This window comes from Nuphar pumila, chromosome 3 (genome assembly GCF_984573655.1).
Source record: "Nuphar pumila chromosome 3, dmNupPumi1.hap1.1, whole genome shotgun sequence".
NCBI lineage: Eukaryota > Viridiplantae > Streptophyta > Magnoliopsida > Nymphaeales > Nymphaeaceae > Nuphar > Nuphar pumila.
In genome coordinates this window covers 6226803-6370981 of record NC_143251.1, presented here as the reverse complement: position 1 = coordinate 6370981, position 144179 = coordinate 6226803, and the positions used below count along the sequence as shown (strand labels likewise).

The 144179-nt window shown below is 38.9% G+C and overlaps 2 protein-coding genes and 3 pseudogenes across 2 annotated transcripts; 2 read left to right on the top strand and 3 right to left on the bottom strand.

Annotated features, from left to right (window-relative positions):
- The first annotated feature begins 28337 nt into the window (after positions 1–28337).
- On the top strand, positions 28338–36454 carry LOC149841764 (putative E3 ubiquitin-protein ligase XBOS32). The gene is made up of 10 exons (XM_090001160.1): positions 28338–29030; positions 29120–29179; positions 29625–29696; positions 29800–29975; positions 30084–30244; positions 32853–32911; positions 33016–33062; positions 33385–33525; positions 35102–35196; positions 35712–36454. Exons 1-10 carry the CDS (start codon positions 28836–28838, stop codon positions 36218–36220), a joined length of 1515 nt encoding a protein of 504 aa, XP_089857286.1. The 5' UTR covers positions 28338–28835; the 3' UTR covers positions 36221–36454.
- Positions 36455–42165: 5711 nt separating this feature from the next.
- Positions 42166–91907, top strand: LOC149841763 (GCN5-related N-acetyltransferase 7, chloroplastic-like; annotated as a pseudogene).
- A 2642-nt stretch (positions 91908–94549) lies between these two features.
- Positions 94550–99229, bottom strand: LOC149841762 (auxin canalization protein (DUF828)). The gene is made up of 7 exons (XM_089998519.1): positions 99167–99229; positions 99002–99070; positions 98103–98493; positions 97589–97801; positions 97329–97378; positions 96011–96068; positions 94550–94752 (listed from the first exon to the last, which is right to left on the bottom strand). The coding sequence occupies exons 1-7, from the start codon at positions 99227–99229 to the stop codon at positions 94550–94552; spliced, it is 1047 nt and encodes a 348-aa protein (XP_089854645.1).
- Positions 99230–108938: 9709 nt separating this feature from the next.
- LOC149841761 (L-type lectin-domain containing receptor kinase IX.1 pseudogene) lies at positions 108939–127042 on the bottom strand (annotated as a pseudogene).
- Positions 127043–131641: 4599 nt separating this feature from the next.
- LOC149841760 (seed lectin pseudogene) lies at positions 131642–132520 on the bottom strand (annotated as a pseudogene).
- Between the last annotated feature and the right edge of the window lie 11659 nt (positions 132521–144179).

The following is a 144179-nucleotide window of genomic DNA, read 5'->3' as shown; positions in this document are numbered from 1 at the left end:
ATCATGTGAATTGAATACTGGTAATGGTTAAAGACTTAGCCATAATAGAAAATGATATTCCCGAGTGCATGGAAATCTCCACCATATTAAATAGCCTTGAGAAGTTATGAATACTTAAGAGTCCTTCCCGACAACTTCTTACAAGTTCAAGCCTAAAGGCACATTCTTCAAGAAATTTAAGAAGAATAAATTCAACAAAAAATATCCAGTGCAAACCAAGAACTTCAAGACTATAATTAGGGAGCATGTTTCTCTTGTAAAAAAGTTGGGCATTTAAAAAATAATTGCCCAAATAGAACTAAGAAAGAGACTCAAGAAAAGCAAGTAAATAGAGAACGAGAATTAATATACACTGTATCTGAATCATTAATTGCAGATAGTGATCTCCCAGGGTGGTAGATAGATTAAGGAGAGACGCGACATGTGTCTAAGACAAAGGAAGGACTTGTGGAAATAAAAGAGTTGAAGCTTATAGATCATAAGGTGTATATGAGAAATAACACCTATAGTAATGTGATCGAGATAGGGACCTACAGGATTCAGGTAGAAGGGATCAGTCTCCTACTAACAAATATACTTTATATACCTTTCATGAGAAGAAATCTTTTAGCAGCGGGAGATTTTGCTAAAAATGGCTTTAAAATTCGCTTTTGGGGTGACAAGGTCACTATTGAAAAAGATGAAAAAGTAAAACTCAGGGGTTGCTATGATGCTGATCATGGTCTTTTTCGTCTTAATGTAACTTCTTTTACAAGCAATACAATGAATATTTCTGGTTATATTGATTGTGCATTTAATGTTAATACATATTTGTGGAATTTAAGGTTATGGCATATAAATATCAATAAAATAAAAAGAATAATTCGCATGAGATTATTACCTTTTCTTAAAAATATAAAATTTGAAAAATGTGAACCATGCATATAAAAAAAAATGACAAGAAAATCTTTTTTTAAGGGAAGTAGGTCATGTGTCTTGTTAGTTCTGGTACACACAGGTATTTGTGGACCTTTAACTGTAGAAACACCTGAAAGAAAATCATATTTCATCATATTTATAGATGATTACTCTAGGTATGAATATATATACCTAATTTCTAAGAAATTAAAAGCTCTAGAAAAGTTTAAGGCATATAAATATGAAGTTGTGATTACTAGGAAGAAAAATTAATGTTATTAGATCTAATAGAGGAGGCGAATATAACTATAATGAGTTTAAAACCTTCTGCATTGATAATAATATTACTTCTCATACACCTATGCCTTATACATCACAAAATAATGGTGTAACAGAACAAAAGAATAGAACCTTAATAGATATGACAAGATCCATGTTGGCACATACAAATCTTATCAAGAAATTCTGGAGAGAAGCAATTTGTACTGCCATGTATATCCTGAATAAGGTTCCTTCTAAGGTTGTAAAACTTGCTCCTCATGAATTATGGATTGGTACGAAGCCAGACTTGAGTCATTTATGAAAGTGTGGGTCACCTGCTCATGTGTTAATTTCTAGTCAAATGAGAGACAATTTAGATAATAAAACTATCAAATGCATCTTCATGAGATACCCAAAAGATCAAAGGGATATTGACTATATAATCTTGAAAAAGGATTTATAGAGAGTAGAGTGGTAGAATTCTTGAAAACTCAAGAAAATATTTTTTATCCTTAAGATGATGATGTCTTTCTGTATATCATAAATGATCATTGGATACCCATTTAAGAGTTAGAGCATAACAATCCAGTTGTGAATAATGAACAAACTTTACAACCAGTAACTGGACGGAAAAAAACAAGAATACCTCCATCCTATTTGAATGATTATTATGCATTCTTGAGTGAGGAATTATGCTATTCCATGAATTTGGATGAAACTCTTGATAACTTGAATTTTAAAGATGCAATTGCTTTTAATGAGTCTGAACTCTAGAAGGAAGCAATGAAAGATGAGTTGGACTCCATAAAAAAAGAATGGAGTTTGGAAACTAGCTACCTTATCTAATGGATATAGGGCAATTGGTAGAAAGTGAGTTCTAAAAAAAAACTCAAGGCAGATGAATCTATTGATAGATTCAAGGCAAGATTAGTAGCAAAAGGCTATACTCAACGAGAAGGGATTGATTATGAAGAAACTTACTCTCCTGTAACCAAACTGACATTTATTCGCATTATGTTGGCATTTGTAGCTTATTTTGATCTTGACCTATATCAAATGGATGTGAAAACAACCTTCTTAAATGGTGAACTAAATGAAATTATTTTCATGCAGCAACCAAAAGGTTTTGAAATTAAAGGTTAAGAGGATAAAGTATACAAGTTAAATAAATCCTTAAATGGACTTAAGCAGTCACCAAGATAGTAGTATTTGATTTTTCATAATGCTATAACCAAATTGGGTTATGAGGCAAATAGTCTAGATCACTGTGTATATGTCAAAAAAAGTGGAAGTAAGTTTATTGTGTTATCCCTCTACGTTGATGATATATTAATTATAGAAAATAACGTAAACATGTTAAATATGACTAAATCATGGTTAAGTTCTTGATTTGAAATGAAGGATATGGGTGAAGCTTCATATATCCTTGGAATTAAAATACACAAAGATAAAAAATCAAGATTGCTGTCTTAGTCAAGAAAAATATCTTGACCACATTCTAAATAATTTTAGAATGAAAAGTTTCAAGGCAAAAGGTACTCTTGTAGTAAAAGGCCAAAAGCTAAGTAAGAATGACTGTCCAAAGGATGAACAAGAAAAGTTGAATGTTCCGTATATTCAAGCCATTGAAAGCCAGGTGTATGCGATGCTTTGTATTAGATCTGATTTGAGTTTTACTGTAAGTCTAGTAAGTAGATATCAAAGTAATTCTGAGCTCTCTCACTAGGAAGCAATGAAGAGAATTTTTCGATATCTAAAGGAAACTAAGGAACTTAAGCTATATTATCAGTCAGATAGTTTAAAGCTTGTAGGCTACTCAGATGTTGACTTTGCTGGAGATAGAGATGAAGCAAAGTTCACTTCTGGTTATGTATTTATGTTAGTAGGTGAGGCAATTGCATGGTCATGCAAGAAATAAGGGTGTGTGGCATAGCATACCCAGGAAGCTAAGTATATTGCCTGTAATATGGCAACCACATTTGGAGTGTAGATAACTCATTTCTTAAATGAGTTGAAATTGAACATTCCAAAAGATTCAGTTCAACTATATTATGATAATGAAGTTGTTATAAGACTAATACAAACAAAAACTGATAGCTCTAAAAGTAAGAATATTGAAGTTAAATATTAATATATTTACGATATTCTTATGAAAAATGAAATAACAGTGAACTATGTTCCTTCAAGTGACATGATAGCAGACCTGCTAACCAAGGCATTCACTGAGGATGTTTTCACTAGACATGTAAGTCAGATGGGAGTCAGATATGTCTAAGTGTTAAATGAGTAAAGATTACTCAAAAAGTGTGTTTGCAAGGTTCCGATTAAGAACAAACATATAAACACAATGAGAGTAAAGATTACTCAGGAAGTGTATATGCAAGGTTATGGTTGAGAACAAATATAAAAAAACAATAAGAGTAAAGATTACTCAAAAAGTGTGTATGGAAGGTTCTCATTGAGAACAAGCATATAAACACAGGATGAGTAAAGATTACTCAAAAAGTGTGTATGCAAAGTTCTTATTGAGAACAAGCATATAAACAAAAGAAGTCCTTTATGGCCAAGTGAGAAATGTAAGGTTGTATGGCCATAAGTGACTGTTGGAGGCCATTCCAACAATCACAATACAAGAGACATGTCTCTTGAGGGATGAAGGGATTTCTCTCAGGGTTGTGTCCTAAAGCTTGAACCTTTCATGTATATAAATGCAGTAGAAAAAGAGTATGAAATAACATACAAAAATATATAAACATTCACAGAAAGTAACAGTTCTGATTACTAAGAGCATTTAATTAGTAAAAAGGTTGAGAGTTTGGACTCCCTGGCGATTTCGAGCATAACAACGAAGTCTTCATTTCACTGCAATTTCAACCTCGTGTAAGGTCGCTTCCCAACAAGTCAAGTCTAAGTCAACCAAGAAAAGAGAGAGAAAATTGAAAGCATCAATCAGAAATGGTGCCCTAGGAATGGGTGCAAGTCAAGTCTAAGTCAACTAGTAAAAGAGAGAGAGAGAGAGAGAGAGAGAGAGAGAGAGAGAGAGAGAGAGAGAGAGAGAAGCTAAGAACATCAATAAGAAACGGTGCTCGTCCTGGGGATTGGATGTGCAAATCATGCTAATATGTTAACTTTGCTAAGCAAACTGTCTTCTAACGATGCTCACGTGGGGGATCCTCGAGCCTTGCCCGGAACAAGGAAAGGTGCCTGAGTCTTTGGTGGGTGATACTAAGAAATACATATCTCTTGGACAGTTTGTGATCGTATTAGACAACATTTGGACATGAGGGAGTCTCTTCTCATGCCCATTTTTTTATTCCCACAATAAGCATTTTCGCAACATGCCCATTTTACTATACTGGGATGGGTCTAGACCTAATCCATTGGGACCACCCATGGCTCAATAGAACAGGGTCCAACACCAATTAATTGGGTCAAGCATGACTTCAACAACATGCTCGATGGATTAGATCACACATCAAATCTTAGGGCTTTGGTTCGATCATAGACCCATTTAGGTTGTGTGCAACAATGGTGATGCAGCCCCTAACACGACAAAAGATGAGGGTGACAACATGACACTAGCATCCTTCTTGATCTCCCTAAAACTGAAATTGGAATTGTCGACCAAACTCAAAGTGAAGGGCATGACTGCACTTAGGATGGACCTATGTGATTCTGGCTCAGACCCGACCTCAAGGTAGACAATTGGAGCGACAATGAGAAGGTACAATTTCTTACCTATTTTTATAAAGAGGATATCCATGTGGAACTTAGGGGGGCTAGGCAGCCTAGAAAAACAAACTTTTCTAGGTAACCACATTCGACAAAAAAAACTAGATATAACATGTATCTCAAAATCCAACTTGTTAGGAGTGGACAAACAATTAGCGGATAATGCTTGACTTGATTTCTTACCTTCGAATGAGCAAACAGTGTTGGATCCAGTGTAGCCATTAAGTCTCACACATGGAACCCATAAGTCAAAGATGGATCCAGGTATTGGATCTAAAATATAAATTTAGGTACTAGATCCAGATTAGTGGGTCAGGAATCCAATGACTCACTTACGTAGCAAGTCATTGAGCTATGAACCACTAAGATAGTTGTGGGTCCCACATCACATTGAATTCTACACATGTTTGAGAATATAATATGGTTATGGCTGGGTAATGGCTACCCAGGGGAGGATAAGTAACCCAACCCATGCCTCTGCAGAGATAGTCACTCTCGATAATTGCAACTCTCGATAATTGCAACAAGAAAATCTCCTTTGAAGCAAGCCGTTAATCACATTTACAACCCAATTCCTTCTCCTCTACGACTTAAAGCTCATCCCCACTGCACACACCCTGTCCAGAAACCAGCTGGCGGGTGGTGTGTTAGTTCTATTGAAGGATAATTTAATTATAGACAACAAATGTAAAGTCAGATTTTACATCACTTCTAACATTTCTGATGGAGTTTGCCGGAATTGTATCTGTGTAACTATGGTTTACAAGCCAACCATGGGGGCACTTAAAAGTGTGTTTTGGGAGGAACTCAACAAAATCATTGCAGAAGTAAGCATCCATTGGTGTACTGTAGGTGATTTCAATGTGATATTGACAATGCAGGATAGAAATAGAGGACAATCATACGCTAGGAGCATGAGACAATTTGCTCAATCTGTCAATGCACGGTAGCTTGCAGGGGGTCTCTATACATGGTCAAACAAAAGATTGAATCCATGCTTCCAAAAATTGGATAGGTTTCTAGTTTCAAAGTCCTTAGAAAACTATCGTGATGCTAAAGCATGGATGGACCCAATATGCATCTCCGATCACGTTGCAATTTTCATACAATGGGGAGAGGGTTGGAAGCATTCAAAAACTTTATTCAAATTTGAGCAATGGTGGTTACGAGATGAGGTGTTTAGGAAGAGGTTGGCTAATTGGTGGTCAGAAAGGAAAAATGCAAGATGGGCACCATGAAGGTTCACAATGAAGTTAAATCGGATCCGCAGAGAAGTGATGTTGGTCAAGAGAGACAGACAACACAAAATTTCATTTGCTTAATCAACGGGAGCAAGAACTTCAGAAACTACAAACTTTACCATTACAATATATGAATGAAGTCTAACTAAAGGAATTGCAAATCAAGCAAGCTGAAACTATAGATAAACTTAAAGAATGACACTTACAAGAACAGAAATTCATTAGCTTAAGTATGGAGATGCAAACACAAGATATTTTCACATTTCAGCTGCTTCATCTCATAGAAGAACAAACCTTTTGCCGCATTTAATCATTGATGGTCAGCGTTGAGAAGAAAATGACAATGTTTCCAAGGCTAAAACTTATTTTCAGTGTAAATTTTTTCATTCAATGATATGTTTGATATGCATGACATGAGGTTTAAACAACTTGATGAAATGATAACAAAAATGCTTAAAAGGAAACTTCTCTCTTGAGGAAATAAGAAAGTCAGTTTGGTACTTACCAAGAGGGTAAAGCACTAGGGCTAGATACTTTTTCAATAGAAATTTTCCAAGCAACATGGGAATAGTGGAATCGGGACATCATGGAAGTCACGACTGAATTTCACCAAAACTGTAAACTTCCTAAAAGATAAGGCCAATCGACCCTTATATTAGTCCCTAAAGAGCAAGGAGTTGATGACATTAGTAGAATTTGACCCATTTCTCATTGGGACACCTCTGAAAATTATAGCAAAAGTGCTGTCCACAAGGCTTAAGGGTGTGATTAGTCGGGTTGTGGCTCCAATACAATGTGAGTTCATCCTAGGAAGAAGACTACATGACTGCTGCCTATTAACCCATGAAGCTATACACTCCATACACATTTCCAAGACAAAAGCTTTCATGTTGAAATTTGACATGAAAAAGATTGGGCTTGGACAAAAGTGGATTCAATGGATGCAAGGGATCATGAACTCGGTGTCCATTGCGGTCTTTGTTAATAAAAAAATGTGTAATTTCTTCAAACCGTCATGTGGGTTGCGCCAAGGTGAACCCCTATCATCACTTTTGTCACCATGGAAGGTCTTAGTGTGATATTGGAGGAGGCCGTAGCACAAGGGAAGTACAAGTGAATCAAATTATCGAGTGCCTCAAACTTCTCACACTTATTGTTTGCTGATGACTTGATTATTTTTGGAGAGACATTGGTCCAAAATTTAAAATCCTTATGGTTGATTTTGAGATATTTTTTTCAGCAATTTCGGGTTTTAAAACAAATGAATTTAAGAGTCAAGTGTGAGTATTCAATGAAAGTAGGGAAGGGTTGCAAAATATTGCATCAACTATTTTCAAGTGCCAAAAGTGAGAGTTACCTATGTGCTACCTAGGCATACCGTTGGACTTGGGCATCACTCGGGTGAGGCATTGGTCAAACATTGAGAGCAACATCAACTCCAAGCTTCAATCTTGAAAAATAAGATCTTTTTGATTCACAGGACACATTACATTGGTAAGATTGGTCATTTCGTCAATGACCACCCATTGCATGCAACTATTTTCTATGCCTAAGACTGTGATCATGTTGTTGATTCAATCAATCCAAAACTTTATATGGGTTGGTCCAAATCAGGCCAAAGGTTGGGTTATGAAGAGTTGGAAGCATGTGACACTGCCTTTGCAAGTAGGTGGTCTTGGAGTTGTGGACCTAAGAAGGTTTAATGATGCTTTACTTGCCAAATGGTGGTGGATACCACAAAAAACTCTTTGGTTGCAAATGTTTTGAAAAACAAATATACTTTACATAAATGACCTTGGCGATGGTGTGAAAATAGCAAATGAAGGAGGGATTATGGGTTTTGGAAAGGTTTGTAAAATGTTTTAAACATCTTTTTGGAAGGGATCAAAGTCCAAGTGAAAGATGGTAACTAGACAAATTTTTGGATGGATGTATGATGCAAAGATCCAACACTAAGTGAGGAATATCTATTGTTATTTCAAGTGATCAAAGGTACTAGCCAATCGATTAACACTATTTACAAGGACACTACTTGAGATAAAGTTTTGAGAAGACATCCCAATGCACAAGTTTTACACAACAATGGCTTTCTATCATGCAGTCCTTATCTCAAATCAAGCTAACAGATGGCAAGACATCTTATTTGGAGATTTTTTAGTATAGGTAAATTTCTGTTTCTTCTTGCTACCAGACTCTTATTCCCCCACTCGTCGTTTTGTGGCCTATTAATGCCTTTTGGGGACAGGGTCTACCTACAAGAGCATGTTTGTTTGGGTGGTTGGTATTGAATGAGGGAATTAAAATAGATTCAACTATGAAGGGTCGAGGATTCTGCATGGCAAGCTATTTGCACAGTGCTTGTATATCAACAGACTTTTCTAGTTGGTTTGGGCAAATGCAATATTATTTTGTCAAAACGGTACAACACTGCAACAAGTGGTTGTTTGTGTGGTGGCTCCTCCTTACATGGCGAGGCGTTTGGCCGGAAAGGAACATATGTAAGTTTAGGGGTGCAGCAATTCCAACAAAGGCGTTATGGGCGATCATCAGACGGGAATTCTAGGAAAGAAATAAAATCAAAAGGCCCAACCTGAATGCTAATTGGTTGGGCGATAGGTCCAAAACTAGGTTTTGGAAGGAAGAATGGTGCAACTTGAGGTGCTTCAAGGATGTATTCTATAGTTTGTATTGGGCTGCAAAGGGGAAATAGAGTAAGGTTTGTGAGTTTTGGGATACTCTTTGTGGGTGAGAAATTCAGCTTAGAAGGAATCCATCCCCATTGTATTTGCCGAATGGATGAACCTCATGTATGTGTTGGGCCCCCTTAAACCAGTTGACATAGATGACACCCCACTTTGGCCCCACTCCCCTAATGGTGCCTATTCTGTCTCCTCATGCTATCACATGCTTGGGTGGCCTTCGGTTCATTCGTTGCTGGTTCAAGCTTTATGGGATCATGCATTCCCAATTCGTGGTTCCATAAATGCGTGGTTGCTTCTCCACGATCAGCTTCTTATGGATCTTGTCTTGAGAAGGTGCGGATTCAGTTTTCCAAGCAAATGTGTTTTGTGTAAAAGAGATGAAGAATCTGCATTTCATATTTTTTGGGAATGTAATTTCACTAGGGATTGTTTTCAAAGAGTGGCATGTTCCATATAGCTTTTGGAGTGATGTTTGTGACCTGATAGAGTTGCTGATTGCAAGCTTTTTTCCAAGGAAGAACATAAAACTTTTTTTTTTGTGGAGATGTTTTGTGTTAATTATATGGCAGTTAATCTGGCTCCAAAGGAACGCCCGTCAGCCAAGTTAATTACTTGTTAAAATCAGCATCCCTGCGAGAACTTCGTCAAGGAATTCAGTTTAAATGGTCTCACCTAAAATAGCCATTTCCTCTTTGCTTTTGATTCTGATTTGTATAGTCGAAAGTTTGACACCTTGTCATCCTTCTTGTAATCCATCGTTATTTTAATGAATTACTGAATTCTTTTCTTTCAAAAAAGAATATGATGTATCCTTTCCTTACTGTTTTTTCTATATATCGATGTTTCTGTAAGTGATATCTCATCACTTGTAGCTATGATCCGATTAAAAGTTTACCTTCTTTCAAAAAATTTACACTTAAAATACTATAATCTAAACATAAATCTTGTTGGATTCTACACTTCCCTACAACCGAAGCATATTTAGAGAAAAATGTTCCAACTAACTATTTTGAAACAACAACAACTACGCCTTCATCCCAAAACAATTGGGGTCAGCGATATGAACCAAAAAAGAAATTCATTTTGGGTCTTCCACATGAATCCTTTTCCTCCAATCATTTCTATCCAACGCCATGTCCTCGGTGAGGTTCAAAGCATTCAAATTGATGCAATCGATCAACTAATACTAAAACGGCCGGCCAAAAAAAAGGGAAAAGAATCTTTACATATTATGAGCCATAGCTTCGTGTGTAATAAAGATGTATAATTAGGTATACCTAATCATCATAGGATGTTATCGATCATTTTCCCACCTGCATTGATGAGCACTTACCTACAAAACATAAAAAATTATGCAGTTCATAATCTATAACCAAACAGAACTTGTTTGTTTGAAGAAAAAAAACTACAGATTATAATAGAATAATTGTGGCTTAAGATGGCCACTCATCTGGTAGTGGCGACTCGTGAATATGTGTCACCGAGTTGATGGGATGTCATGAGTTTGCTGAAAAGCCAAAGCTGAGTGTACACCCTAGTGGGCGAGGGGGACCTAGGTTTTTATGCCAATGAACTTGGTGAGCGAGTCACTTTTTCTGCTTCTTTAAAACAAAAATTGCAGCTTAATGACAAGGTTTTATTCTTTGTGCAGTCTCCATTTCCAACAGTTCTTGAGAATAAAGGACTTAGTAGTGATCAATACCAGTCAGAAACTAGTGTTGGTACTGTCTGTGTCACTACTACATGATGATGATGACGACGACAATGGTGGCTGTAGTGGCAGTAGTAGTAGTGGTGGTAGCAGTAGCAGTAGCAGTAATGTGGTGGTGGCGGCAGTGGTAGCAGCAGCAGTAATGGTAGTAATGAGTAATTGTAGAAGAGATTTTCGCAAGTCCAAAGGCCGCAAACTGTTGAGAACCACATGGGTGATCAAGTCCTTGTCAAGCTACAAGTGCATTCAAATGTTCCTGTGTCCAACTCCAACCACAGCCTATATATGATGGACTCGAATCCAGGCCTAATTTTGGATATGCTACTAAGGACCTTCAACTGTTCTTGCATCCATCTCCAACTGAAGCCCATGGACTTTGAATCTTCCTGGTTCAAATTTCAAACTGTGACAGCCATGGACTTTGAACCTTGGCATGATTGCGTGACCTGATGGCATATCAGGTGCAATCACATTGCACACTTTAGTGTGCTGCTGCACCTGATTTGCCCTCCATCTTCTGTTGGGCCCCACAGCTGACAATCTGTATCCCAAAGATGGTGGCGGTCAGATGCAGCAGTGGCTTAATCAAAGTGCGCAATGTGATTGCACCTGATCCGCCCTCCCGTGACCCCTCTTAGTTCTTGTCAAGCTTAAGGGTGGCCATCGGGCTGGGCTGCCCGTCGGCCCGAATGGGGTCGGGCTCAGGCTGCACTTTGCAGCTCATGCCCAAATAAATTCGGGCTGGGTTCTTGTGCAAAATGCACAGGGCCCGACAAGCCCAACCCATTAATGGAGGAGGGCTTAAAGGGTCCTGCCTGACCCGAGCCCTTTTGTAACAGAGTCAAGCCGGGCTCGGGCCTCAATACAGGTCAGGCCGGCCCAGCCCCATGTCCAACCCATGGTTGAGATGCCTCTATGAAAATAACTTTGGCATGAGCCAAAGGCTAAACATTACTTCAATGAATTACTGCACCAAATTGCCACAAGTGCTTTATTCTAGTTTGCAACCCTTTAACATCAGTCATCATCCGTCTCAGGAAAAAAAGAAAGAAATAAGAACCAAACGTCAAGGATTTATCAAGGAAAAAGAAAGAGTGAAATTAAATGACCGCATTGGCCCTGAAATTTCAAGATTCTGAAACACCGAGAAAGCATTTTATGAAACTTACCGTGGATGCTGAGACAATTTCAACCGGTATTGGATCCAGTAGGATCCAGGTTTGGTAATGAAGAAAGAGATTAGGTTAACTATTCGAGTTTGATCCATATGGCCCGATTAGCATATGGATACCAGATCCGAGTTCAACCTTAGAGTAAGATCTAGGTTTGCACAGACCTGCTAATAACACTTTAGAGTAAGATCTAGGTCTGGGCACACCTGGTCAAGTGAAGGTCCTAGAAAGAGTGAGCTCATTGCATATGAAGGATTTAAACAAGGCTATGTCACATGGGCAAACAGGTGAACAATCATAACATGATACGGCACGGGACACTTGGGAAAATATAAGGTACAAAGGATACGTATACTAAATATCTAATTTATTGAATAATATTTATGCATAAAATTATAATTGGACTATGTCGAACTCACATTCTTAAGTATCAAAATCTTTTGGTAGCCAGGTGTACTCGATGGTTGGCCAGGGCGATCTCAAGGGTTTTACTAAGCCACTACATGGATGAGGGTCAATAGTGGTGACTCTTTACTAACGAGAAAAAAACTCGTGGCTATTGATAATGCAATAATGACGAGAGTTGTGCCCCTACTAATTGATAGGTAATAGATACAACATAAATATTACACTTTTTGTTACTCTACTACGGCTATGCATCTCGTTGTTATTGCTTAATCAATAATGGCGAGCTGGACTGAGCCATGCATGCTTTGTCCTTGATATAACTCTCACCATTAAAGACACATCTATAATGTCAACATCTTGATGTCACAATTAAAGATATGTTTATAATGGCGAGATTATATGACCGTTAAATATTGTCGTTGAAACACTTTATAGGGTTTTACTCTATAACAACAACATCTAGATTATGCTGATGTCCCTTTTTATAATGAGAATAGTTATGTCATCATATTTAAAAAGCGCCCAATGACCCTTTTTATATTAATTTCTCTCTTTCTCTCTCTATCTATCTCAAGATCTCGCCGGACCACTATCGAACCTCTCTCTTTTTCTCTATGTGATCTCGTCAGACCACCGCCAGACCTCTCTCTATGATCTTGCCTGCCACCTCCAATTCTCCTCCCTCCTCCATGTCGGACCACTGCCAATCCACCACCGGACCTCTCTCTCTCTCTCTCTCTCTCTCTCTCTCTCTCTCTCTTTGCAATCTCACCAGACCATCGCCAAACCTCTCTCTACAATCTCATCGGCCACCTCCAATCCTCTTCCTTCCTCTCTGTCGGACCGTCGTCGGGCCATCCCTATATATAAGTATGTTAAAACATTTTTTCATGAGACTTAAACCTAAGAGTGTATCTATTTGCATATATAGGATTTTTGTGTGCATTTGTTTGCATATGTAGGTTTTTGCATAGTTGGTTATGCTCACTATTAGCATAACAGAGCATTAAATGCCTATAATGATATCAGGCTTTTGGGCGTTATATATTTGAATGTGTTCATCTGGAATACTATTTTTCAAATCTAATTTTTTGAAGAATTACATGTTTTCTTCTTTACAACATATATACTGAGACTGTTCTTGCAAATTTGATCTTCATAGTCAATATAGTTAGCACTATATTAGTAGAGAGCGAGAAGAGGGAAAGGGATTAATTAAGGGGGTTTTCGTTGTGCTTTGATTTCAACGAATTTTCATTAACTTTCAATAATGAATTATGTAGATGTTAGAAATTTAGAATTTTAAGGGCAATTTTTTGAATTTTAGAAATTTATGTTTTTATTTGTAAATACCACTTATCAAAGATTCTCTTGTTGAATATAGTGGGGTCGATGTCTGTGAATATGAATCAATTATGGATACACATTTATGACAAGTTCTAAAACTTATATATCTGAAATTGATCGATTCTTTGAAGTGTCACGTGGCCATGTCGATTCTGCTGGTAGAATGTGATGCCCATGTTGGGACTGCCAAAAAAAAATATAAAGTTTTACCACTGATCAAACTACACTTCTTTAAACGTGGTTCTACCATAAAATATATTAGTCCCATGTGAGTATGGCTCAAACCCACATAGATGTAGTTCATGTACATCATGATGATAGCGAGGATATGTCAGAGGTTTATGATTAGGTTGAAGAAATAATGAACAATGTTATTATGGTGACAACATTGGATCCAACTCCAGACGATAATGGTGAACATATGCCCCTTCAAGACTTAATGGATGATGCCCGAAGCAATCTATATCCCGACTGTACAAAGTTAACAAATCTAGTTTTCATTCTTAAGTTATTATATATCAAATCAATAAACAATTGAAGTAACAAATCGTTCGACATGATGATTGATTTGTTGAAGAAGGCATTACCTGAGTGAAAAAGATTGTCAAACTCTTACTACTAGGCAAATCAATTTATGAATCATACCGACTTTGATTAGGTGAAGATAGAAGCATGCGTGAATGACTGTGTGCTTTTCTGAGAGGAGCATAAAAAAAAATAAACATGCCCAAAGTGCAATGATTCTAGAAAAAAAGAAACATGCCCAAAGTGCAATGATTCTAGATAGAAATTACACAAAGACAAATGAATGAAAGTTTCTCAAAAGGTGTTACAATATTTTTCTATAAAGCCAAGGTTGGAGTGCTTGTTTATAACAACAGAAACAACACCAAATATGAGGTGATACAAGACCCGATGTGCAAGCGATGAGAACATACTAATTCATCCATTAGATTTTGTAGTATGAAAGGAGTTTGGTAGAGAACATATATCATTCACGGTAGATCCTCGTAATGTTCGTTTCGGCTTCACAAGTGACAATATCGAAATTGGGCAAAAAACATATTTTTCTGACTTCTATATTGGTCATCACTTAAGATAAGACACAACTTAGATGTGATGCATGTTGAGAAGAACATATGTGACCATATCTTATATATATTGCTCGATGTGAAAGAAAAAAATAAAAGACAACAAAAATGCATATAAAGATTTAAGACTCAGAAAGATACATCATCACCTATACTTAGACAGAAGCGGTGCAATACCGAAGAAACTACATGCATACTATACATTTTTTAGTAAACATAAAAAGGAGCTTCTTGATTGGTTGAAGGATGTGAAGTTTCTTGACGGCTACACATTTAACATTTGGCGATGCGTAAACATAAACGATGCTAAGTTTTTGGAAATAGACAGTCATGATAAACATATCTTCTTCTAATACCTACTTTCTAATATCTAAGGAAGACAATCGATATGTCTTTAATCTGTCTCAGCGATATGTTTAGATTGTTGTGTCCAAGAATGTTGAGAAGATATGCTTTAACAAAAATAAAGAAAAATATTTTAATAATCTTATGCGCTTTGGGGAAGATATTTTCATCTATATTTTTTACCATCATGGTACATCTAGGCATTCATCTGCCATGTGAGGCCGAACTTGTTGGACAAAAACAATATTGTTAGATGCATTTGATCGAGAGATTCCTTGATATATTAAAGCAAACTGTGAGAAACAAAGTATGAGTGAAAGCTTTCATTACCGAGGCATATATTTCAATAGAATGTATGATCTTTTGTTCAATGTATCTTAGTGGTATTAATACTAGATTTAAACATCGAGATTGATATGATAATAGGTCTAACACAACATGAATACCCGGTTTGTATGTATTCTTACATGACATTCACGTGAAAGCCAAAGACAATTTACCACTTATACTTTCATATTTGGAATGTGCAAGAGCTCATCGGTATGTACTGGACAACTTCGTTGAATGTGAGCCGTATCTAAGAGAGGCAGATAATCCATAGCTTGTGAAATAATATTCAAGAAGCTATAATACAAAATGACCAAGAGTTTGCAAGTTGGTTTCTACAAAATAACTATGATACTTCTCTAGAATTATGAATTCTAGTAAGAGGACTTGAGCGTGAATCACAGTCCTATCAAACTTGTGATGTGAATGAAATTAAGTTTCATACACAATCTCATAGTGAATATAGTAGGTTACTCGTTATGTGTGAAGGTGATGTAGTGGAGACTAATGTTGACTATTAAAATGTTTTAAAAAATATTATCGAATTTAAATATATAAGACAAAATTCGGTGTATACATTTAGATGTAATTGTTTTGATAATGGGCACATACGAAAGGACAAATACTTTACATGTGTCAACATGTCTCACCCAACATATTAGAAGGATCCTTTTATTTTAGTCTCTCAAGCTATGCAAGTATTTTATATTAGAGATCCCATAAAGAACGAAATGCATATAGTGCAGAAGATAATACCAAGAAATATGTACAAAATTCTACCATATGATGCGTATCAGAAAGATGATTATGGAGGGATTGATTTATTACCCTCTCACTTCATCGACGAAGATCTCTTATCGTTACACCAAGATGATTTAGAGGATGATTGATAAATATTTTGTTGAAGATAAAGGTTGCAACAAAATTCAAATATTATCACCATAACCAAACTGACTTTCATGAATCAGAAGCAAATCAAGCAATAAAATACTTTAGTAACCATCAAGCCTGAAACATCTTCGTACCTCCAAAAGTATCATACAAGAGTAAGTTTCTTATTTTCTAAGTTTATTTTTTTTATATAGGATAATGCTAAATATGTCTAATCTAATAGATTCTTAATTTATTTTTTGCAGACTGAAATAGATGAACGTCCATGAACCAATGACGTGCGCATTTTATAAAATAGTGGATTGTTTTTATACCTCCAGAAGCATCATACGGGGATAAGTTTTTTATTTTCTAAGTTTATTTTTTATATAGTATAGTTCTAAATATGTTTAATCGAATAGATTCTTATATTGTTGTTTGTAGGTTAATTTATACGAATATTAGAAGTATATATGTTAGTTGCAGGCTTGGAGAGGATGTAGGAAGTATAAGGGGTTTGTATTTAAAGTGTGTTCGTTGTAGGCTTGGAGAGGATGTAGTGAGTTTGTATTTTTGAATGTTTAAAATTTTTGTTGGATGTATATTTGAAGTGAATGCTTGAGAATGTAATGGGTTTATATTTGAAGTGTGTTTATTGCCGGCTTGAAGATGATGTAGTGGTTTGTATTAAAAGTGTATTTGTTGCAGGCTTAAATAACATGCGGGGGGGGGGGGGGGTGTATTTAAAGTGTGTTTGTTGCAGGCTTGGAGAGGATGTAAGGGGGGTTTGTATTTTTAAAGTGTATATATATATTTTTTGAAGTGTATATGAAGTTTTTATTTAATGTATATTTGAAGTGAATCTTTGAGGATGTATGTATGTTTTTTGAAGTGTATTTGAAGTTTTTGCTGAATGTATATTTGAAGTAAATGTTTGAGAATATATGTGTAAAGTTGAATGATTGAAGTATACGTGAAGTTTTTTTTAATGTATATTTCAGTTGCAAATTTTTTAATGTAATTTTTTTTTAAAAACTAATTTTGAGTTTTAAATTTGCAAGTTTATAGCTTATAATGGTGACATTTCTATCTCGCCGTTATAGGCGAATCCCTGTATATATCGCCATTATAGCTATCCTATAATGACGAGTAATTCTTCATGTTATAGCCTATAATGGTGAATAAATGTTGACCGTTGTAAGCTATAATGATGAGAAAGAGTGTTATAACCTATAGGTAGCCTATAACGACAAGCCAGAGATCTCGTCGTTATAGGGTATCTCACCGTTAAAACAACCTCACTGTTATAGACTACCTCACTGCTATTAGTGCTTCTAGTTTAAGTGATATTCTTTGTTGGTGTTGGTTTATCCTTTAATAGTGACCTATAAATGTCATTGTTATTGATCAACATATGCTATTTTTTGCCAACGACATCCGCAAAAAATATCACCGTTATTGACCAATAATGGTGAAAAATAGAGCAATAGCGACGAGAATAGTCCCTGCTATTGACCCTCATCCTTGTAGTGTGCTAGTGTGTGGTTGCACATTGGTGATGCACTAGCTAAGTGAAAACCTCTAGAATTGTGGTTTCTCTTGAGTTTGGAAATTTTCTTTGCAAAATCAACCACAAAAAACCAAAGCCTTTGGTGGCAGCCTCATTCCCCATATTGCATTGTTTTGCATATAGTGCCCTGCAACAAGATTTAACTGAAAAAACATGCTTCCAGGAATGTTACATCTTATCTCTTTTTTTTGGAAACGATTCAGCACACTATTGATGAATCAACAAACAAAACAATGAGAAGAAGCAAAAGGAAAGACCAAACCATACGAAGAACAAAGATTTATGTGGTTCGACAAGAGTTGCCTATGTCCACAACCAAAACTTGTTATTCAATTGAGATACCACCAACTGCAAAGGACGATTAAGAGTGTTATCTGCAAGTGTAGTTAAGATATTAAAGGAGTCTACATAACTTGCAATATAATTCTACAAGGAGACAAAGGTAAAATTATAAAACTACCCTCCAAAAAAGTTGCCTTGAGAACCAACGCCCCCGAACCTCCTCCTTATGGGCAAGGGCGGCGGGGAGGGGGGATCCACAGAAATTTAAGATTTATATCAAGGTAGAAGACTGGCTCCATACTCTTCAAACACTTTTAATATAAACTTATATAGCTTATAAGTATCATGGTTCATTGAACACTTTTTTTCGCCCTGATTAGTAAGTTGGAGTTAGGCAGATCCCTATGGGTCTATCAGTTACAAGTAGTTTTTACAAATAAAAAATCTTTATCTAAAGAAAAATATTGATGGTTTATCCTTCCAAACTCGACCCATGTCCGGGATTCCTAGCTTAGCTAAACTGTTTGGTACGTGATTGACTCCTTAGGAATTCAACTGTAATCAATATGGCCCGGTTCATGAAGCCATAAAACTATTCACTTCCACTACTTCAGTTTAACCCCCTCCTGCTCTTTGTAAAACACCAATTTGGTTTCACTCACCCTCAATATGCCATTCCCCATCTTCATGCCCCACTGAGATCTTATTGATGCAAGTTGTTTTGATTAAATCTAACCTCATAGATAAATTCAACATGCTTGATTTAATAAGAATCAACCCTTGCCTCATATTTTTTGACAAACAAATTTGTGTTTTCTCAACCTTACCATAAAATCCTGAAAACAAATCCGATACCAGCAATTCAAATGTTGATCTTCACTAAATGGACAATGTAGATCACATATGTTGGGTATGATTTGATCGAAACAACTTGCACCAATGAAATCCCAAAGAGGGGTACGAAGATATGGATGATATTGAAGATTTTCTCCTTAAAATCACATTCCACACAGACTGGGTCTCGACCTTCGCATGCCATATATTCCTTGTGCATCACAGTAATCCTTGAAGGCTTGGTCATCATGCCAAGGTTCCTTTCAAAACCTAGCAGAGTGCCAATGCTTAACCCTGGTTTTGACGATCGATGAGAACATGAAAAAAAAAATAATCCAACCTTGCTACATACTGGACCCACTGTATGCAACTTGAGTTCGAAGACCATTTCCATGGCCAGCCTTGAAGAGCATACTTTCATTTATTGCTCTTATCCACCAGCTAAGGCTCTATATATTGAGTGCACTAAGGCCACGTTTGGAAGTGAGAAATATGTGGAAAAAGTGATACAAGGTGAAAAGCTATGGTTTTTACAATCCTTCCAAATGAGAGAGACTTTTTTTTATGAGAGAGTTTTTTAATGTTTTCTACTAAGAAAAAATAGTGATTTACACTTTCCACCACATCTCACTAGTACCCACCATCATTCACCTCCCAAAAAACCGTGTTGGAGAAGCTCCACCACCACCCCTCCTCTCTCATTTTTTAAAGTTTTTTCACTTTATTTTTCTCATACTACTCAAACAAGTGAACATTTTTTATTTTATAAAAATTATCATATCAAAATTTTTCATAGGCACGTGCCCTAAAATTCCTAACTCCCAACTCTCCATGATGTAATAGTCCAAAACTTGAATTTCACATTATCAACCTTCCCACTACCCCCAAATGAAAATTTGAAAAATCTTAAGTTTTCTACTATCTTGGACATTACCAAAAATAGACTTGAGGTGTGTAAGGATGCTAGCCAACACGAGTTACCAAGTGAACACCCACAGTAAAGGGTGCATATTTATGTATACTCTTTTATTGGGTCCAATAACAATAATCACTGCAATTTCACCTATTCGTGCATTTTCAAATAAATACGAGAGTACAGATGGATTTTGAAATTCATAATGACTTCTAGTGGAAGAAGAAGAGGAACATCCAGGGAGCTTTACACTAGCCGATTTCAATATATAATAGCAAAAGGATATGCACTAATTAGTCCATCTCGGTTTTGTTGTACATGAAAATTAGGTTACAATTTGAAAATACAAAAAGTTCAGAATTTGAGGAGCATTGCAATCAAATACCCTCCAAAGCCAAGAACTCGAGAAGAAAAAACAGCTGCATCATTCACATCACTTTGCAACAAACTGTTCAAAAATGCAACAAAATGAGATTTTTTTTACTATGCTGGAATCTAAAATGATATGGAAGAATATCACTTATTATGGATCTCAGTTTCCAAAATAATTGTTTATCTCATAGGACACTTGAAATTCCAAAGATTATCACTTATCAAGGAAAGTGATAATTTATAGTTTTCAAAATGATCACCTATCTTTATCCCATCTTGATTATTTGTCATATTTGTTGTAAATAAAAATATTTTATTTGAATCATGTACTTGTATAAATGTGTGAGTTAGAGATTGAATAAATTGAGAAAAGAAAAACAGAGAGGGTACAAGATTTGACAGATCACCTAATCTACTCACCAAAAAATTGATCTCACGAGAGGCTAGTGAATCTAACCTCTGCAGACTTGAGCAAAAATATTTACAATTTACAGCTGAAGATACATGTTGTATTTCTTCCTTTTCTAGGGGAGGGGGAGGAGTAAAAAATGTTAGCTGCAGATATATGTTTTGTTTCTAATAAATCGTGTCATATACAAAGGGCCATAAAATAAAAATGGTCAAAAACTTTTAATTTATACTAGAAGGCACCGTACGGTTGTTTGTAACCAAAATTTTCTCAAAAAAACAAAAACAGGAATACTGCAAAGTAAGGGTGGCAAAATCTGACCCGACCCGCCAACCCGCTTCTTAGCCGGGCTAGGGTTTGGCTTAAACGGGTTCATGTCGTAAACGGGTCGACCCGCCTAACCCGTTTATTAAATAGGTCATGTTCATGTTAGGGGTATGCCAACCCGCCAACCCATTTGACCTATTTAATAACACAACAAGAAAATCGTGGATTAGCGACTGCCTATATTCATCGCTAATCCATCGCTAAGTCATCGCTAAACTGTTTAGCGACAGATTAGCGATGAATAAAGGCCATCACAAATTTTTGCTCGCTAATTAGTGAAAAAACTTAATTGTCATTAATTTCGTCGCTAATTTGCAATAGATTAGCGACGAACATTATACGTCGCTAATCTGTCGCTAAATTTAAAAAAAAATAAAAAAAATTGATCCCTGTCGGGCGGTATTCTTGCAGCAATAAGCCGGACTTATACCGCACCCGACAGGCATTGCACAGAACGATCGCTCTGCCTCGTCGCCGGACTTGTATCGCCCTCTGTGAACCGGTGCTCTCCGGCATCGCCGTCCTCCGTGAATCGGCGTTGTCGTCCTTCGTAAACCGGCATCGTCGTCCTCTGTGAACCGGTGCTCTCCGGCGTTGCCGTCCTCCATGAACTGGCGCTGTCATCTTTCGTGAACCGGCGCCGTCATCCTTCGTGAACCAGCGTCGCCGTCCTCCGTGAACCGGCGCCGACGTTCTCCAGCGATCGCCGACCATCCTTCGGCATCGCCATCCTCCGTGAACCGTCCTCCGTGAATTGGTGCTCTCCGGTGTCGCCATCCTCCATGAACCGACGCTGTCATCTTCCGTGAACTGGCGTCGCCGTCCTCCATGAACCGGCGTCGTCGTGCTCCGTGAACGGGCGTCGACGTCCTCCAACGATCGCCGACCGTCCTCCGATGTCGCCATCCTCCACTCTCATGTACATGCTCTCCAACGCGCTCTCCGACGTCGCCGTCCTCTGAAGAAGTCAGTTTAAATCGAGCACGATGGATTTAAATTTCGAACGGGGAGAGAGGGAAAATTTCGCGCTCGGTTTAAATCGAAAATTAGCGAGGGATTTAGCGAGAGATTTTTTCCATCGCTAATCCGTCGATAATTAGCGACGGATTAGCGACGGAAAAATTCCCTCGCTAAATCCCTCGCTAAAATGTTTTTCTTGTATTGAGAATTAGCGACGAAAAAATTATTGTCGTTAATCCGTTGCTAATTAGCGACGAATTAGCTGGAGAAAACTTTAAGCGCTAATCTGTCGCTACTTAGCGAAAGATTCATGAAGAAAGTTTTCTCTAGCTAATCTGTCACAAAATTGCGACGAAAAAAATCCGTCGCTAATTAACAATTTTCTTGTAGTGTAAACGGGCTAGGCGGGCAGGTCAATCCATTTAATTATTTATGTTTATCTTGATGATTGTAAGACAACTTGGTGGATATGTTTGTAGCATGGTTGTAACTTGTAAGACAATTATGTTGATGTTGTTTTTATGTTTATGACTTTAGGTTGAAGTTTTATGTTAATGTTGGTATTACAATTCCATATTGAGATTTGCAGAAAAAAAGTATAATGTGTATTTTTTTCTGTTGTGTTTCTAATTGTGTTATTCGGGTTAGACAGGTTATTCGGGTTACTCGGGTCAGTTATCGTATCTATGTTATCGGGTCGACCCGTTTAATAAATGGGTCACCGTATCATGTAATCGTGTCGTGTCGTGTCGACCCGACCTGTTTATTAAACAGGTTAACCGTGTCGTGTTGGGTTACCTGTTTAATAAATGGGTCATGTTCGTGTTTGCCGCATCCGACCCGTTTAATAAACGGGTCATGTTAGTGTTGAGGCATTTTGACCCGCCAACCTGCCAAAGCGACTCACCAACCCGCCGACCCTACCCGATTGCCACCCCTACTGCAAAGGAATTGAAAGGCATAAATCCCATAAATAGGAAGAAACAACAATTCAGCAAGCTCTTGTTTTTCCATTGTCGAATTCAAAAGAAGGGAAGGTCAAAGGGTCAGAAAAGCAGGTCCAAGTTTTCTGCAACCCAAACCACAACCCTAACCCAGAAGGCCAAAGGCCAAGTTCCTATCCTTTGTGTTGCCAATTGTTCAAACCTACAAAACCGAGAGTTTTTTTTTATTATTATTATTCAGAGAAACCGCTCCAGGCAAAGAGATCTAGCTGCGCTGGCTCAGCCTGCCGTACTATTGGTATCTGTCCATGCCGGCATCAAACCCCAAGGTAAATTTTGTAGGTTTGATCAATTGGCCACACAAAGGATAGGAACTTTTGGCCTTCTGGGTTAGGATTGTCAATGGGTCGGGTTGCAGCAAAATCGAGAGTTAACGAGGAAGAGGAAGAAGAATTTTTTGGAGGGAAAATTTGGATACATTAACAGCTGGCAGTAGACACCCTCATGAGTTATTTTCAAAGTATGCTTTGTGGGGCTGAAGATAAATGATTTTGTAGCTCTTTTCATCTTACAAACAAGGCAAGTGCCTACCATTGCCAGCAGTACACGTCAGAATTTTCTCAAAATTTTATCTATTTTCTCCATTTTCAAAAATGGCAGCACCTAGAGGTGTCAATCCGTGTATCAAACCCTATAGGATCAGGGCTTGGTGATAAAGAAGAAGATCCAATTAGAAACGGAGTCAAATCCAAAGGGTCAGATTAGTATATAGAGTCGGGTATGGTTTGTTATATATCATACCATACTCGGGTCCGAGTCGAGCTTCAATTAAGATCCATGATTTTTCAATATAAAAAAATAAAACTTATTATTATGACAGACCCTATGGGACCTGGATTCGAACCTGATAGCCTCACCTCAAAGTAAATCCAGGTTCAAACTCACTTGTGTTCGAGCCAGATCTGACATCTTGACACCCCTAGCAGCACCCAACATACGGGGCTTCATCTTTTGGGCTCGTCCCTTCTTAACATGTAAGGAATACATGCTTTATAACTCATAAGTCCTTGAATTTCTTTATCGCAAATCATACTCTTCTTTCTTTTTTTTATAGGCAACTTGGAGGACAGCCCTTGTGGGGGTGGAACCTGAGAGGCTGAGGTTTCTTGATTATGATAGTGCAACCTAACCACCCATCAATATCATCTGACCTAAGAATCATATTTTCATTGAGACATACAATTAGGACATTCACAAATGTGTGAGGAAATTCACATATTTGCGAAAAAAATTTACATATTTGGATATTTGAGAGAAAGTCCGCATACATGACATAAAAAGGTCCTTTTACAATAAAAAATTTACAAATTTGAACATCGAGATGATTGTGAAAATTGTAGACCATTTTGAGAAATACATTATTTTTGTCGTACAATACAATCATTTTCTGTTAATATTTGGTCAAATTGTTATTATGTTATAATGAGCTGAAAATGCTAATTTTCAAGTTTATTTTTTTTATACGAATCAGACAGTGTGATCTTTATAGTTTATTTAGTAGAAAATAAGTTTAAAATCGTGTATTAACGACTCGATGTGTGCCTCTACATCAGAAAATACGATCCAAGGGGTGTTTCCTATCAAACAAATCAGACTGAATACATCCATAAGATCAGATTGGGTTGATACGTCGGGAACCAACGATTTCCAGTTTATCTTGTTTAAGCTAGAACTAAACTACTGATCGATTCCTACAAACAACCTGCAATTGATCCTACACCGTTGGAACTATAAATTTCTGCCGATCAGTTGCAAAGACTCAATTCGTTTTAGGTGAACCGATTTGCTTGAGCCTTATTTAAGACAGAAAAAATTATTTTCCATTTTCTTTTTAAATACATAAAAAGATACCCTCTTGACTATTGGCCCCAACAATCAATATTCTCCATTTAGAGGGGAAAAAAAGAAAAAGAAAACGCTGCAGTTCAGTAGGTTATGTCACATGGATCTGCACGATCCAAGTCTGAATGACCCATGTGAGGCCACAAAGATTGTTCGATCAGACACGCCATCGCGTGCTGGGTTTAAGAAAAAAAAACACCTTTAATGGCTGTCATTACTGCCACTAAACAGTTTTTTTTTGCTGCATATTGTGTGTGCGCACACACAATATGCAACCTGACCATGGAATGAGTCATAGGTGTGTGTTGTGTTGACCCAATTCGACCTTATGGATGTGTTCAACATAGTCCAAATATTAAGGATTGGCTATTGGATTGTGTTTTTGCTATGAAAACGTGATTTTATGAGCCAACAAAATATCACACATTTTAGGCCACTGATTTTCAAGTTTCCATAAGATCATACCTATATGTCATAATTGGACAATCCAAAAATTGATTCCGGCTAAGCAAACCATTTAGGTTATACCTGTAAGGTTAGTTTTACACCCCCCAAAAAAAGGTTATTAAGATGTTTTAAGAATATATATATATATATATATATAACGAATTCAACTCTTTTAAAATGACTAAAACACTTTTAATATAATAATATTTTTGAAAATGTAAAACTACTTTTTGAGGTCAAAAAGTTAACTTTGATAGCTTCATAAAGTTTTCTTTCATTCCAAGTTTGAAAGATATATGATGCCCAAAAAAATAACTATACATTTTAAAAATACCATTCTTTCAAAAATATTTTAATCATTTTTTTATAAAGTTGAATCTATCTAATGCTAAATGTAACTACTTTAATGTTAGATTGCTGCTAAAAGGCATTAAATTTGAGAAAAAAGCCTCTCACATTTAAATTGTTGGTTGAAAAGCATTATGTGTATTAAGTAGACCATTTAAAATCCATTTGTTGTCTACTTAAAAATTACATGAATACGTGAGGTTGCTGGTATGGACACCTACATGCAAGGACTTGACTAGGGATGGCAGTGGAATGGGGCGGGGATAGGGTCTCCACCCCTGCTCCGTTTCAAAATCCGAACCTTTATCCCCACACGGGGATGGATTTCAACCTCCACCCTTGCCTCCATCCCCGTTTCATGTCCTCCATCCCCAGTCCAAACGGGGGCGAGGTGGGGGCGGGGCCCCGTTTTCCCTTAGTCTATAGTCATCCCTTAAAGGATTGGGGGCGGGGCGGGGCGGGGAAAAGCTTAAGTTCATCCCTGCACGGGGATAGATTTTAACCTTCATCCCCGCCTCCATCCCCGTTTCATGCCCTTCATCCCCGGTCCAAACCGAGCGTGGCAGGGCGGAGCCCCTCGTCCCCCGGTCCACTGCCATCCCTAGACTTGACCCTATATGTCTCTTTATAAGTGCATGTGTGCACAAGTGTGGGCTTTCATGCATGTGTGTGCGTGTGTTTGGGATAAGAATATAAACCGTTAGGATTCAGGTCAGACATCCATTTAATGAGATTTAATAGTTACAGTTGGAGATCTGATTAATAATCGGATCTGATTTTTTTATTGAATTTTGTATCAGAATCTGAGCCTGAGTTTGAATGAAATCCAAATCTGACTAAGATTCTAATTTAAATGCATGTAAATATTGATTTTAAGGTATTCAGATTCGGCTGATTTCCATCGGAATCCCATTGCAGATCTGATTATAATAGATCCTATTAAGTCAGATTTAGTAACGCCTAGATGTGGCCCAAGTCCAACCCGTTTACATCCCAAATTTTGGAGTTGGTTACCATGGCATGTAGGCTGGAAAGTGAAAACTTCCCTCGTTATGAGTTCTAAAACAGGTGTAATGAGTGTTTGGTTAAGACCAATGTTGTCAGTATCGGTATTCGGCCTTAATCATTTGGCCAACGATTAAGCTGTATCGGCCAATACGATACCGATACTCAAGTGAATCATCCTGTGTCGGCTAAAAAATAAAAAAAAACATTATATGTCAATCATACGTGATAAAATTATTAAAATAGTAATAAATAATATTAAAAAATAAATTTTAATATTTTTTACATTTATTAAAAATAACCTATTCAGGGGCGAAGCATATATAAATATATGCCGATACACACAAATATGGTTAAGGCAGGCAGACCAACCTCTGTTGGCAAAACAACCATACGGCCGACAATCTTTCCTAAGCCGATGTGCGCTTATTGATCTTATAATATATAATAAAACAGCATTAAAAAAAAAAGAATTAGGGAATGGTGAGGCACCTTCAATTGCACACTATCGTTGTCGTATCAATCAGCCAATTTGAATCCGGACCCATCATAGGCCCAGGAAAATGAATTTTTGCCACACCAAGCCATGATGATCAAGCCATGTCATGGACCTACACCAATAGGCCCCACTAGGGGTGGCAAAACCTGACACGACTCGCCAACCCGCCTCTTAGGCTGGTTCGGGTTTGGAAAAAACAAACCCGTTTAATAAACGGGTCGACCCACCTAACCCGTTTATTAAACGGGTCGGGTTCGTGTTAGGGGTATGCCAACCCGCCAACCCGTCAACCCGACCCGTGAACCTGAGAACCCGTTTACCCGACCCAACCCATTTATTAAATGGGTTGGCAGGTCGTGTCGGGTTACCCGTTTATTAAATGGGCCGGGTTCGTGTTTTCCACAGCCGACCCGTTTAATAAATGGGTCGGGTTCGGGTTGATGTATGCTGACCCGCCAACCCGTCGGGTCGACCGGCCAACCCGACAGGATTGCCACCCCTAGGCCCCACTAAGGTTTTGGCTCACCCCAAGGCAAGGACACTCTGGCTGTGGGCTTTATGTCAATCATAGAAAAAACCTAACTGAATATTTAAATCACCAAGTAAGTTGGATAAGCTACCAAGGAAACTATCAAATGAAGGAAGCTTAGAAATCTGTCTAATCACATTAGGCAAAATGTATCTTTCACTTGTTTCCTTGCCAAAAGTTATCATCCATCTCACTGGCCAATATCATAAAAATATGAAGTGGCGGGAGTTGTGGTGACCACATCTCTTTATCATAATAATTCTCTCCCTTCTGCTCATCACCTTTACATTAATACAGTGAAAGTGAAAGTTAGGAAATATTATTTATGCTGCACAAGCATTCTCCCTTTCATTACCATAATCCAGTCCAGGCATCTGATAAAAACTCAAAATGTCAAATTCCAAAAAGCCAAAAACCAAACGGAGAGAGAGAGAGAGAGAGCAACTGTAAAGGTTAGGGAAAATCGTTTATTCTAAGCAAACATTCCTCTTTCAATAGGAAGCCATAGTTTAGGCCTCTAATGAAAACCAAAAATATGAAATGGGATAAAAAAATACCGAAGTAAAAAAAGAACAAAGAGAGAGAGCTAGGGATAATATTTTTTTCCAGCAGAGCTACCGATAATCATTTATTCTGCATAAACATTCACTTTTCATTATAAAGCCATAATCCAGGCTTATAATGAAAACCAAATATAAGAAATGGTATAAAAAAAACCTAAGAGTGAGAGAGAGACGCCACCCCTCTAATTCCTCGCACTGCCCAAAACAGGCTACCGGTTAGTTGACTTGGTTACCACCAATGATGACGAAGACGCGCTTTACCTTCAGGCCTGGTTGGTGTGGGGTGGCGAGTGCAGTAAATGCCTGTGTCTTGGTGCCGCTACAGATTCATCATTAAGATACAAAAGACCACCTCTTGCTTTTACCTTCCCTAAAAGTTGGGCTCGATTCTTCATTTCTTGGTTTCACCACTCTTTTTCTCACCGTATTTCTTTCCTTCTGGGTGCGGTGGTCGTGAACAGAGAGAATTGTGATCCCTTTTGCCTTTTCTTGGAAGGTGGGTGCTTTGTTTTTTGCCCTCTGAGGATGAAACCCTCTTGAGTTTCGATTTTGAGCGGTGGGATCGTGGAGATTTTGATGGATTGTGGGTGGTAATAATGGGTTTGTGTTCTTTTATGTGGCCGGATTGAGGAATCGGACGAGGAGAAAACTTGTTGGTTTTCTGTTTTGGGCAGATGGGTGTGGTGGATCTTGATGAATTATAGGCGGGAACGATGGGATTCTGATGGGTTTTGGATTGTTGGGTGGAAGGAAATCCGGGTTTCTTTCACCCGTTTTCTTGGTTTCTATTCAATCTGTATCGGGGTTTGAACGGAATTGCATGAATCATGAAGTTTCTGAGCATGATGGGCAATTCCTTTGGATGCTCCGCGTCGGGGGAGCGTCTGGTTTCCGCCGCGAGAGATGGAGACTTTCAGGAAGCGAAGGCTCTATTGGAATGCAATCCCCGACTCGCCAGATATTCGACGTTCGGAGTTCGTAATTCTCCTCTGCATTATTCGGCTGCACAAGGACACCATGAGGTATGTTGACGGACTGTCAATTTTTTGGAATCATCCAGTTTGTTTTCCTACTCCAACGGTTTGTTTTGTACTCTTTTCCTTTTTTCCAGATTGTTTCACTTTTGCTGGAATCAGGGGTGGACATTAATCTTAGGAATTATCGCGGGCAGGTGTGGTTTTTCTGCTGCTATTTTGAATTATGTTGGTTGATTCTGTGTTGTTGATTTTGGATAGAAAGAATAACAATACGGTTTTCCTGATCTTCTATATTGAATTAACTATTGGACAGATCAAGATCAGCATTGTCTCATAATTTCAATTTCGAGTTTGATAGTTACCTGCTAGAAATCAGTAAAAAGAGATCATGGATATCTTGGAGGCGAGAGAAATTGCTTATTGCTTCTTTTTCTTTTTTTGATGTTTGTTAATTGGTGGCGAGTAGAAGAAGCTGTGACGGTATATTGATGTAAAGGATGAATTAATGAAGACCTTTTTCCTTGTTTAGACATGTCAATATTGAGAAATAAAATAGTGGAATGTTTGAAAAAATGCTAAAAAAATTACCGTCATACACAGAGAATGTTGATCCATGATCTGCTTGGCATTTTTGAACAGACAGCACTAATGCAGGCTTGTCATTATGGTCACTGGGAAGTCGTTCTGACTCTCATCCTATTCAAGGCCAACGTATGTTTCCTACTTTTTTCCTGAATTTGGTGTTTGCGAGTTGCAACCTGTCTTAGAACAAGAGTAAGATCCCTTGTTCATGCCTTTGAGGTTCTGATTGCAGATCCATAAAGCAGATTATCTCAATGGTGGCACTGCCCTTCATTTTGCTGCATTGAATGGGCACTCACGTTGCATCCGGCTCCTCCTTGCAGACTGTATTCCTAGTGTGGCTGGAATTTGGAATGTTATAAAGAGAGGGTCTGTGAAAGAAGCACCTAGTATGGGATTCGATGAGGGGTATGTCCATCGTGTTAAATCATTAGTTCAATGTCTTTGCTTCTTAGTATGCATGGAGGCATATAGTTGACGCTCTACATTGTTTTCTTATTCTTCATTCTCTACCAGTGAACTCTCTAGAATTATTAACAAGCCAGCAGATGGTGGTATAACCGCCCTCCATATGGCGGCATTAAATGGACATGTTGAGTGCCTGCAGTTGCTTTTGGATCTGGGAGCCTGTGTTTCTAAGGTGACTGTGGAAGATGGGACAACAATTGACCTGATCGGTAAGTATTTTATTTTCCAAGTGCATGCTTCATTTTTTTGAAGCTTCTAATTGATCCACTTCCTTCACATTTTACAGTTCTTTTGTGCTTTCCAGTCAAAACTCTAGGTCTTTTGAGTGCCCAAGCTTTCCAGATCCGCATATATCTATTGAACTAGTGATTTGGGGTTCAACCTTTAAGTTCTCTTTCTTGGTTATCTTCGTTTTTCTTGTTGTGGATAAAGGATACTTTCAGAATATTGTCATATTTTGGGGATTTTATTGGTTTTATGTTTGACAGGAAATGACAATATTCTTTGAATGTTCCAATCTTACTTTTCTATAATTCATTTTATTGGATGCTTGTAACCCTTCCATGATCGTGATCCTACGCTCCTTTAGAGAATTAGAGGTTTAAGTCGCTTTCCTAGTATTCTGGCACCTTGTTGCAAGTATCACGCATTTGTTGTGCATTATGTACATAGGCTGGTGACACCTGAGTTTGTATTTTTTTCCTTCAGTTCATCATATTGCTGAATATGTTCAGTGACTAGTCTGTATAAGTTTTCTCATTATGAGTGTAACATTTCTCGATTAGGCTAGAAGGGTTTAGTTGTCTGCCAGCTTCCATGTTTCTATGGATTCTATTTCCTCGAAAAGCAGGAAGGAAGAGCTCATCATTTAATCATGTCCAGACTCCAGGGTTTCGTTGTGGGCTTGATGCTCATTCTTAAACACTATATCTTGAAGTATCATTCTCTACTTGATCAATTACTCAAAGTCAATTTTCACTCTTTAGTTTAGAGGTCCTACTGGGCAATCTTTAATGATAATACTGGACTTCCATGAGGTTGAAGGGTGTATTAGAATGTGTAGAAGTCATATATTTGTCTTTGCATGCATGTCTGCTTTAGTACTAATTGGGAGAATTCAAACACATCTCATTCCTTTGACAGATTTTCTCGTTTTTGTTTCTCTGCTGATTATGCTTGGGTCCTCATCCATTTGTGCATAGAGCTGGTAGAATTACTTGGCATGCTTCTTATCTAAGATGAGGATGCTGTCCTAGATATCAATTTCAGTATCTTTGTTAGAGAAATTGCAGATAACCTGGGAAATGAAACTAGTCCTGTGGTGTCCTCCTCATCTTGTGCCAAGTTAAGGTTTATCTATATCCCTTTAAGCTTTAAGAAACTCTGCATCTGCCCTCAGCACAGCCTCTCAATTGGATAGAAATTGTACATAAACTTTTTCAGTGATAACTTCCTCTCAAGTTCTGTAGTTCCAAATCTCATTCTCTCATTGTTGTGTCAATCAACTTCTTGATGCGATCATTCTCATATGCAAGCGGACCAGCTAATCCTGAATTGATCAGATTTGCTGAAACGTGATAACTAAAACCTATCATCATGACATTTATTTTTTATTTGTTGCATAACAAATGGTCTGTGTATCCTCTTGAGGCACTACTGTTGCCTTGATTAATCAAATCTGTATAATCCGTTAAGAGTTGTTGAATCACATCAGCATATTCAGGTGCAAGAAGCCTATGATTCTACCCTCACATGCCACACTTATAGGGATGTCAATGGGTCGGATTTGGATGGAAAAAGATAAAACAAAATCGGATCCGACATAATCGGATTTAGAGTTTGATGGAAAAAGTTAAAACTGAATCTGGATCGGACTAGTTTTTTTCCATGAGGAATGGGGAAACCACCCCCAGGATCAAAGACTTAGTTGTGCTGGCTAAGCTTGCCGTACTTACGGTTGCTTTCCCAGAGGATCGGACTAGCCTAAAACCCAATATTTACACTTAACTGGTTTCGGGTTTTAGTCAGATTTGGGTTGGATTACAATGAAAAACTCAATACCAAATCCGAATCCAATTTCTAATTGGATCTGGATTTTGCTACTGAATCTGACTAATCGGATTCAGATTTGGGTTACATCCGACCCATCGACATCCCTACACACTTGCCACATTCTGTGGTTCTCATACCACATGATGACGAATATAAAGCTAACATGATGATCTTCTTGTGGTGCTCAACCTAGACAAAAGAACAACCAAAAATAAGATATGTGACAGTGGTCAATGATTAAGTTAGGGAGGTTGGTTTAACTGAGTTGCATCTCAAACCTCTATTGGAAAGGACGCATGAGATAATAATATCAATAATGTTATTAGCATGATGACCATGGCAGTATATGGCTTGTATAGCAAATTAGCAATAGAAAAAATTCAGTATGATGATTTACACATTTCTAATCTTCTAACCAATTTTGTACAATTTAATTTCCAAAAAAACAAACCATTCCTAGGAAGATCCTTTTACTCCTTAAGAATCTCACTTAGTTTTCCTCATTTCAGAGACTCAGCAAATAATATTTTTTCCAATGTTAAACAATGGTAGACTTTTCCCTGTGTCCCAACTTCTTGTTTAGTGCATGTGATGTATGTGTATGTTGACCTGCAAGTTGGAGATCACCTTAAATGAGCAGTGTTTCACTTTTAAGTTTTTTTTGCTTGAATTTTTTTCAGACCATATTGTTTTTTTTTGTGCTTATACAATTTATATATGTTTCTTATACATTTTCATCTTTTTTTCTGTTTTTGCTTGTGACAGGTGCTGGAAGCACAGCACTTCATTATGCTGCATGCGGAGGAAATGCAGAGTGTTGTCAAGTAGTTACATTTGGTTTTAGTTGTATCTAGCATATTCTGTTGGAAATTCGTTTTATACATTACACCAATATTTTTATACTTCCTCCATGCGTTTTTTATTACAGGTGTTGATTTCTAGAGGTGCAAGCCTGACTGCTGAAAATGCAAATGGGTATGTCTTTAACATTGGCATATTAGAAAGTGTTATGATTGTTAATACTAAAGCGAGAATCTATGTCACATGGATATGGCTGTAGAAACAGGGATATGGCCATTTTTATGAAATTTCCAATATGACTTGTATATAACGGGACATGGAACAGCAGTCAAAATGGAATATCCATGTGACATAGATGAGAATTGTATTATCCCAGTGATTTGAGTTGCATAAGCTACAGATTTACCTTTTAGGACATTAAAGATTCAGTTGTTTAGTTTTTAAAGTCTTAATTCTTATCATCCTTTTTTTTGTATGTATGTTTCATGTTCAAAAGTTGGACCCCGTTGCTTGTTGCACGTTTGTGGAATAGACATTGGCTTGAAGGTGTTCTTAGTAAGCAGCCAGAAAACCGGCCATATTTTATTCCTTCACCTTATTTATCACTTCCCCTTATGAGCATTGTAAAGATTGCAAGGTATCTCCCGTTTCTTGTTTTTTCTTGAGTATTAATTGTTATTCTTCTATAGCTTTAGCATATGTTTACATTAGAAATACTGTATCTCATTTGCAATATACAATGAAGCTCCTTTATTTTTGTTTACCTATCTTGTAATTTCTTTTGCAGCTTTGTCATGTAAAAGTTGATTGTTTCCCATTATATATAGGTCTTCACCAGTATAATGGTTGATCTTTTCTCATCAAACATTCTTTCTTTTTAAGAAGAGGCTGCTGCTGTAGTGAGTGTTCTGCAGTCCTAATTCTGCCTTCATATATTCATTTGGATTTATCCTATTAATGTATTAAAAATGGACTAATTTGTCATATGGATTTATTCTACATTGGAAGATACAACTTGTTTTTCTTCAATATTACTTCTTTGATTTGTTTTTTCCCCTATTCTGTTTTCCTAATGGTACTTTTATGATTTGTTTTTTCTCTATTCTTTTTCTTTTTTTTCCTTTGAACATGCTTGAGGGGTGACCACTGTCTTAGTTCATGGCCCTCCATGTAGGACAAGGATTTTGCTGTCTCAAGTTCAACTTCCTTCCTCTTGGGTTCTTTCCTTTTAAGCTGCCTGCACATGAGGAATTTTTTTTAAAGTTTTTGCCTCCGTATGCTTGCTGCTGTTTTCTGTAAAATTAGGAGCAGTTCTCAACTCTCAAAAGCAATGCTTTGAGCCTTTGATGTATCATCAAAAGAACATTGATGCATCTCAATTCTTAGGTGAGAAAGTTTTTCTTGGATAAGAGCATTGATTTTGGCAGCAAGATCACTATTTTCTTTCTTCAAATTGTTGAGCCTAATCTAGCTCAAGTTTTCGGACTTAGGTTTTTGACCAAGGAATGAAGAATTTGGTACTGTTGAACCTTTAGGCTTAATATGTGCTGTTAATGCCATTAAATCCCCACCATTGATGGTGCTAAAATGGCTGTCAACCGAATGTGTAGATGGAATCATCACCACAATTTGGTATTGTAGGTTGATAAGTGTATTCATGATCCTACTACTTATCTTACCGTTGGCAGCTGTCCACCTCAATTCCCGTGTCCTTGTTTCAAGAGTAAGGTGAATTCTATTTGGAGTTTAGTTGTAAAAATTTCCATATTCTAGCATGAATAATATGAATTTATAGTGACCAGTGCAACCATGGTGACCTTTTGTTAAAGATCAAAACCATGGCTATCTGAAAATACTGTTTGCTTATTGTATCTGACACAATACTGATGACTTTTGATTCTTGAAGGTTATAGGTAAATTATTGTTGTTTAAACTTCTATGATTGTCGAATCATTACAAATGTGGAAAATCAAGGATGCCATTAATTTCTTTGGAAATATTTCTCCTGTTGATTATAGTACATAAGCTAATATTGCTTCTTTCATCATGGTTGAGGTAGGCATGTCAAAGGTTGACAACTGTAGCACTTTTCATCTTCCAGTTGTATCAGTCAATTTTCCAAACATTTTAGATTTCTATCTGCTTGCAAATTAATATTTGGTGTTGTTTAAGATTATATCACCTGACTGCGGACAATGTTCTCTTTCTTGCAGGGAATGTGGATGGAGGAACCACCATGATGCACTACCAACATGTGTTGACCCTTGCTCTGTTTGTTTAGAAAGGAAATGTTCAGTAACAGCGGAAGGTATAACTTGGCCGTTCATAATTGTTATGAATTTTGATGAGTGAATTTTGAAGATTGAGACATTTTGGTGGTTGCTCAGATCTATTCTAAGATGACAGTCATCTAGCCTTCACCTGCTTACTCTTTTTGGTCCATCTGTTTGTCCAGACCAGAGGGGACCTGTGGCTACTGGCTAGTTCACTTAAATTAGAGTGATTACGACGCTAATAGTTCACTCAAATAGCAGGATTGTGTTTGAATAAGATGGTTGAACGGCAAACAGTCTGACATGTGAAATTGATAAAGTGGATATTGGGGGAGAAAAGTTGGGTCTAGCTTTTTCTTTTTTTCAGGAGGTTAAATTGTTAACAGGGTCGTTCAAGGATTGTAATAAAGATTGGTTGTCTCTTGTTCTGTAGATTAACATAGTATTAGCTGTGCTACTAAAAATGATCCTTAAAGTATTTCTATGGTTTGTATGATATTTTCCTGCTTGGATCATCAAACTTGTCTCTTCCTGTGTTTTATGATTGCAGGCTGCAGTCACGAGTTATGCACACAATGTGCGCTGTACCTTTGTTGTACAAACAGCACATCAACTACTTCATCTGGTCCCTCAGGCTCAATACCTTGCCCTTTCTGTCGGAATGGGATAGCATCATTCATCAAGCTACCGGGTACCAAGCCAATTAAGGAAGTTGGTAGACCAAGCCTGTCACTTTCTTTCTGTGCAACATTCTCAGGTGAACCAGCTGAACCTGGTTCATTGCAGTCAAAGCCATACAGAGCAGACTTCAATTGCACTAGAATTTCACCATTAGCATCCTCATCCTTCCGTTGTCAGAGGTTTGGATCAATGAAACTCAATGCCAGCCTTTGCATGGGTGGTTCCGAAACATGTCCATCCTTGGTTCCTTGCAGTGACAGAGCACAGAACCAATTAGGTTTGCGTTCACGGTTGCAGCGGTCTGCTTCCCACATTGAGAATAGAAGATCTGGGAATTGTTTCTCCTTGAACCAGTATGTTGGCACAGGTAGTGGCTGAAGTTTGTTCACATGCATCCTTGCTATGTGTGTGTGCTGTTGCTAAGAATTTGATTCTTCCCCGATATGTCTTTGACTGTAAATATCAGCATTTTCAGTCATTCAAGAAACCACGTGATGCAACTGTGTATGAAAAGTGTTTTCTAGCCCATTTCCTACTGGGTCATTACCTTTTATGTGTGAATTTAAGTAATTTGGTTTTACATCCAATGGAAATTCTGTTCAAGGGAGTCAAGCAGATTCTAAATTTGACAGTTGTGTGCATGCCATGTTTAGTGGAACAAAACTCTTACAAATTAGATGTGCATACATTTGTTACCCATATATGCTTGGAGGATTTACAGAAGAATAGGATAATAGAAGAAATTGGCCGTGCAAGCATATTTCTGATTATGCATGTTGTACAGATGCATACATGCATCTCACACACACACACACACACACACACACACACACACACACACACACACACACACAGATTTGTCTTACATGGCATTGGAGAATGCCTTTTTAGCATAATAATAGTAGTCAGCAACCATGATATTCATGCTTCTTAAAGGTGCATTTAGACAAGGGGTTGATTTAAGAAATTGGGTGGTAAATAGAAATCTTATTGAATTAGAGTTTCTAAAAAATAGAAAAAAACACCAACATAATTAGTTCAGCTAAAGGTTCTTAGGATTCTCATTCAACCTATAATGTTAGGTAGTAAGAAGTACTATTCTTAAATCCGTTAGTGTTGTCTGCTTTTGGAAAAAAACTGAAGAATTACTTTTTGCAATTCTTTTTTCCTTTTTCCGCCGAAAATACTCTGAACATGATGACAATTCTCACTTTCCATATCTAAGTGCAACATACTGAAGACAACCAAAAAAGAGAACAAAAGTTTGAAAAGAAAATGGAAAGACACAAAAAAGGGTGAAAAAGAAGAGACAAGGATAAGATGCCTAAAAGGGCTTCTTCACCTTCGTGGTTAGAGCCAAATATGGTTTGTCACTTGAAATAGGACGACCACATTTGAAAACCCACAGAGGGTGTCCCCTGCCACAGCGTCAAAGCTGGCTATATTCTTTGATGACAGGGACTAGCCTGCTAATGTGCAGTTGGTGATGGGTTTTTTTCTCTTGGCCTAGCTGAGGAAAAAAATATAACACCCATGTTTTCTTCCAGAAGATGGTGAGGCACACATTTTTGGTTTCTTTTCATGTAAGAATCTTCCCGGACAAGGGTAGAGATCCCTGTGCCCCAAGGGGGGTTGGTGTAGTGGGTTGGGGCCCTGGCTACTAGATGGGTGTTCAAGAATCGATTCCCATAGGCGTCTCCTCTCTGCGCAAGCTGACCCCCACCATATATAGGCCCCGGGGACGGGGTCCTAGCCTCGGAGTTTTATGCCGCCAGAAGGACAACCGTAGGAATGGCAGGCTGAGCCAGCGCGACCAACTCTTCAGGGTGTGGTTTCTTGGGTTATAAATCCAAAAAAAAAAGGGAACAAAATCCCTGTGCGTGAGGCAGAGGGAACCGAGTAGGAAGGTGCGGACAAAATATAATTTTACCATCCTCATTTGTTGGTTGATACTTTACATCCTTTCGATACGCTTCAAACCAGCTAACAAGCCAGTCATTAGACCTATTGTATTATTGTCGTGATCAACTGACCGGAAAAGTGATCAACTATTGTATTATTGTCTTTCACTGTTTCCATATTTCATGTGCCATCTAGTTAGCTAAAAGCTAGGAATAGATGTGCATGAGACTTGGACAATGGAGGGTTTCAATGCCTAATCATGGAATTGGGGTCAGGACTCAGATTTGCATCCAGTTGGTTAGTGAGGGGTGGGATTCATTCAATTGAACACTCCAAAAGTAGGTCAGGTTGAGCTTTCAGTTGACTAGGTGATTGTCAGGGACGCCAACAACACTTGGTGCACATCCAATCTAGGTCAGGAATGTGTTAGCTATTGACTTTGTGCCAACCAAAAGGTAGTGAGAATCAGTTGAAGTTAAGGGTAAGGATGAATTGGTGCTCAGCCAGGCCCAATCCTGCTCTATGTAGGTGATATTTGGGCCCTGTATTCTGGTATTCTCACCTTGGATTAGGAATGTCCAAAGGATGGTACAAGAAGGAAAGGGACTTGATTGGGATGGCTCTTCATGCACAAACTAAAGATACCATAGATAGTGGGATACACCAATCGTCCAATAGAATCAATGTGCACCATGCTGACCCGATCTGCTCTTCCTCTTTAGAGACCCTCTATTTTTACTCAAGTGAGGTTCATATGGCAGCTTTAAGTTGTACTGGTTGCAGCATGAAGACCAGGTTTTATGGGCAAACCAAGCCATATTAGTAATCCATTTTCATCCACGGATTCTTCACCTAATCCATTATATTAATTTGGAGAAACATAGTCGTTTATGATCAGCACAATGATCGCCAAACCCAGGCCACTGAAGTCATCAGTATGAGCAGTAACGCATTAAACTATCAGAGATTACTCTTTAAATCATAAGGAATTTTTGAAGTTATCACGTTAAATGCAGCTATAAAAATGGCAGAACCTTGACATCTAATTATCCTTTTCTATCTTGCTCAGTCTTTAGCTTACAGTTGCTTACATTCTTTTAACTGCTACGGGACAAACTCTTCTCCTCACAAATTACATTATTATCTGAACTGCTGAGAAATGCTTCTGGATTCTCTTCCAAACTATATGGGGTTGACTTGATAATTGTCGTCCACGTTCCATCCATTCTTTTGCTCAAAATTTTATACAACTCTCTCTCTCTCTCAAAAGATAACTTCATATGTGCAAACAAAAAACAGATTCAAACTTTCATTCATTATCAAGGTATAATTGGACATAATTCAAGCTCAAGAGGGATAGACAAAAGAAGAGAAGATGGATAGGTTGACGAGAGTAAAAGCAATTTTCTAAAATCTAAACGGAGTAGAGAGCGGCCAATAAAATTGTTTAAAAAAAATAAGTCTTGCAAGGTCAAGAAAAAAAAAAGATAAAAAAAAAACTTGTGTGAAAAGCTCAGATGAGATAGCACCATATCTCCTTATTAGATACAACATGAGAACACCGAATTTCCATCAAGATCATCCAAAACTTCCATATGGTCTTATTGCAGATGCTAGGACAAGGTCCGTCACTAGGCTTCTTGTTTGTGCAGTAAGCAAGTGAAGCCATGCAAGTCCGACCCTCAAGCCCACAATCTCTGGAGCACACCATGGAGGAAATCTAAGAAGGGAAGGAGCGAGAAGAGCTACAAAATTAATTCGAATGGGATGTTACCATACTTCTATAAATGTACACGTATATATATATATATAGTAGTGTTGAATATTGGATACAGATTCTTTATATAATTTAGAAAAAGTAAATACAAAAAAGTGCATGAGAAGAAAAATAAGAATTTTAACCCATATAACAAAAGTTGCTGACTGATTTGAGAGTTAAACGTACATCTCTGTAGTATCATGTTAACCTGCACTTCCCAAAAACTACATCTTTTACCTCTTAAAACACGCAATTTTCTTCTGATACTTTCAGGCACGGGGCACGGCAGACACATTAGTTGACTGCACCACCCACCTGGCCATTTCTTTCTCGTAGGCCTGTAGGACAATTTTGTTCATTCGAGAATTAATTCATCTTTATACAGAGAACGTTCTATATTCTGCATATTAGGAATAGAAAAATTCCAATTGGCTTTTGGGACACCCTTATGCATATCTACTAGAACTGGCAGAGGGTTGGAAGATTCATACCAAGTCTTGAGTACAGTATCAAGACCTGGGCTAAAAAGCTTTCCACTGGCTCAGTTAACTCGGTCTTGGTCTCACTTTGGTTTTGAACCAGGCAGGTTCGATGATTCGCAAGGCCCGAAGTGGAACTCTTCTTGGCTTGATCGAGTTAGTCGAGTCTTGAAAGGCTTTTTGAGTCACAAATTGGCTAGGTTGAGTCTTAACAGTAGGTTTGGTTTGGATTGTTTTGGGCTCGTCTTGAGTGCAAACTGCTGTAAGACATGGGAGGTTACTCTTGGTTCAACCTAGTTTTGGGGCAACCAGGTTCTTGCCTGGCTGGCAAAAGTGGCCTACTTATATTTAAGACTCCATGACCTAGACCCTTGTCAAGGTGTCCAAAAACACTCACCAAGTCTACTGTTCGAGGCAAACCCAGTCTTGTATAGGTCTTGAGCTCATCCTCCAACTTCGACAAGACTTTTTTTCTCTCATTGATCTAAGACTTATCATAGTCATAACCTGCTTGGCATGAACAACTTTTTGAAGAATATACTGAAGGACACAGCTATGCTTGTCTCAATGTCTGCAACAGCCTTGCGATCACTCAAGGCCAAGAGTAGTCAAACTTCAGCTACGATGGATTGCATCATTCATGAAGGCGCATTTGGTTAGGGTTCCTACTTTCTAGGGCTAGGGTAATTCTTAGGCTAGGCTTATTTTCTTGTGTGTACTCTGTATTTGACACTCCCCTCATATTATTCTAAAAAAAAACCTTATAAAAATCTTATTGGGCATGACGTCCCTGTTCTTGACTTGTCCTCCTCTTTGCCCTCGTCATCATCTTCTTGCTCTTTTCGATGGATGGATATGACAATACAGCCTCTCTCTCCAATAAAGTACATGAGATCCAAATCCTGAACACCTACAGTGAATAAATATCTAACCTTGGGACTTTGCACCCATCAGACCCCATCAGACAAGTCTTCTCTATTCTCTATTATCTGTTCTCTAATTTTTTTTCACTGCACCAACTTGCAGGGAACGACGTAAGAAAGAAGGTAAAGTTTAAAATACTACATGAAACGCGTAGCTCTTCTACCTCGTCAATTAATGAGTTTAGTCCGTTCTCAGCATAACTCTGTTTCCTCGTCAATTAACGAGTGAAGTCTGTTATCAACCGAACGCATGCCTAACTACGCTCTTTTTCTTTCTTTTTTGTTCTGTGGGCCTTCATAATTGAGTTACTTTTCTCGTGGCGAAAACTTTCTTTACGTTGTGACGAAAACCTTCATCGAAGTTGGTACTATAATATTCACGTTGTTCGTCTGATGCTTCATTGTTGCGTTATGATCACTGGAACGCTGATCGGTTCAATCATCTACATTAGATTCCAACGTATATTTTCATATTTTCAAGTTGAAAGTTATCTTAGTTTATCCTCCAATTTGAGAGGGTGTGGTGAAATTATCACCTATCACAAATAACAATTTTCAAGATAATTGTTTATTTTGAAGGGCAATTGTAATCCCAAAGATGATCACTTAATTATCATTAGTTTTCAAAATTATCATTTGTTCTTATGTCATCTTCATTATCTTTCATATTAGTTGTAGATAAAAAAATTTATCTGAATAATGTCACTGTATAAATGTATGAGTTGAAAGATTGAATAAATTAAAAAGAAAAATAGAGAGGATGTTAGAGCTTATAGATGTAGGCTTTTGGTCAAACCACATAAGCATGCTATTTCTCAATTTCTCCTTAATCTTTTATTTAATTTTTATTCAACTTTTATTCAATCAGTTTTTTTATTTTTTTAATACTATGAAAACGCTCTAATCATATCACCACCATTAGTTAGGGCCATTTCTCCCTTCCCCTTTGCATCCAAGCTGCCCAACAAACACAACAGAAACCTTAATCTCATGGTGGTCTAAGGTCCCTCAACATCTGCTAGGAAAACTGTTTTCTGGGAAGAACTCTCTACAATGATCACTACCTTCTATCAATCTCCACTAATGATTGGAGGATATTTCAACAGCGTCCTCTCCCAGTCTGATTGCAATAATCCCATGACTTTCATTCGGCCAATCGTAGGGTTTCGAAAATTCATTTAGCAACCGGTACTCATCGACCTTCTGTTAACTAATAATAATAATCCATTCACATGGTCCAACAAGAGGATGAAACCATGCATGGGGTACTCGTTTGTCCTCTGCCATGACGTCAAAGGCTTCGTACTGCCTCATCCATCTCGGATCACAGCCCTCAGCTGGTTCTTTGCGGTGATAGCTTCTCCTCTCAGAACCAATTTAGATTTGATGGGTGGTGACTTAGAGAACTGCATCTATGTGAAAATAACAGATGCTGGTGGGCTGCGCCCATCAATGTTTTCGGATGGGCTGGTTAGATCCTCTACAAAAAGCTTGTCAACCTTCGGGGTCTGATCTCCAACTAGTGCAAGGAGGACATGATAAACAAATTCAAACATATGGACTGGTGGGAACAAGAATCTAACTTGTATTTCCAGTGAACTTTCTACCACACCCTAGGATTCTACACGATTTCAACAGATAACTTCTAAAATGGTAGAACTCGAATCACTCATTCGCGAGTGGGTGATTCAAGAAGTACTCAAATGGAAGCAGAGGGTCAGCATCAATTGGTTAAGGTGGGGTGATCAAAACACCCGATACTTCCACCAAGTTGTATCTCAGCAACACAGGAAAAATCAAATCGGGGTGATTAAAATCAACGATGCATGCAGCCTTCTTTGGTGATGATATTCTCCAAACAATCATGCAGCGTTATTAGCAATGATTCGACTCCCCTCACAGCAACAATGTGTGCCATTATGGCAGCCTTTTCCTTAAACTCTCGCATCAAGAGGTGCTCTCAGTGCTGACCCCTTTTTCCCTATAAGAAATCAAGGCTGTCGTTTGGAACCGTCCTCCTACGAAGGCTCCCAGTCATGACAGCTATCCCTTAGACTTTTTTTAAACTTTTTGGGATAGCACTCCTCATGTGACAGTGAACCTCTTTAGAATTTTTTTTTCTCAATTGTATGCTTCTCAAATCCTTCAACAAAACAATCCCAGTCCTCATCTCTAAACGATCAATAGCCCTAGAGATTAAAGATTTTCCACTAGTCTCCCTACTTGCATCAGTCTATAAGATTGGAGCTAAGGCTCTTGCTTCGCATCTAAAGGTCATTAACAACATCATCGGGGATTCACAAAAGGTGTTCATACAGGGCAGGAGGATCTAGGAATGCACAATCATTGCAAACAAGAATGTACACAACATGTTGCAATAAATAAAATGCCTATTTCATGTTAAAGATCGACTTCTAAAAAGCATTTGACTCATTCAACCACCACTACCTATTCAAGACATTGTGAGTGTATGGGATTCAGTAAAAGATGGATTGAATGGATGAAAGAGCCCATCACTAATGCCCATATCGTGGTTCAAGTGAATGGATCTATTGGTTCTTCCTTTAATATGCACTAAGTGTTGGATTTAGAAATCCATCTAAAACTAAAGATGACCGATTTACATGTTCTTGCTAAATCGTTGAAACAGAAACAAAAACAAAACTTGATGCGGAAGCATACCTGAATTCATAAGTGCTTTGACAGATCATTGACAGGTATGATCTTTCAGAACTTATATATGTGGCCCTTTTCTTTTCTCTAAACTTAATGAGAAAGGGATTGAATTCTCTTTCTGATTATGAGGGGTCTGAAGAGAGGACCATTATGTAAGGTTTGTAGACTATAACCTAATGTGATTAGGAGTCTGTCTTCAATTTAGCCGATTACAAAATTGTAGACAAAACAAGTCTCTCCACATAGTGTACTATACTATATAAGATATCAACAAGGCCCAACCAGATTAGATCAAATAAACTGGGCTTGAACCTAAGACAGTCTTAGAATGTGTGGTTCACCATATATAGGCTCACACGATTTTCTAACAATCTCTCACTTGGGCTACATATATAACCTTATAATCACACATTGTAACCTTATGAGCTAAAAAATACTCTCTTATCAATTGATATCTCTACCAATCTGGTCCATTGATCATGTCAACATAAAACCAAAGTGATCTTCATTACAAATAACGTAATTGAATCCATCAATGATCACGTATATCGATATAACCAAATAACATGGATCAAATACAAATATGAAGTATAGAAATTACATGAAATGTGATCAAACATGCCTATTTTCAACTGGTTCTTCATGAAAACTTTATTGAGATCACAACATAATGAGTACAAAATTAAACTGAACTTTAACTTTATACCAAAGTAGCAAAATAAACTTTATTATATCATAGAATGTCCAGATATAAACTCACACTAAACCAGCATATCATAAAATGCTAAGACACCCATACAAGTTGTATACTCATGAAAGACCTTGGGCGACAAACCTTTAGTAAGCAAATCCGCAATCATGGAGTTTGTGCCAATATGTTCTATCGATATCTGACAATTTTGCACTCTTTCTTTAACGACAAGAAACTTAATGTCAATATGCTTTGACTTCAAGGAACTCCTATTGTTATTGGAATATAGTACTGTTGAATTATTATCATAAAATAACTTAAGCACTCTTTCAACATTATCCAAAATTTAAAGCCCTGTGACAAAATTACGTAGTCATATCTCATGGTTGGATGCCTCGTAACAAACTACAAATTCTGCTGTTATGGTGGAAGAATCAATGAGTGTCTGCTTGACACTCCTTCAGGAAATAACTCCTCTAACCAATAGAAAAACATAGCCTGACGTGGATCTACGACGGTCTTGGCATCCCGCAAAGTCAGAATCAGAATACCCAATGATCTTCAACTGATCTAACTTCTTATATGTGAACATGTAACCTTTTGTAATCTATAAATACTGCATAACCCATTTGGCTACTTTTCAATGATCCATACCTGGGTTACTAAGATATCTACCTAACATCCTAATAATGCATGTTAAATTCGAACGTGTACATACCTGAGCATACATAAGACTCCCCACAGCTAATGCATAGGAAATCTGTTTTATAACCTTAATTTCAGACTAGTGTTTGGGGCACTGAGTGAGACTAAACTTGTCTCCCTTAACAATATTAGTATTCTTTGGTTTACAATCCTTCATGCCATATCTTTCCAGAATCTTTTTAATATAATTCTTTTGTGATAATCAAAGAACATCCCAAGAACGGTCTTGATGTATTTGGATCTCTAATACAAAAGAGGCATCCCCAAGATCTTTCATTTCAAATTTCTTTGTAAAACATTTCTTAGTTTCGTATAGTATGCATATATCATTACTGACAAGCAATATGTCATCCACATACAAAACCACATAAATAAATTTACTCCCAATGAAATTATGGTATATGCATTCATCAACCACATTCACCTCAAAACCAAATGAGATGACAACTTGATAAAATTTATAATACCACTGACGAGAAGCTTGCTTAAGTCCATAGATGGATTTCTTTTGTTTGAAAACTATTTTCTTGGCATCGCCTGAGACAAAATATTCTGGTTGGACCATATATATTTTCTGATTGATGTCTCCATTAAGGAATGCAGTCTTAACATCCATCTAATGCAACTCTAAGTCATAATGAGCCACAAGTGCCATCATAATCCTAAAAGAGTCTTTCATAGAATTCAGAGAGAAAGACTCTGTGTAGTCAATGTCTTCCCTTTGAGTAAACCCTTTTGTAAAAAGATGAGCCTTATATCTTTCGACATTACCCTTTGAATCTCTTTTGATTTTAAATATCTATTTGCAACTAATGGGTTTCACACCTTCAGGTAATGAGATAAGATTTCACACATCATTGTCCCTCATGGATTTAATTTTCTCATGCATTGCTTTAATCCACTTTTGAGAGTTAGAACTTTATATAGTTTGATGGAAGTTGATTGGATCATTTTTCCTTAGGCCAGTATCACCCTCATGTTCTTGTATAAAGATAATATAATCATCTGAAATTGCCCTTCTTCTCTCTCCAGTGGATTTTCTAAATGTCACTATTTCTTAAGGTTATTGACTTTGAACTCCAGAAGTAAAAGTTTGATTTTTGATAAGGATATCTAAAGCATTGCATTGATCCGAATTTGTGGGACAATATTAGGAATGAAAATATGATAATTGTGATCTATAATTGTAGGAAGAGAAAGAGATTCTTCTTAAAAAGCAATGTATTTTACTTTATCACTCCTCCCAAACTCAACACCCTAAAAGAAATAATTTTTTTCTGTTTCAAAAAAAGACTTATTCGTAGGGTCATAAAACTTATAGTCCCTAGATCTTTCAGAATACCCAACAAAATAGCAGCTAACCATTCTGCAATCCAGTTTTTTTTTTCATATGACCTGTAAGGCCTAGCCTCAACTGGACATCTCCAAATATAAAAGTATTTCATACTAGGCTTTTTACCTGTCCACAATTCATATGGTGTCTTGGTTACTGCTTTAGAGGGTACCCAGTTCAAAACATAGGATACAATCTTTAATGCTTCTCCCCAAAGGAACTCTGGTAAAGAAGTATGTGAAACCATACTCCTTGCCATATCATTAAGAGTCTTATTTTGTCTCTCAGCTACACCATTTATGCTAGGAGTGCCTGACATGGTATACTAAGGAACGATCTCACATTCCTCTAGGAATTTAGTGAAGGACCCTGAACATTGTTCACATGATCCATCGTATCTACTATAGTACTCACCACCACAGTAAGATCTGCTAGCCTTGATTCTTTTGCTAAGTTGGTTTTCAACTTCAGCCTTAAACAATTTGAATATATTAAGAGATTGAGATTTTTCATGAATTAAATATAGATACCCATAACGAGAATAGTCGTCTATAAACATAATAAAATATTGTTGACCATTCCAAGAAGTCATAAGAAAGGGTCCACAAATATTTGTATGAATTAGTTCTAAGATGTTTGTTCTCCTTTATGCACCTAATTTCCTTTTGTTTGTTCTTTTCTCTTTTATACACTCAACACAAACTTGAAGGTCAGTGAAATCAAGAGAATCAAGAATCTCACTTGACACAAGCCTTTTAATTCTTTGTTTAAAAATATAACCTAAGCGCTTATGTCATAATAAAACAAAATTCTCATTTATTAATTTTTGTTTTGTACCACAAGAACTTAAATACAATATTTTATTATATGAGACAACAATATTAAGCAAATAAAGGTTATCAATCGTAGATAAAGAACATGTCCTAATAAGATTTAAATCAAGAAACAATTTAAATTTGTTATTTTTAAATAAACAAGAATAACCATATTTATTTAAAATAGAAATAGAAACCAAATTCTGCCTAAAAGATGACACAATAAATATTTCTTTCAAATCTAAATAATTTTTAGTCTTTAAGAGTAACTTAAATGTCTCTATTGCCTTAATTTCAATTATTTTGTCATCGCCCACATAGATGAATCTTTCAACATCAATTGACAATTGACACCTTAGGCAATTCTGCATAAACACACTTATGTAAGTGGTAGTACCAAAATCCATCCACCAAGTGTGTTCGGGCACAAAAGTTAAATTAATTTCAGAATAAACCAAAGTAAAGAGCGTGTCTTTCTTCACACACCAGGCATAATACTTAGTACAGTCCTTTATCATGTGGCCTTTCCCTTTGTAAAAGAAATAACTAGACTTTGGGTCCTTATGTCTTTTCTATTTCTTCTGCGATTGAGAGTCAACTGCAACTTCCTTAGTCCTTTTCTTTTTCTTAAACCTGTCTTTAGAGGTTACTGCTAAATGAACACTTTATGTCTTCTCTTGCTTCATCATATCCTCTTCTTGCATACAGTGTAAAATAAGTTCATTAATAGTTTATTTTTCTTTTTAGCAGTTGTAACTGACCTTAAACTAACTTATTGTGCATGAAGGGATATCAAAACCAAGTGCATGAGTAAGTCCTCAGACGACTCTAACTTTAGTGCCTTGAGTTTTGAAGCAATATGAGACATCTTTATAATGTACTCCCTAACGTTTTCTTTCCCCTTATACCTCATTGAGACAAGACTCAAAAGAAGAGTACTTGTCTCAACCATTTCATTTTTCACATAATGCTTTTTACTTTCTTCAAGAAAACGTTTAGCATTCACCTCTTTGGACATAGTGCCCCCGAAGGATTCATGAATTATGTGTTTCATGATCATGAGACTCATGCGATTAGATCGATCCCACCGCTCAAAGTTCTTTTTATCCTCAGCAGAACTCTTATCTGTAAGATCAGGTGGTTGATCTTCTCGTAGTGCAAAGTTCAAATCCATACATCCAAGAACAATCATGACATTCTCTTTCCAGTTCTTAAAATTAGAACTGCTCAAAACAGAAATAGAATTAATATTTGCAGATATCGTAGAAGTAGATATATTAACTAAATAAAGAACAAACAAACTCACAATTAACATACATTTCTCACATGCAATAACATATTTAAACAGTGGTGAACCCTATAACAAGATACCCAACACAACATGTACACTTAGTCTTTAGACAAAAGTGTCAACTTATAAATGGTATACTCTATACAATAATCTAAACATGGACAATTAGTCCTGTCAAACAATAAGCATTTCTTTGGATTGACTCGTTATTTACATGAAAAACCCAAATAATTATCCCATATTTATTACTGAAACTAAATATTTGGGTTCAGCTAAATAATAATCTTTCTTTGGGCCAATCATTATTCGCATGAACCTTAAACATATAAACATCATAATATTCTAAAATGAACTAATCTTTGCAACAAAGGTTACTTTGGCAACGTATTTATTCAACTATTTCAATTTAGAATATTGGATCGAGAATAAAAAACAATACCAATGCTCAAATATGTCAATATATGTATATGAACAATAAGGCAAACTCAATAATGTACATGAGGCGACAAGTAGCCATAAATTGACCCACAAAAGTGACCCATAATGCATGAAAAAAAAAACTTGAACAATAAAGCCCTTAATTTTTTTTTTATTGCCAAGTATATGCACGAGTTTGGCCAATCAAACCTAGCTGAACCCACCTGTAGGTCCCATAAGTGGTCTGACTCAGATTGAGTCAGTCCTAATAATCGCATAAGGATGGGTGTTGGCTCAAAATATAAGATCAAGTCTGATCCAATTCAGCCCCCTCAAATCCAAATGGGGATTCAATCGATCAGTAGCCCCTTCCCCATCATCCGAATGCAGCTTTGGCCAGGTCGGTCCCTGACTAGGCACCAAACCAGCTCAGATTGCATGTGAGGAAACAACCCGACAAGTGTAGGACCGAATCGGTCCTGTGCACAGGGGCTAAAACAGCCAGGTTCGACTAAGCCAACTAAGGATGGCACCGAATTGGCCTGATTCGGTCTATAAAAGGACCAAATCGGCCCGCTAGAAGGCCGAACCAGCCTGCAAAAAAGGGTTGAACCAGCCTGACCGGACGAGTTAGCTAATGGCATGGTAACATCTCGAGTAAAACGAAAGGGCTCAAGGTTGAATCGACCCTAAGCACACCTGGGTCACACAATCGTTCGACTACGAACCAAACCAGTCTGGGATATGGCCAAAACAATCCTACTGGCTGAACCAACCAAAACATATTGCCAAACTGCTAATCCCAACTAAGTTGGCCAATGGCACGCCGAATCGGTTTGAAAACCAAATTGCCAGGCCTGACTCGACCAACTCATCCCATGTCGAGTAAAACATGAATCATTTGAGTTGGAGGGCAATGCCTGAGGCCCAAATAAATCACCGGGAAACCCAGAATGATTGCTCATGTCTGCCGACGAAGGCTCGAACCCGATGTCAACTGTCGTCAACCCTCGAAAACACTGGCAATGGAAAATTTTGACCCTGGATGCTGGTTGAGAAGCAAAAGAAAAATCCAGCAATCGCACCCAAAAGCAGCAAGAACAATTTATGGGGAGCCGACATACCAAGAACTTTCGACGATGGCCAAAATCAGCCCCGAATGCTGGTGAACTTGAGTTTGGACGAACGTTCAAGCATATGTCGTCTGGCACACTAAGGAACAGACGCCTGTCTGGCATTCTAATCTGGAAATACCCCACCTGACAACCATAAAGGGGAAAACCCTTATCTGGTCAGCAGAATCCTAATGTGGGCAAGTCCTTTGCCAGCAGTGGTCAGAAGGGGGCGAGTGGGGGATCAAGACCCCTTCGTCCGAGGGCCTGAGAACTGAACCCCATGGTCGATGCTGAACCCCTCTCGACTGGGGATCAAACTGGATCCTAATGTCTGGCACAGTCTATCTAGACCCAAAAACTTTGCCCGAGAGGCTGACCGATGACAAATCCTAACCTGATCATTTGGTCGCCTAAGCCGTCTGAAAAATGAAGTAGGCAAACGCTTGTTTGGCGATCAGACCAAGCTTCTGCCCGTTCGATGATTTTAATGGGGGTAAACCCTACACTACCAGGCGACAAATTGGCGACCAATGAATCAAAGAAAGGGGTCGAGATGACCCTTTTGTCCAATCTGCAAAGAGAGGAAAAGCCCAATGACCCTCTTGTCCGGCAAGCTGAAAGGGGAAAACCCTATGCCGCACGACGACGATCCAGTGTTCTCAATGGATTATCGTCGAAAAAAAAGGAAAGAAAACAAAACATACAAAGTCATATGTTTCAATAATTCAACAAAAACAGTAGCTCTAATACCAATTGTTGGATTTAAAAATCCATCGAAGACTAAAAAGGACCAATTTACATGTTCTCGCTAAATCGTTGAAACAAAAATAGAAACAAAACTTGATGGGGAAGCGTACTTGAATGCATAAACGCTCTGACATATCGTTGATGGGTATAATCTTCCATAATCTATATACATGACCATTTTCTTTTCTCTAAACCTAATGAGAGAGGGACTGAATTATCTTTCTGATTATGAGGAGTCTGATGAGAGGGCCATTATATAAGGTTTGATGACCATAACCTAATGTAATTAAGAGTCTGTATCCAATTCAACCCATTACAAAATTGTAGACAGAACAGGTTTTTCCACATAGTGTACCATACCATATGAGATATCAGCAGGGCCCAACTGGATTAGATCACATAAATCGGGCCTGAACTTAAGACAAACTTACAATGTGTGGTTCAACGTATGTAGGCCCACACAATTTTCTGACACTGAGGGCTCCATTATAGGGTTGCCATTGTTGCCTTTGTTGTTCAACATTGCAGCAAAAGGATTAGCAACCATATTCAAAGGGCAGTTGCCATCGACTTTGTCAATCTGATATCTTTCCATAGAACTTTATAATATTACAATTCGCTAATGACCTTTTGATCTTTGGGGAGGTCTCAAATTCTCAAATGACATGGGTGGAGCAGATTCTGAAGAGTTTTGCAATGGTTTCAGGCCTACATATAAAGGAGTCCAAATGCTCCGTTGCCATCTTCAACTAGAAGAGGCTGACATACATGGCTGCCTCTTTCATTTTCGGGGTGCCCCCTTGCCTCACTTCCAACATCTCACTTGGACTACCTTTGTGCAGGAAAAAAATAAACTTGCAGCTATGACAGCCGGTTGTTGATCATGTCTCCTCCAAACTCCAACCATGGAAGGTCGAGTACCTCTCCATGGCTGGTCGAGTAACGCTTATTAGGTAGTTTCTTTCACTTATACCAAGTTACTTACTCTTGGTCATTATTGTTCTCAAGAAGGTGGAGAGGCAACTCGACAAAATTATACGTCATTTCTTGTGGTTGAGGGCTAATCCAAACAAGAAAGCATTTCTTCTTGGATGGGATATGGTGACCCTTCCCAAAATGAGGGGTGGTTTGGGCATCCCAATGCTGCACCTTAGGAACAAGGCCTTGCTGTGTAAATTATGGTGGGAGTTGGCAATTAATGAACAAGGGAAGGCGCTGATGATCTTCATGATGCAAGGCCCAACAAAGGATTGGCCAATTCTTAGGCTCAAGCGAACATCGGCTATTCGGGGAGATTGGATAAGGGTGTGGGATGACAGTGAAGGAGTGGAGATAGACCTACATAATGAACAGGTGTCATGGAGTTGTTCACATGACAGGGTTTTTTCAGTTTCTTCTTGTTACCACTTAATGCAAAAACAAGGCTTGGATCCTTTCCCTCATGAATGCGAGAGGGCGTTGCGTGTTCTCCCCCGAACACACACTGTAGCTACAATGCATGTTCGGGGTCCCAAATGAGTGTCGTGTGACGCTCAGTCGGGTGTACGGTGGTGCCATATATTACAGTAAGCCCGCATGAATGCATACGGGGTCTGAGATCTTCCTATCGATTTCAGACATTTGATTGACTTCTCTTTTATGACAGGGTCATTACCCAGTCCACTTTAAAGAGATGGGTATTTAGATGACAATCCAATACATACTTTGTTTTTCCCCAAGAAGAAGATGGCTATCATCTTTTCTGGGATTGTCCGTTATTTTAAAGCATCTTCATGAGGGGGGTAGAGGGGCAGTCAAGGTTTCATTCTTATGGGTGTCGCCCCTCTCTGCAAGCCAATGCGTAGCACAGGCCTGAGAGCAAGGGCCATAGCTGTAGGTACGACAGACTGAGCCAGCGCAACCAGGTCTTTGTGCCGAGTGAGGTTTCTTCGGGTTATAAACAAAAATAAATAAATTGTCTTTGCCTAACCTAACAGTGAGGAGGGATTCATGGTGCCATGACCTACTGATGAATGGGAAGGCATGCTTTCGAGGGCAAAAACAAAGATTCATCTGGTGTTGTTGGCTACTCTCTGCCTGGTGGTAGGTTTGGAAGAAACAAAATGTGCACACTTTTGATGAAGTTTCAAAACCCTCACAATTATTTCCCGCCAAATTTTTGCAGACATCTATCAATTGCAAGTAGAAAGTGGAGTTTTGCGAACTGCAACTAGGTTAGACCCCTTTTTAAAAACTGCATCTCCTTGTTCTTGTGGCCGATCTCTTGACGACATCAGTTTGATCTGATGTACCATTTTGACACTATTCTGAGTAATGAATTCATGTTTTTTTATTTAAAAAAAAAAAGAAACATTGGCCAAACTTACACCCGCTCGGGTTGCCAGAGTGGCAACGGGCCTAGGGAGAAGGTACTGACCCGTTTGTCCTAGGTTCTACTCCCACTGAGTGTGTGAGCACCTTTAACTAGTGGGCTCCATAGGAGCTTGAATGTCAGGGTTTACCTTGCATGAGGGCAAGCCCATTAAGTGACTGGGTTCTTGATTAGGATTCCATGACATAAAAAAAAAGAACAGATTGGTCAAACTTAATCTTGAGGCAGGCTTGACAAGATCAAACGTGTAAAAGAAAAAAAAAAATGAAAATTTCTCTTTTTCTTCCCCTCTTCATTACGTTAGTTCTTGTGGCTATGGAGAGGGTGTAAATGGATCAGATAGAGATAGACGTCGAATGATGCTAGATCTGCATCTGAATCGAGATCTGAACCTGACAATATTGGATCCAACTGAGATCAGATAAAGTATGGTGGAATTGGGATCCAAAATACATATGACAATGCTGGAAAGGGACTAAAATTCATCTTGTTACATGTAAAAAAAAATGTAAAAAGATTTGATCGGATCTGAATCCAAATGTAGTTCTCACACAGAACATTGATCCGAAGTGGCAAGTAATTTGATTAAGCAGATCCAAATTCGACCTGGATTCACATCTGCATCTTAGTCTAAGAATCCATATCTGAATATAATGTGTTACTTTGGATCGAATACAGCGAGAACCCGATCCATCTGTATCTTAGTCTAAGAATCCATTCCACGTAGTTGCAAAACTTGTAATTCCCTCCAAATCCAATCACATTCACATATGTTTTATCCATCCCCATAATTCTTTTAAAAAACACCAAAAAATTCAAACCTACATATAACCAAACGAGAGAGAGAGAGAGAGAGAGAGAGAGAGAGAGAGAGAGAGAGAGAGAGGATCAACATTATCACTCATGAAGATCAAGAAAATGTTGAACCCATGAACCAAATAAAATAGAAAACAAAACTAAAATATAGAAAAAAAAACTAAAGAAAAAGAAACTACAGCCATCTAGCAACAAACAACAAAGCCAAGATCAACCAGGATCCGCTGGATTAGAAGAAACCACCGATGAGTGAACGCTGTTCAAACAGAAAGAGAGGTCTCTAAGATGCATAAGTAGAATCTCATATACACCAACCATGATTTTATGGACAAGATTATTAAGGATGATCGAAATTTGACGGAAAGTAACATCATTGCGTGCCATTCAAACAAACCATCAAGTAGTAAGCAACCATGTCTTCCAAATCAGTCTCCACCGCTTGCATCGTCTAATTTTAATAGGGCCTAAGAGCAGATCAAGCACAAAAGACTCTTCTTTGACAGTTAAGTTCAAAGATCTCCACGTTCTATTAAATAGAGTCACAAAGATTGGTCAGGACCAGAATAAATGAAAAGTACTTGCTCAACTTTTTTAAATAATTATGAGTATGAACTCTATCTTGCAAAAATAATGAAGCCAAGACCCGAATAACGCACGCTCAAAAAACCAATCTGCCCGCACCTGGGGAGCAACAATCTATACACTTCACTTTGTTGAACGCAACATTCAAGACCCGAATAATGCACGCTCAAGAAACCAATCTGCCCGCCCCTGGGGAGCAACAATCTATACACTTCACTTTGTGGAACGCAACATTTGGTGCACTCGCCCATTGCAACTACTCACCATAATTTCCTGCATCCGAGAGAGAGAGACATGACATCCCTCTCTTGCTCTCCGCAGCCTCTCATCTTCTCTCCCGCCATCCAATCTCCCCAATTCAATCTCTCCCGCCATCCCTTCTCCACCCACATCAACTCATCCCCTGCTGCTGCAGCACATTCCCATTACACACATCGTCTCTGTCGCCTCCTCTCTGCCTCCTCCTCCTGCAGAACCACCACCACTCATCTCCAACAAGAAGGATAGCATCATGCCATCCATTCCTTGGTCATCGCCCAAGCCGTCTCCGATCACGAATTGTGGGCCGCCGCTCGTCTCCGCGTCGACTCCTTCTACGCTCTCGATCACACCGTCTTCGCCGTCGAGGTGATCGATCTCCTCTTCCTATCTCATGGATTAGAACACCTATGTTTTTATTGATTCCTGTAGAGATTTAAAAATCAGTTGATATTTTCTCGCATGATTTTGATCTCTGTCTTTGATTAGATTTGGTTGTTGTGATTGTGATCACCATCCTCGTTGATATTAATCAAATTGAGCTCGTGTATTTTCATGTTCGATTCGAATTTGGGGCTCCTTTGGTTTCTGAATCTCAGCAACGATCTGATTTTCGTTCTGTTAGAAGATTTCAGTGATGTTTTTCGCTTCTTAAGTGGTTTCTGAGAAGAATTCGTTCCTCTTTTTTGCTTCACATTTTATTGTTTTTTGAGTTTGGTTAAGTATTTTAGTGCATTTTCATCATGATCCCTCTATGACACTTGCAAATTATAGAAGAACCCTGCGAAGAAGGGGGAAGATGGATTTGGTAATATGGAGAAGGAATTGTGATACAAACCGCATGAATTTAGGGTTCCTATAATTTCTGAATGTCCAGAAATGATCTGATTTTTGTTGTCCATTAGAGGCTCTCCGGTGGCTTCCGAGAAGAATTTAAATTTTTTTTTTGCATCCCATTTTAATGTTTTCCAGTTTGATTAGGTTTTTAATGAATTTCGTCAGCTTCCCACTATGGCATTCACAAATTACAGAAGAGAAACTCACGAAGGTGGAGAAGATGGAGCTCATAATATGAAGGTTACTGTTTCATTCTTAGTTAATTCATTGACCAGGATCAGTTCAGCGAAGTTCTGGTGGTAGATCTGTAATCTACCAGAATTTCTTCCTGTTGTTTGCATCAAATCGTTTCTCAAAAGAATAGAACCATAATGGCAGAAAGAAACCACTCTCAGCCTATAAGATACCACCTACTCATTCTCCCAAAAATCCATATCTGCCAATGGACGGCCTAATGTGCCAACTGGATTGACAAATTTCTGTCTTATCCAAGGGATTCCAGGTCTGAATCACAAGCAAATTTATCTCATTGAGTGACTATAAAAAAAGAGAGGACAAGGTATACTTTGATTCCCTCAGACCTGGGTTTATCCCACCGAGTCACTATAAAAAAAGAGGAAAAAGTGTACTTTGATGCCACTAGATTCTCATTATGTGGTGCATGGTATTCCACGATTCATGCTAGATGGAGTTCAAGCCAGTTATATTTCATATTGTTTGCTTCATTATACGCTTTTTATATTTTTATGATACTGATGATGTTTATGGTTTGTCAAGTTCTGTTAGGATCATAGGAGCTACTTGTCGGAGTGGGAATTTGGAGCACTGAAAGAACGTGTAGCTGGGAAGAGGACTGGATCTAACCGTGTTGCATGCATAAATGCAACTCTATCATTGTCAGAATTTTCAAGGGCATCTCAGGATTTGATTTTCAAATGCAAGGTATAAATTTAGATTGTGTGAAGCATTAGGAGGATATCATCCGATCAACCTCATTTACAGAATGTTTCTTCTGCCAATTTTCTGCTTTATAAGTATTCTTTATCTCAAATCAGAGATGTTTCTTTTTCTATGTTCAAGGGTTGAATGGGTAACTTGTTTTCATGTTCAAACTTGCTATGATTGTCAAAATTACTAGTCTCATTATATCTTCTTTTTTGTTTTCTCTCTGAGGCACTTTTATCACACCGGTAATGACTTTTCCCATGAAGAAAAATGAGGACATTAATGGGGCTTTTGATATGGGGTTTCCACCGGGATGATTGTGTACTGTAATGGCAGGCCCTACATCCTGTGTGAAACGAGGGACTCTTGCACCTCTCCCAAAATGGGATGCAAGAGTGCCTTGCATCCCATTTGGGAGGGACGGTACACGAATTGAATTGGGAGGAAACTTAGACGCGCATGAGCAGATGATGTGCACCCCCAAACTGTTTGGTGATATGTCTGAAAAAAGCAAAATAGTGCTCCATCAAACACTCCCAATCCCTCACTGCAGCAGGTGCTTTTCTCGGTCTGTTGCAATGCGACAAGTGGTTGAGTAGCAGCGCACATCTCCTGCTCAGAACTTGCTGGTCATGTTGTTCATAAATTATCTCATTGTTGTTCATGTTCAAGATCAAATTTAGGCGTCTATTCTCCATTTAAGGCATGTAAGAAAAGATAATTGCAAAGATACTCTGAGCAAAGAAGATGATCATGTGAAAAATAACAGTCAAAAGATGTTGGTGACTCTAGGAATAAAGGTAAACTATGATAATGAGAAGACAAAGCAATTCAACTATAGGTTAGTTAGTGAGATGCTATGTCACAGGGACTCGGCCAACTGGGTGCCGCACCCGCATCGACACGATGCGACGCGGGTGCACATGTGGGTGTGGCACTATATATATATATATATTTGCCGCACCCCCGCACCCAAATTACGCACCCGCACCTATGTGACATAGGTGAGATGACTGAAATGCCTTTACTACTTAATAATAAATTAATTGCATTAGCTTTTTCAAAATGAGTGTCTTGAAACCATAGTCACAGATATCAGCAAAATTTTCAAAATATCGTGATATTATCGCTGTATTTTCAGCAAACAATATTACAACAACAACAACAACTACGCCTTCATCCCAAAACAATTGGGGTCAGCGATATGAACCAAAAAAGAAATTCATTTTGGGTCTTCCACATGAATCCTTTTCCTTCGATCATTTCTATCCAATGCCATGTCCTCGGTGAGGTTCAAAGCATTCATATCCTTTCCTATCATCTCCATCCAAGTCTTCCTAGGCCTACCCCGACCTCTTTTAACTAATATATTTTCCCATCTCTCCAACCTTCTAACTGGAGCATCATTAGGCCTTCGCCGAATATGTCCAAATCACCGTAAACGATTCTCTCGCATCTTATTTTCAATGGGTGCAACACTCTTACGTATCTCCTCGTTCCGAATCTTATCTTTTATTGTATTTCCACACATCCATCTAAGCATCCGCATTTCAGCTACACTCATTTTTTGAATATGATGTCTCTTGGCAGCCCAACATTCCGTACCATATAGTAAAGCGGGTCTAATAGTCGTCCTATAAAACTTTCCCTTCAACCGCAATGGCATTCTACGATCGCACAACAAACAATATTATAGGTAAAATATTACGATATTTTGAAAATATCACCAATTTGATAATGTCGCAATATTATCAATTATTGTTACTGTTTTTATTTATTTTCTACATCTTAAATGTGTTTTCTTCTATATTTTGCCTTTTTTACTTTTTTCTTTTATTATATATGTATTTTATTATCAAAACACGGTATGTTCTTATTTTTGGTATTTTATATATATTTTTATTTTTTTAAACCCCGAGATTTTTCCAAGATTTATCACCAAACCTATAATATCGCGAGAAATAGCTTCGCCGAGATATAGCCAATACCAATATTTGTGACTATGCTTGAAAATAAGGGATGCGACCTATAAATGAGTTTATAATTTGCAACTAATTACATCTGAAAAATGCTATATACTAAATTGAACAGTTTCTACTTTTGTGGTTTGTTAATGTTATACTGATGCATGATGAATTATGTAGACTTGCTGCCTTCAGCATCCTTTATGGATGTTTCACGCATTGACGAATGTGCATAGCCTTGGTTTAAATCAGTGTCACCTATATCAGCGATATTTTGAAAACATCGCTTTAATATCGGCTATTTCAAGGTTGCTGATAATATCAGGAATTTCTCGTGATATTTTCAAAATATCATGATATTATATCTTGTGATATTTTCAAAATATCGTGATATTATTGTGATAATATCATGATATTTTTTGGAAAACTCTTTTTTTTTTATATTTTAAATTCTCATTTCCTCTTTTTTGTTTCTTTTATATTTTCAAAAGCTTTTAAAACTTGTTTCTTTATATTTTTGGAAGAAAAATAATGCAAAACTTATTATTTTCTTATCTTTTTTATTATTATTTGTAATTTTTCAATTTTTTAAACTCCCGAGATTTTCCCGAGAAACAGAAACTTTTGAAAATCTCTCCGAGAAAAATCCTCACTGAGAAATTACCTTGAATGATAAAGGTGACTATGGTTTTAATTATCCAGTAGTTTATTCATTGTAATTTGACTTTGCTTACTCAGGCTTCCCTAATAATCAAATATAGTGGTGTACCTGCATGAATTTCTGTATGAACCTTTCATCTGACCACTTGAATGTATAGCTGATTCTTGTCTGTTGAACATTTTCATGAACGACATTTCCATTTGCATTATCTACTCATCTAAGTTTTATTTTCCAGGAATTCAGCATAAGAAAACATGTTTCCTGATAACCTCATATTTTAAAATGAAAGAAATAAGTGATTGACAGAATGTTAATAGTTTCATAAGTTATAACCATGTTTTAGTTGATTTCTTCTAAATGTTGGAGAGTCCTAAGATAAATTAAGGAAATACCATTTTTCTTTTGTTCAGTGAAATGACATGCTGATGAACGTGATTATACATGTTATTTGCTATAGTTCTCTAATGTTGGAGAAGATCGAGTTGTTATTGGGACATTAGACCTTAACCAAACCATGAGCCTAGCAGATGAAATATCAGGAAGGAGGCCTGAGGTATACCCTTTTACTATTATGCGATGGAGAACTTTTCTTAATATGATAGGAATTATAAATCTTGTTACTTTCTTTGCAAGCAAAACCAGGCTTTGAGATTGTGGCATGTGCATGGTGGGATGACTACGTCTTTACCTTTCATGATCCTTTAACTGCTTCCTAGAATGCTGTCCTTTCTTTCCTTTAAGTGCTTTCACATTTTCTTATCTCATATATGAGGCATCTCCTTGTGTGCCATGCTATGTCACTGTAATGAAATATGCGGAAAAGAAATGTATGTCCTACAATGGACATTCACACATAGAAATCAAAGAACAAGTCCAAAAGAGGACATACACAAAAGCCAATAATGGCTAGAAAGCATAAAATCTTATAAATGCACTAAAGGGCTTGAAGAAGCCACACATTACAAAGGGGGAGACCCCACTTATTTATAGGCAAGAGAGGAGTGAGGGAGAGTTAGAGAAAAGCAAGAGAGAGGGACCATTGGGAGTCCCAACAAGGAGTCGTTGGGCTCCCAACGATTCTTTGTTGGGGCCCCCAATGGCTGTGCATTAAATGCACAAAAGAAACAAAAAAAAAAACAAAAAAAGAAATAGGAAAAAATAGAAAAAGAAAAAAGGAAAAAGGAAGAAAAGGAAAAAGTCTAAAATGCCCCTATTGGGCAAGATTACAAAACTACCCCTTATCGGGTAGTGACTGTTAAATATATATATATATATATATATATATATATATATATATATATATATATATATATATATATATATATATATATATATGAATTACATATATTTTAACACCCTCCCTCAAGCTTTACGGGGATACAACGGAAAGCTTGTTGAGAAGAAACATGAAACGAGGAGCAGCAATAGCTTTGGTGAAGAAGTCCGCCAACTGGTACTCGGATGTGACGTAGGGCAGTGCAATGGTTCCTTTTAGGTATTCATCTCGAACATAGTGGCAATCCATCTCAATGTGTTTAGTACGCTCATGGAAGGTGTGGTTGCTTGCAATATAGATAGCACTCTTGTTATCGCAACACATCTTCGAAGGAATTGAGATGACGATGCCCATATCACAGAAGAGACTTCTAAGCCACACAAGCTCCATGGTTGTAGTGGCCATTGCACGATATTCCGCTTCAGTTGAGGACAATGATACTTTATGCTGCTTCTTGCATCTCCAAGAAATCATAGAGTCACCTAAGAAAACACAAAAACCAGTGGTTGAGACTCTATCATTGGGATTTCCTCCCCAATCAGCATCTGTATAAGCAATTAAATCAAGGGATGACGAGGAGGAAAGAAAAACTCCCTTAGTTATGGTGTTTTTAATGTATCTGACAATCCTTAAGACTGCACTCATGTGCACAGTTGTAGGTGCATGTTGAAACTGACTGACGGAGTGAACTGCATGAGCTATGTCTGGTCGAGTGATGGATAAGTAGGTCAAAGACCCAACGAGTTGACGGTAGGGAGTAGGATTCTCAAGAAGTGTCCATCTTCCAGCCTTAGCTTTGCATTGATAACCTCAGGGGTTTCTGTCTTCTTATCATCCGAAATTCCAGACTTGGAACAAATGTCAGCAGCAAGTTTCATCTGAGAGAGAATATATCCTTGGGGTGAATATGCAACTTCAATACCTAAAAAATATCTTAAGAAACCAAGGTCAGACATGTCAAAATTTTCTTAATATCATGGATTCGTTGCTCATCACTTCCAGTGATGATCATATCATCAACATATTGTAGTAGAATAACTACAGAGGACCCTGCACTTTTCACAAATAACGCAGTGTCAGTATAACATGAACGAAAATTTAGGCTAGTCATTACATTGCTAAATCTATCATGCCAAGCCTTTGGAGCTTGTTTTAACCCATAAAGTGCCTTTTTTTAGTTTTAGAATTTTGTTTTCACCAATAGATACTCTTGGTGGATGATCCATATAGACCTCTTCACTTAGTTCACCATTAAGAAATGCGTTCTTAACATCCAATTGATAGATAGGCCATTTTTTAACGGATGAAACCGCAATAAGAGTCCTAACACTAGTCATTCTAGCTACAGGAGCGAAGGTTTCTTCATAGTCTATTCCGTACTCTTGAGCATATCCTTTGGCTACCAACCTAGCTTTATAACGTTCTAATGACCCATCACTTTTAGTTTTAATTTTGAAGACCCATCTACATCCAATAGACTTCTTTCCCGTGGGTAATGAAGTTATTTCCCAAGTTTTAGCCTTTTCAAGGGCACTAAGTTCTAGTTTCATGGCTTCAACCTATTGAAGAATGTTTTTGGCTTCATTATAGTGTGATGGTTCATGATAAGAGTGTAATGCAATTAGGCATGCCCTATATTTAGGTGTTAGGGACTCATAGGAAACAAACCTATTAGGCGGATTGGAGATTCGGCTAGATCTCCTTAAAGAAGTTTATTCTATGTTGGAACTTTGAGAATATTTTTCTAAAGCGCTTACGGGAGTTTCTTGACCACGCCTAGCATAGGTTTGAATTGACCTATTTTCAAAATCATTACTTCCATTTTCAACATTACTAAGAGGAGTATCCTCTAAATCATTAGGAACATCCTCTGCGTGAGGAGTCACATCTTCTTGAGAAAGAAGATCAAATAAGAAAGCATATTCGCTTTCATTAATATCTTTATTTTTCTCAAAGCCGTTCTCATTTTCTAAAAAGGTAACATCTTTGGATACATATAGTTTGTTACTTTTGGGATCGAAGCACCTAAAACCTTTTTGATTTTCTTCGTATCCTAAAAACACACATTTGATAGCTTTGGGAAATAACTTATCTCTTTTATGTGTAAGGACAAAACACTTACACCCAAAAATTCTTAATCTATTAAAATCGGGTGTTCTTTCAAAAAGTTTTTCATATGGAGATATACTTTGTAGGGATGAGGATATCATTCTATTTATCAAATAAGTGGAGGTTAAGACGGCTTCGTCCCAATAACATTTTGGAATTTCTTTGGAAATGAGAAGAGTCCTAGTGGTTTCCAAGATGTGTCTATGCTTTCTTTCGGCTAGACCGTTTTGTTGGGGAGTCCTAAGACATGACCTTTGATGACAAATTCCATTGGTTTCCAAATATTCTTGAAATTCATTTGACATATATTCTCCACCGGAATCGGATCGAAGAATGGAGATATTAGTTGAAAATTGATTTTTGACAATCATATGAAATTTTTTAAAGAAATTAAAAACTTCGGATTTTAGATTGAGAAAATAGATCCACACATCGAGTGAAATCATCAATGAAAGTAACATAATATGAGTATCGTCCTTTTGATATGACCAGAGAAGGACCCCAAACATCCGAATAAACTAATTCAAAGGGTCTTTTGGACACAAATGTTCTTTTTGGAAAGGGGGTGGATTTCATTTTTCCAAAAATACAACTCTTGCAAACAAAATGTTTCTCATTACAAAATTTCTTTCCAAAAGGAAAAGAGTACATTTTTGAGAAGCTTGGATGTCTAAATCTTTGATGCCAAGTTTCTATATTTTTATCTTAGACATGATTACAAAATGATTTAGTGGGAAGTTTCAAATTGTTCATGTAGTAGAGATCTCCCCTCCTATGGCCTTGCCCAATCCGCTTCCCGGACTGGAGATCCTGTATAGAGCAATCCTTGGTTGAGAAGGAGATTTCACATCCATGATCACATATTTGAGAGACAGATAAAAGATTTAAATTAAGTTGAGGTACTACTCTTACATTTGGCACAAAAAAATCTTTTGAAAAGTCTAATGTTCCAAAACTTTTAACTTGTAAAGAGGTACCATCGGCGGTGGAAACAAAAGAATTTTTGGAGTTGCTACATACATTGGATAGTCCATTTTCAATAGGGGTCATATGAAAAGATGCTCCAGAATCAAGAATCCAAGAAGGCGTACCTAGAGGAGAAGAAGAGGCAATGGCGGCTCCCGAAGTTGACGGCGATTTGAGTATAATTTGAAGTGCTTCGGATAGTTGAGCAAGGGAAAAAGACTCTTTCCCTTTCATTGGCTCCTCCTTCTTTTGTGGGATTTCTTCAATAATAGCAACTTTACCTTTTGGAGGTTCATTTATCTTTGGACAATTAGGTCTTATATGACCCGGTTCTTGACAATGATGGCAAATGGCTTTCCTATAATTGCCATTATAGTTATTTTGCCTCCCAAAGTGTGGAGGCTTATATGCTTTCATATGATTGCCGGTTTTAGACACAGCAAGAACTTCATCTCCTCCTTTAATCATGTCAAGACGCGTTTCTTCTTGGCATATTTCGGCTATGGCATCTTCCAATGGAAGCGGTTTTGATCTATGAAGAAGGGAGGACCTAACTTGTTCATATTCGAGCCTAAGCCCATGTAAAAATTGGAAAAAGTGTTCTTTCTCCATTTGTTCTCTTCTCATTTCCACATCTTCGCTTGATACCCATTTGGGTTCAAGAAGGGATAGCTCATCCCATAAAGGTCCAAGAGTGCTATAGTAATCTCTTACACTCATTTCACCTTGCTTAATGGTATGGATTTTTTCTTGGATAAAAAATTGACGAGCAAGGTCTTTTTGGGTATACATACCTTTCATAAAGAACCATGCTTCATTTGCTAGGCGGAATTTAGCAATGTTGGCGCAAATCTTTAGCTCCACGTTGTTCATGAAGCATGCAAGAATTTTTGCATGCTTACTTTCCCAATCTTCTACCTTGGATTGGTGATCTTCAATAGCCTTCATGCGAGCATTTTCTTCTAGAGCTTTTTCTTGATCACCATCAATTTTTGTAAGTTGAAGTTGAGGTTCCCTAATGGTGCCCATAACATATCCCCAAAGCTTTTTACCTTTGAGGTTGTTCTCCATGGCGGCGGCCCAAATCATGTAGTTAGTACCATTAAGCTTGAAGGAAAGATCAATCTTTTGTTCTCCTTCCATTATATAATCAGGAATGGAGGACAAACAAAGAGAGAGATAAAACAAGACAACTAGCTATATGAATCAAGAGCACAACCAATGCTCTGATACCATGTAATGAAATATGCGGAAAAAAAATGTATGTCCTACAATGGACATTCACACATAGAAATCAAAGAACAAGTCCAAAAGAGGACATACACAAAAGCCAATAATGGCTAGAAAGCATAAAATCTTATAAATGCACTAAAGGGCTTGAAGAAGCCACACATTACAAAGGGGGAGACCCCACTTATTTATAGGCAAGAGAGGAGTGAGGGAGAGTTAGAGAAAAGCAAGAGAGAGGGACCATTGGGAGTCCCAACAAGGAGTCGTTGGGCTCCCAACGGTCACAATTCTGACTGTTGGGGGCCCAACGACTCTTTGTTGGGGCCCCCAAGGGCTGTGCATTAAATGCACAAAAGAAACAAAAAAAAACAAAAAAAGAAATAGAAAAAAATAGAAAAAGAAAAAAGGAAAAAGGAAGAAAAGGAAAAAGTCTAAAATGCCCCTATTGGGCGAGATTACAAAACTACCCCTTATCGGGTAGTGACTGTTAAATATATTTATATATATATAAATATATGAATTACATATATTTTAACAGTCACATGAGTGCAGGTGCGGGGGTGCATCACTTTAAAAAAATTTGGGTGTGGGGGTGCGGGGGTGCGGCAAAAATATAAAAAATTATATATATATATATATATATATATATATAATTTTTCAGTTTTAACAATTAACAACAGTAACACTAATGAAATAAAAAACAATTATCATAATATCATTCATCATGCATGCAATAAATCAAATTAACAATTTATAATTCTATTCTACATTAATGATATGATGCAATCATCTCTCAGATTTTACCAAAAAGCACATCCATGCAGCTGCAATGACTTTATTAGCATGTATGACTAACAAAGGTTTCTTTCATTTTTGTCTCAAAGCATGTCTTGGCGGTTGCTAGCCACAATAATGTACATCAGACATAAACGTTATTATCATCAGTCTACAACACTTATATTAAAAAAGAGGACCATAAGCACGCTAACATTTGTGTATTGTTGCGACTGTGCATGGAGCACTCAGGAACACACAGAGAGAGAGAGAGAGAGAGAGAGAGAGAGAGAGAGAGAGAGAGTGAATCGTTATATCATTAGGGCTACTATCCTCTAGTTTAAATAGAGGTTAGCATAAAGAGAAATTTCATATGGGTCCCTCATTTGTATATTAAATATCAAAAAGGAACATTTTAAGAATAAAACATAATTCAGACGACTAATCTTAACATGTACAATCAAGCTGGAGCATAGATATCAATCATGCTCAGCTTGTCACAACAATGAGACAAACTGGGCCTCGCGAGTGCCTTGGTAAAAACATCAGCTACTTGATCTTCGGAAGATACATGATCTGTACAAATATAACCAGCCTGAACCAAGTCACGTACATAGTGACAGTCAACTTCAATATGTTTAGTCCTTTCATGAAAGACTGGATTGTTTGCAATATATGTAGCGGCCCTATTGTCACACACCATCAACATAGGTAAGGATACTTTCACCTGAAGGTCGATCAAAACTTATTTTACCCACATAATCTCAGCTGCAGTCTGAGCCATAACTCTGTATTCAGATTCAACACTTGACTTGGCTACAACAGTTTGTTTCTTACTCCTCCAGGTAACTAGATTTCCTCCCAAAAAAAACACAGAATCCAGTTGTAGACTTTCTGTCTTCAATAGATCCCGCATAATCTGCGTCAGTGTAAGCAACAACGTCCAAGGAAGAATTTTGTTTAAACAACAGTCCTTTACCAGGAGAAGACTGTAAATACCTAAGAACCATCATAGCTGCATCCCAGTGAACTTTGGTAGGTTTATCCATGAATTGACTGATTTTACTGACAGCGAATGAGATGTCGGGTCTAGTGACTGTCACATATAACAACTTACCCACCAAGGATCTAAAACTGGTACTATCCACATATTCAGATTTCTCATCGAATATATGAGTTTTGGGATCCATAGGAATGTTAGCAGGCTTTGCTCCTAGCATTCCAGTCTCTTTTAATAAATCTAATACATACTTTATTTGTGACAAAACTAAGCCTTCTTTGTTCCTCGCAGCCTCGATACCCAGAAAATATCGGAGGGAACCAAGATCTTTAGTAACAAAGTGTTTCTGAAGATGATCCTTTGTTGCAAAAATATCATGGGCACTGCTCCCTGTCAATATGATGTCATCGACATATACCACCATAACCACAATTCCAGAGCTAGTTTTCTTGATAAACAAGGAGTGGTCTGAAGCAGACCTGACAAAACCAAAATCCGACATTACCTCAAATAATTTGTGAAACCATGTCCTAGGGCTTTGTTTCAGGCCATAGATAGCCTTCTTCAACTTGCACACTTTCTGACACTCCCCCTGAACCTCAAAGCCTAGGGGTTGTTGCATGTAGACTGTTTCATGCAAATCCCCATACAAAAAGGCATTCTTAACATCCAATTGAAACAAAGGCCATCCATAGCGCACAACAACAGAAAGAACAAGACGAATAGTGCCAAGTCGAGCGACTGGGGAAAAAGTTTCAAAAAAGTCAACACCATATATCTGAGTATAGCCTTTTGCAACCAACCGAGCTTTATACCGTTCAATTGACCCATCCGAGTTATATTTAATGGTATATACCCATTTGCAGCCAACAATATCTGCATCAGTAGGAGGATCAACCAAGTCCCAAGTATTAGAATATGGAGTATGGATTGGATATGGATCCGATAAATGATCCATATCCAATCACGTGTTTTGTTTCCTTTGTATTCTAATGTAACATGTGTTACTAATGAGGGGCATTTTTGTCCTTGTAAGGTTATTGTAACCCTATTAAGAGTAATGTAGCATTACTGCAGCTGCTAAGAAAAAAGTGGCAGTCGGTTCCCAAATATCGAGTTCTCTCTTCTCTCTCTCCCCTCTCTCTCTCTCACACACCGATTCCTTGATTCTTTAGGAGTTCTTTCATGGTATCAGAGCAACAGGTCCCAGGTTACATGAACTGCAAAAACACTTCATCTGGTCCTACTGCAAAAAGGTACTAGTTTCCTGCTGAAAAAGCTGCCCAAGTACTTCATCTGGTCCTACTGCAAAAAGGTACCCCAATCTTCTCTGCGTGAACAACAGTTTCCTGCTGAAAAAGCTGCTCCTGGTAAAAGGTGCCTCATCTGCAAAAAGGTACAACAGAGCTCTTTTTCTGCTGTAAAAGGTGCCCCATTTTCCTGCTGCAGTTTCCTGCTGAAAAAGCTGCCCCTGGTAAAAGGTGCCCCATCTGCAAAAAGGTACAACAGAGCTCTTTTTCTGCTGTAAAAGGTGCCCCATTTTCCTGCTGAAATAGCTGAAGCTGCCCCACCTCCTCTGCGTCACGTGCCTGATTTGCGTGAACAACAGATCTCCTTTTCTGCTGTAAAAGGTGCCCTATTTTCTTGCTGAAATAGCTACAGATTTGTTATCGTGTCTTTCTCTCTCTGTCGCAAATCTGAAAGTTGCGACAGAGCTGAAATTATTATCGTGTTTCTGCTGAAATAAATCTGAAATAACTTTAGATTTATTATTCTGTCCTTCTTCTATTCCTCGCAGATCTGAAATCCCTTCAGATATGCTATTCTGTTTTTTGTCACAACCTTTAGTAATCAATTTGTCTACCTACTTATTTTCAGATCTACTATCAATTCTTTTCAGCCCTCAAATCTGTCTGTCGCAGATCTGAAAATATTTTCAAATCTACTATCAGTTCTTTTCAGCCCTCAAATCTGTCTGACACACCTACTTATTTTGTCTTTGTTTTAATTCTTTGTCAGTCCTTTATTTTCTGTCCCAACCACCAGTTTCTTTCCGCTGTCAAACAGTCTATCAATGGATTCTTCGGGTAATTCAGGTCTCTCTTCCAGTTTCCTGGGGTAGTTAGTTTCAGAAAAGTTAACTACCAACAACTACTTGACTTGGAAAAGGCAGATTGCCCCTTTTATTCGGAGTTAAGATCTTTCAGGCCACTTAGATGGGTCGACTCCAATGCCTCCAGAATTTATCACCACCGAAGCCAAAGAGGATGGAGGATTGCCGAATACTATTCACAACCCTGCATTTATTACCTGGATGAAGCGTGATCAGGCAATCGTTGCATACATTACTTTCACGTTATCACAAGAAGTCTTGATTTCCATTCTTGATGATTGCACATCTAAAGTTTTGTGGGGTGCTTTAGCTCAGACCTATTCTCAAATATCAGAAGCTAAAGTGTTGTTTCTTAAACGCGAATTTCAGATGTTAAGAAAGGGTGGAATGAGCATTGTTGAATTCTTAAATCAAGTCAAAAGCATCACATATCAATTAGCCACGGTTGGATGTTCAGTCTCAGATAAAGAAAAGGCGCAACAAACACTGAATGCCCTAGGATCAGAATATCATGTTCTTGTTACATCCTTATTATGCTTGCCTACGTTGCTTTCTTTTGAGGAATTACGTGGCAAACTTTTTCAGTATGAGATGACACTGAAAAGCATGTCTGAAGCTTCAACAGGACAATCATCTACGCATGAGGTCCTTGCCACAGGGGTGATAGCTGATCGTGCACGAGGAGGACGTGGCAGAGGCAAGGGAAATCCAATCCAGGGTGGACGCAGGTTATTACCTACACCAACTTCCAATGTCAGTTTTTCAAAGAATGTTCCCACATGCTATCAGTGTAACAAACGAGGTCATATCAAGGCCAACTGCTGGTTCAACCCACAAAATCGGAATAGAATGCAAAACAATAGAAATGTTGGTATATTAGGAACTGCAGGTACATTTCGGGTCAGTGATGATGCTAAGGATCTTCTACTATCTGCTATGGCCAACTTGAATCTGAAGCAGAATGATGATAGAACATGGTATGTTGACTCTGGAGCAGCAACCCATGTCACTGGCAATGCAGGTAAGTTCTCTACTTTGACTCCCTATTTTGGTAAATCTAATATTGTAACTGGAGATGAGACTCACCACCCTATTTCAAACATAGGCAATGTCCTCATTCCTTTGTCTGAGTCATCTATCCCTTTATCTGATGTTGTTCATGCACCGAACATAAAGAAAAATATTGTATTTGTTTCTAAACTTGTTGATTCTACTAATTCTTCTGTGGAATTTACTCCTACTTCTGTCTTTGTCAAGGATCTTCAAACGAAGGAGATGTTCGCTAAAGGAGAGCGACGTGGAGACATGTATGTCTTTAATGAAGATCCAGCCTCCAGTGTCCTGAAGCCCAAGTCCGATCTCATCTCTAAAAGCGTCCTAAGTACATCCAAATGTAATAAGTCAGATCTCTGGCATTCTCGTCTTGGTCATTGTAGTCAAGTCTTTATTGAAAAGTTAGTGTCTAATGGTTTTCTTTCAGAGTCTGTTTCACCCTCATTGAAGGATAAAATATGTCCCAGTTGTCAAGTCTGCAAAAGTCATGTACTCCCTTTTCATCAAATAAATAAAAGAGCTTCCATGCCTTTTGAGATAATATGTTCAGATGTTTGGGGCCCAGCCCCTAATCCCTCCTCTTCTGGAAGTAAATATTATGTATCTTTTATTGACAGTTTCTCTCGTTTTACCTGGATATTCTTTATGAAACATAAATCAAAAGTTTTTTCCATTTTCTATCATTTTCATGCCTATGTTAAAAATCAATTCTCTCAAAATATCCAAATTCTCCAATGTGATGGAGGTGGTGAGTATTCCTCCAAAGAATTTTTAGATTTTCTCCAAGATAATAGGATGCATCGTAGAGTTTCTTGCCCGTACACTCCACAACAAAATGGAATTGCTGAACGTAAACACAGACATATTGTGGAAAGTGCAATGAGTATGATGCATGGGAGTAATTTACCCATTGCACTTTGGACTGAAGCTTTTCACACTGCCACTTATGTGATAAACCGTCTTCCTATGCTTATTCTTGAAAATCAATCTCCCTATTATGTTCTCTTTGGTGCACATCCCGATTATAATGAGTTACGAGTTTTTGGATGCACATGTTATGTACATATTGACAAATCCATGAGGACTAAATTTCAGGACAAAGCCTCTATATGCCAATTTGTAGGTTATGCAGATGAACACAAGGGTTACAGATGTTATGATCCTGCCAATAAGAAGATTAGAATTTCCAGAAATGTTTTTGATGAAAATAGTTTTCTGGGAAAAGAAGCAGACGTCAATCGTGAACATATTGGTGCAATCGCTAATTGGTATGACCCATGGCTTAGTGCTGAACTTATTTCACATGCTGCTGAGCATACTATTTTGACTCCTGAAAACATACATGGTGAGACAGTTTCAGATGATACATCACAAGCAGAGTGTCTGAGATACAAAGGTAATGTGTATACCAGGAGACAAACGAATGTACCTGCTGAAGAACACATTGCATTATCTAATAACAGAGAAGCACCAAGGCAGGATAAGGCATCCTGTTGAAAAGTGGGTTAGTTATGATAACTTTTCTATGGATTTTCAGATTTTTCTATCCCAGATTGAAAAACATGATGAACCTCTTGGTTTTCATCAAGCTATCCAATCCAACAAATGGATTGAAGCGATGAATGAGGAAATCGAGGCACTTCATGAGTGTCAAACATGGGAGATAGTTGGCCGCCCTCCAGATAAAAATGTTGTTGGTTCCAAATGGGTTTATAAAATTAAATATAAGCCGGATGGTAGCATTGAACGGTACAAGGCGCGTCTTGTAGCCAAGGGTTTCACTCAAGAGTATGGTCAGGATTATGATGAGACATTCAACCCAGTGGTAAAAATGGGAACTATTCGCATTATACTTGGCTTGACGATTGAACATGACTGGATCCTTAGTTAGCTTGATGTTAAGAATGCATTCCTTCATGGGGACTTAAAGGAAGAGGTCTACATGAAGCAGCCTCAAGGTTATGCAGAGGGAGACCCAAAAGAATATATGTGCAAATTAACCAGAGCTTTGTATGGATTGAAGCAAGCTTCTAGGTCATGGTTTGAAAGCTTTTCCTTAGAAATCCAGAAACATGGTTTCTTTCATTCCCAACTTGACCATTCTCTGTTTATATATAGGGACGGTACCACTATGGTTTTCTTACTCATATATGTTGATGATATTGTTATCACTGGTAATGCTCCAGACCACATTCAGCGAATTAAAGTTTTGCTGAGTATGCAATTCAAAATGAAAGACCTTGGGGAGCTGAGATATTTTCTTGGTGTAGAGGTAGACAGACAAGATGAAAAAATGTCATTAACTCAACATAAATATACTCTTGATCCTCTGGCTAAAGCAGGAATGACAGATTGTAAACCTCTACCCACACCCAGTGTTGTCAACCAAAGGCTCAGTATTTGTGATGGTGAGTTATATCCTGATGCAGTCAAGTATCGCAGTTTAGTAGGTATGCTACAATACCTTACCTTTACTAGACCAGACATTGTATATTCTGTTAATCAAGTATCTCAATTTATGCATGAACCAAAGACTGGTCACATGGATGCTGTCAAATGCATCCTTCGCTACTTAAAAGGAACGGTGGGTGATGGACTCACATATATTCAATTTTCATGGAAGACACCAAAACATGACATACTGGTCTATACAGATGCAGACTGGGCAGGGGATCCAGATGAGAGGAGGTCTGTTTCAGGATACTGTGTTTTCATTGGGAGAAATCTTGTCTCATGGAGTAGCAGAAAACAGAAGGCTGTGGCAAGATCTAGCACAGAGGCAGAGTATAGATCTATGGCAGCTGCCACAGCAGAAGTGACTTGGATTAGGCATCTACTTACAGAGATGGGAGAGGATATCTCAAACTCAACACTTATGTGTGATAATAGAAGTGCTATACAAATTGCATTCAATCCTATTCATCACAGTCGGACTAAGCATATTGAGATTGATTAACACTTCATCAGACAAAAGATAGTCGACAAAGAGATTGAACCAGTTTATGTGCCTTCAGAAGACCAAGTTGCCGATATATTTACAAAAGGTCTCACAAGTCACTGCTTCTGGTATCTGAAGAACAAGTTGCACATGGTTCAACCCCATGCACAACTTGAGGGAGGGTATTAGAATATGGAGTATGGATTGGATATGGATCCGATAAATGATCCATATCCAATCACGTGTTTTGTTTCCTTTGTATTCTAATGTAACATGTGTTACTAATGAGGGGCATTTTTGTCCTTGTAAGGTTATTGTAACCCTATTAAGAGTAATGTAGCATTACTGCAGCTGCTAAGAAAAAAGTGGGAGTCGGTTCCCAAATATCGAGTTCTCTCTTCTCTCTCTCTCCCCTCTCTCTCTCTCTCACACCGATTCCTTGATTCTTTAGGAGTTCTTTCACCAAGTGCCTTGAGAGCATAGGGCATCCATCTCATCCCGCATAGCCTGCACCCATTTAGGGTTGAATAGAGCTTGACTGTGATGAAGCAGAACAGAGGAGGCAGACAGAGCCGAAACAAAATTCTTCATAGATGCCCCAAGATTAACTTCTGAAACAAATTGTGAAATGGGATAAAGGGTGTGTGAAAATATCTCAAAAATGAGATAAAGTGTGCGATGAGCACAACACCACCAATGTGCACAAATGCACAAGAACACTTAGAACAAATGTACACAAAGGTACAATAAAGAAACTCAAATGCACAAAGGCATACAAAATATAAATAATTTTATTGAGAAGATTGGAGAACAAAAGCTCCAAGAAGTGAAGATTACAAAGGGGGAACTCCCCTATTTATAATAAAAGAAGGAGCCTTGGAGGGGCTCCACTAGCTGTTGGAGCCCCTCCAACGGTTAGAATTCTAACCGTTGGAGAGGCTCAACAGCTAGTGTTGAGCCCTCCAAGTTGACTTTGAGTCAACGAAAAATAAGGACAAAAAAAACGAGAAAGAAAAAAGACAAAGAAGAAAAGGGGAAAAGCAAAAAGAATTACAGCATATTCATAATTATGAATATGCGCAAAAGAGGAATGACTAAAATACCCTTGCGGGTTTTACAAGAAAAGAAAGAAACAAAAAGAAACATACATATTTACATATATATATATATATATATATATAAAGATAGATACATATACATATATACATGATATATATATGTATATATCATATATATAGATACATATACATATATACATGATATATATATGTATATGTATCTCTCTTTATATATATATGTAAATATTTACATAAAGAGAGATCTATGTCACATGGGTGTGGGTGCGGGTGCGGGGATTCGGCACTTCCAAAAAACCCGGGTGCGGGGGTGCGGCAGGGGCAAATATATATATATATAAGGGGTCGGGGGGCGGGTTTTTTCAAATTTTACACAATAGCACAAGCAAGGCTACCACCATCATTGAAAAGTCAGGAGCTGACAGCTGCTGTCAGCAAATTTTTTTTTGTATATACAGCTGCACGATAGCACAAGCAAAGCTACCACCATCATTGAAAAGTCAGCAGCTGACAGCAGCTGTCACAGCTGCTGTCAGTTTTTTTTATATACAGCTGCACGATAACACAAGCAAAGCTACCACCATCATTGAAACGATAGCACAAGCAAGGCTACCACCATCATTGAAAAGTCAGGAGCTGACAACTGCTGTCAGCAGATTTTTTTTAAAAAAAAATTCGCAGGGGCAATTTTTTTTAAAAAAAAATCCAAAAAAGGACATAAATGATCCTGGGTGTGGTCAACGCACCCAGGAACGGGTTGACCGCACCCGGTGCCGCACCCGGTGCCGCACCCGCGTCGAGTCGCGTCGACGCGGGTGCGGCACCCTGCTAGCCGAATCCCTGTGACATAGAGAGAGATATATTTTAACACCCTCCCTCAAACTTAGGGCATAATGACCGAAAGTTTGCTAAGGAGAAAGTTGAATCTTGGAGAGCAAAGCACCTTGGTGAAGAAATCTGCCAACTGATATTCTGACGTTACATAAGGAAGGTCGATGACTTTTTGTAGATATGTCTCTCGGACATAATGGCAGTCCATCTCAATATGCTTTGTCCGCTCATGAAACGTGTGATTCTTAGCAATATAGATTGCACTCTTATTATCACAACACAACTTTGTGGGTTCTTTAATTGGAATCCCCATGTCTTGCAGCAACTGATGAATCCAGACAATCTCCATAGTTGTAGACGCCATGGCTCGATATTCTGCTTCGGTAAATGATAGAGACACCTTCTGTTGCTTCTTACATCTCCATGAGATCAGGGATTCACCTAAAAAAATGCAAAAGCCTGTAGTGGAGTGACGGTTATTTGGGTCACCTCCCCAATCAGAGTCAGTATATGCAATTAAATTCAACTCAGAAGAAGAGGAAAGAAAAACTCCCTTGTTTAAAGTTCCCTTTAAGTATCTGACAACTCGGAGAACGGCACTCATATGAACGGATGTAGGAGCATGCTGAAATTGGCTTGCAGTATGCACGGCATGAGAGATGTCCGGCCTTGTGATGCTAAGATACATTAGAGATCCCACAAGTTGCTGGTAGGGGGTAGGATCCTCCAAAGGTTTCCCATCATCGATCTTCATTTTTGATCCCACAATTTCAGGGGTCTCACAGATTTTATCATCAGTAATACCTGATCTGTCAAGAATCTCACATGCAAGTTAAGTTTGAGACAAAAAATAGCCTCTATGAGAGTAGGCTACCTCGATACCAAGAAAGTAAGTCAGATACCCCAAGTCTGACATTTCAAACCTTTCTTTTAAAGTGGTTTTAATGTTTCTGATGCCCTTTATGTCACTACCTGTTATCAACATATCATCAACATACAACAGTAAAATCACAATTCCTGTATCAGACTTTTTGACAAACAGAGCAGTGTCAGTGTAGCATGAGGAAAAACCATTTTGAACCATTACATCATTAAATCGATCATACCAAGCCTTAGGGGCTTGTTTTAAACCATAAAGCGCTTTTTGCAAACGAAGGACTTTCCCCTTTGGTATGTTCATACCAAGAGGAGCATCCATGTAGACTTCTTCATTAAGGTCCCCATTTAGAAATGCATTTTTAACATCCATTTGGTAAATATTCCATTTTTTAATAGATGCAATGGTAATCAAACACCTTACAGTAACCATTCGTGCAACAAGAGCAAAGGTTTCTTTGTAATCGATGCCGTATTCTTGACTATATCCTTTTGCGACAAGACGGGCTTTATATCTTTCAAGAGTGCCATCACTCTTGGTTTTGACTTTAAAAATCCATCTACATCCTATTGTTTTCTTTCCTTCTGGAAGACATTGAAAAACCCACGTTTTGGCTTTGTTGAGGGCTTTAAGTTCGTTGTCCATGGCATCCCTCCATTCAATCATTTCCTTAGCTTCTTTAAAATTTCTAGGTTCTTGATATGAGTGAATGACACTAAGACATGCCCTATGTTTTGGAGAAAAAGACTCATAGAATATAAATCTAGAAGGATTTTTCCTAGATCTTTCAGTTCTTCGAGAGTTGTTGGAAGATTCACTAAGATCACTATATTTCTCTATTGCTCTTCTAAAAGTGCTTTTATCTCTATGAGTATAGGTAATTGGTTCATTTATCATTTCTTCTTCATCATGAATGGTTTGAGGAATACTTTCACTTATATCCTCATTCTCTTTTAATTCATCATCGCTAAAAAAATCTTCATTTCTAGATAATAGTTCAAACAAAAAGGAATAATCGGCATTATCTTCATGAGTTTTGTGTTCTTCAAATCCACTTATGTTTTCTAAAAAGGTTACATTTCTTGAAACATATAGTTTATCATTTTTAATATCATAACACCTAAAACCTTTTTGGGTTTCCGAATATCCTAAAAACGCACAAGGAATAGCTTTGGGAGATAATTTATCATTCTTATTGGTGAGAACAAAACATTTACAACAAAAAATTCTTAACCTATTGTAGTCGGGTTCTTTTTTATACAAGATTTCATATGGAGATATTTGATTCAAGTTTTTGGATGGAAGTCGGTTGATGAGATAAACCGATGCAAGAGCCGCTTCGGCCCAAAATCTTTTTGGAATTTTTTGAAAAATTAGCAAAGTTCTTGTAGTTTCAATTATGTGTCTATGTTTTCGTTCGGCCAACCCATTTTGTTGGGGAGTTTTGGGACAAGACCTTTGATGAACAATCCCATTATTTTCAATATAACTTTTGAAATCATTTGAGAGATATTCTCCCCCGGAGTCGGTTCTAAAAATTTGTAATTTACTATTGAATTGATTTTGTATTAACATGTGAAAGATCTTTAAAGTAGAGAAAACCTCATGTTTATGTTTGAGGAAGTATATCCAACTATACCTTGAAAAATCATCCACATAAATAACATAATATGAAAAACCTCCCTTAGACACAACGGGTGCCAGTCCCCATACATCCGAATGCACAATTTCGAAAGGTTTGGTTGAAAACATAATTCTTTGTCCAAAAGGTAAGCTTCTCATTTTACCAAGAATGCAATCATTACAATTGAAATTGTCTTTACATAATGTTTTAGCAAAATGTAAATACGAAAGCTTGACAATATTTGGATGCCCAAGGCGTTTATGCCAAACATTTATATCCTTATGTTGGGCAACATTACAAAAAGAGGTTTTTGGAATTTGAAGAAATTCCATGAGATAAAGATCTCCCTTCCTAGAGCCTTCCCCAATCAACTTCCCGGACCGGCGATCCTGTATCCAATATTTATTTGATGAGAATTTGATATCACACCCATGATCCGATAGTTGAGAGACGGAAAGCAAATTTAAATTTAGTTTTGGTATAAATCTAACTTTTGGAATAAAAAAACCTTGTCTTTCAAAATCACCAATTCCTTTGATTTCAAGAGAAGCCCCATCCACGGTGGAGACAAAAGAGGGTGACAAATTTTTTGAGTATTTAGAAAGTGAAAAAACATTTGGAGTCATATGAAAGGATGCACCCGAGTCTAAGAGCCAAAGAGTCTTACCGGGAGGAGAGAAGGTGGTCATGGCGGCTCCGGAAACGGATCCCTTGAGGAGTGGTTGAAGAGCTTCCATGATTTGATTGAGAGCCAAAGTAGCATGATTGGAAGTAGAAGGACCTTCCTCCTTGGTTGATTGGAAAGTAGTAGACATAGCCACCATCTTCTTCCATTTAGGGCATACCGGTTTAATGTGACCCGGTTCTTTGCAAAAATGGCATATGATCTTACTATAATCTCTCCTTCCATAATGCCCACCATTTTCTCTTCCTCCTTGATTTTTGTTAAAATGAGGGGGTTTATAGGTTTTAACATTATTCCCCGGTCTTGAGACGGCATAAGCACCCTCATCCTCATCTTTAGAGGGAACGACCAACACACTTAGATTGGTTTTATTCATTCCCAATCTAGTTTCTTCTCCACTTAATTTGGTAAGCACATCTTCCAACGGAGGGGAAGAGAAAGAAGATAAGAGAGAGATCTAGTTTGTTCAAACTCGGGTCTAAGCCCATTTAAAAAATTAAAGAAATGATCTTCTTCTAATTGTTTGGCTCTCAATTCAATAGCCTCACCGCTCCATTTAGGTTCTTGGAGGGCAAGCTCATCTCAAATAGTGGATAACTCGGCGAAATACTCTCTAACGGACATTTCTCCTTGTTGAAGGGTTAATGCCTTCTTTTGAAGATAGTATTTATGAGACAAATCTCTTGAAGTATACATTCTTTCAAGATATTCCCATACTTGACATGCCTTTTTGAACTTTAGAATATTGACATTAATTTTGGTCTCAACCGAAGAGAACCATGAGAGTATTTTGTAGTTTTTCATTTCTCATTCTTCATGCTTCTTATTGTAATCTTCAAAAGCCTTTTCTCTTTCTTCTCTCTCAAGAACCTTGATCTCCCCTTTGTCAAGGGTAGTAATTTTTGGTACGGGTTCGGGAATAGTTCCTTGAACATATCCCCAAAGACCCTTACCTTTTATATGGGCCTCCATATTCCCGGCCCATACATGATAATTCGTTCCATTCAATTTGAAGCCAAGAGAGAAGTGAGAATCCTTTTCACCCATTAGAGAGGATACAAAGAGAAATAAATGCGTACCACAATGCGAAATGAGTCCCTTCTTGATGTAGGAAGCTTCCAAAATATAGAATGAAGAGCCGAGTCTTCACTTCAACCACCACAACTTAATGACACACTTTACGAGGTATTCCAACGAAGAGAAAAAAGAGCACAATCTTCTTTTCCTTTAAGCCTAGCTTTGATACCATGTGAAAATATCTCAAAAATGAGATAAAGTGTGCGATGAGCACAACACCACCAATGTGCACAAATGCACAAGAACACTTAGAACAAATGTACACAAAGGTACAATAAAGAAACTCAAATGCACAAAGGCATACAAAATATAAAGAATTTTATTGAGAAGATTGGAGAACAAAAGCTCCAAGAAGTGAAGATTACAAAGGGAGAACTCCCCTATTTATAATAAGAGAAGGAGCCTTGGAGGGGCTCCACTAGCTGTTGGAGCCCCTCCAACGGTTAGAATTCTAACCGTTGGAGAGGCTCAACAGCTAGTGTTGAGCCCTCCAAGTTGACTTTGAGTCAACAAAAAATAAGGACAAAAAAAACGAGAAAGAAAAAAGACAAAGAAGAAAAGGGGAAAAGCAAAAAGAATTACAGCATATTCATAATTATGAATATGCGCAAAAGAGAAATGACTAAAATACCCTTGCGGGTTTTACAAGAAAAGAAAGAAACAAAAAGAAACATACATATTTACATGTATATATATATATAAAGATAGATACATATACATATATACATGATATATATATGTATATGTATCTCTCTTTATATATATATGTAAATATTTACATAAAGAGAGATATATTTTAACAGGGTGCACTGTCGTGTTGCTTTGCGCAGAGCAATAGGAAGATCATCATCAAGAGCATAAACTTCAATATGCTCAGAGATACTTACTTCAGGGGAAGAAGATAATGGGGGCATGGTATAATGGGGGCATGGTGGTAGATGGTAACCTGTGAGTGTATACTATAGGAGGGTTTCGGTAGCGAGACTCACCAGATGATGGAGCCAAAGGTTGTGGAGGAAACAACTCTAAAGGAAAAGGAGGAATGGGCAGATGGAGGACGTCACCATGGTTCTCCTATAACCTTTGAGTAGCACTCGAAAAATATGGAATAGACTCAAAGAAGGTAACGTCCGCACTGACATACTCTTTATGGGATATAGGGTCATAACAACGATATCCTTTTTGATTCTTAGGATACCCAAGGAAAACACATTTAATAGATTGCGACGCAAGTTTATCTCGATCAGGACCCAGTTTATGCATAAAACACACACATCCAAAAACTTTAGGGGGGATAGGAAAGAGAGGAACCTCTGGATAGAGAATTTGGATTGGGGTCTGGTTTTCTACAGAACTTGAAGGCATGCGATTTATAAGAAAGCCAGCAGTCAAAACCGCATCTCCCCAGTACGACACAGGCATATTGGATTGAATCATTAGACACCGAGCGACATTGAGGATTTGTCGATGCTTCCTCTCAGCCACACCATTTTGCTGGGATGTATGGGGACATGTAAATTGAGGTTGAATCCCATTAGCAGAATAAAATTGAAGCAAGTCTTTGGATTTGAACTCCAGAGCATTATCAGTGCGAACAATTTTAACACACACGTCAAATTGAGTTTTTATTTCAGCAATCAAAGATTTAAGAATAATAGGGCCTTGAGACCTATCTTTTAACAGGAACACCCACGATAACCTTGAGAAGTCATCAACAATGATCAAATAATAACGACACTGAGTCCTAGTAGGAATCCTACTTGGACCCCATACATCGACATGAAGAAGATCAAATAGTCTTTGACTCGACAAACTTAGACTAGAAGGAAAGGAGCTTCTGCAATGTTTTCCCAATTGACATGTTTCACATTGAAACGAAACTGAATGAGGTATATGACGAATGACACAACGAAGTTTTGGCACTGGAAGGTGACCCAGACGACGATGCCACAATAAAGGACTCGAGGATAATGTAACAGCAGAGTAGACCGAACCCACTGGTTGATGTAAATAATACACACCACCTTCCTCATGGCCGCCACCGATCCTCTTTCCCATCAGCAAGTCCTGAGAGGTGCAACCCATAGGATAAAAAATCACCCTAAAATTCAACTCTTTTGTCATTTGACTGACAGACAACAGATTCTGTGGAAAGGCAGGAGCATGAAGAACATTTGACAATTGAAGAGTGGGGGAAATAGACATGCTTCTCTGCCCTACAATTGGAGAACTGCCATCAGCAAGAACTACTCCTTTTTTATCAGACACAGGTTTTAAATTTGAAAAATTACACGAATTTCCACACAAGTGTCTAGATGCTCCTGAGTCAATGATCCACCTACCACCGTGGCCTGATAGACCATCACTTCCAGAGTATGTGAAGTGGATGGGCGTAAGGCTAGAAGCTCTTCATATTCAGTTCTGCTAAGAGTTACAAAATCATTGGAATAATCTGCATCTGATTTCTGCTCCCCTTTTTGTAAATCCGCCATTACTATTACTATTAAATATAAACTATTCTTCACGGCAACCAGATATGGGCAAACCAAAGGTAGAAAGCAGGTTCACGACAAAAACAATATATATAATCTGTATTCCACGACCATTACTGAACCATTTTCAGCAAAAAAAAATGGCACAAAGATAGGAAAGCTGTAATAGAAAGTTGGCCAATTTTGACGTCAGATCTGGTACCCGATCAACGTTCGACACTCATAGAACAATTCCCTTATAGCCTTCAATAGACCCGATCCCCACTTGATCAGTCTTCTCCACGATCCACACACCACAATCTTCAAGATTGTATCACTCTGGCTGACCTGCTCCACCAAATATAACTTCAGCCATATTCAGATCTGGCTGAATTTAGGCCTTCTGAAATCAGGCCTCGACAGTGACCTAGACATAGATCTGAAATCCAGATCTGTCTTCCACACGATGGTTCAATCACAGAGGATACAGCAGCGACTCCTTATCGTACAGGATTCTCGAAAAAAAAAAAACGCTGTATAGGATTCACAGCAGCCCCAGATCAATAGGAAAGAGCCAATCCAAAAAAAATTTCAGCATCCAAATCCATGAATATCCAACACCTAGATCTGTGATCAGATCTGAACATACGATCAGATCCAAAGATATATTCAGATCTGCGACTATAAGAGTTCCCACGACAAATCTGGTCGTCACCCACATCCACAAAAAAAAACAGCACGCCACCCACTTCACTTCAACATTATTGCAACGTACCTGTATCCACCAGATTTGATCAACATACCCTTCACGCACGCTTTTAGCGCAGACCCAGAAGCCACGCCCCTTCACGCGATCTGGTACCCTTCACGCATACCTTGGCGCAGACCCCGAAGTCACCCCCAAGGTCGCCTGCTCTGATACCATGTTGCGATTGTTCATGGAGCACTCAGGAACAAAGAGAGAGAGAGAGAGAGAGAGAGAGAGAGAGAGAAAATCTTTATATCATTAGGGCTACTATCCTCTAGTTTAAATAGAGGTTAGCATAAAGAGAAATTACATATGGGTCCCTCATTTGTATATTAAATATCAAAAAGGAACATTTTAATAATAAAACATAATTCAGACGACTAATCTTAACATGTACAATCAAGCATATCATGAATGTGATACGCTCCTGAATTTTCTAAGACTATCCAGTATCAGGCTCGCTGGAAATCAGTAAGATGGCACCAACAGAAAGGTGCTTTAAAGCCGCAGCTTTTGTTTGCTAAAACTATGTCAAAGACACCTTTTCACAAATACCAGTATTATGCTCATGGGCAAATCTATCATGAGAGGACTATTGCCTCATGTAGAACGCTTAGCATTCCTAGCTACAACAGCATGCAGGGCAGATGAATATGATAATATCAGCAGTCCACGTGCACTTTTAAAGGTCCATAAGCATGCTAATGTTTATGTATAAACAAGTGTATCATGAATGTGACACATTCTAGCATTTTCTGGGACTATCCAGTACCAGATTGGCTGGAAATCAGTAAGATGGCACCAACAGAATGATGTTTCAAAGGGATTATTTTTTTGGTCAATCTGAGTCAAAGAAACCTTTTCAAAACAAATAGTATCATGCTCATGATACCGTTCACTTCAAGTGCTTCTGCAGTTTTTTTAGAAAATCTATCTTGAGAGGTTATTGCCCCATCCAGAACATTTAGCACTCTGGCAAATTTGATCCAGCGCACTGCCTTGTATGTAAGTTATCCTTAGCTTCCTCTTCTTTCTTGATAGATATCATTCTCTTCCTCTTGGAAGCAACTAATTCAACTTATAGTTGCCCAATGCAAGACTTGGAATCAATGCCACATTGGGTGCAAAAACAATGGACTCCAAGGGCAAAAAAGAGCCTGGGAAGCATCTACACACACCGAAGGAAATGACTTATCAAATTATAGGGCATGCTCACTTTGCTCCAAATGAGAACTGTTCTCAGAATGGTGAGAGAACAATTCTCATTTGAGGCGCAACGAAGGTCCGATGAAGGTCGACGACGCGGTGAAGGTCTGGCGATGGTGCCGACAACGGTGGCCGACGGCGTGGCAAAGGTCCGACGTCGACAACACGGCGACGGTGGTTGCAGGTTGCCGACCACATTCAGGCCGACGGAAGGCCCTGTAGAGAGACAGAGAGAGGAGTTGGCGTTGGCGTCGGCTTCAGGAGGAAAAGTCGGGAGGATTAGGGAAAAAAATTGCCCTAATCCTCCTCCCCTCAGCCCTTTTCATCGGGCATTTTTTTTGTCCAAAAAATGGACACAAATGACCCTAGGTGCGTTGACCACACCCAGGTTCCTGTTGACCACACCGGGTGCCGCACCCGCACGTGCACCCGCATCGCATCACATCGATGCGGGTGTGGCACCCAGTTTGCCGAGTCCCTGTGACTTAGGTGCCAAGAGATTGGCGGTATCTGTTGATCATTCTTAAATATTTGTCTAAGGGCCCATGTGATTCATGGGGAAGGAAGCCCTTTTTGCATGAAAAAGGCTTCCCTTCCTGGCTGCCTGAAACAAACATCCATGCGGAAGTGTGGAGCCCACATACTACCTACATGGCAGTGCATTGGTCCCACATTTTCCTGTGCAACCCCTCTTTTTGCATGAAAGGCCTTCCCCACTGGGGGGAGGGGTAGTACTTTCATGCAAAATGGGGCATGCAGTGGTTTTTAGGAACTGCGTACCCTTTCACATGAAAGGGGGGTTCCTTCCCCAGTGTTGTGATAAACAGCGCCTATGTGCTTTGAGAATGGTTATATTCCCATTTTACTATTTATTTTTGCTTGTTCATTGTCATGAATAATTAAGTCTTTCTATGTAATTTATGTGATGCCTGATTTACCACTGTAGTTAATGCATTCCACAAACTGAGAAATTGCTCAATAGTGCTACATACATCTGTAAGGGAAAACCTCGGAGTTCCATGTTGTAATTAGCTTATGTGCTCAAAAGCACTAGATTCTGTACTATGTAACATGGGTGCGGGTGCGACATGGGTGCGGCGCAATTTCAAAAATTTTGGACACGGTGACTCGGCTATATATATATATATAAAGACTCGATCAAAGTTGTGCCCATTAGGGGACAGGTGCTGAGTTGTGAAGCCTGATTCAGGGTTTTTTTCCTTACAGGAGGCGGTTTTTTTCCTTAAATTCTGTAGCCCAGAAAATTTATAATTTTTTTTTTCAAAAAATAGACCAAAATGACCCTGGGTGCATTGACCGCACCCAGGGTTGGGTTGACCAAGTCCGAGCCGCACTCGTGTCTGTGCGTGTCGATGCGGGTGCGTCAACCTTGGAGCCGAGTCCGTGTGACATAGATTCTGTATAGGTTCCTGGGTCTTTCTCTGCATGGGTGGTGACGAAGCTTTGCTTGAAAACATATTTCATGCAAACAGTATATGAAACTTCAAACGGTTATCCTATAATATTATATAAAAGTGCCTGAAAGGTGCCAGACAATCTCCAGCATAAGGACATGTATTTAACTGTCTTATGAATTTTTAAATACTCTTCTTTTTGTACCTGAAGCATCAATCCTTTTCAGGGTTTTACTTTTGGATATTTCTCATCTCTACCTTACAACCCCTGCATCTACTTACAGTGGGCAGCATCAAATTCTGCCTGCAAGACTTCTCTAGTGCGGGTCTTTGTTTTTTATTTATAACTCCCCAACCCTTCTTTGCAGCATTTTTTTTGGACCCAAAATATTTAAAGTTGGTAGCCACTTGTTTACCCATAACTCTTATTTGAGGCAGTGACTTCTACCTTGTGTTTCTTTTGAAGCATGACTATCTGTTAGAAAATGGTATACCACCGTCAATCACAAGAGGAAGAAGAGTAGAGAGGGAGAGAGGCGTCGGTGGCTTCAGAAAACCCAATAGGGTATTCAGTTGCTGGCTTTTCTCATTAAGTATACACAGTAACAATATTTAGGGTACGAAAATATCCATTACATGATATGTTAAAATTACAACATGCCATTAATGAGCATGTGTTTAAATAAAACAAGAGTTGAATAAAATGAATTGGGTCTGGATCCTGAGATCCAGACCCAATCATGAATGACAGTGTCTTTTCACCCTCCCTCAAGTTGTACATGGTTTTGAACCATGAACAACTTGCCTTTTAACATCCAAAATCTGTCCTTGATAAGTCCTTTAGTAAACAAGTCAGCAACTTGATCAACAATCCGTACATATTCTGGTTCAATTTCGTTCTCTTCGACTTTTTGTCTTACAAAATGTTGATCAATTTCAGTATGTTTGGCACGACTGTGGTAGATATGATTGAATGACATGTTGATATCACTTTGATTGTCACACAAGAGGATGCTTTTAGAAATCAATTCTCCTACTTTTGTCAACAGGTGTCTGATTCATGTTACTTCGGCTGTAGCAGCTTCCATTGATTTATATTCATCTTCTGTGCTCGACCGAGCTATGGCCTTTTGTTTTCTACTGCTCTAGGAGACGAGATTTAGGCCAATAAAAACACAGTATCCTGAGACTGACCTACGCCCATCTGGGTCTCCTGCCCAATTTGCATCTGTGTAATTTAAAAGTTCATGCATGTGATGACCATACATACTCTTTCTGTACAGAAGACCATCTCCATAGTTCCCTTCAAATATTGAAGAATGCGTTTAACAGCTTTTATATGCCCAATATGCAGTTCATGCATGAACTGAGATACCTGATTGACAGAATAGACAATGTCAGGCCGAGTGAAGGTAAAATACTGAAGCATTCCTACTATCCTGTGATATCCTGTTGGATTCTCTTACAAATCTTCATCTTGGGAACTGAGTTTCTGATGAAGTACACTGGGTGTGCTTAGGGGCTTGCAATCTCTCATACTTGCCTTGCTAAGAATATCAACGATATACTTATGTTAAGTAAGTGTCATGCCTTTAGGAATCTTGTCAACTTCTACTCCAAGAAAGTATCGCAGTTTACCATGATCCTTCATCTTGAATCTATGGTTCAAAAATTCTTTAACCTGTTCAATATATTCATTAGAGTTACCTGTAATGATGATGTCATCAACATATATCAATAACAGGGTAACTATATCTTTGCATTTGAATATGAAAAGAGAATGGTCAAGGAGAGACCGACTAAAGCATATTTTTCTACTACAAGAGAAAAACTGTCAAATCAAGATCAGGATGCTTGCTTCAGACCATATATAGCTCTCTTTAACCTGCACACGTATTTTTTAGAATTTCCTTCTGCATACCCAGTGGGCTACTGCTCCATGTATACTTCTTCTTTTAGAGTTCCATGTAGAAACACATTTTTCACATCTAGTTGGCTGAGAGTCCACTTGTGCTCAATAGCCAATGATAGTACGATGTAGATAGTGCCCATTTTCACGATCGGACTGAAGGTCTCATCATAGTCTTGTCCTTGCTCCTGTGTGAATCCTTTGGCAACCAACCTAGCCTTGTATCGCTCGATAGTACCATCTGACTTATACTTTATCTTATACACCCACTTTGACCCAACCACATTTCGATTGTGTGGTCTGGAAACAATATCCCAAGTGCCACACTCGTGAAGAGCCTCCATTTCTTCGTTCATAGCTTCAATTCATCTCTTAGAATTTATTGTTTGATAAAATATTGTGGGTTGATCTTCCTTGCCCAAAGAAGTTAAGAAGAGTTGAAAATCCATCGTGAAGTTCTCATAACTAACCCACCTATCAATAGGATGTCGAGGTCGGGTAGACCTTCTGTGAGCAGGTGATTGAATGAAAACAGAAGGAGAATTCTGCTCTTGATTAGAGCTGGGAGGTATCTCTTTCTCACGTCGAGAGTAAACAATGCCTTTATACCTTTCGGGGGCCAATAGTGGTTTTGAAATCACACTTTCCTGAGTCCTTGGCGCAGCGATATATACGTTTCCTTCATCTCTTTGATTACATTCAGAAGAACAAGCACCATCAATACTAGAAAAGAGATCTGAGTTCAACCAAGGGATGATAAACTTTAATTTCAAGAGGAGTGTTAGCATTATGATCAAAATTTGATTCGTCAAACACAACATTTCTGGATATTTTGATGTGCTTGCTCACAGGATCATAGCATCAGCATACCCCATAAATATACACTTTAAGGCCTTATCTTGAAACTTGTGCCGCATTGAACTGTCAATATGAACATAGCATACACACCCGAATACACGCAAATCATGATAATTTGGATAAACACCATGTAAAGAGAAATATGGTGATTTGTTTTTCAAGATGTTCATGGGCAAGCGATTTATGACATAGATTGCTGTATGAAAAATCTCTGCCCAGAAGTTAACTGGAAGATTACTATCATGCATCATGCTCATTGCACTTTGGACAATATGACGATGCTTCCGTTCAACAATCCCATTCTGTTGAGGGCTATGAGGGCAAGACACCTGCCTATTGATTCCATTTGTTTGGAGGAAATTAATAGTCAATTGAAGAGAACTCACCCCTCCATCATATTGGAAACAAGTAATATTCTCACATAATTTATTTTGAACAAAGGAATGAAAATTCTGAAACAATTTGAAGGTTTCAGATTTACTTTTCATAAAGAAGATCCATGTATATCGAGAATAGCTATAAAAAATGAGATAATATTTAGTGCCAGACATAGAAGGAACTGGAGCCGGACCCTAAACATCAGAACATATAATTTCAAATGGTCTTGAAGCCCTTTTATTAATGGAATGAAATAGAAGAACATGACTCTTACACTGAAGACAACTAGAACATTTTTTATTATTGACCCTTAAATTCAAACTTGACTTGGGAATAAGACTGCTTGAAACAAGCTTATCAATAAAACAACTACTATAATGACCCAAACGACCATGCCAAAGATGCGGCTCAATACATTCAGAAATATTAAGAACACTCTCAGGAGGAACTGAAGGTGATGACGATGATTTGAGCTTCAAGATGGAATCAATAGATTGAACACGAGACGAAGGATTCTCTTGGAACACGTACATATTCCCTTATCGTTTTCTTTCAGCGAACGTTTCCCTCGTGTGAAGGTCCTTAACATGAACATAAAAGGAGTAAATTCAACTGAAGCATTAATGTCATCGACAAACTTAGAGACTAAAACAATATTTTTCTTGATATTAGGAGCATGAATGACATTTGAAAGAGCAAGGGAAGAGTTGGACATAGGAATTACAAAATTTTCAATGTGCGAAATATGGTGATGAGACCCATCTCTAGTGACAATACTATTTCTACCAACATAAGGAACAAGATTTAGGGGCTTACCAGCATCACCAGTGACATGAGTGGCTCCACCGGAATCAACATACCAAGTACCTTGATCATTCTGTTTGATATTCAATTCAGTCAAAACAGATAATAACAACTCTTTGATTTCTCCAGTATTCTTCAATGTATCTGTGCTCTTTCTTGTCTCCAATTGTTTTCCTCTATTTTGTGGGTTATACCAGCAATTTGCCTTAATGTGCCCCCTTTTGTTGCAGAGAAAGCAAGTAGGTATTGTCCTTTGCCTTTGCAGATTAGGAGGCATACTGGGAGTAGGTAATATTCCACAGGCTCCTTGTCCATTCTTCTCTTGACCTCCCCTTTCCCGAGATTCATACCTGCCACGTCCTCGACCATAGGTAACTCCTGTGACAAGAACATCATGTGCTCCATTGGGGTTATGAATGCCTTTGGAGAATCCCTTCAAGGTCATCTCATATTGTAAGAGTTTAGCACGAAGGTCTTCAAATGTAGGTAATTCTGGCAAACACAACAAAGAAGTAACCATTATGTGATAATTGGGTCCCAACTCGCTCAAAGTTTGTTGCACCATATCTTTGTCACTGCCCGCGCAACCCACGATGGCTAACTGATCCGTGATAGCATTTATTATGTTTAAGTACTCCATGACAATCATGGAGTCCTTCCTCAACATTTGAAACTCTTTCTTTAAAAATAAAATTCTAGCCTGAGAAACTTGAGAATATGTCTGAACAAGACGATGCCACAACTGCATAGCTGAGCCGTCATCTGGGATTGCCACAAGCACCTTCTGTGATAGAGTGAAAGTGATGTAGGCAACCAAAGTCTGATCTCGCTTTATCCAGGATACATACTCTGGATTTCTAACAAAGGTAATTAAAGTGTCACCCTCCCCATTCTTGCCATCTTGTGATATGAACTCTGGAGGAACATGAATAGAGCCATCCAGACGTCCAGAAAGATCCTGACTTCTTATGAATGGGATGATTTGTCTTTTCCAGGTTAGAAAATTGAAATTGTTCAGCTTCTCAGACACAAACTGACCGAGAAAGTTGGAAGAAAGGCTAGATTGCGAAGAAGAGAATGAATCCATAGTCAATGGGGAGCGAAAAACGAGGAAGATTAAGAGATCGGAAAGAGAAGTCACTATAGAGTAAACAAAATAAAAATTTAGAACAATGAATTTCAGAGAACCCGATTGCCTTTTTTTTTTTTTGAACCTGTAGACCCGAGGCAGAATATGCAGTAAAGAAAAAACTGCTCTGAGAGAAAAAATAAATAAATATTCAATCAGTAAGAAAACACGTTAATATGAAAATAACGGGTTTTCTTTAACGTGTCTTCTTTCTAAAAGGGAAAATGTCAAAGTAGAGCAGAGATAGAGTGGTGTTAATCAATCAAGGCAGAACAGCAAGTCAGATTCTGTACTGACGTCAATATGGAAGAGAGGAAAGGATGTGTTTGACGTGATTTCAATTTTGAAATCACGCAAATATGGATTTTGATATTGCGCGGTTAGGTAAGAGTTTTGTAGGAGTGAAATCAAGATGCAGCAGGATGAAAGAGAAAAGAAAACAGTGAGAGAAGAAACAAACAAGAGAAGAAGAAATCAAATTGGATTGAATGCCTTATAAGAAGAAATAGTGAAAGAAGGGAAAAGAAGAAAATAAAAATACTTTATAAGAGAACAAAGGGGCTGGACTGAATGCTCTAGGAGATCACGATCTTCAATGAAGGATCTGAAGCTCTGATACCATGTTAGAAAATGGTATACCACCGTCAATCACAAGAGGAAGAAGAGTAGAGAGGGGGAGAGGCGTCAATGACTGCAGAAAACCCAATAGGGTATTCGGTTGCTGGCTTTTCTCATTAAGTATACACAGGAACAATATTTAGGGTACGAAAATACCCATTACATGATATGTTAAAATTACAACATGCCATTAAGGAGCATGTGTTTAAATAAAACAAGAGTTAGATAAAATGAATTGGGTCTGGATCTTGAAATGACAGTGTATTTTCACTATGAACTTTGAACTCTTTAATGGAGTCTCAATTGTTTCCAAACTTCGCGTCTTCTCTGGAAATTTAGATGTTATTGTTGGATTCTTCTTCCTTTGGGTATGGAAGATGAGAAGGGAGTGGTTTATTGTTGGCTAGAGGTACTTAAAATGTTTTTCTCTAAGCTAGGGTTGTTTTATAATGATTCTGTCACCATGGATGATTTGATAATTAACCAATATTTTCATGCAGGTCCATTTCTTCTCTGATCAGGTAATGAAATTACTTTTTGGCAGGGTATTGGTGCTGATTTTGCTAGAACTTATCTGAACACTGTGTGTGTAGCCAAAGAGCTGCACAGAAAGGGTATTGGTTATGCCCTAATTGACAAATCCAAGAAAATTGCCAAAGGATGGGGTAAATCTCTGCAATACCTTTCCCAAAGAGTTTGGTTGAATCACCATCATCATCATATCGTGGTTACTTCATTCTGTTCTTGTTCACGCCACACTCTGTGTTAAATACTTCTGTTTTATTTTACTAGTGCAACCACGTTATGGATGCATATGTACACATGCACACACGTGCATATGTACCAATAACTTCAGATTCTACATTGTGATTTGTGCACTAGTTCCTATAATTCACATCCAATGTAGAAATAATTTTTCCACTACAGAGACAAATTACAAGGAAAAAGATGACAAAGTCCAGTGCTTGCATAGCCAACCTTGTATAGATTGGATGAGACCTGTACGGTGATATCCTGAAAAAGATGAACATGGTTCATAATTCTTGACCTTCAGTACTACCACAACACAATCATCATTTTAAAATGATAATTTATCAAGTATTACTATATCTTTCTGTTGTTTATTACTGTCAGATTCTGGATCTGAACTTTTTGATTTATTCAGGTATCACTGATCTTTATGCCCATGTTGCTGTGGATAATGAAGCAGCAAAGAAATTGTAATACTAAGAGCGGTTTTGTTTATGAGGGTGATGAACCAGCATGGCAAGCAAGATTTCTAGGACACCCTCGGCGAATTCTTCTATGGACTGACCTCTCCAAAATCGGATTCTCAATAGATTGAGGCAAATCACATATGGCCATCTACGCAGAACATGAAACAGTGTCATATCTTAATACCTCAGAGATTAGTGTATTGCATCCAGTTATCCTAATGGTATGGTTTTCAAGCCAGTTTGCATCGTAACTTATCATATTTTTGTAGCTATTTCTGTGTAGGGCATTGTCTCTTTTCTTTGTAAATGTTGATTAAAAAATGTCTCTGAACTCATAATCTTCATTGTAATTTTTACAATGTAAAATCACCGATTAGTTGTATGATTATTATAAAATATGCTATTCCTCATTGCTTGCATCTTATATTTGATAGAATTTAAAATCCTTTAAAGAATGGAACTTTATATATTTAGAAGGTTCCTTTTTCTGCTCCGATAGAAGGTTAGGCTCTTCAGAGTCTTCTAATTGCTGGTCTTGACAACTTTTGGCTCACAGTTATGTATCTTATATTGTGATCTCATAGCATGTTTACCTTGCCTGAAATTGGTAGTTCTTAAGGAAGCAAAAGGCAACACCATGTTGCTTGTTGACAATTTTAACTTTCAAAGAGTAATGTCTGAAAATGCATTATAAGCTGAAAGCTTCTTGAATGAGATCGCTTGAAAGAAAACATGTACATGGTATAGAAACACAGAGAAAAAACTAATGGAGAAATTGATGTTGAGCAATATGACCCACTGATGGCATGAGTGACTTCATGACAGTTATATCTTACATTTTCAGTGAAACTTATAGGAAGTCTCTATGTACATAGATACGTGTAGGGTACTTGGTTAGACCATATACTTCATTCATATTACTATGCAGTATGCATCATAAGTGTACCATTGCTGGTGCTCTGTTTAGGTTGCTCAGATTAATCCTCTGATGTACCCACTGTTGGATGTGTTTCAGGTTTGGAAACACAAAATTGCAACCCAACTCACACAGTTTCAGTTTTCAATTCAGACCACACGGTTTTGAATGAAGAAGAAAATGATCACTCAGCTCACACTGTTTTGAACAGAGTTACCGGAAGCTTCTTAGACAGGTGGGAAGCTCGCTTCTCGGAAACTCGCTTCGAAAGCGCGATACTCCTCGCTTCCGAAACTTGATGAGAACCTCGATTCCCCCACGCTTCTCCTATGCTTTCCACACGCTTCATTTATTCTTATTATATGTTCTCTTACTCAACTTTTCATGTTTTTTATGTGTTTTCTCTGACTCCTCACTCATTTCCATGTGCTTTTGCTAAATTGGTAGTCATCATTTTTAGATTTTGTTAAAAATTTAATTCTTACACTAAAAAATCATGAAATTTAATATTAGTCACTTTTATTTTAGTTTTTATTTGTGTTTTATTTTGATTCTCATTCAATTCTTATATTTCTTTTCTTTTTATTCCTCGCTTCCTATATATTTTAAAATGCATCGCTTCTCGCTTCCGCTTCCTATATCGTTTCCGCTTCCTAGTCTGACAACCTTGGTTTTGAATGACCCAGCTCACTCAGTTTTAATTTTCAATTCAAATCACACGGTTTTGAATGAATATGGAAAGGATTTTAATCACAATTGGGCTTATACATTTGGTTTCCAATACAGTTCACATGGTTTTGAATAGAGATAAAGGAAAAACAGTCTTGGATTTCAAATCAGCTCACACGCCTTCTCTAAATCAAGAAAAGTCTGTTTTGCTTTCCAAACCAGATCACACGGTTTCGTATGAGAATCAAACAAAGAATCCCAACTACATTCCAGCTCACACGTTCTCTCTCAATAAAAAAGAAGACTTAAAGATAAGGCAAGATCTCACATAGGTAAGAACGATCAACCTATCATAAGAAACTCAGCCTTTGAAAAGAACTACTCTTATCCTAAACTAAGGATGAATTTGCTACGATAAGTTCACATGTTAAAAAGTTTTTCAATGAAGAAAGCTCCCATAACAAGAATAAATCTCATAAGGTTTTTGCCATAAAAAAAGGTCAAGCCAAAATTGTCTATCAAAGAAAGAATGAAATAAGAAAGGCAGCTGGTGCTTATGTGATACGAAAACTATCTAAGGGAGGTTCAAATTTTCTTGAACATGATAGGGCTCATCGTGAGGACCTATCTATTTTGGAAAATTCGAAAATCAAGCATTAATGTTCTTACCTTGTAAAACTTCTCTTGATCTTGCTTAGTACCATATGTATAAAACATCCGAGAGAAGAAAAAAATAATATAATGAAATAGAGAGAGTTTTGAGATCGAGGACGTAGGAGACATCGACTGAACCACGTTACATGCTTGTCCTGTTGCTTCTTTCTTGCTCATCATTTTTCTTTAATGATCAGTTATGATTACATTATTGTACCCAAAATTTCATTTTTCTTTTCCTTGGCAATATCCTTCACTTAAAGGTCGTCAAGAAATAAAATTGCTATGTTGTGTTGTTTCTACCTAGGGAATGAAGCTTCATACTCCAAAAAGCATCATATGCATTTGAAAACAAATGATATATACACATTTATTGTATATGTCATTCTTTCAAATCAGAAGGTTTTCTTCCATTGGAGAAAATAGAGAACCAGTAACAAGCATGGAAACTGAGAGGAGACAGTCTCCCAATAATCAAACATTAACATAGAGAAACTTGTTGGTGAACCACCACAGGGGTCGCCCGCTTGGCTAGTGGGGTGGCTATGATGGCTCTGAGATGAAGGTACTGGATCAAACCCCACTGGCACATGGGTGTGTCCGTGGCTTTCAGAGGTGGGCCACGTAAGGCAGGGTGGTCGTGGGGCCCCACCTGTGTTTTCCTCACTTATGTGAGGGTTCCTCGTCATAAAAAAATATTATGGCATATGAGCAACAGCAAAATGCTGGTTAACTTCTATACAAAGTATATATGAGCTAGCTGAAATAGGGATGATTGAAACTATGATATCTATGGACTTCAGGAATCAAGTTCATCTTCACTGTAGCTAGTGGAAAGCATCAGCAGATGATTTATTGTCATCGACCAAAGCTTATAACTGGAGCGGTCATTCATTACAAGTTTGATCATCCCCCGATTTGTTTCAATAACTATCAAATAAGGGGGATCCTCTTCTTTGGTCCATTCCTCCTGTGGCCAAGAATGCAAGCCAAGTATGATACCTGAAAAGAGCATTACAATAGGATCAAAGTCAGTGAACATTCCTCAGTGTAATTTTTCTCCACATTTAAATCACGATCATTTAAAGTACTGAAACATTTATGGAGTAATTACGTAGCTATGGTAACGACATGCATTAAAATTTAATGAGACGATGGTGGAACAGAAAGCCTCGTAGAAAAGAAGATGGGAGAGGAGGAAGGTGTGGGTTGATGATGCCCGCTCGAGAGTTGGTGGAGAAGAAGCAGGAGGATGACAATCTCGATCGAGGGTCATCGAAAGTCATCATCTGCTGCACCACTCCAACAACCACGACCGATCTCGATCGAGGGTCATTGTAGATCTACATCTCTCGAGTGTAAAGGTTTGTACACGTGGCAAAAGCATATATGCCACTCCCTGGAACCGGAATCCAGTGAACATTGAAAAAAGTACAGATAACTGTAAACGTTGTTTGAGTCCTTTGTATAGGCGTATAGGCAGAAAATTGATGCGCTTCACCCCTGAATCGGCTATTTTTAAATAAATGTAAAAAAATATTTAAACTTATTTTAATGACTTTAACACGTGCCACGTTCTGATTGACACGTGATAGTTTTTAATTATTTTTTTGACCGATTCAGAACGATTCACTTGAGTATTGGTATCTCAGTCGATTCACGTGAATCGTTGGCCAAACGATACAGGGCTGATACCGATCCTGACAGCATTGACTATAAATGATAATTCCAAACCAGATGGAAGAGGAAGCCGTGATGGACATACAATTCTAGCCAGCAATTGATTGTGATATAACAGATAGGAGTTGCAAATTCTTAGGTCATTTTGAGCTGTCAGGTTGCGGCTACAGAATACAGTAGCACATCTATCAGTAGTGCAGTGTCACGTTCCAGACGTTGCTAACTATCCCATACAAACTCAGGTGTATAAAAACATGGCCTCTGTGTGGAGAGAGAGAGAGAGAGAGAGAGAGAGAGAGAGAGAGAGAGAGAGAGAGAGAGAGAGAGAGATTTCTTTAATAAATCCCAGATCCAACGCTGTGAAATTCAAAAGTGCCATCACCTTGGATTTTTTTTAGTTGATCTCTCTCTCCCCACATACGCACACACACACACACACACACACACTTTTCCATGTTGGAAATGTAGCGATATTTTCCTACTTGTGAACGAGGCAAGGATGCTTCATTCATACAGGACAAAAAAACATAAACTTGTTTGGTTATAAAATGGTAGTTATTCAAAAGGAATTTCAGCTTACTTGCTTTGGTGATTGCAAAGAGGTTGAGCTTGTTGGTCTTCCGAATTCTTAGTACCACCTATCATAAAAAAAGGTTCACAAATCAAGCATCAATAAGGGATGTGGTAAGCAGGGTCCTGTGGCAACTGTCAAGTTGAAGGCCCAGGTTCGAATCCCTCTGCCACATGGGGCGGCTGTTGCTCTGGAAGGGGTCCGCCTAACCCCAGCTTGCCTTTCAAAGAAAAAAGAAAAAAGAGAAGGGCTTGGCTACATAAATATGTATGCCTAGTATGTTTTCAGTGTTTGCGTGCACTTGCACGTGCACCTGTGCAAACTTTTATTTCTGGCATTTCTTAAAGTACCATGGCAATGAATATTTATATTGTTAGAGTGGTTGGCATCACCAAAAGTTGGTAATACTAGAAAAAACATGAATTCTTATGTTTTTTTTTTTAATTTCTAAAGGAACTTTCAGAAAGGCCACTCTAGTTTATATGATTTATATCGGAAGACCCCGGTGGTAGGGTTGCAAACGGGTCGGATTCAAGAAGCCAAATTTGCAAAAGTTTATGTTGTAAGGCCACTCTACCATGAGCTTTCGGATTCCGTGTCGATCACAATGATAAACCGCATCTAAGGCATCTTTATGTTGCATTTAAGTAATTACAAAATTAATTACCCCTTATATTTCCATATTTCAAACCGCGGTGGTTCCCGTAAAGTTTACTGGGAAAGCTCTGGTGAAAAGTGTATCAATCACTGCTATTGTGTAAAATTTTATAACTTGAACAATGTCACAAATTGGGGTTTTCTTAGAAGGGAAAGATCTCATGATAAAGTTACAAAAGTGGTACGTTGGAAAAATCTTGGCAAAATTTAGCATATGTGAAGTTTTAAAATATAAGTATATAAACACAGAAAAAACATTAAAAAAAGAAACAACTAAAAGTGCTCATATTGCAAAAAAATGGTGTTATTTTGAGAATATTGTTGCTTTATTGCCTTCTTTTAGTTCCTCGTTAAAAAAGTGTTCTCGATAAAAAGGGCAACTTTTTCTTCAAAAAAAAAGAGGTGCAAAATATCGTTCAATATATGTAATTGAACTCAAACAAGGAAAAGTTACCAAATTTCTCTTGAACTTTTCTTGAATTCTCAATGACCACCTCATGGTGTTGGTTTTTAAAACAGCGGGGCGTTTGGTTGTTGTACCACAGGGAGATTTTGCAAGTCTGTGATGGTTGTTCGTAGCTATCTCATAAAAAAATATGTATTTAAGGTCCAAAGGAGGCAAGTAGATGAGCAATATTTTACATGTCTAAAGCACAAGTGTTGATCTAACCTTAGCTTCCTTGCTCAATGCAACCGAGACAAGCCTTGACCTGCACTTTCCTGTACATTCATTGACATAACGAGAACATTTAGAACGTTTGCCATAGAGGGTTGAGGCCTAACTAACAATCATAATTATTTGAGAAAAACAAAGGCACTTTATGTCATAGCTAAATGTGCAATATGCTTTAATATTTCAGTTTTCCTGCAATTCTATCTTCAAAACATCCAAAGGGCAGACATTTCTTCACAATGGTCAAGCATTTTTACCCTTTTCTGTGATGACAGTAAGGAGAGACCCACAAGCAAGAAGGTTCCTACCCCTGAGGAAGTCAGAACCTATAACATCTTGTGGCCTTGTTTCATCATTTATTCCTTTAGCATTTTTATGATGAAGAAGTTGCATAATCTCATCTACACTTTCGTTGCCACTTGCCATGGTCGCCTTTGCTCTTTCTCTGAGCGCTGCAGCTCCTCTCAGTGCTAACAATGCACAAGCAGTTATCATTATGTTAGATTCCTAGTAACTGAAAACACATGCCATCTATTCTAGTTCTAGATTGCTAAAATATTCTTTTAGAATAGTTGACATGGATGGTTTTTGGGCTCAAGCCAACTTAACACCTAGTCATTGAGGATCAAGAGCCGGTGAGGTTGGACTCAGCCCACATATGTGGGCTGAATCAACCTATGTCTTATTGACCTTTTTGAATCATGACCTTGACTTGGGCCTAGCTGGTTGGTTACATGTTAATGTCCTACAAAGAAGCTTTGATTTGATTACATGTAGCAGCTGCTGCAGTGAGGGTGATGATGTCGCCAGCGTCTTTAACTGTTAATGCTGAGCTTATGACCGAACTCAGTTGGTCTTTCTTGGCACCCATGGACTGTGCCACTTCTGCACATTGAGCTGCAACCAGAGCAGCAGCAGAAGCCAAAACTGCATCTCTGACACTGCTACCATCTTCTTCATCTTGTTTCTCTTGTGGGTGGTTGCAATTGCTCTTCTTTCTAGCATTTTCTGCTGCCACAGCAGAAAGGGCTGCCGCCACGCCAGCAACTGATATGGCTGCATGCACCTCTGCTCTATGAAGCCTGCCTTCTTCCTTCCTCTTTCTCTTTATCTCTTTCAACCACATCTTTATCGATTGGCCGTCAAATATTTTTGGGAGCTTCTGTGTAATTTGTTACACAAGAAATGTGAAAATTAGAGTTAGAAGTATGAAAGTGGCGACTCCCTGGGGGCAAGGTGTAAGCCCACGGAGTTTTACGCTGCCAAGACAGCAACCGTAAGTATGACTGGCAGAGCCTGCGCGGCTAGGTCTCCGATCCTGTGGACAGTTTCTCCGTGTAAATATAAAAAAAAAGTATGAAAGTGGATTCCGCAGAACTTGATTTCTATTTAGGTGACAATTCTTCCATTTGGTATGGGTTTCAATAAATTTATGCAGGTCCTTGTGTTGGCGCCTTCTGCAATTCCACTAAGATAATGAAATTGAATTCTGATGGTTTTGAATTCCACAGAAATTGTTTTGTTGTGGAATTGTTTTCATTTGATCCAAATACAGATTCTTTGGATGCCTCAGTTTTTTGTAGCTTTCCACTTTCACAAGACTTATGGCAGTGGAGGTTCTCTAAACTTACTACAGTACTTTTTTCTTTAAAACAAAACCTAAATATTACCCATTTCTTTCTGAAACATCGGTCAAGATTCAGTTCTGGATGGATCATTTGTTGCAGCCATATCCATGACTTTGAATGCCAAAGCAGGAAAAAAAAAACAGAAAGTCAGTATGGTGCTGCGAACAGTATCTACTATTGAAGAAAATAAGTTTGTAAAAAAGCTACCTTTAGATCTTCAGATTTCCATGAAGGTATGGAGTTGTAGTCTCCATTCCGTACATTTACCATCCTATCTTTCTCCTATTAATAAAAATTTTTATGCATATTAAGAGAGGACTAGGTAGTGCAAGATATAATTTCCTTGGCTTGTGGGTATGTAGCTCTTACTTGACTGCTGAACTTCTTGATCATGTTTTCTTCAAAAGCCACTGGTTTTTGAGGTTCAGGAGAACATGCCGGCAGAATCGATCGGGAGACCTGGATTGCATAATTGCGAGAGAGGAAGTCCATCGATTCAAATGGGACGCCCAATGTAGATCTAACTCTGGTATTGGAATCCATAACAATAAAGCAGTGAGAGTTCTGGCCTTCAAGCAGCACCAGCAGGAGGAGCAGAAAGGACTTAAATAGAAACAGAGTTTAGTGTTTCGACAGAATCTGCCAGCTACCCTTGATCATGGAAATCACTAGTTAATGTGGGATTTGTAGCTGGAAAGTGACGCATATAGCTTCATTTAAAGAATAAACTGGGATTTGACACATGTTAAGGATGAGGAAGAATCATTAATACACATGTAACCCATGATTGGGAGACGGTATGAAGCTAATTGTAAAATCTTAAGGGAAGGTGCCAATTGCTAGGCCTCCTGCTTTTCAGCAACTTTAGTGTGAAACTAAAATGAGGAATAATAAGTACACATGTAGACCATGATTGGGTGAAGGCATCATGCTAATTGTATAGTCTTAAACGAAGGTGCCGGTTGCTAGGCCTCTTGCTTTTCACCAACTTTACCGCGAAGCTAAAAGTAGTAGAAATCATTGCAATGAATTTGTTGGTTTGACATGGGGTCTGTTGGGACACTTTTAGTTCAGGTTCTGTTGAGAACCTTTACTTTCTTGGCGCCCACAGAGAGGAATAAAAGATGGGATAGTTGGTTGTGTGAATTGGAAGTGTTTGGGGGTCATAGGCATTTGTTTAGTGCCCAAAAAGCTAGGCATACATGCATCAATGATTTAGATTATACATAGTGGTGGGTCATGGCTGCTATGGAGCCTCCTGTGTGGGAGATTATGTCTGTTGGTGACTTCTGTTTGCTTTTATTCATATATGAGTTCTGAATCATGGAAATTTGTTTCTATTTTATAAATGCATAGATTAAAACCATTGAATTGTTTTTTTCATTTTTATTTTATTTATTTATTTATTTATTTATTTATTTATGTGGTTAGGTTGATGCATATGACAGCCCATGGTGTGCCCTTTGGCTAGGCGATCGATACAGCTAGCATAGGGGTGGGCAATGGGCTGGGCAGCCCGATGGGTCAAGCTGACTTGGCCCGCCATGAGCTGGCTTTGGGTCAAGGTTTTAGGCTCGGGTCTCTTAGCTACCGGACCGAAACCCGACCCGTTATATACATGAGCTGAGTTCGGGTTGGCCTTTGGGCTATCAGGCTGGCTCGACGAGCCTGAGCTATTTATTAATTTTTAATAATATAAAAAAAAAATACTAATTGTATAGTAACTTGGTGACTATTATTATTTACCTAATTAGTTGTATTAATTTTATAAAAACTAGAAAGATAATTAGTTGGGTACATGGGAACTTATTAATTATTTATTATTTACAACTAATTAGCTGAGTTTGGGCTGGAGGCCGGGCCCAACTCAGCCCACTTCATTGGGCCAATGGGCCGGGTCATGGGTTGCTCTCCAAACCCGAGCCCGTTAAGAACTGGGCCAAAACCTGGCCTGTTAGTAAATGGCCCGGACCATCTCCAGGCCGGGCCACACTTAATTAAAGCTTGGCGAGCCGAGCTCTAAACGGAGCCGGGCTGAGTTGATGTCCACCCCTAGCTAGCATTACCCTTATCCCTGGTCACAAATATAGGTTATATTTTGGTTTTACCAATCTATTACTTTCCAGTACATGGAATTCTCAAAGAAATTGTGATAAATCCAAACTATCACATTTTCTCAATATATCGTGATTTTTTGTCATGAAAGTATCCTAACTTTAACTTGACTTTACTGGTATTATTCTTTTCCCCTCCTCCATCATAAAAATTAAAATATATCAAGATTTTCCTTGCAATAAAACCCACAAATGATTTGGTTCGATGTCCTTGTTCTACAATGCGTAGCATTGTGGTTCTGATAAGATCATATTGTTAGTACTAGTTAAGTTGGGCAAAAAATGGCGTTTTTGGTGATGTTCTTGCAGGCCAGCTTAATTTCCCATTTTTCTAATGAAAGTTTATATGTAGATATACACCTAGCTACATGAACAGCCTTTGCTCTGCACCATGAAGGGATGGATACGGTTCCATGAGAACTACTTAAGTTGTGTACAGATGTACATATCTGATGTATAATTTATAAACTGATGCTCCAAAAATAGGCATGATGGTGTGATCTCATGGTTGATACTTGATTCATGGACCTTTAGGCATACATATGACATGTAGGATGGGCCAGAACTGGGTCCGAACCAGGTAGATATTTTAGATCTGATCAGATTGTATGAATTCAGTGTCACCTTTGAGGAAAACAGTTAAACAAGTAGACGTCAGCACCCTGTCTGAACTTAATGAAGTTATTTTCGGTCAAGAGTCAAAGTAGGTCCGTCTGGACCTAAAGTTTAAACTCAACTAGATTCAGGTACAGATATAATGGGATCTCCAATGTATTCACATTTTTTCATTTGCATGAGTTTATGGTTAATAATTCGAATCTGGTAAAAAGAAAATATGCACTATTTCAAGAAATAGCTGGATTTGGTTTATGTTGGATTGAGAACAAGGAAGCCCAAACCCAGCCCGAATGCGTGTATATATACAGACATATGCACCCAAACGGAAACAATTTGAGATACATAGGACATATTAAGAACAAGCGGGCGAGGTTTGATATCTGAAAAATCATGGCTCAAACCCGAGCCACATATTACTCGGGTCAGATTTGGACCGACCCAAATAATATTATGCTCATACCAGCCTGTGATCTTAGGACAAGGTCTGATCATGTGTTCGATATGATCTGGAGGATTGATACGTGGCAGTCCTATTGACAAGGTAGAATCGGCACGTGTCGTGGAATCAGTGTGGTCCAGCGGTGGGCATCGGGGCAGCCCGTTTAAAGCTGGGCCCATCGGGTTTTGAACATGACCAAACGGACAGGATTTTTGCCTGGTTCTTAATAGTCATGTACTTGAAGAGGGAATCCATAACCTGACCAATTGGCCCAATCGACAATGTTCAGCAGGTCGGCAAGACCTGGCCCAAACCTGCTTGTAAGTTATTTTTTATTAAGTTAATAAATTAATTCCTATAAAATCAAAAGCGTTGAATTAAATGAAGGCCATGATGGAGGCTTTACAGTATGGATGTGGGGGGTTGTCAACAGGTCGGGTTTTGACTTGAACTCGATCCATACCAAACGTTATAGGGTTAGGATTTAGTGGTAAAGGAAGTCCAATTAGAATCTGGGTTAGACCCAAAGGTTCCAATTAGTATATAGAGTCTGGCAGGGTTTGTAAAATTTCATACCAGACCGGGGTCAAAACCTAGTTCCGATTAAGTCCCGTAATTTTTTATTATAAAAAAAACAATATTATTTTACCAAGTATATACTGACTGATTTATGTGATCCTTATAGAAGTTGGGTATGATTATTTTTGTGGGGGACTTGATCGGAATCGGGTCCAGATACAATATCAGCACCACAAAGTTAGATCTGGGTTAATTTGGATCCACCTGCGCCCAAATAAAGTCCCACTCGTTGACACTCCTATTTGCATGATGAAGACCAAGAAAACCTAATTCTGAAGTAAATGGTAACCCAACAGTTTCATGCATCCAACTAATTATATTTTTAGTTTCTACCACCGTGGGGTCGCTTGCGTGGCCAGGGAGCTGTAAAGGCATCGAGTTGAAAAACCTAGAAATAATCCCATTGGTAGATGGGTGTATCTGTAGCTTTCAAAGGTGGGCCACGTAAGGCAGGGTGGTCATGAAGCCCCACCTGGGGTTTGCACTAGCTTTGGTGAGGGTTCCTAGTTAGAAAAAAACTAATTATCTTTTTAGTTTCCATTCAATTAAAGTAACTAATTAGACAAGTGAAATTGTAATGCATGCAAATTTTTGATAATTATTAAATCATTATTTATATCTTATATTGATGAAATTTGGAATTTATCTGATTTTTAATTTGAGATTGAAATTCTAAATTGAATTGAGTAAGTGTTCGAAATGAAATTAATATTGAATTTAATTAGGCATGAAATGAGAATTTAATAATACGTAAGAATTTAAATTAATTTGATAGAAATTTAAGATGGATTTGGACCCTCATTAGGATGTGGGTTTTACTAATTAAATATGTATATGGATCTGATATGGTTTACTTTTATTGGATTAGATCTTAATTGGATTTAAAATTCAGTAAAAAAATCTAATAAATATCCAATTAAGGATAAATCATGGATCTTAATTAAAAATAAAATTAGTATAATTATGGATTTGGAGTCCCATGGGCTGGACGCCCAATGTGGACCCCATATATGGTCACACCACCTGGAAGAAAGATAATTACTAAATAAATACAAAAAAAATAAAGAGATAATGAAAGAAAAAATAAAATTAGTTTTTTAGTTGATAGAAGATAAAGGAACGAAGAAGTTTAAATGGTTTGGACTCTTGAGAGGTCTATCCATAAGGGGACGTCCCCCATAGTGGGCCCTCTTGTGTTGACTCTAATATAAAGTTAAAATTATATATATATATATATATATCATATATATTAATTAAATTATTAAAAAAATAAATATAAGTAAAAGAGATAATGTTTAGAAAGTAGTATAGAGTCCTAGACAAAGTAGAACTCTATCTACCTAAGGCATCTAGAGGGGACGTCACCCCCCTTCTAGATCAAATTAAATAAATTAGATTAGAAAAAAAAGATTATATTATATAAAAGAGGGTTAGCTTCTCCCTCTCTCTAGAACATGTGTTCGAGAGATTGAGAGATCGAGAGATCGAGAGAGAGAGAGAGAGAGAGAGAGAGAGAGAGAGAGAGAGAGAGAGAGAGAGAGAGAGACTCACAACACCCCCCCTCTCCTCCCTTGTTTCATGGTTTGAGAAAAAAAAAAGAACGCTTACCTTTTTACCTTTCTTATTCCTCACATCTCCTTCTTCCTTTAGACCATTAAGTTAGTCCAGACCTCTATTAGAGACTTGCAACTACATTAATGAAGGTCTAATCCAGCCTAGAATAAGATACAACTGGAGGAAATATCGACAATATCATTGCAGAAAGAGCATTTTTAGTAGAGAATCTCACTTTTTATAATGTTCAATTTTGGGATGCATTAATATACTCTCTTTTTTATCCAAGACTTGGATCTATATGTAATCTATGCCTAAAACATCTATGCCTATTAGATCTACATTAAAAGTATTTTCAAAAACCCAAAAAAGTGTTTTAAAAGATCGATTTGGAAAAGATTAGTTCAAAACCTTAAAAAACAAAAAAAAATTATGTGAATAGATAGATCTGTATTTTATTGGATTGTTAAACATGTATAATGAATATAGAAGGATGTTTTTGAGTATTTTTCCATAGATCTTGATGTTGTAAATTTGACTCTTGCATCGATCTTGGTTAAAAATACATGAAAATTATTTTAAAAAATTTGCCAAAAAATGTTTTAGGATTTTGATGTTTTATGCTAAAGAAAGTTAATCTGATCATATGTGATAAATTAATACATGCGTAGCATGCTTAATGTTTTTTGTGATTCTTGCATAGATAAATTGTATTTGAGATATTCTAGGAAGGTTTTGTGATTCTTGAATGATGAATGTTAATGTTTTAGGAAAATTAGCATGAATATGATCAAAGATGTGTTGTATGATATTTTAAATGCGTTTAGAGCATAAAAAATCATAATTGTATGAGTTTCACCATGATTTTTGTTCTTGCTTAATAGATCTTGCATGAGTTTGAATCTTGATTATTCTATTCTCGTTTTTTGTTCCAGCCAGTTTTAGAAAAAGAACTCATATCTCTATGAAAATGATGTCAATGAAAAAAATATTTTAGTCTTTTAAACATTCAGGGCTTGAATTTAGAATCTTGTTTCATTCAGTTTTGAGGCCGAAATGTCCATCCAACTGAAGTTAGGTTTTCTACCTTATCAGCAGGACCATTCTAACCAAAGATTTTGAAACCTTTAAAACCCTAATCAAAATAAATTATGAAAAATATGGGTGAAAGGTAACATATATAACAAGATTATGTAAAAAGAATTTTGTCAAAAGATTTTTCTGTAAATCTTAAAAAATTTCTTAAACCAAAATAAATTTCTATAGTTGACATGATTTGTCTGATATTTTTCCTGAACAGGGTTCAACCCTAGACTTTTTTTGATTTTATTGCAAAGAATTTTGCAGTTCTATTTTTTGGACTATGTTCCTAAGATTTTGGGACAATCTTAGTAAAATATTGAGAGTTAAATTCGGTTTTTATGATTTTTGGTAGGTTTTCCAAAATCAGGTTAACAGAGTTTCAAAGTGCACCGTATGACATATGTTGATACCTGGTTGTATTTTACTTTGTGCATCATGTTTATTGATGCTTAAATGAGATATTAGACTAATATGCATGTTAACTGAATGCGTTTCATTATTGATTGAATTGGGCATGCATAAATATCAATGATTAACCTACCTTGACTGTGTAAATGCATAATGTTTGCATTATCATATTGATTTTATGGTAGAAACTAATCGAAAGCATGCATAGAGTGCCATGAATATTATTGCATATGAACCTCGAATGTGGTTGCATGTTTTCAATGACACGATTAACAAGATTGTTAATTAAAAAATCAAAATAAAATTAAATTTTTTGGGCTTATTGCGAGAGTAAGCATTGTACTAACAGTTCTGCGGGATATTGGTTTAACACAGAAGGTTGCTTTTGTCCCCCATTTACAGGACCAGTAACCAAGAGAACTAACACGATTTGTCTGCGGTGTGGTAGGTAAGACTCATGCAAAAAATTTGATATATTGGGTTGCAGGAGTTGGAAACTCCCTCTATAAAATTATATTCCCTCTTCAGATTATGCATACTTGGGGTATCACACAGGTTAATAAGACACAATTGTTTGAAAATACAAACCTAGGTCATACGTTCATACTGAGAGAGTCTGTATTGTACCTACAGACATATATTAACAAGTGAAACAAGATTGTGAATTGAATATATATAGATAAAATAAGACATGCATCATTTAAACATGAAAACAATAATTGAAGATAAAAAATTATTTATGCATAAATGATTTACAACATTGAAATGATAAGTTCTTGCATCTTGTATATGTTCATGCATGCGTATAATTTATTGTATTGATGCAAATCTTGTCATGAATGAATATACATTAAATTAACCTGTTATTTTAATTGTTAGCATAATTTTTATGTTATTGTCTGCTAAGATATGTGTTACATGATTGATATATGAGGTTGTGTTTGAATGTATTCTGATATCATACACTATGCAAATATGTTATTGTTTACTCAGACTTGGATTGTTTGATTCCTTAGGTTATGAGGAGGTTGAGTGATCTTACGCTATTTAGCTGTTCATGGACTTTATACACTGCCTGTCGAGGTGGTGGTTTTGATTTCTTATGTTTTGAAGGTTTGGTTGGCTTTGACATTGAATTTTAGTAATAGTTTTGTAACTGAACAATTGGATAATATGATATATATTTTGATTCAATTCAATTGATATTGATGTACTTCGATTTTTGCATTTTAGTTAGTGTATGATTTGATACGAAAACTGTGACAATCCCGATTTGTATATTCCTAAAAAAAATAACAAGAAAAATCGAGTTATAAATTGAGGTCATTACATAAATAGTTAAGACTTACCATGCAGCCAAGTAGTATTTATAGTTTTCATATTATTAAGACAATTAGGTGGGTACCTCAAGCCTATCCGGTTAACCTAGTAGCCCATCACCTGAGCTATGCTCGACCCAAACCCGGCCCATAGTACACTCAAATGGCTTGGTCTACTGGGCTGCTCGACTGATTGCTCACCTGGACTGTAGAGATCTCCTAATTCCCTTCATTGTTTCAACTTTCTAAAATACCCAAAAGAGAGGATAAAGTGCAATGTGATTGCATACTTTGGGTGTGTTGCTGCACTTGATCACCCTCTATGTTTAGGATACACAACATGTCAACGGTAGGGATCAATGGTAGGTGGAGGGTGATCAGGTGAAACAACACACTAAAAGTATGTAATCGTGTTGCACCTGAGCCTAACAAGGCATGTTCGGGCTCTGCTCGTTTACCAGTGGAGTGAGTTCGTGACTTGGCTCATGCTCATTTTTAGCTGAGCTGAATTTGAGCTCCGCTCATCCCTGAATGAGAAGAGTTGCACGAACCAAACATGGCATGTTTGAGCTCAGCTCGTTTACCAATGGATTGAGCTCGTGGCTCTCTTGTGTTCATTTTTAGCCAAGCCAAGCCAAGCTTAAGCTCGGCTTGTCCCTGAATGAGGCGAGCCAAACACGAGCTTGCTAGCTCATATATTCCATATTATTTATACATGGAATATATATATATATATATATTACACTTAAAATATATATTGTATATAATACACTTAATAATTCATATTTTACGTATATATTTTTCATTCATCATTCTCTTTATATATATTATGTATTATTTTTTTATATTACACTTGAAATATATATTATACCTAAAAAATATATATTTTCTTCAGACACAAGCCGAGCCTAACACCTTGTGTTCAAGCCCAACTCATTTATGCTAAACGAGTTCCTCTTGGCTCGTCTTGCCAACCATACAAACTGATCACGAAGGAGTTCGATAGGAGCCAAACCGAGCCAAGTCACAAGCTGCTCGGTTTGTTACCATCCCTAGCCGATGTGGGCTTGCATGCACATCAAAATGTGGCAGATCAGGTGCAAGCACTGCACTTGAATGCCCTCCATCTCTGGGGAACAACCTGTCAGTTGTGGGGCCTAACACAAGATGGAGGGAAGATCAGGTGCAGCTAAACACTAAAGTGTGAAATGCACACAAATTTCACTCCCGATTTTTTTTTTGATGACCAAGTATCCTCAAGAATCAGTGAGAAAAAGTTAAGTTTCTTAGGGTATGTTTGATGGTTTGCCCAGGATTGGATTGGATGAAATGAATAAAAAAGACAGATTGTTAGGTTAGTTCCATAACAATTGTATCAAGTCCAATGTTTGTTTGGATCATACTTAGATGTTGTGTTTCAAATGTCCGTTGTTTAACGAGGATGCATGAACAACTAGGACAAACATCGGAATCTCGCAGCCCTAGCTTCAGTGACCGCGAGCTCGGGCTCGACAATCACAGGCACGATCATATTTTGGAAAAAAATCCGATCACCATCCAGAAAGATCGAATGATGCCAATTGACGTCCTTAACCGGTTGCCCTTTATGAAGAACTTTAAATCATATAGAAGCTTATATTTGCGTGTGTTTAGTGAATATGCACATAGGTCATCGAAATGTGCACAACCAATCGCCTCAATCGTGATCTGGTAGCAGCAGACGATGAGGCTCTTCTTGTAAGCAGTGTTGTGAGAGGCGTACGCCTCAATACCTGAAGCGTACGCCTCATAGGCGAAGCGCACACTCAAGGTATTGAGGCGTTTTAGGCTTGAAACGCACGCTTCACTCATGTGAAGCACACGCCTCAAGTCGAAACGCTCTTCGCTTCTAAAGCGTACACATCTATGTAGTCCCTACAAACCGCCCCTTTCTTGCCAAAATCCGCCGCTGGGGACATTGACGAGTAGGTTGGCGCCGCGAAGCCAATGGCGAAGAGGGCAAGGATCCCGACGACGACAAGGATCGCGATGAGAACCGCCGGGGAAACCTCCCTTGCACTTGCGCCGCCGGAGGAGCACCGCCAGAGTGTTCGGGTTAGGGAAGGGTCGGACACATAGAGTTGGGGGTTTTGGAGGAAGCTCTGGTCGAACGCCACGGTGTCGAAGGTGCTGGGGATCTTTCCGGTGAGGGCGTTGCCAGAGAAGTTGAGGAAGGTCGGCTTCAGTTTGTCGAGCTCTGACGGTATCTCGTCGGAGAGGTTGTTCTCCGAGAGGTCCAGACTGTTTAGGGACGACAGGGAGGCGAGCGACGTGGGGATGCCGCTGTTGAGTTCGTTGTGGCTCAGATCTAGTATAGATAGCCCCTGCAACGAGCCGATCTCTGAGGGTATTTGGCCGGAGAATCGGTTGCGGTCCTTCTGGGAGCCAATGAGGCAGAACTGGGCGAGGGAGCGGACGGTGCCGAAGAGAGAGAGAGAGAGAGAGAGAGAGAGAGAGAGAGAGAGAGAGAGACGAATGAGGATGCCCTAGGGGTCCGGGTCTCGGGGGTGAAAATGGATCGGGTTCGATTGGACCCGATTGATCATGAAGCGTACGCCTCGAGGCTTGAGGCTTACTCCTCGCTTCGCAACATGCTCAACGCCTCGCTTCGCCGCTTAGCCTCAGCGCATTTAACAACCTTGCTTGTAAGAGAGGTTGTCCTCAACAAGGCTTTATAAAGTACAAACAGGCACCAACATTCACTATGCGATGAAGATGATTAGAATGAGTTTATGATGATCAGAGGGATCTTAGGGTGATGGGAGGGATCTTACAGTGATCAAAGGGGATGATCGACTCGCAAGATGCGTCTCCGATGAGAGGGAATGAGGGTTTGGAGCTAAACACTGCGTATGAGAGAGAGAGAGAAGAGGAAGAGTGCTCTCTTCTCCCTCACCTCCTTTTCCTCCACTGAGGGCGAATTAGAAACGAGGGAATGGGGCCAAATAATCTCGCATTGATCGAAATGGGCGTTGGTGGCTTCCGTCTCACAGATCGAAATGTGCGTTGATCGAGAGAGAGAATTCTTACATTGGATTTGTCTTTGGCTTCATTGAGTCGTTCCCCAAATTTGTAGAGTCTATCGATATCGCTCTGCTCATCGTTTGATGCCATTTGAAAACAGTGATGCTTGAGATGAAGGAAAATGGTTTGCTGTTAGCAAGAGAATGAAGATGAAGATGGTGATTTTGTTTCGGAAGAAATAGTTTGCTGCAAACAGAGGAACAATGAAGAAGATGGGAAGAGAAGTGAGAGAGTATGGGAAAGGGAGTTTGAGAGGGGTGTGTGTGTGTGTGAAACCAAAATAACTTTGTATTTTGAACATGGTGGACGGCGTTTCGCATATGCAGCATCTCATGTTTGTTACAAAAACCGTGAATCATACATATTTGATTCGATTTCTCATGGGCAACAACTTTTTTGTTTGGTTGTTGGGTCATTGAGATTCGAAATCACATTTGGATGAGATTTGGAATCTCATGTGAACGAAACAAGCGTCCCCTTGGAGGTTTCGACTCTTCTCTTCCGACCCTTGACCCCAAAAAGAAGTGGACAAAAATGCTCTGCAAGAAACGCACCCTGTTTAGTTGACTCTCTTTGTATTGTAGTATCCACAATAAAAAATCTCTTCATATTCTTAATAGCCTGATTTAGGGAAAATGATTGTGTAAAAAAGAAATGGAAAATTCTAAAATAGATAAAACATTAAAATAAGCTGATAAAAAGGAACACACAAAAAAAAGAAGAATATTGAAAGCCAATAAGTTTATATTAAGATTGAGAAATCGAAGAGACAATGGCAACCTGAACTTACCGTGCTTAAAATATTTATAAAAAAGGAATTATCTTAAATTCAAAATACGACGACGTTTGCAATATATATTCTACATATACGAGCAATAAGACTCTCACTACCCATGCACCCACCCTACCAGGAATGTAAACTAGTCGAATTCGGTTCAAAATCTTCAGATGTATTTTTTACCCTATCCCACTAATCGGATATATAATCAGAGTCAGATTTGGATTCGAACTTGCACATGCAATAATTAACTATAACTGAATCCAAGTGCAACAGTAAGTATAATTCTAGAATCCGGACTGACATTCGTGTAGAAACAGTGAATCTTGCTGTCAGCCTTAATTTCAAACCTCTTAAATACTTAACCTTTTGGAAAATTTGCAAGAATCCTACAGGATTGCACTGTGAATCCAAATCCAGTAGGATGATATTATGTAAAACCGAATCCACTTAGTTAATTTGGCTTAGTCCGCTCTCTTTCATTGATAACTTGGCGCTGAGAAGGATCTATAAACATATTTGATAAGATCCTGACTGTACGTGACAAATTTGGTTTGTAAATGCCACAAGCGGTAATTAATTTTGTCCAATTGATAGAAACAATAACGAGATTGTGTTTCATTGAATGGCAGGATTGGAAACGAAAGAAGTTGATGATCTGGACGCCATTGATAAACGGAACCTCATTCTTCACACAAACTCTCAAGTATGAGCCGATGGCTCTAATACTATGTGAAGAATCAAAAGCAAAGAAACAAACACACAACACATGATTTAGAGTGGTTTGTTCAATGTGACCTACATCCACTACAAACTCTCAAGTATGAGCTGATGAATTTGATACTATGAAGAATAAAAAACAAAGAAACAGACACAACACATGATTTAGAGTGGTTTTCAATGTGACCTACATTCACTATCAATATCGTCTTCCTCTCTCTCTCTCTCTCTCTCTCTCTCTCTCTCTCTCTCTCTCTCTCAACGATAGAGTTGAGTCTTTTTTTATTTTGTTTGTCAACAATTACAAAACTTTGACCATTAGTTATATGCAAATGATGGTTTTTTCTTTCACAACTTCTTTGCCAGGATTGTAAGACCAACTAGACAAGGTTTCCTTCTCAATAGTTGGATGAGATATGAACTCAAGCAGATTAGAAAACTTGCCATAACAACAAAGCTCGTCTCCTAAGGTAGAGCTTCTAGATTCTCCAATTTTATCCTTAGGATCTGTAGACTATTCTTCACCAACACGTCTATTGATCTCGCCTGCTTTGGATTCATCCAATCATATCTAGGTCACTAGTATTCTTCACTAGAAGAAAAAAGAAGAAACAAGAAAGAGTGAAACAAAAAGAAGCAGCAGAAGAAGAGGACGAGAGAAAGAAGAATATAAGTTGGACCTCAACAAGCCCCTTTGAGAGCCGCATCAAAGTAGCGTTAGGTTGTGTAGCATTACCGCATGATGCTCAGTCGGGACTCCGAAAGATGCACTGTAGCTACAGTGCATGTTTCAAAGAGAACACGAGTACTATTTTGCAAATGGTGGGGCCCACAACAAAAGGCCTAACCCCAGCCGAGAGGGTGGTGTATGTTCGCCCCCGATGATTCACTGAATTCCACGTCTGTGTTCGGGGTTCAAAAAAGCACCATGTATATAAGCACATGAAGCTCGTATTCCCGTGTATGTTGACATCACTCAGCATTGGAGTCTGGTGCGGTTGCAAAGACTTAAGTACCCTTTTTTGCTATTTTTGCCATAAAACAATGGTTTGAGAAAATGACAAAAATGTCCTTCATTCAAAAAAGAAAAACAAATGGTTAAAAAAAAAGACAAACATGTCCTTCATCCAGAAAGCCGAGGATGATGTTGACTCTTCAAAGTCTACACAACGAAACAAACCTTAGCCGACGATCCGATGGTGATCCGGTGAAACAATGGTGAGCCGACGATCCGATGGTGAGCTGGCGATCCGATGGTCATCCGGCGAAACGAACCTGAGCCATCAAAAATGTCTGTTTGAACTTTTCATCGTTATCTTCTTCTTCTTCCTTCTCCGTAAAACATTGTAAAACCCCCTCTCTCTCTCTAGAGAAGAAATCAAGGGAGGCAAAGAGTTCCTCTGGAGAAGGCCATGAACATCAACCCTCTCACTCTCTCTCCCTTCTCTTTCTACTTCTGTGCATATCCAGCAGACAATCCTACATTGCTCTATCAAACGCCGACTGACCTGCACACTGACTGTAGCATCGTTCAACTTGATGAGTTATGGACCCTGATTCATAGTTTTTGCCCTTACAGGAGGGGGTTTGGGGGCTCCTCCCAGCATGGGTGGCATCATTCAACTTGATGAGTTGTGAAGCCTGATTTAGAGTTTTTGCCCTTACAGGAGAGGGGTCTGAGGGCTCCCCCGGTGCGGGTTCCGCTGCGCAGTCAGCGAGCGGGGGTTCAGGGGGGGCGCTCATGGTGGAAGGCCCGACAATACTACAAATCGCTGTGGGGCTCGTTGGAGACCCGAAAACCCTACAAATCGCTGTAGAAAATCCCGACAATACTACAAATCACTGTTGAAAGGCCGACTAACACTATAAATCATTGTGGGGCTCGTTGAAGACCAAAAAATACTACAAATCGATGTAGGAAGGCCCAATAATACTACAAATCACTGTTGGAAGACCAGACAACACTATAAATCACTGTGGAGCTCGTTGGAGACTCGATAACACTAAAAATCGCTGTAGAGGAGTCATTGGAAAAATCACAGGAAAGAAACATAAAAAGAAAAATAGAAAAATCGTGGGAAGGGGTGTTACGAAAACCTCGAGCAAGAAACAACCGAAGGAAACATGAGCCCCACAATTAAACAAAACACTTTATTGCTCTTTTTTGATAGTTAAAAGAGGGAAAGAAAATAAAAAAATTATACAAGGCCCAAAAAAAAATTGGTCCGGGGGGTGCTGCCCCCCGAGCCCTCCGCCAGGGGTGGCTCCTCCCTGGACCCCCGCCCGATGACCGTGCAGCAGGACCCGCGCCGGGGGGAGCCCTCAAACCCCCTCCTGTAAGGGCAAAAACTCTAAATCAGGCTCCACAACTCATCAAGTTGAATGATGCTACCCACACTGGGAGGAACCCCCAAACCCCTTCCTGTAAGGGCAAAAACTATGAATCAGGCTCCACAACTCATCAAGTTGAACGATGCTACCCACACTGGGAGGAGCCCCCAAACCTTCCTTCTGTAAGGGCAAAAACTCTGAATCAGGCTCCACAACTCATCAAGTTGAATGATGCTATCCACGCTGGGAGGAACCCTCAGACCCCCCTTCTGTAAGGGTAAAAACTCTGAATCAGGCTACACAACTCTTCAAGTTGAATGATGCTACCCACTCTAGGAAGAGCCCTCAGACCCCTCTCCTGTAAGGGTAAAAACTCTGAATCAGGATCCACAACTCATTTAGTTGAATGATGCTACCCACGCTGGGAGCAACCCCCAAACCCTCCTTCTGTAAGGGTTAAAACTCTGAATCAGGCTCCACAACAGTCAATGTGCAGGTCAGTCGGTGCTTGATGGAGCAATGTAGGATCTTCTGCTGGATGTGCACAGAAGCAGAAAGAGAAGGGAGAGAGAGAGTGAGAGGGTTGATGTTCATGGTCTCCTCCAGGGGAGATTTTTTTCTTGGATAATCTTGCAGTGCAGAGACTGAGTCTTAAATAATCATCTTTGGAGCACTTAAGTCTTTACAACCACTCATTTTCTAGAATCGTCATTTTTTTGGACACCGATGGAGGAGAGGGTACTTAAGTCTTTGCAATCGCATCAAACTCCAACGCTAATTAATGCTAACAAACATGGGGATACAAGACACACATGCTTAAATACGTGGTGCTCATTGGGAGCCCCGAACACAAGCTGTAGCTAACTGCTCTCTTCGGGGGAGAACATATAACCTGCTCGCACCCCAGCTTACCTATCGAAAAAAAAAATCTTTACTATAGCTCAGAAAAATGTCGAAATTACATCTGGAAGAAATTGTCATTTTATTTAATGTAGTCGATCATACATATAATAGAAATTACCATTTTATTCATAATTTTTCAAAAATTTTTATTGATGTAACCCTAATAATGTGATATGTGTGGTTTTTTTAATAGAAAATAAATTTCCAATCATGTATTGTATACGCAATTTTTTTCAAAAGTCTTAACAAATTCACTGTTTATAATATGTGAATTTTATGACTTAAAAATCGAAACTTGATGCAAGGTGCGATCCCTAGCGAACAAAATATGTTGAATACAACTATTAAGGTCAGATTGAGTGAATGCAACTCGGACTTATGGTTTCCAATTACTACATTGTACATTATATATATATATATATATATATATATATATATATATATATATATATATATATATATATATATAGAGAGAGAGAGAGAGAGAGAGAGAGAGAGAGAGAGAGAGCCAAAAGAAGATCAACATTACCACTCATGAAGATCAACAAAAGGTTGAACCCATGAATCGAATAAGATAGAAAACAAAAATAAAATATAGAAAAATAAAAAGCTAAAAAAAAAGAAACTACAGATAGCAAGAGACAACAAAGCCAAGCTCAACCAAGATCCGCTGAATTATAGGGAACCACCGATGAGTGAACATTGTTCAGAGGGAAGGAGAGGTCTCTAAGATGCATACGTAGAATCACATATACATCAATCAGGATTTTATGGACACAATTATTAAGGATGACCAAAATTTGACAAAAAACATCATTATGTGCCATCCAAACAAACCACCAAGTCGTAAGCAACCACGTCTTCCAGATTAGTCTTCACCGCTTGCATCGTCTAATTTTAACAGAGCCCAAGAACAGATCAAGCACGAAAGACTCCTCTTTGACAATTACATCTGGAGATCTTCACATCCTATTAAATAGGGTCACAAAGATTGGGCATGACCAGAATAAATTTGAGGTAGTTTCTTCAGCAGCTTGACAAAGCACACACCAACTAGAAAACTGAAAACTCAACTTTTTTAAATAACTATGAGTTTGAACTCTATCATGCAAAATTAACCAAGCTAAGAACCGAGATCTTGGAGAAGAACCCTTAGCCCATAACACACACTCAGGGAACCAATCTGCTCCTGGGAGGAGCAATGATCTATACACTTTGTGGGTGTAGAACGCACCATTTGGCGCAATCGCCCATTGCAACTACTGATCATAATTTTTGGCATCCCCAATTTGATCTCTGAAGAACGATAAGGCTCTCATCCACATACTTCGCAAGTGCGAGATCGCCAACCCCAAGTTCCATGACAAGAAAAAGATAAATCTGAATCACTATATTTAGCATAAAGCAAACAAGCACATGAAGAATCTGGTTGATGGGTCATCCAACATTATTTGGCCACAAGAGCAATACTCCTCTGTCTTGGAGCAAAAACACCTAAGCCAACTATATGCCTAAGTAACACTGCCATTCGCCAACCAACCAAATGGCGCTTACCTTAGAGTTGACACCCAGACCAAAGAAAATTCACCATTAAACAACAAATTTGCTTATTCACACTCACAGGCATCACGAACATTAAAGTCAGACGACCAACAATAAAGAGATAAGATGTCTGCTAAAAAAAAAAGCAGGAAAAAAGAGAGAAGAAGTTTGGCATCTAAATTCCAATGAAAATTACAAAAGGCCTCCCAACTTACAAGATATCAACAAATGGTTTCCTAACCCGTCGGTACCACAATACCCGCAATCGGTATGATTTAAGAAAAATATATATCATTTATATTAGCAGCAATCTGTCAAAAAGCATCGTACCAAGCACATGGTGCGGGTTTAGGTTGGGCCCATTGGGAACGAGAGTCATTCTGAAATTACCCGAAGCAGGTTATATGTTTCCCCCGAACAGGGCATCTCATGTTCGTGGGTCCCAAAAAGCACCACGTATGTAAGCATGTGCGTCTCGTATCCCCATGTTTGTCAGCATCACTTAGCGTTGGAGTTTGATGCGATTGCAAAGACTTAAGTACCCTCTCCTCCATTGCTGCCAAAAAAATGACGATTCTAAAAAAGGAGTGGTTGTAAAGACTTAAGTACCCCAAAGATGATTATTTAAGACCCAGACTCTGCACTGCAGGATTATCCAAGAAAGGAATCCCCCTTGGAGAAGGCCATGAACATCAACCCTCTCACTCTCTCTCCCTTCTCTTTCTGCTTTTGTGCATATCCAACAGACGATCCTACATTGCTCCATCAAGCACCGACTGACCTGCACACTGACTGTAGCATCGTTCAACTTGATGAGTTATGAAGCTTGATTCAGAGTTTTTGCCCTTATAGGAGGGGGGTTTAGGGGCTCCTCCTAATGTGGGTAGCACAATTCAACTTGATGAGTTGTGGAGCCTGATTCAGAGTTTTTACCCTTACAGGAGGGTGGTCTGGGGGCTCTTCCTAGTGTGGGTAGCATCATTCAACTTGATGAGTTTTGGAACCTGATTCAGAGTTTTTGCCCTTACAAGAAGAGGGTTTGGGGGCTTCTCCCAGCATGGGTAGCATCATTCAACTTGATGAGTTGTGGAGCTTGATTCAGAGTTTTTACCCTTATCGGAGGGGGGTCTGGGGCTCCTCCCAGTGTGGGTAACATCATTCAACTTGATGAGTTGTAGAGCCTCATTTAGAGTTTTTGCCTTTACAGAAGGAGGGTTTGGGGGCTTCTGCTAGCGTGAGTAGCATCATTCAACTTGAGTTGTGGAGCCTGATTCAGAGTTTTTACTTTTACAGGAGGGGGGTCTGGGGGTTCCTCCCAGCGTGGGTAACATCATTCAACTTGATGAGTTGTAGAACTTGATTTAGAGTTTTTGCCCTTACAGGAGGGGGGTTTGGGGGCTCCTCCCAACGTGGGTAGCATCATTCAACTTGATTAGTTATGGAGCCTGATTCAGAGTTTTTGTCGTTACAGGAGGGGGGGTTCGGGGGCTCCCACCGGCACGACTCAATTTTTTTTGGGGCCTTTATATGATCTTTTTTATAAATCGCTACTCTATAATATGATTTTCACTATAAATCGTTGCTCACTGATTTGATTTTTATTGTAAATCGCTACTCTCTGATCTGATTTTTACTGTAAACCGCTACTCTCTGATATGATTTCTACTATAAATCGTTACTCTCTTATCTGATTTTCACTGTAAATCGTTACTCTCTGATCTGATTTTCACTGTAAATCACTACTCTTTGATCTGATTTCTACTGTAAATCGTTACTCTCTGGTAAATTGCTACTCTCTTATCTTATTTTCACTGTAAATCGCTACTCTCTTATCAATGTAAATCGCTACTCTCTTATCACTGTAAACCACTACTATTTGATCTGATTTCTACTGTAAATCGCTACTCTATGGTCTGATTTTTACTATAAATCGCTACTCTCTGATCTGATTTTCACTGTAAATCGCTACTCTTTGATCTGATTTATACTGTAAATCGCTATTCTTTGGTCTGATTTTTACTGTAAATTGCTACTCTCTAATCTAATTTTCACTGTAAATCGCTACTCTTTGATCTGATTTCTACTGTAAAATGCTACTCTCTGGTGTGATTTTTACTGTAAATCGCTACTCTCTGATCTAATTTCTACTGTAAATCGCTACTCTCTGGTCTGATTTCTACTGTAAATCGCTACTCTCTGATCTGATTTCTATTGTAAATCGCTACTCTCTGGTCTAATTTTTATTGTAAATCATTGCTCTCTGATTTGATTTTTATTGTAAATCGCTAATCTATGATCTGATTTCTATTATAAATTGCTACTCTCTGATCTGATTTTTACTATAAATCGTTACTCTCTGATTTGATTTCTATTATAAATCGCTACTCTCTGATCTGATTTTTATTATAAATCGTTACTCTCTGATCTGATTTCTACTGTAAATCGCTACTCATTGTTCTAATTTCTACTGTAAATCGATACTCTAAAATTTTTTTGGAGCCTTGTATAAATTTTTTCTTTTCTTTCCATATTATATATATCGAAAAAGAGCAATAAAGTATTTTTCTTAATCGTGGTGCTCATGTTTCCTTCGGTTGTTTCTTGCTCGAGGTTTTCGTAATACCTTTTCTCATGATTTTTTTTTTCGCTTTGCGATTTTCGTCATGATGGGAAAGCTAGAGGTTGTACTCTATTATAGGTGTACTGGAGGAAGATTCTATTGTAGGTGTCCCTCGAAGGCGGAGGAGGAGCCGCCATAGTTGGTTGCTCGCTGGACGAGAGCAACATTCTGCCACTGCTAGTAGAAAGAGGATGACGATCACCATTGGATTGTCGGCTATTTGCATCCCTTGATTTCTTCTTTAGAGAGAGAGAGGGGTTTTTACAGTGTTTTACGGAGAAGGAAGAAGAAGAAGATGATGAAAAGTTTAAACATACATTTTTGATGGCTCAAGTTCATTTCGTCGGATCACCATCGGATCGCCGACTCACCATCGTTTCGTCGGATCACCATCAGATCATCAGTTAAGGTTCGTTTCGTTGTGTAGACTTTGAAGAGTCAACATCATCCTCGACTTTCAGGATGAAGGACATGCTTGTCCTTTTCTTGAACCGTTTATTTTTCTTTTTTAAATGAAGGACATTTTTGTTATTTTCTCAGATCAGCGTTTTATAGCAAGAATAACAAGAAAGAGTACTTAAGTCTTTGCAATCGCACCAGACTCCAATACTGAGTGATGTCAATATACACGGGAATACGAGCCCCACGTGCTTATATACGTGGCGCTCATTCAAACCCGGGAACATAGACGTGGGATTCAGTGAATCATTTGGGAGGGAACATACACCACACTCCCTAAATTGCCCATGATTCATTGATGATAACGAGAAGCACAGCCACATGGGATGAAGATGGAAAACTAAACTCACTACTGTCCTAACACGAATCTCATCATTTGAAATAGGATAGGTTCCATCGTACATTCAATCCTAGCAATCCCATCAACAGCGAGATGGTTCTGATGGATGGCTAGATGGAATCCATCCTATTTCAAATGTGGGATCCGTGTGTTGCTGTTCCCAAGGGACCACACCTCCTCCTCGTATGACCCCAAGAGCGACCTTGACGGCAATTCCGTCGACGTCACTGTCGCCGTCGTGGTTGTTGTCGTCGTTCCACCACTGCTGCTGGTCACGAAACCAGAGTCGAGTCCAAATTCATTCATAGGTGGAGACCAGAAAACCGGAATCGGCATCTTGGGCGGGAGTGTCGGTGGCTCGGCCTGGAAGCATAATGCCCGGATCGCCTCCCTCATCGTCGGCCTCCTCTCGCGGTCCGGGTGTGCGCACCACAGCCCCACCACCATCATGCACTCTGCCTCCCTCACATCAAACTGGGACCCCAGTTGCTTGTCCACAGCCTCCAGGAGCGCGCTCGCCCCGTACAGCGTCCACACGCACTCTATCAGCTGGGCCTCCTGTTCTCTGGCAGGCCGAACGACCCTCCGCCCGCACACGATCTCCAGAAGCACAACCCCGAAACTGTATACGTCGGTCTCCTTGCTGGCCTTGCCCGTGATCATGCACTCCGGAGCGAGGTACCCCATCGTCCCGGCCGGCATCGTCGTCTTGGGGTTGCAGCCGTGATCCACAAACCGCGCCAGCCCGAAGTCTCCGAGTCGTGGGTTGAACTCCGAGTCGATCATTACGTTGCTTGACTTGATGTCGCGGTGCACCACGCACTTCTCCCACTCCTCGTGCAAGTACAGCACCGCCGATGCCAGTCCCAGGGCCACCTTCGTTCGCTGGGCCCAGGTCATGAAAAGGCCAGCCATGGGGCCGAAGAGGTGCGAGTCCAGGCTCCCTCCCTCCATGTACTCGTAGACCAGCAGGAGCTCGCCCCGCTCGTGGCACCACCCGATCAGCCTCACGAGATTACGGTGGCGCAGCCGGCTGATCACGGTCACCTCCGAGACAAACTCCTTCTTGCCCTGGCTCGACCTGTCTTTCAAGAACCGCTTGACCGCCACGGCCTCGTGGGTATCCCCGAGAACGCCTCGGTACACCCCGCCGAACCCACCTTGCCCGAGCTTCCCCTCCTTGCTGAAATCGTTTGTTGCCGCCGCAAGCTCCCTGTAGCTAAATCTCCTCGGTCCTGTAGTGAGATCCATTGTCATGTCGAAGTCCTCCTCCTGCTTCACCTCCGTCTTAATATTTTTCATCCTCCTTCGAATGAAAACCAAAGCCGTTATTATAGCACCAAGAAGTAGCACAACTAAACAAGATGTCACTATGACGACAACCCTCTTCTGGTTAGCAGTACCCGCTGGGGGGACATGACCTTCTTGGGTAGTGGGAGCAGGAGCAGGAGCAGGGGCAGAAGTGGGGACGGTAGATGTGAAATTCCACTTCAAGATCTGGTGGACCTCGGCGTATGATCCGGTGGCTGCCGAGAAGCCAATGATGACAAGCTCCGGAAGGACCGTGGTGAAATCGATCTCTAGGAAGAGGTTCAATGGTCCCTTGACCGATGAGTCACCGTCTTTCTTGTAGGTTAAGTTTGTAGAGAGGGCCCTGTTCGTGGAGTTGTACCAGACCGACGCTACGCAGTAAAATTTTCCGGAGAACTCGTTCAGCCAACGGGCGATCTTGGAGGATTTCACGGAGTTGACGTCGATCCCAATATGGCTCCCCAACGGTTCACCGGTGTTCTGGTACGTGTCGAACTCAACAGCCACGATTTGGTTGGTACGGTTGCCGTCGGTGGTCTGGTTGACGAGGCCGAGCCATTCGCCGGTAGAATTTGGAGGCAGGGTCGAGCCTACGCGGCTGAGGAAGAAGGCGATGCCGTCGCCGGTTTCATTGGGGTTGCCGGTGTTTTGGGTGTCGATTATGAATGTGAAGTGGGTGGTGAAGTCCGCAACGAACCTCGTTGCAGTGTCGTAGAGCCTGATGGGTTCCTTGTAGGTGGCCCTACCTGTGCTACTCTCAATCTTGCCGCCCACGTTGTTGCGGGTGAGGTCAATGATACCGTCTCCCGAAACGTAGGCGTCACGTTCTAAGTTGATTTCAGGGTTGTTGGGTGAGAAGGAAGAGTAACTAAAATTAAAGATCCCGGTGGTCGTTGAACAAGAAACGAAGGAGAGGAGGAAGAAGAAGATGAGGAGGTGAGACATTGGAGAGAGAGAGAGAGAGAGAGAGAGAGAGAGTCTGCGTCTAAGGGTTGATGGTGAGAGAAGCATTTACATGTAAATGTGCCTCTGGTGAGCGACCTGTTCAGTCTTTTGGTAATTCAAAGAAAAGTCAACCGATACTCACAAAAGCTTGATTTTCAGAAATATTTTGCAAAAACATGAAAATTGATAAACAATTTCAAGATAATGATGACAAAAAGTAACTTTTCAAAAATATCAGAGGAATATTGACGACCAATAATAAATTCATGTCAATACACTCTGAAAGAATCCCATGCTTAAAATACGTATCACTTGGAATTATCTTAAATCCATTACATGGGAGACGAATTGATTGAGACGTAGGCCCTGCCGATCATCTTAAATTCATGACATGTTCCGTTTTTTTTTTTCATATATTATTTATTCTTTACTTAAAAAAGACATGAAGCGGCGTTGACCTGACTACTGATAAGAATGCAAATGGTTGAAGCTAGAACAGTACGTACTGTTTTCATTTAGTTATCAAAATCGCTGATTCGAATCGAACCACCGTTTTTGGATTTGTTCCACAGCCTGATTCTGGCCGCTGCTGAATTGGCCAATTCAGCTGTATGGGGAGCATGAGTCCCGGGTGGTAGAGTGGGTGTGTGGGCTCAATGGGGCGGGGCCACTGTCGATGAGAAGCTAGGGTCCGACGAGTTTGACCGGAGGGAGGCAGAGCACTTGATGGTTATGGGTCTGTGGTGCGCGCATCCAGACCACGAGAGTAGGCCGACGATGAGGGAGGTGCTCCGGTTGCTGAGGTTCCAGTTTGAGCTGCCGAGGTTACTGCCCATGCCATTTTTCTGCATGAGTCCAACCATGGAGCTGGGGTTCACAACCATGACAACATTTCATGTGGGGTCCGAATTATGCAGCTGTGGGCCTCATGCAATGCTGTCATGTGATTGGCTTCACATAGCCATGGTAATTATACTGCCCCTCTCGTTGACGTTGCCCTTGAGGCGGGACCCCTTGATGATGAGGGTTGGGCTTAGTTTACTTTTCTCTTTCTAGTTGCGGCCATCATGACTATGGGTCCCACCACAACCCATGAGTGCGCGTGCATGCCTGTTTCACAGTTGCCACAACGAGATTGGATCCCGTCAAACCAGGGGTGAGACTACGTTTGACAGGATCCGCTCTCTGAAAAAATTCAACTGATTTGTCAAAATGCTTAAAGTACATTTTGTAAAATATATATACTGGCTATCTGTTTCTAATGATAGATAAATGAAACACTTCCTCATGATCCTTATTTATCTACTCGTACTCGATATTTCCAATAAAGATTGGGTTGGTTGAACTTGAAAATTCATTCATTGAATCAAATCAGTAAGCGATTGAATTGGATTTGATTGGATAGTACCAACAAAATCGAGCGCTAACTCCCATTTCTTAACTTAATTTTAAGGGTTTAAGAAAACTGAATAATTTTTTTAAAGGGAAAACTAAATAAATTTGATATGGCAAAAGGACTACCTTTAGTTGACTGTCTCTACCAATGTTGTTAGTATCGGCCGATAAGTACAGCGTATCACTAGAAAATCGATACAATACTACCTGAATCAACTTTTTTTTAAATATACAAAATAACTTATTTTTTAATATTATTTTAATGATTTTAACACGTGTCACAGGCTTAGAAGCGAAGACCCCCGTGACGTAGCTTCAGGCAAACACAAACATCGAAGGCAGGCCTTTTGAGCGCACAAACAACGCACGACACACGCGCACGAGCGAAAGCAAGAGTACACGTATGCACAAATACAAAAAGAGCAAAGAGACAAGGATGCAAAAAGCTTCTTTATAGATACTTGAAAGCAAAGTACATCAAGAGGGGAAGAGAGAGTCTGAATACACGGGGTTCTTAGGTCGTAAGGCCTTGTGGGGCACTCTAGAGTGCCAAAGAGGTATATACATCAGAGCAAAAGGTGAAAAATATGGTGGTCTGAAACACGCTCCCCCGCCTAAGTTGGCGCCGTCCTCTATGCTAATTGTTCATGGTAGCTTTCTATAAGTTGTCGATGCTGAAACATGTTGTTGGCCTTCTCTCAGGTGGCTTCACATTCTGACAATCCATTCCACTGCATTAAGTACTTTTTAACTTCCCCTAGATAGTTGTTGGAATGGTTGAGGATGACATCTGACTCTCTGCCTGGTACACCGACTGTTGAAGGAGCCTGCTGCGAGATCAGAGCACGTTGAGGCATGCTTCATTAAGGATCTCCTTCATCTTCGTGGAACGACTTCATGTTGCATATGTGGAATATCGGATGCACTTGAAAGTTTGCTGGCAAGTCCAATCGACATGCCAAGTTTTCCACACGTTCGATAATGGTGAATGGACCATCATACTTGCGAATAAGGCCTCAGTGGTGGCCCCGAAAGATAGTTGTGCAGTCAGGAAAGAGCTTGGCCAACACTTTGTCTCCAACACGAAATTCTGCTAGACGATACTTCTCATCTGCCCATTTCTTCATGCACTTGGTTCCCTTGTTTAGATATGCCTTCGTCAACTTTGTCTGATCTTGCCAGTTCCTGACAAACTAGTATGCATAAGGTGCTTTGCCACATCCTCACGCAGCAAGGGAGTGCGGAGTCTGCGACTGTTGTCCGGTTGCGACTTCAAATGGACTATGGTCGGATGACTCGCTCTTTTGAAGATTGTATCAGAATTGAGCCGCATCAAGTAAATCAATCCAATCCCTTTGGTTGGCACTGACAAAGTGCCGCAGGTATTCCTCCAGCATGCCATTTATTCTCTCTGTCTGTCTGTCGATTTAGGGGTGGAAACTTGTGCTGAAATGTAAGTTCGTCCCCATTAAGCGAAACACTTCTCACCAAAACTTGTCAGTGAAGTGTACATCACGATCACTGCCGATGCTCTCTGGAATTCCTCAATGCTTGATTACGTTTCGCACGAATAACTTTGCAGTATCTGTAGTTAAGCAGGTGGCAGGGGCAGGCACGAAGATAACATACTTCGAGACCTATCCACAACCACATAAATCGAACTACAACCTTGTGCTTTTAGCCAACTCACAATGAAGTCCATGGTTATGCACTCCCACAGACGGCTTGGCACAGATAGGGGCTCCAGTAGTCCACCAGATCTCTAATTGATGGGCTTGTCTTGTTGGCAAATCAAGCAAGTCCGCACATAAGCATCAATGTCATCGCGCATCTGTGGCCAATAGAATGCACGTTCCAACAATGCCAAGGTCCTCTGTTGCCCTAAGTAACCCGCCCAGGTAGTATCGTGACACTCATGTATCAAGCACCTCCTCAAGGTATCTTGTCGCAGAATGTATAGACGATCGCCCGCAGTGCAGAGCAAACCATCCTCTAGCCAGAATCTCTGTGTCTTTCCTTCCTTCACCAATGCGATCAATTGTTGAGCCATTGGGTCACTTTTTGAAGCTTCTCGCACTTATTCAAGAAGATCGTTTGTCGATTGGCTCGCACTTCCGTCCCAGGCGAGTAAAGCTGCAAGTTATGCCTTTTGACTAAAGGCGTCGGCCACAACATTGGTCTTGCCTGACTTATACTCGAGGACCATATCAAATTCTACCAAGAAATCCTGCCAACGTGCTTGCCAAGGACTCAACTTCTTCTGAGTTTGAAAGTAGCTTGTCGCAATGTTGTCAGTGCGCACAATGAACTGCGACCCCAAGAGATAGTGTCTCCATGTGCGGAGACAATGCATGACCGCCAACATCTCGTGCGTGTGCATAGTGTATCGACGTTCAGCGTCGTTCAACTTCCTACTTTCAAATGCGATAGGTGTTCTTCTTGGAGCAACACCCCACCAATAGCAAAGTCAGACGCATCAGTTTGCACTTCAAACGGTTGCCGACAGTCAGACTGGCTTCTCCATCAAGGCATGCTTTAACCCATCAAAAGCCTTCTGGCAAGCATCAAACCATAACCATGATTTGTCTTTCTTCAACAGATCTGTGAGTGCGACTACAATCTGAGAGTATCCCTTGATGAAGCGTCGATAATAATTTACATGCCCCAAGAAGGAGCACAACTCAGAAACCTTAGAGGGCGGCTCCCATGCTTGAATAGTTTCAATCTTCTTATGGTTCATTTTGAGAGTGCCTTCCCCCACAATATGCCCCAGAAAATGGACTTTCTTCTGGCTGAATAGGCACTTCTCTCGCTTGACATACAACTCATGGTCCTTCAGAGTCTGAAACACAATCTGAAGGTGCTAAACATGCTGCTTCATCGAGTCGCTATACACCACTATGTCATCCAAGTACACGATGACAAACTTGTCAAGGTGCAGATAGAAGATCTTACTCATTAAGGTTGAAAAGGTAGCGGACGCGTTCGTTAAGCCAAAGGGCATGACAAGAAATTCAAATGCCTCATATCACATTACGCAGGTAGTTTTTGGCTCATCCCCCTCTGTAACTCTGACTTGCCAGTAGCCAGATTTCAAATCCAACTTAGAGAAGACCTTTGCCTTTCTAAGTTGATCAAACAAGTCTGCGATCAAAGGAAGTAGGTACTTGTTCTTCACCGTTATTTTGTTTAGTGTCCTATTGTCGACACACAACCGCTTTGACCCATCATGCTTTGCTTGAAACAACACGGACGCTCCAAAAGGAGCTTTAGATGGTTGAATGATCCCCGCTTCGAGCATATCATCCAGTTGTTTGCGTAATTTCTGTAGCTTAGGAATTGTCATGCGATAAGGAGCCATTGTGGGTGGCCGTGCACCTGGCACTAATTCAATCTGATGGTCTACCTCACGCCTCAGAGGTAGCTTCTTTGGCATCTCGACAAGCATAACATCGCCAAACTTCTTCAATACTGGCGCTAAGGCCTCTAGGACATCTGCGACTTCTTCTGCCTCGTTTGTAGCGTGGATTGTGACAAGAAAAGTCTCGTTACCATTTTTCATGTCTCACTTCAACTGGAGCGCAAACACTAAGCGCTCACAGGATTTCCCTGCCATCGCAGTAACCATGCAGGGCTGACTCTCACTCTCAAAGCTGACAACATTGAGGTGGGACATCAACACTACCTTGTTGCTTCTTAAGAATTCCATTTCGAGGATGACTTTAAAATCATCCATAGGTGCAACTGATAATGTGATCCTTCCCGACCAATTATGGATCCACACTGGTACATCACGAGCGACGTCGTAGATGGCCTTTGCCTCCGAATTAACCGCTTTCATGCGGCTCTCTTTTTGTTTCCACTGTAATCTCAATCGTTCTGCTTTTTCACGCAAGATGAAGTTGTGCGTAGCACCAGTATCTATCAATGCTTTGGTAAGTCTTCCGTTGAGTAGAAGTTTTAAGTACATCAACTCTTTGCATATTGTCGGTTCCACAACAGTTGTGACCTTTATTGTATTCATCATCTGCATTGTGCCAACTGTTGGCGCCTCTGTAGGTTGATCCTCTTCCTTACTCTGAACAATATTCGTAGCTCGGGGTGCGTGGTTATCTCCATTCTCTTGACCACGATTTTTATTGGGACATATATCCTGCCAATGATTCCCATGACAGATACACCAGTCACAAGGACGATAATTGTTGCCCTGAAAGTTATTCCAATTTTGGTTATTATTTTGACCATCTTGTCGATCATGATTCTGCAGGTTTCTCCGACCAACATTTTGTCTTTGGTTGTTTCTTCGATTATCCCTTCGATTGTTGCGATTATTTCCTTGTTGTCTGCCTTGAAATGCAGGGTCATTCATATCAAGCTCGACAAGTTTTTCTGCAATCACAAGCACCTTAGCTAGCATTGCAGGATCATGCCGAATGAGTTCTTGGTTTGCCCATCCTTGCAGCAGGTTGCCAAAATAGAACAATCGATCCTGATAATCCATTCTCTCTACTTCCAGCATTATCGAAGAGAATGCCTTGACATAGTCATGCATTGACCTTGTCTGTTTCAATGCCAACAACCTTTTGCAGGCCATTTTCTCTTGATTTTTAGGTAAAAAATAGTATCGCATTTTCTTCTGGAGGTCCTCCCATAATACTATAGCAATCAATCCCCATCGAACATCACCTAAGCGACGTCTCTACCAGAGAGTTGCTTCATCCGCAAAGTACATTGTTGTGGTCTGCAGCCTATCTGCGTCCTTCTTTATCCTCACAGCTTCTAAAAACTGATTCATCTCGTAGATAAAATTATTGAGATCCTTTGAGTCCCGCGTGCCTTTATACTTTACGGGCTCAAGTAACCTGTAATGTGGTCTATCCACGTATATCGCAATGCCGCCAGCCGGATCAGTTCTCAACTACCGCTCTAATTGTTCATTCTTTCGTTGGACAATATCAAATTCAACAACCATGATGTTGAACCAACCCAAAAAATCATCAAATCTGGTGGAAAAATCTTCCACCGAGTAGTTAAGTTTAGTGACAAGACTTTCCACCGAGTCTTTCACTCCCTCTACCGTTGTCTTGATCTTTGCATTGAGATCATTAAAACCGACACAAATTCCATTATCCAACTTCTCCATGTTGGTCATCGACCCAGTCAGCTCCGCAACATCGCGCGAGATGGCTGACACCCGATCATCGGCCATGAAGTCCTCTTCAGCAGAAACCATACTATCTGAAGGAGTCATGACATTCTTCTTTGGTGCCATTGTCACTCCCAATGTTGACAAGGCTCTGATACCAACTTGTCACGGGCTTAGAAGCGAAGGCCCCCGCGATGTAGCTTCGGGCAAACACAAACACTGAAGGCAGGCCTTTTGAGCGCACAACACACGCGCATGAGCGAAATCAAGAGTACGCGTATGCACAAACACAAAAAGAGCAAAGAGACAAGGATGCAAAAAGCTTCTTTATAGATACTTGAAAGCAAAGTACATCAAGAGGGGGAGAGAGGGTCCGAATACATGGGGTTCTTAAACCGTAAGGCCTTCTGAGGTACTCTAGAGTGCGAAAGAGGTATATACATCAGAGCAAATGTTGAAAAACATGGCGGTTCGAAACATTCTGATTGACACATAATATTTTTTAATTGTTTTTTGAATGATTCGTACCAATACACTTGAGTATGGGTATCAGCCAATACACCTGAATCAACCAAACAATACAAGTCCAATTATGATATGGACAACAATACTCTTGATAAAATACATGGAGGATGTATCCTTGGCAAACATCCTTAAGAACATTTTTCAAGCAGCAACCATTGAAGAGTTAAATGGCCCATTTTGTTTTTTTTTTTCAAAAAAGAAAAATGCAGAACAACCATACCATTTGAGGTTTAAACTTGCAACATCCCAACACAAGGTGTCGTGCACTAACTACTCTTGCCAAACAAGCGGAGCCCCCTTAGGTATAAGGCCCATTTTGTTTGGTGCATCTGTACCCAATAAGTCATGTGTCATGAGCACTGTTGTTGCATCAATAGACTGTCATCCATCTCAACATTTCTTGAGATGGAGATCACATCCATTTCGAGAAATGCTAAGATGAGAGGTTACGAGAGGTTGTGTGTAACGCCATACCTTATTTCGAGGATTTTTTTTGAAACACAATGAAATACTTTTTCGAACAAATTCTAAACCATTTTCAAACTCGAGCGCATCACTATGTTATAATCAAACCATAACAATTCGAATATCACAAAACAATTTCATTTATTTCATAAATGAAACTTGAAAGTTTATGCATAAAACACCAAAAATAAACAGAAGGGTACAATCCAGTGTAACATAGCAGTCATCATGTCCTTCGACATCTGTTCACCTGTTCCAATGAAACTGAAAAAGAAAAAAAATAGAGCATAAAATATATCTTGTCTCAACACAATTTCGCAAAACCTTATTTTTTTCTTCCTATTAACTATATTTTGCAATTCATGTAATGCTTGCAAACATCTTGTTATCTTGGAGCACCATGCTCGACTAACTATTGGTAGACAGGTTTATATGAGAGTGTTCATTCATAAAATTTGTATTTTTTATATTTTAATCCCCCTAAAAATAAGAAACTAGCATGAGAGTATATTTTACGTTGTCACATCATCCCTTAACATGATAAGGGTTGTTACTAACTTTATATGTCGATGAGTACAAGCTCTCAACATATAGTTCAAAATCTGGATGGTCCCATCTGACTACCCATCAGTTTGGGGTAAAATAAGTAAACAGCAGCTTGTGATTGGATACGATGGATACAAATCTGTCATACTCTCTAGAGTTTAATTCACTTTAAAGAGTAAAAAATATATAGACTTAGTGAGATAATCTACAATCACCTAAATAGAATCGTGTTTCCTGCCGTAGCATCCCAACTATGAAATTTTCAAAGATTGAAGAAGGATTTCCTAGACTTAGAAGCTTTTGGCGACTGGGATGCTTCAGATCATCTGCCTCTGGAGCCCGAGCTCAATCATAGCAGCGGTGATGCCGAGCACCGATCTATTGAGAGAGCTTCAAAACAGTTTGGTGCTCCTAACGGTGTATATGGACGTAATGATGCTTCGGACGGGCTGGAGCCATGTCATCTCCTGATGGGCCACCCATATGACCAACCGTGGCTGGTAACAGGGAACTGGAATACCACTCAGAGTTTGATGGAGAGGCCGAGATCTCATTTCGGCCACGTCAATAACAGTCAATTTAATAATATGATTAATGTCCATTATCAGAGCTTCAAATTTCTAATACATAATTGACATGGCATAATCAGCAGGTGGGACAAGGGTTCAGAGCGGGTTGGCTTGATATATAGGTGCATGGTTAATGCGCACTGGATCTCGAAGTTTCCGAACACTGCGGGGAAAGTAATTCCCAAGCTTGTTTCACACCATATTGGTCTCCTCATGTCTTCTCAACCCTACTCCAAGTCGGTTTCTCCTTTCAGTTTTTTTAAAGGATGGACGCTAAGAGTAGGTTGTGAGCAGGTGATAATAGAGAGCTGGTCCCAACCGGTATGTGGTTGTACAGTGGCCATCCTCATGAACCGCCTAGATGCTACCAAGCGCAGTTTGATCAAGTGGGTCAAATCTGCAACAGGCGACATTGCTGGACGCATTAATGATCTCTTTTCTGCCCTTGAGAATTGTCAGCAACAGCTGTATGAAGGCACGACCAAGAAGACCTACTGAAAGAACTTGAGCTTCAGGATGAGCTCCAATGGGTATTTAGAAGCAGAAGGTATCTAAAGTCCAGTAATTTTTGGAAGATAGAAACCCCAACAAGATTAACTTTTACCAAAACTTATCGATATTGAATAGAGTTCCTCGTATTCATGTACAGTTAGCTAAATTTAACTCCCATCATTTTGTTAAACACTTTGCAAAGTTAGCTAAGGGGGATCCACAAATCCTTATTGATTTTTTTTTTACATTTGAAAAGGTGAACAGTTGACGCCGTTAACGGAAAAGCTGTCCGCAATGTGGCTTCATCCACAAGAATTAAACGGACGGTCGAGATGTTCGGATGAGAAAAACGCTCATTCTAAAAATGACCTGATCTGCTATGATATGTTCCGGTTTTCTTTATTTTATAATATTCATTCTAAGAAAAAAGCTCGTTCATCCACAAGTACCGGCTTGTGGGGACATGACCTTCTTGGGTACTGGGAGGAGGAGGAGCGGCAGAAGTGGGGACGGTAGATGTGAAATTCCACTTCAAGATCTGGTGGACCTCGGCGTATGATCCGGTGGCTGCCGAGAAGCCAATGATGACAAGCTCCGGAATGACCGTGGTGAGATCGATCTCTAGGAAGAGGCTCAATGGTCCCTTAACCGATGAGTCACCGTCTTTCTTGTAGGTTAAGTTTGTAGAGAGGGCCCTGTTCGTGGAGTTGTACCAGGCCGACGCTTCGCAGTAAAATTTTCCGGAGAACTCGTTCATCCAACGGGCGATCTTGGAGGATTTCACAGAGTTGACGTCGATCCCAACGTGGCTCCCCAACGGTTCGCCGGTGTTCTGGTACGTGTCGAACTCAACAGCCACGATTTGGTTGGTACGGTTGCCGTCGGTTGTCTGGTTGACGAGGCCGAGCCATTCGCCGGTAGAATTTGGAGGCAGGGTCGAGCCTACGCGGCTGAGGAAGAAGGCGATGCCGTCGCCGGTGCCGTTGGGGTTGCCGGTGTTTTGGGTGTCGATTATGAATGTGAAGTGGGTGGTGAAGTCCGCAACGAACCTCGTTGCAGTGTCGTAGAGCCTGATGGGTTCGTTGTAGGTGGCCCGGCCGGTGCTACTCTCAATCTTGGCGTCCACGTTGTTGCGGGTGAGGTCAATGATACCCTCTTCCGAAATGTAGGCGTCACCTTCTAAGTTGATTTCAGGGTTGTTGGGTGAGAAGGAAGAGTAACTAAAATTAAAGATCCCGGTGGTCGTTGAACAAGAAACGAAGGAGAGGAGGAAGAAGAAGATGAGGAGGTGAGACATTGTAGGTAGGGAGAGAGAGGAGAGAGGATCTGCGTCTAAGGGTTGATGGTGAGAGAAGCATTTACATGTAAATGTGCCTCTGGTGCCAATGATTTGAGAGGGTGGTGTATGTTCCCCCCCCCCCCCGATGACGTCTGAGTTCGGGGCTTTGAATGAGCACCACGTATACAAGCACATGGGGCTCGTATTCCCGTGTATGTTGACATAACTTTGCATCGGACTCTTGTGTTGTTGCAAAGACTTAAGTACCCTTTCCTGTTATTCTTCTCATAAAGTGATGGTTTGAGAAAATAACAAAAATGCCCTTCATTCAAAAAAGGAAAAACAAACAATTCAATAAAAGGACAAACATGTCCTCCATCCAGAAAGTCGATGATAATGTTGACTCTTCAAAGTCTTCTTCTTCTTTCTCCGTTCAAAAAAAGGACAAACATGTTCTCCATCCACAAAGTCGAGGATGATGTTGACTCTTCAAAGTCTTCTTCTTCTTTCTCCTTAAAACACTGTAAAACCCCCTCTCTCTCTAGAGAAGAAATCAAGAGAGGCAAAGAGTTCTCCCTGGAGAAGGCCATGAACATCAACCCTCACACTCTCTCTCCCTTCCCTCTTTACTTCTATGCACATCCAACAGACGATCCTACATTGCTCCATCAAACACCGACTGACCTGCACACTGACTATAGCATCGTTCAACTTGAAGAGTTGATATGTATAGGAGAATACAAAGATATTTCTCGAATTCATTGGAACATGTTATTTCTTTTTTAATGTGCAGTTGACTCTTATCATTTTTAGTTGTTTTTTAGATTATACTTTCAATTCTGGTGTATTTTAAATTCATCTATTTGTATGTAATCAGAGCTCATTTCGATTTAAAATTTTTACTGCAAATTCATTCATATGTCTTCATACTCTCCACCAAAAATCAGACCATTTTGAGTTTTTTTTGATCCACTTTAAAAATCGAGGTTCAGTTAATGTTATTTTGCACCGTCAAGATTTTAGCAGAATCAAGACCAACTTGCGAGAGTGATTTCTCCCTAACCAAAGATGATCTTTTCAATCCGTAAAAAAAGTTGTTTTCTAAATTGAATCTAGTTTGTTCATACCAAATTTCAGCGATTTTTATGGTGTTTTCATACCAGTTTTGGGTCAAAGACTACAACCCTGTCACCCTGTGTCATTTTAACGACTCAGATTTTGATCCATTTTGTCAGAATTTTATTTCCCTAATGAGAGATTATTTTTCAATTTTGTAAAACGGTTTCTCTTTGTTTATGTGTCTAGTTCATCTCTGTAAATTTTTAGATTTTTTCATGATTAATTTCTATTTTATTTTGATTTAATACCATAACCTTGTATCCAGATTTTGTAAATGTTCTGATTTTTGTCCCCATATCATGACTGTTGTAGCCCTCCTTCAACAAATCACTATTTGATTGACAATATTCTTCAGCAAATCGTTGTTATGATTTTTTTGGGTCTCTAATGTGTCCCTACTACGATTTTTAGTGTTTTCGGGTCTCCAACGACCCCTACAATGATTTATAGTGTTGGCCGGTCTTTTAACAACGATTTGTAGTATTTTCGGGTCTTCAACGACCCCTACAACGATTTATAGTATTGTCCGGTCTTTTAACTATGATTTATAGTATTTTTGGGTTTCCAACGACCCCTACAACAATTTATAATGTTGTCCGGTCTTTTAAATTTACAGTATTTTCGGGTCTCCAACGACCCCTACAACGATTTATAGTGTTGTCCGATCTTTTAACTACGATTTATAGTGTTTTCGGGTCTCTAACGAGACCCACAGTGATTTATTGTATTGTTGGACCTCGCTATAGCGATTTGTAGTGTTTTCAGCTAAACACTACAGCGATTTGCGATACAAATCGCTGTATATCGCTACCAAAATTAGGACCAACTTGTTAGGGTCATATCTCCCTAACCAGAGATCGACTTTTAAATCCGTAAAAAGTGGTGTCTTTGTTATGAAGTCTAGTTTATTCCTGTAAATTTTTAGAGATTTATGTGGTCATTTGATACTTAATTTGGATAAAAAACCAGACCCCTATCAGTTTTCCTTATTTGAATGACACAATTTTTAATTCATTTTGTAAGAGTCATATCTCTCTAACGGGAGATCATTTTCCAAATCCGTAAAAAGAGTTTTATTCCTCTATGTGTCTAGTTTATATATGGAAAATTTAATAACTTTTTATGGTCATTTAATATTTCAAACCTGTTAAAAACCGAGACTGGTTACAAATCGTTATAGTCGTCACTTGTAAATCGCTATTTGAATCAAAACCAACTTGTCGGGGACGTGTCTCCCTAACCGAAGATCGGATTTCAAATCCGTAAAAAGCGGTGTCTTTATTATTGAGTCTAGTTTATTCCTGTAAATTTTGAGCAATTTTATGGTTATTTCATACCTATTTTTGGTCAAAAACCAAGACTCTATCACACTTTATATCGTTTGAGTTACTCATGTTTTTAGTTCATTTTGCAAGAGTCATATCTCCCCAACGAGAGATCATTTCTCAAATATGTAAAAAGGGTTTTTTTGCTTCATTTGTCTAGTTTATATCTGAAATTTTTTATAACTTTATATATTTATTTGATATTTCAAATATATAAAAAACCGAAACTATTTTGTTTAATCATGGTTAAATAAGATTAATTTGTAAATAGTCTTGAATTTTAACAAATTTAAAATATCAAATATGTATAAACAGTTATAAAAATTTCCAGATATAAACTAGATACCTAAAAAAAGAAAACCCTTTTTACAGATTTGGAAAATAATATTTCATAAGGGAGATATGACTTTTGCAAAATGAACTAAAAATATGTGCAACTTAAATAATGCAGAATAATAAGGGTCTGATTTTTAATCAAAATGGGAAAACAAATGACCATAAAAATTGCTGAAAATTGACAGGAATATACTAGACTTAATAAGAAAGACACCGCTTTTTACGGATTTGAAATCCGATTTCTGGTTAGGGAGATACGCCCCCGAAAAGTTGGTCTTGATTCAAATAGCGATTTACGCATGATGGCAATAGCGATTAACACTACAAAGCGCTGTAGCCGTCACACGTAAATCGTTATTTGAATCAAGACCAACTTGTCGGGGGCGTATCTCTCTAACCGAAGATCGGATTTCAAATCCATAAAAAGTGGTGTCTTTCTTATTGAGTCTAGTTTATTCCTGTTAATTTTCAGCATTTTTTATGGTCATTTTATACCTATTTTTGGTTAGAAACTAAGACCCTATCACACTTTATATCGTTTGAGTTACTCATATTTTTAGTTCATTTTGCAAAAGTCATATCTCCCCAACGGGCGATCATTTTTCAAATCTGTAAAAAGGGTTTTTTTGCTTTATTTATCTAGTTTATATCTGGAAAATTTTATAACTTTATATATTTATTTGATATTTCAAATATATAAAAAACTGAAACTATTTTGTTTAATCATGGTTAAATAAGATTAATTTATAACAAGTCTTGAATTTTAAAAAAATTAAAATATCAAATATGTATAAACAATTATAAAAATTTCCAGATATAAACTATACACCTGAAAAAAGAAAACCTTTTTTACAGATTTTAAAAATGATATTTCATTGGGGAGATATGACACTCGCAAAATGAACTAAAAATATGTGCAACTTAAATAATGCAGAATAATAGGGGTCTGGTTTTTAATCAAAATGGGAAAACAAATCACCAAAAAAAATGCTGAAAATTGACAAGAATAAACTAGACTTAATAAAAAGACACCGCTTTTTACGGATTTGAAATTCGATCTCCGGTTAGGGAGATACGCCCCCGACAAGTTGGTCTTGATTCAAATAGCGATTTACGCGTGATGGCTATAGCGATTAACACTACAAATTAATGCTCCACAACTCATCAAGTTGAATGATGCTACCCATGTTGGGAGGAGCCCTCAGACCCCTTTTCTGTAAGGGTAAAAAGTCTGAATCAGGCTCCACAACTCTTCAAGTTGAATGATACTACCCACACTAGGAGGAGCCCCCAGACCCCTCTCCTGTAAGGGTAAAAACTCTGAATCAGGATCCACAACTCATTTAGTTGAATGATGCTACCCACGCTGGGAGGAGCCCCCAAACCTTCCTCCTGTAAGGGTAAAAACTCTGAATCAGGCTCCACAACAGTCAATGTGCAGGTCAGTCGGTGCTTGATGGAGCAATGTAGGATCTTCTGCTAGATGTGCACAGAAGCAGAAAGAGAAATGAGAGAGAGTGTGAGAGGGTTGATGTTCATGGCCTCCTCCAGGAGAGATTTTTTTCTTGGATAATCCTGCAGTGCAGAGACTAGGTCTTAAATAATCATCTTCGGGGCACTTAAGTCTTTACAATCACTCCTTTTCTACAATCATTATTTTTTTTTGGCACCAATGGAGGAGAGGGTAATTAAGTCTTTGCAATAGCATCAAACTCCAATGCTAATTAATGCTGACAAACATGGGGATACGAGATGCACAGGCTTAAATACGTGGTGCTTTTTGAGACCCCCGAGCATGAGATGCCCTGTTCGGGGGGGGGGGGGATATATAACCTGCTTTGCAATCATTTATATCGACAAGGCTAGATGGTCGTGTCTTCAACCCATAGTTTTATATTGCAGGGAGACGGGCTCGTTAAGTGACTGTGTGGGTTTCCACATAAAAATGAAAAATATACACATGGACGCTGACAGGTTAGCGACCTGTTCTGTCTTTTGGTAATTCAAAGAAAAGTCAACCGATACTCACAAAAGCTTGATTTTCAGAAATATTTTGCAAAAACATGAAAATTGATAAACAATTTCAAGATAATGATGACAAAAAGTAACTTTTCAAAAATATCAGAGGAATATTGACAACCAATAATAAATTCATGTCAATACACTCTGAAAGAATCCCATGCTTAAAATACATATCACTTGGAATTATCTTAAATCCATGACATGGGCGACGAATTGATTGAGACGTAGGCCCTGCCGATCATCTTAAATTCATGACATGTTCCGGTTTTTTTTTCATATTATTTATTCTTTACTTAAAAAAGACATGAAGCGGCGTTGACCGGACTACAGATAAAAATGCAAATGTTTGAAGCTAGAACAGTACTGTTTTCATTTAGTTATCAAAATCGCTGATTCGAATCGAACCGCCCTTTTTGGATTTGATCCAGAGCCTGATTCAGGCCGTTGCTGAATTGGCCAATTCAGATGTATGGGGAGCATGATTCCCGGCTGGTAGAGTGGGTGTGTGAGCTCAATGGGGTGGGGCCACTGTCGATGAGAAGCTAGGGTCCGACGAGTTTGACCGGAGGGAGGCAGAGCACGTGATGGTTATGGGGTCTGTGGTGCGCGCATCCAGACCACGAAAGTAGGCCGACGATGAGGGAGGTGCTCCGGTTTGATCTGCCCACCATGCTCATGCCAATTTTCTGCATGGGTCCAACCATGGAACTGGGTTCACAACCAGCAGCAGTACTGGATCAACAACGACCACAACGTTTGGGTCATCATCAATGGAACAGGGATCGAGGGAGCGAATAAGTACTATGGCTATTTGACACAGGCAATCACATGACAACATTTCATGTGGGGTCCGAACTATGTACACGCGGGCCTCATGCAATGCTGTCATGTGATTGGCTTCACATAGCCACGGAACTTAGCTGCCCCACTCCTTGACGTTGCCCTTACAGAGGGACCCCTTGATGATGAGGGTTGGGCTTAGTTTACTTTTCTCTTTCTAGTTGCGGCCATCACGAATATGGGTCCCTCCACAACCCATATGTGCGCATGCGTGCTTGTATCACAGTTGCCACAACGAGATTCAACAACAACAACAACAACAACTACGCCTTCATCCCAAAACAATTGGGGTCGGCGATATGAACCAACAAAGAAAATCATTATGGGTCTTCCACATGAATCCTTCTCCTCCATTCATTTCTATCCAATGCCATGTCCTCGGTGAGGTTCAAAGCATTCATATCCTTTCTTATCACCTCCATCCATGTCTTCCTAGGCCTACCCCGACCTCTTTTAACTAATATATTTTCCCATTTCTCCATCCTTCTAACTGGAGCATCATTAGGCCTTCGTCGAATATGTCCAAACCACCGTAAACGATTCTCTCTCATCTTATTTTCAATGGGTGCAACACCTACCTTCTTACGTATCTCCTCGTTCCGAATCTTATCTTTTATTGTATTTCCACACATCCATCTCAGCATACACATCTCAGCTACACTCATTTTTTGAATATGATGTCTCTTGGCAGCCCAACATTCCGTACTATATAGTAAAGCGGGCCTAATAGTCGTCCTATAAAACTTTTCCTTCAACCGCAATGGCATTCTACGATCGCACAACACTCTAGTTGCACTCTTCCATTTCATCCACCCAACCTTTATCCTATGATTTACATCTTCATCAATTTCTCCATACTTTTGAATGATAGATCCCAAATATTTGAAAGAATCATCCACCGGTATTTCGTTCTCACCAAGCTTCACTACACTCCCATCACTACTTTGTTGCTTACTAAATCGACATTCCATGTATTCTGTCTTACTCTTACTCAACTTAAAACCTCTTGCTTCCAATGTATGTCTCCATAATTCTAACTTAGCATTAACCCCAGCTCTAGACTCATCAATCAAAACAATATCATCAGCAAACAACATACACCAAGACACATTTTCTTGAATTGATCTCGTAAGCTCATCCATCACTATAGCAAATAGGAAAGGGCTTAAAGCAGATCCTTGATGTAACCCAACCGTTATAGTAAAATTGGTTGTCACCCCTCCATAAGTGCGGACATTGGTTACTACTCCTTCATACATATCTTTAATTGTACTAATGTACTTGAGAGAAACACCTTTCTTCATCATTGTCCATCAGAGATTGTCCCTAGGTACTCTATCGTAAGCCTTCTCCAAATCAATAAAAACCATATGCAAATCTTTGTTCCTCTCTCTATTTCTCTCAATAAGTTGTCTAAGAAGATGTATAGCTTCCATAGTTGATCTTCCAGGCATAAAACCAAATTGATTCTCCGATATCATGACAATCTTCCTCAATGTAGACTCAATCACTCTCTCCCAAAGTTTCATAGTATGACTCATGAGTTTTATACCACGATAGTTTGTGCAATCTTGTATATCACTCTTATTCTTATATAGAGGCACCAAAGTACTCTTCCTCCACTCATTAGGCATCTTATTTGTCCACTAAATCTTGTTAAAAAGATTTGTCAACCATTCTAAACCTTTCTCTCTCAAGCATTTCCAAGCCTCGATAGGTATACCATCTGGGCCAACTGCCCTTCTTGATTTCATTTTCTTCAAAGCCTCTGCAATTTCTTTCTTTTGAATTTTGCGCATGAAGTCACGATTTATCTCATGAAAAGGAATTGAAAAGTCTCCAAGATCCTGAGCATGACTTTCATTAAATAGCTTATCGAAATAATCTTTTCATCTCTCCTTAATCTCCTCATCTTTGACTAAAACCCTTTGCGTTTCATCTTTGATACATCTAACCATACCCAGATCCCTCGATTTCCTATCTCTCATCTTTGCAAGCCTATAAATATCCTTCTCACCCTCTTTGGTATCCAACTTGTCATAAACCTCCTTATATACCTTATCCCTCGCGTTCCGAACTACTTTTTTAGCTACCTTCTTTGCTATCATATACTTCTCTAAATTCTCATTATCACAATTTTTACTTAGATTTCTATAACACTCTCTTTTAACCTTAATAGCTAATTTGACATCCTCGTTCCACCATGATGTATCCTTACCTAGCGGTGCACCGCCTTTAGACTCACCCAATACCTCCTTAGCCACCTTTCTCATGCCACCCGCTATCTTATTCCACATAGATTCTGAATCCTCCTCGAGACACCAATCAACTTCCTTAACTACCTACTCTACAAACATTGGATCTTGTTAAACCAGGGGTGAGACTGCGTTTGACAGGATCCACTCTCTGCAAAAAATCAACTGATTTGTCAAAATGCTTAAAGTACATTTGTAAAATACATAAACTAGCTATCACATTCAAGACCTAGCATGTCAACTTAATTTTAAGAGATGGTGGTGTATGTTCTCCCCCGATGATTCACTGAATCCCATGTTTGTGTTTGAGGGTCTGAATGAGTGCCACATATGTAAGCACATGGGGCTCGTATTCCCGTGTATGTTGACATCACTTAGCATTGAAGTCAAAGGTCTCAATGAGTGCCACATATGTAAGCACATGGGGCTCGTATTCCCGTGTATGTTGACATCACTTAGCATTGAAGTCGAGGGTCTGAATGAGTGCCACATATGTAAGCACATGGGGCTCGTATTCCCGTGTATGTTGACATCACTTAGCATTGAAGTCTGGTGTGGTTGCAAAGACTTAAGTACCCTTTCTTGCTATTCTTGCCATAAAACGACGGTTTGAGAAAATGATAAAAATGTCTTTTATTCAAAAAAAGAAAAACAAACAGTTCAAAAAAGGACAAACATGTCCTTCATCCAGAAAGTCGAGGATAATGTTGACTCTTCAAAGTCTACACATCGAAACAAACCTTAATCGATGATCCGATGGTGATTCGGCGAAACGATGGTGAGCCGGTGATTCGATGGTGAGCCGATGATCTAACGAAACGGACCTAAGCCATCAAAAATGTTTGTTTGAACTTTTCGTCATCATCTTCTTCTTCTTCCTTATCCTTAAAACACTGTAAAACCCCCTCTTTCTAGAGAAAAAATCATGGGAGGCAAAGAGCTGACAATTCGATGGTGATCATCATCTTCTTTCTACTAGCAGTGGCTAGAATGTTGCTCTCGTCCAGCGGGCAACCGACTATGGCGGCTCCTTCTCCGCCTTCGAGGGACACCTACAATAGAATCTTCCTCCAGTACACCTATAACAGAGTACAATCTCTGGATTCTCCATCATGACGAAAATCGCAAAGCAAAAAAAACAAAACAAAAAAAATCATGAGAAAAGGTGTTACGAAAACCTTGAGAAAGAAACAACCGAAGGAAACATGAGCACCACGATTAAATAAAACACTTTATTGCTCTTTTTCGATATTTACAAGAGGGAAAAAAAAGAAAAAAATTATACAAGTCCCCCAAAAAATTTGAGAGTATCGATTTACAGTAGAAATCAGATCAGTGAGTAGCAATTTATAATAGAAGTCAGATCAGAGAGTAACAATTTACAATAGAAATTAGATTAGAGAGTAGCGATTTACAGTAGAAATCAGATCAAAGAGTAGCATTTTACAGTAGAAATCAGATAAGAGAGTAGCGATTTATAGTAGAAATTATATCAAAGAGTAGTGATTTACAGTAGAAATGAGATCAGAGAGTAGCGATTTACAGTAGAAATTAGATCAGAGAGTAGCAATTTACAATAGAAATTAGACCATAGAGGAGCAATTTATAGGAAAAATCAGATCAGAGAGTAGCGATTTACAATAAATTTTTTATCAGAGAGTAGAGATATCCATAGAAATCAAATCAGAGAACAGTGATTTACAGTAAAAATCAGATCAGAGAGTAGCGATTTACAGTAGAAATCAGATCAAAGAGTAGCGATTTATAGTGAAAATCAGATAAGAGAGTATCGATTTACAATAAAAATAAAATTAGAGAATAGCGATTTACAATAGAAATCAGATTAGAGAGTAGCGATTTATAGTGAAAATCAGATCAGAGAGTAGCGATGTCAGTGAAAATCAGATAAGAGAGTAGCGATTTATAGTAGATATCAGATCAGAGAGTAGCGATTTACAGTATAAATCAGATCAGAGAGTAGCAATTTATAGAGAAAATCAAATCAGAGAGTAGTGATTTAAAGTGAAAATCAGATCATAAAGTAATGATTTATAAAAAAGATCATATAAAGGCCCCAAAAAAATTTGAGTCGCGCTGAGGGGAGTCCTCGAACCCCCCTCTTGTAATGGCAAAAACTCTGAATCAGGCTCCATAACTCATCAAGTTGAATGATGCTACCCACGCTGGGAGGAGCTCCCCAAACCCCCCCTCCTGTAAGGGAAAAACTTTGAATCAGGCTCCACAACTCATCAATTTGAATGATGCTACCCACGTTGGGAGGAACCCCCCTCCTGTAAGGGCAAAAACTCTGAATTAGGCTCCACAACTGATCAAGTTGAATGATGCTACCCACGCTGGGAGGTGCCCCCAAACCCTCCTCCTGTAAGGGCAAAAACTCTGAATCAGGCTCCACAACTTATCAAGTTGAATCATGCTACTCACGCTGGGTGGAGCCCCCAGCCCCCCTCCTGTAAGGGCAAAAACTCTGAATCAGGCTCTACAACTTATCAAGTTGAACGATGCTACAGTCAGTGTGCAGATCAGTTGGTGCTTGATGGAGCAATGTAGAATCGTCTGCTGGATGTGCATTGAAGCAGAAAGAGAAGGGAGAGTGAGTGAGAGGGTTGATGTTCATGACCTTCTCCAGGGGGGATTCCTTTCTCGAATAATCTTGCAGTGCAGGGACTGAGTCTTAAATAACCATCTTCGGGGTACTTAAGTTTTTACAACCACTCATTTTCTAGAACCGTCATTTTTTTTGGCACCAATGGAGGAAAGGGTACTTAAGTCTTTGCAATTGCATCAAACTCCAACGCTAAGTGATGCTGACAAACATGGGGATACGAGACACACATGCTTACATACGTGTTGCTTTTTGGGACCCCCGAACATGAGATGTAGCTACCTACCCTGTTCGGGGGAGGGGACATATAACCTGCTTCGTAATTTTAAGGGTCTAAGAAAACTGAATAATTTTTTTAAAGAGAAAACTGAATAAATTTGATATGGCAAAAGGACTACCTTTAGTTATTTATTCTTTACTTAAAAAAGACATAAAGCGGCGTTGACCTGACTACCGATAAAAATGCAAATGGTTGAAGCTAGAACAGTATGGTTTTCATTTACTTATCAAAATAGATGATTAGAATCGAACCACCTTTTTTGATTTGATCCAGAGCCTGATTCAGGCCGCTGTTGAATTGTCCAATTCAGCTGTATGGGGAGCATGAGTCTCAGCTGGTAGAGTGGGTGTGTGGGCTCAATAAGGCGGGGCTACTGTCAATTAGAAGCTTGATAAGATAAGCCTCTCAAAATCGATAATCTCAAATGCTAATCCTCTAGGTTGATATCTAGAGTTATCAAATTATCGATTTTCCTAATGTAGTTGTTGTTACCACAGAGTCACATCTATTCTTTCACGGTATCAGAGTCTCAAGCTCATTTGAGCGCTTCAATGACTTCCAGCATTGTTGCACCCCAGTGGAATGTCGTAGCAAGTCTCATATTAATCAAGTTGAACAAAGAAAACTACTTTATCGTGAGATGCCAACTAGACTCAGTAATGATGAGTCAAGATCTTCTCAAATTTGTAGATGACTCTTCTCCTGAACCCCCTGAGTACGTCATCTCAGAAGGCGAAAAATCAAGAGGTAAATTTTGTGTTTTACATCTGGTACAAGTCCGATCAACTTGCCTTAAGTTAGATCAAAGCTATAGTATCTGAGTCGGTGCTTAGTCAAACATGAGATCCAAAACTGTACGAGAAGCTTGGGTCGTGCT

What these genes read in the sequence shown, in the direction of transcription:
- LOC149841764 (XM_090001160.1), top strand. Translation starts at nt 28,836, where the DNA reads ATGAAGTTTCTGAGCATGATGGGCAATTCCTTTGGATGCTCCGCGTCG. An exon ending in AGTATGGGATTCGATGAGGG is followed by an intron (nt 29,976 to 30,083) that starts GTATGTCCATCG and finishes ATTCTCTACCAG; the next exon opens with TGAACTCTCTAGAATTATTA. An exon ending in AGCATTGTAAAGATTGCAAG is followed by an intron (nt 33,526 to 35,101) that starts GTATCTCCCGTT and finishes TCTTTCTTGCAG; the next exon opens with GGAATGTGGATGGAGGAACC.
- LOC149841762 (XM_089998519.1), bottom strand. Translation starts at nt 99,229, where the DNA reads ATGGTAAATGTACGGAATGGAGACTACAACTCCATACCTTCATGGAAA. An exon ending in GATGTTTCAGAAAGAAATGG is followed by an intron (nt 98,494 to 99,001) that starts GTAATATTTAGG and finishes CAAATTACACAG; the next exon opens with AAGCTCCCAAAAATATTTGA. An exon ending in TACTGTCATCACAGAAAAGG is followed by an intron (nt 97,379 to 97,588) that starts GTAAAAATGCTT and finishes ATGAATGTACAG; the next exon opens with GAAAGTGCAGGTCAAGGCTT.